The sequence below is a fragment of the Diadema antillarum genome, unplaced genomic scaffold, assembly GCF_040938485.1.
Source record: "Diadema antillarum isolate AM-2024a unplaced genomic scaffold, OU_Dant_1.0 scf00000004, whole genome shotgun sequence".
Classification (NCBI taxonomy): Eukaryota; Metazoa; Echinodermata; class Echinoidea; order Diadematoida; family Diadematidae; genus Diadema; species Diadema antillarum.
Genome location: NW_027270893.1, coordinates 2,017,456 through 2,155,243, shown reverse-complemented (window position 1 = coordinate 2,155,243; position 137,788 = coordinate 2,017,456). Strand labels below are relative to the sequence as shown.

Genomic DNA, 137,788 nt, shown 5'->3' with positions numbered 1-137,788 from the left:
CATGGAGCTACTACAAATGGTGTGTGTATATATCTGGTTCTTTTTGTGTGTGCACGTACGTGTGATGCAACTTATATCTTCGATAAAGCTTTATGCCGTATGCTGAGTTGTTGTTGTTCTATCTCTGTTCTTTAAATCTTAAATCAGCTGAAAACAATGATAAGATACCATAGAATGAATCAGCTCCAGTTTATTTGGAAGTAGGAGAATCTTACATACGAATGGGAAGTTTATGAGCATGTCATAACTCGTCTGCAATAAAGACCGACGATTTCTCTTTGATTCGACGAAAGAAGGTGATCAATGCTGTCATCGTTTAATGTCGTATAACGTTATTAGTATGTATTTTAGTACTTATTGCAAGTATATTATTATTAGCATAGAGCATATTAAAGTATCATTAGTATATTATCAGTATATTATCATCAATATATCCGTATATATTATCAGTACATATCAGACACTATGATGTCTGGTATAATTGTAAACGGATTTTGAGTTTATCAAACCCAAATCAAGTCTGCAGTTTGACAGTTGATTTGCGGGTTGTTGTTTTTTTTTCTATACCAGAAACTTAAACCCGCTTTCCCTTATTTTTGGTTACACAAATTACGTAATCAAACATATTAAATGAAATACTCATTACATTTTGAAATGCTAAAAAGCAATGTCATTAATATTCTCGGGAAAAAAATCATGATGAATTATACTCGTTAAAAAAATGAAGGTTTCAGAACCCAATGCGATTATCATTTTGCAACGTAAACTAGATGTACCGTATACTTTTGATTGGGTGCCAGTGTTTGATCTTAAACTGTCAAACTTGAAATTCAGTGAGATGAAACATTTTGACTTGAAAGTGATATATGATATTTACCCTTTAAAGATTATTTACTGAAATGGAAAATATCAACAGATGCACAGTGTACATTTGGTAATGAAAATGAATATTTCATGCATAATTTGTTGTACTGTCCGAAAGTGCGATTTCATCTGGGCAATGAATAATGACCTTATTTTCGAATGTTTAAGGAAAATAGTATCATTAGGGACAATTAATAGATGAAAAATGATAGTAGTATAGGGTAAGTGAAATTGGTGAAAATAATTATTTGTTCATTAATCAAATAGATAATGTTTGGAATTTGCCTTTTATAAGGTATATCTCACGGAAGAATACAGAAGTCTGGGCCTTACTTCATAGAATATACAGTACACCACAATGGTTACAAAATACAAACATACCAAATTTGAAGTATCAAATGCACACGCGAACACAAACGTACACAAGCACATCCGTCTCGCAAGGTGTACACGCATAACTTATTCTCGTCCCTTTCAAATTTCTGGTTATTCAAATTCCAGCTTTTCTTCATCTCTTTCTCTCTCTCTCTCTCTCTCTCTCTCTCCCTTTCTGCCTTATGCAATCTCATATCACAGTCCTCTGACACACCCATTTTCCCCTTTTTCTCTCACGGTATATACTCAACATATCATCGGTATACACTCAAAAATCACTGGATACACTCATATATCATTGGTATACTCATATGTCATTGGTATATACTCATATATCATTGGTATACACCCATAATCATTTCCTCTTGCTTTCAACTCTCTGATTCTTCTTCGAATTCCTATCTTTATGCATGAAGAGTTTATTCGCAAAAACCGATAAGTCCATTTTTGAAGATTTTGAAGTATGGTCTCTGTCATAAAGTACAACATGCTACCTTTTGAATGATACATTGGTCACTACATATAAAGGTACATTTTCAAGTTATGGTCGAAAGAAGCAAAAAAAAAAATTATCATTCTCTGTGTTTTTCTTGACCTTTAATCGCAAATATCTCCATTTAGCAAAAATGGACTTATCGGTTTCTGCGCACAAACTCCACATCTCTTCACAATCTGATGATATCTATCTATCTGTATCTTGCTCCCCCCCCCCCCTCTCTCTCTCTCTTTGTTTCAGTCCCATCTCCATTCTCTCTGCTTCTTCACTCTCCTCTTCATCTTTCCTTCTCTCGATTGCTCTTCTCACCTGCCCGTCCAAATCATAATTTATTAGGTGTTAAGCAGTCACTAGAGCTAATTGACCCGTAAATTGCTCTGTCTGCCTATCAGAGATTGTCGCAGTCATCTAAACACCATTTATGAGGTGATAGAGGCATAGCGTTTGTATCGCATCTTGCTGTATAATAGGTATCATGTAAGCATGTGTAGGAAAGAGAAAGTTCCGGAAGAATTTTGACACGGTGATAGTGGATTGCATCTTTGCTTTTAGTAATGGCTTTGGGAACGAAGTAACAAAATATGGAGGAAGAACGAGGGTGCTCTTGCAGCAGATTGTAAAATTGTCCTCAATAGACGTAAATTGGCACCGTTTATACAGTGTTTGGTAGTAGACAGCATGAATAAAGAAATGATAATGGGCATTGGTACTCGAGTTGGATTTGAACCGACGATCTGCTATGATTACCACACATAATCTACTAGATTCCCGACCCTCCACCAACCAGTCAGTGTGGTTTTTATTCCATAACGGGTACTACATTTTTATCGTAATTAACGATTCTCGCCAGGAGTTGTTTTTATTGCAACTGATATAGACAAATCGCTCTTCAGAGACGTAAACAAACACCGATTATTTAGTATTTCATTAGCCATGATAAAATAAATGTAACAGACTTGGTTTGCTGTTACTAGTACTTTAATTCCTATTATCTTTTCTTTTGTTTCCCCATCCTTGCAGTTCACTTGGAATTAAAATTATTGTAGTTTTGTGAATTGTCTTTTTTGTCATTGTAAAAAACAGCCTCTTTGGAGGCTAATAAAATGAACCATCCACTCAACCGAAAGATTTATGTTTTCAAGGCTCTTCAGTATCTTTTTTTCCTCCGTATATTATACTGATATAGTGATCCGTCGCAGTGCCTTAAGCATACGCGATATTCATGAAACTCTGTAAGTGTTGAACTGAAAGCTTTCTTTTGATATCTCATTATCTTACTTTTTGCTGTATATACATGTATAGATGTTATGGATGCTATAGATATATTTGTAAATCCAAGCACCATCTATATCCGGGGAAATAATTATCTGCAATTAAATCATTTCCTTCGAGTTATGGTATCTATTCACATCGTAATGTCATAGGCATACGATCCCCGTATGGGATGGATTAAACGTGGAACTGATGTACGCGCAGTATTAGCCGCCCAAGGAGGTAAAAACTTGCAATTTCGTCACTCCGAATAGTACTACGTTCAAATGACTCTCGAAAGAATGAAGCTTTAAACTTTACACACGTAAGGTTTTGTGCTATTTCGACGATATAGTATTAGATTACGACAATGTAATAGTGCCATGGGCTCCATCTCATTCCGCAAAATCTTACTGCTGAATACATGACTTACAAAATGTTTCTGTGCTTCGATTGAAGTTCGATGTAACTCTAGAGTGTCATTAATCTTTTCAAACACTATATCACAGGAGAAGCACGTTGATGAACATGTTAGCTTACTCGGCGCGTCACACCATTCATAATACAGGCCTCTGCCGGAGGAACGCTTAATGCATTATGGACGTGTTACACTTACGGCTCAGTGTTCCAATACTCTCGGGTCTTTAGCGGTAAAGCGCCCGAGAGCTCCAGGGGTGACGGGCCGTCAGCGCTCCGCTCGGGCGCAGCTTCACTTGACGCTGCTCCGTCGAACGTTTCTGTGCGTTGATGGTGAATAATTTAAGAGACGCGCGCAAAATGCGAATACCCAGAGTAAACAGACGGGAGTGTGTCCGTCAGAAGTCGTCGAGCTGAAACAGCGGGGAAAAAAACCGTCTTCCTGCAGTGGTTAAAGGCAGCATGCAATTCTGGTCCGATCTTTACCGCAGCTTACGCCCATACCTGACATCACGGCAATAGGAGAAAGTGCAATGATTATTCAAAATCACGAGATTAAACTTCGCTCCTTTATCATATCTAATTTCATTTACACAGGGTACGTAAGGACACCCTCCTTTAAGCCTTTACTTATTATAAGCATGTAAGCACTGGCTTAACCTCTTCTCATGCCTCAGGTATAATAGTTGCACTCTCTGGCTATATGTGGACGTTGCTCTCTTTTATAGACATCCGTTTTTAGTCGAAAATAAAACCAAGAAAGAGGGAATCTTGAGTGTATAAATCTAACTGTTTCACTGCCATGTCTGTTGTGAAAGAGGAGACACGGGTAATACGATACTCCCAGCATTCCGTGTCTATTTGGGACGTGTCTGTTTGGGTGCATTTTTCCCTCATGAAAAGACCTAGTCCCATCTTTTCCGTCCACCGTTACAGCTAGCGACCGGGGATGGGGGAAGACGAAGGCAATTATACAAAGTAAACCGAGAGGGGCGTTGGGTGGAGATTGTTATCATGTCATTTGACATTTTCCCGCTCTTTCAACATCTTCAGAAGGTATCGATCCGGCCCGAGTCACGGGCAGGCGATTGCGAGTATGATCGAAATGTGACAGTAGCGGTATCGGATGGCAGCCGATCACACACAGTGGTAATTGCGTTTACTGAAGAGCGGAATTAGACGGTTTTATTTGCCTCTACAGCGCACGCCTCCCAACCGGATCGCAATTTGCCAATGAAAACAAACGCTGGATAAAAGAAAAATGAAAAGGTAGGGGACGATGTCCCATGTTGTATATTTATAGGAAATGACCAGGTTCAAAACATAGGGGGGGGGGGGGGAGGTGGGGGATACCGAGCCGAGCTAGTCTAGGGAATGTCTGAACTCCCATGTCTTCAGCTGATGTCTGATCTTACACGCATGAAGTATGACGATTAACTCTTGCTACAGAACATCTGATTACAAAGCTTTGTCAACAAATGCGTCGAATATCAATGTAGAAGTCATTGTTCCTCTGGATCGCCGGAATATAATGTTCTTAAGAAATACTTTTATTTATAAAGCTACATTTTAATCAAATGCTATGGTTCTTGACGAACAAAAAAAAAATGACGTGTTTTAACGTGTTTAACGCATAAGGTGTTATTTCCTCATCCCCTTAATACATCGCCGACAAAAACTTGGTCAGCTCTGGTCAAAGCCAGTCGAAGATTTCAGAGTTTGATGGGGGAAAAGGGTTAAATCGGGATGTGAAGAGTTTTGATCTACGAATACGTTCTGACGAAAACGACTGATCTACACAAGTTTCTTATTCTTTACGACAAGTGAGAACACCACTGCTCATAAAATTGTACATACATTAGAGAATCATGTCAAACGCATCTTGCGCTTTGAAGAACGAACTTTCAGCATTTTTTTTTTCTTCAGCTACCCGTACTTGCTCTACTTGATGGTAAGGTTGCACAAAAACAGATTATGCAGCTATGAAAAAAAGAAATGACACTGATAAGCATTGATTGACATAAACATTTGTGCATGAACGAAATGAAATTCAAGGGCTTAATTGTATTTCTCGATCATCCGAAAAGTTAACAAAGACACTTCTAGTTTTTGTGGTATTTTGGGAATTGTAATTATCAAAATTAAAGCAGAATAGAACAATCAATTGTATAATGAAAAGACAAGTATACATATTATAATTATAGACCTACCTCTGAGCTACGAAGTCTCTTTATAATGAATAATTAATGAATTTTAAAAGTTATAGGCATGGTACAGTATTGGTGGATATCAGAATTGGGCTTTTAAGTTTTTGCGAGATACCAATACACACTTATGCAATAGTACAGAGCATGTTTATCTTAAGAGGAATTCAAAGTTTATTTGACGAAAATCGGGTTTGGAATGACTGAAACATCCAAAAACAAAGTAAAACAAAGCGATCGTAATAAAGTGTGGGTCCCACACTTTATTAGAATCGCACTGTGTTGGATATCTCGGCCATTTCAAAACCAAGTTTCATCAAATAAACGTTGAATTCCTCATGGAATTACATGCTCTTTCATATTTCATAAGAGGTTTCTCATTATCTCACCAAAAAATGTTAGAAACTTGAAATTAGGTCTCAACCAAAACTATACGATCCCTTTAAAACTGCCATACTAACATTGACGGATAAGGATCAGAAATCCCTTATATTGGAAGGCCACGTAAAAATACCAAAGAAGAGAAAGATTGGTATAATTGGACCGTGCAAATCTGTACAAAGTTAAACATATTTGTTTGACGGAGTTTTTATATTATAAAGGTAAAGAAGTAAAGGAAAAGAGAATATTGGAATCAGTGCTGTCGAAATGAGACATCGATATCAATTCAATTGAAATGGACCCATGTCGTAATGTGGTAGTGTCAAAAGAAACATTGACGGGGATAACGTGTTTCGGTCAATTTCTGCACCGATGTAATTGAATCAGTACTGGTGTCAGGATTGAATTGAAGCCTATTATACGGCTAATTCATGACCCAGCTAATTGGTACTTTCAAGGTAGAAGGTAAGTCGAATGGAAGAGTGGAAAATGAGGTTCAGATAATCAAATAAAAACCAACAGGAGCCATACAGAACACAACCATTTTATTTCAGAGCCAACTAATTTGTCGGGTTTGAGCTCTGGTTTGATTAGCGTTTTTGGAGGGTTTTTTTTTTTCTTACTTTTTTTTTTTCATAAGAAACATTTGGCTAGGACCTTTAAAAACACAATTCCAATATCACTGCCAAAGCATATCGTGTTAAAGTGCACGTAGTTTTCTTTTACGATCAAAATTTGAGTCTTTGTTTTGACATAAATTGTTTATCTTGATTAAGAATCTAGGTGAGGCATTACGCTTAGAAAATGTTAATTTCGACATTTGATGACAAGTGGGTATGTATTCAGACAATATACAAACATACATGTACATCACTTTAAACCAACCTAATCCGATAAAAATCATTTATTGAAAGGTATCTTGAATATTCACAGATTGAAGTTGTTGCAAGATATCTTTTTTTTTTTTTGCATTTTCGTATCTCTTTTGAATTTGTCACTTGTGATAAACAATAATATAGAGCATGGATCTCACGGATTTGTGTTCCATTTATCATTTGAAGGGTGGATTGTCGAAGTCAGCAAAAGGCTGATTTACATGTGGGTTCTTATAGGGTTCTCAGCATTTCAATCTATTCAATCTTAATCTGTCTGGTTTTGTTCGTTGTAGTTGTTTTGATGTTGATGATATTATTGTTGCTGCTAAGGCTTCCTTGGATTTAGTTTTCGTCTCGTCGGCTCCATTATGATGTCATGGATCGAAAACACATTGGCAGCCCCTCGTTTGATGGCCCATAGGAGGCGTGATAGCGAACCAAACATGGGAAAATATTCATTGAGAACAAGTGGCAACTGAGAAAACAATTTCGCTTCTAACCCGAATGCTTAAGTTCGTAAATCATTTTGAAAGTTAGTTGCCCTAGGATAATATACAAGTTATCATGTTTGAGTGACACGAATGATCATGATGATGAATCTACGAATTCTGATCTAAAAATGTTTGAGAAGTTAGAAGAAGTCGAGCCGCGGAAGAGAATCGATGGAGAATATAGAGGAAGGGGAGGGGATCGGTGGGTGGAAGAGTGTGAAGGGGGAAAAAACCCCTCCAAAGTAGTAGATAATCAAGTCGTGTGGTTTGATTATTTACCTAAGACACGTCCACACGGCAATGAAGATACGCCATTTGATAATCTTTTCGTAAAGGTTGTGAAACGTGATGACCGATATCGTATCCTTCTCCACTTTCTCCCCCGCTCCCGCCCCCAAAGAAAGAAAAAAACCAACACTATATATCTGATGAAGATGATAGTACTGTAGTCGATTATTCTGTCTTGTCTTCAAGTCCCAATATTTCAGGGTAGATTAAAGGAATCAGGTCGCTGTTACTGATGAAGATGTCAATATACGAAGGAAGACATCTTGTCTTCTATTCTGGTACTACTTTTTCACACTGGATTTGAAGGAATCAGGTCGAGTGCTTCATTTTTCTCGCGAGATTGTATTTGCTGAAAAGATTTCCAGCATAATATCTCCTCTATGGAGAGAAACAGGGTGAGATACAGAGAGATGAGGGTTGGAGATACAGGGGTTGGTGTGGGGGGGGGGGGGGGGGGGGGAATAGAGACAAACAGAGGGAAAATACCACACAATGGTTGCTCTCTTACCTGTATAAGATTCGGAAATCATCCAGTCGACTCATTGAGGTGGATTCCGCGCAGTGCTCGACGTGTCCTCACAGCTTTAGATTCACATACAATTACAGAGACTCGTTGATAGTGTAAAAAAAAAAAAAAAAAACCCGAAAAGAGTTTCTTATTTTTTGTAGATAAAGCTTAATCCATTCAAACAAGCCACCGTGTTTGAGGTAAATATCGCCGAATCAGCTGTCGGGGTGAGATATGAAAGGACTGTCTTGACGAAGAAATATGCGCCGGGTCAGAGCCGGGGCAGCTCTCGCCGCCTGACGCGGAGGTTGATGGTGATGATAACAAGAGGGACCGTAGCAGACGACGACGACCGTATGCTTGAAGACGCAGTAACATGTGCTGGGAAAATAAATGGTGCGCACGCAGTCAGTGCAAACCAGTGGAAAGAAACTGAAGTAGACTTGTCTCCCGGCACGGGAGAAACCTGCGCCCGGCGAACTTACGAAAGATGTAAGACTACTGTAAGTGACAGGGAAAAAAAGAAAGAAGATAGAACAGAGAGAAGGTAAGAGAGAAAGAGACGAAACAATGATGGAGTGAGATAGAAAGACGGAAAATAAGGTTATCACCCTCCTTTATTCCAATACCCCCCCCCCCCTTTCTCTCTGTTTCTCTCTCTCTCTCTCTCAGCCTCCTTTACTCTACGCTACTTCACGGTCACGCTTCACGACTTTCTCTAATGGCTAATTAACTAGTCCAGGCTTGACAGATCGCCATGACGGCGCAGTAGCAGACGAGAGTAGAAGGCGGGAAAATGGAGCGTGCGCGTTGTTTTAGACCGTCTGTTACCAAGGTGTCAATTCGGATCTGTTCGACTGCTCGCTCGCTCATTGGTCGTCTCTCCCGATACGTCATCGCAGGCAATTAACAGCCCTTTCGACGCACATCTGTTTCGATGTCTCTCTATTTCCTTGATTTCTTTTCATTCTTTCTTTCTCTCTCTTCCTTTGGTGGGGAAGGGGGGGGGGGGGGGGGGGACGATTCACTCAATCCAGCCTCTCCACTTTTTTCCACCCCAACCTCTATCTATCTATCTGTGTGTATGCCCAACATTTAAGAAAGATGTAATGATTACGAAAATGAATAAATTTAATTGTTATGGCTCCTTCCCTTATCATTTATTCTAGCAGGTAATTGAATTCTGCTTCTCCGTTTATCCCCCATCTGTAGATCAGGCAGCTCATCTAACTGGGGCAGCGCGATTCATTCAGCGTGATTCTCCCCCCCCCATGTTCATCGCTCACTCTTCTTCTTATTTTTGTTCTTATTCTAATGCCTTTATTTTTTCTCTCTTTCCTTTTCTAGTCAATTCCTCTTTTAGGACCATGAGCCTCCAACATTACTTCCTTTTTTTTTACATATTTCCATTCATCTGTCATATTCTTCTGCTCGATTCTGGTAGAATCACGATACAAGAGGTTTCCACAAGGTAACTCATGCGCTGTTTGTGTTTTTCCCGAAAAAAAAATATACACGCACACACACACGTACGCACACAAACGCATACACACACACACACACACACACACAGGTACGCACACACACGCATACACACATATTATACAAAAAACCCGATATTTTTGTGGGAATGTTATATAGTATTAATGTAGATTTAAATTCATCTTAACACGACAGGGAAATACATTTGATTAAAATAAGATCATTCACAAAGGTTGTTCCTTTTGTTGTCAAGGTAATGTAGTCACAATGGGTACATTTGTAGTGTATAAATAGCATGTCTGAAAAAAAAAATTGTGGTAATACAGAGGATCTTGCATATACAATGAGAAAAGACAAAACGACGACTGGAGATTAAAGAATTGGGTTATTCTGTTGTTCGGCCGATTTATGGTTTCTTGTGACATTCATATGGATTTCAGGTGATGGATCAACGAACTTGCTTCCTGCAGGGTTGTTCCGCCAGAGCCTGGTGCTCGTTTTATCTCGTCCAGTACACCCCTTCTGCACAACCTATGTATGACCAAAGCTCAAGAAGAAAACTGAAAGTAAGCCACCGGTAATCACACCATAACTTACACTTTCTACAAACTTTTATTAAGTAATAATAATAGTCCGTCTCTTGCTAGAAACAGGTGGGTCATGTGGGAAGTTTGAGGAGATTTTAGAATTACCTAGGGAACGAGTTACGTAATAATGACGGTGCCCCGGCACGCAAGATGAGACGGGATTGAGAAACCCCATCCCCCCCCCTTCCGTTCAGCCTCAGCCGCAACTTTCCATGTCGAACCTGTCTGTTGAAATGTCAGCCAATCAGTGACCACGGATTTCATTCGTGTCTTAGCAGGAGACTTATCATATCTGTGAGTAGCGTTACTAATTTGCACTTCTGCCCTAAAAGAGTCTTAACGAGTTAACGGATTTGTGGTCGGCATCATAGACCGTTCTTACTTTTAATCGTTCGTCCAAAGGTCATTGCTTCCAATGTTCTTCTATGATGTCTGTCGCTTATAACATAATAATGACTCATTAGACCAAGATGCACTCTAGAGAGCGGAATTGATCGGATATAAAATTGTGATGGCATGATATCATTTATATTCATGGAATTCATGCATCGAGGCTTATTTTGTTTTTTTTTTATTGCAACTGAGTATCCTTGATTTCTTTTTCGTGATCACTAATAAAAACTATTCAATTCGGCTCTTATTTACGTCTATGTGGGGATGATAGAATGTTGATTGAAAATATGCACACACTCTCATACACAAACACGCGCGCGCGCGCGCGCACACACACACACACACACCCACACACGCACAAAATGACTGTAAAACCTTTGTAGGAATGCTTATCCCCGACTGTTATTTTGTTTTTTCGCGTGGCGCGATCGTGCGCTTGGCGTAATACAGGGAGAGTCGCTGCGCCTGCGAGTGACCACATGAGCTGGGCGAAGCGGCCATATGGCGGAGTGCATCGGAAGTTGAAATCCGGCTTTCTGCAGTAGATCTTCATTACGTCACAGCAAGACCACGAAGGCGACGTTGCTAACGCATTAACACAGTTTGCGCTTGTGGGCCTAATTATCGCTTCCCAATCCTCGCTGTCTTTCTGTCTTTTGCTGGCTTACTTCCTTTCTTTCTTCTCTCTCTCTGTTTCTCGTACACGCCTATGCTTCGTCCTTGCTTCGTCAGTATAAGAAAATTCCCTTCCGCCTCCTCATAAAGCCGGAAATTCAACATACGCCAGCTTTTCTCACCCTCTGTCTCTCCCTACTCCCCCTCTAATCTTGTCTTCTTTTGTCACTGTTTTCCACACATATACACAACAAACAACACGCATTAGGTTATCATTTGTTCGTACCTCACAGACCTTAGACCGTGGTTTCTTCTCTCTCCTTTGTTGTTGTTGTTATTGGTATCTCCTTCCTCTCCGCACGCTCGCTCTTCTCGGCTACAGTGCCTTGACTGCGCGAGTAGCGAGATAACGCGGTTTGACGAAAAGGCGTATACAATTCGTTTTAATTGCCTCTCACACGAGCACTTCTGCGTTACTACCCCGTAGAGAATTCGCGAGTTGCGTTGTTGTAAAGGCTTTTGCCGCCCGCTGCGGGGAACGCAGGCCGAAATTGTCCATAAAGAAAGTTTTTATTTCCATCCTGAAATGAGTGCCTGAAAGATTTCCGATGGAAAATATAAAAGGACAAAATATACATGTTAACATTGATTTTTGTAAAACAGGATTGCCATTTCAATTAAAACGATTTTTGCGATTACAGGGCAAAGTGGACATAATGAACTTTGAAAGGGAAACTCGGACAAACGGTGTATGAAGGGAAAAGACATGAACCTTTTGTGGGAAGTGGGAAGTATTCGACGATAGGTCAAAATTATGCTAAAATGATTGCATAGTTTGGTTAAGAGTGGGCTTCAGATTGTCCTCTTTTTGAGTGAGTGAGATAATGAGAAACTGTATATGAAATATATAACAGCATAATGTACATCCCGGAAAGGAAATCAAAGGTTATTGGATGAAAATCGGTTTTGAATTAGCTGAGATATCCAAAAACAAATTAATGGTCCTAATAATAGTTGGGAACTTTTAATTTTAATGACAACTGTTCGATGATAGTTATGACTTTAGTAAACATGTAATTCGGGGGAGGAAATAATGAAATCGTAGTTGATTCCTTGTTTACCCTAAATCAATTTTTTTTTTTGGTTGATCTTCTATTTTTCTTTCTTTTTCATATGAACAATAATATACAAATTAGTTAATTGCAAAATAACACAAATTTCATTATGACAACATTAATTCCACAGAAGATACAGACAACTACAGTGTTCATTGGCAGTAATACAAAAAAAAAGACTTTCATTTCAAGATCAGCTTGATTCTTGTTTTGCGGAAATCTCTCGATCCATAAGAAAAGAAAAGTGATGGTGTCGGGGGATGAAAACACTTTGGCGACAATAAAGGATCTAGCGATGAATATAAAACAGATATGAAGTGCAACAATGATGTAAACTGATACAAATAGAAAAGACACAAAAAACCCAAAACAAAACAAAATGCAACCTTATCTTTAGAAGTGGCAAATCATATCTCTCTGCCATCTATCAAAATGTTTCTATAATTCTTCATGAAACCAGTGAAACCAGTGGTCTGGCTTAAATAATGAAGAGGTAAAATTCTCTCCTCTATTTTCCTCAACAATGTCCACCTTCGGTATATATTGATTTCATCTTATTACCCGTTCTATACGCTTTCTTGATATTTTACAACCAAACAAACATCTGATTAGTTTCTGCATGTACTCTACTGAATATATACAGTATATGATATATGATAAAATATGATATATATATATATGATATATATATATATTGCAGTTCACACTCTACTTACGTATATATATATTATATATACATATATATATATATATATATACATATATATTCACATATATATATACATATCATATTATAATCATTATATATGACATACATACATATCTGTATAGGATATAGACCTACATACATACGTGGCGTAGACCCCACTGATGGTGATAACCAGTGCCTCAGATCCTCATGCTGTTGTAAGTACATGATCTACAAACGACCATGGCTACGCTAATTATCCGAGGGCGGTTGAATCATTATAACGAGCAACGAGAGACAGTGGCATTCATGTTCTGTGTGTGTGTGTGTGTGTGTGTGTGTGTGTGTGTGTGCGCGCGTGTGTGTGTGTGTGTGTGTGTGTGTGTGTGTGTGTGTGTTATCATTCTGTGTGGTCCACGATCGATGGCATTTGAAGACACCTGCTCCCATTGTTAAGAAGAAAAAAAACCAAGGAGAAAACTTTTAAATCCAACAACGCATCCTCCAAGAAGAACGTGTGAAGACGCAAGTGACACCAGAGAAAAAGCCCGAAAGAAATTTAATGACATTTCTCGGGTTCTTGTGCCCGAGACTGGCCATAAACCAGTATGTGTATTTTTCCCATTGTCTTTCTCTCCAGATTACATATCTATTTCTTTTTAAAATCAAACAAACACATGAAAAGTTTTAATGCAAAACAAAATAAACAACAAAAACAGACAAACGCCATTTTCAAAACCTACAACGGTCATCGTTAAATCGAAAACAATAAAGTCTCTTCAATGCCCCTGTTTAAGAATTAGAATATCAGCAAAGCAGACATAAACGATTTCCTCCTTACTGTTTGCAATCTGACATACGGCTTTCATATTCGTCAAATTATGTACTTACAAAAACGAGAAAGCGTCTCCTTTCGTGTTTTTTACGACTTTTTTCTTGTTATTCTGCTGCACCAGGGAGAAGGAAATGATGTGTTTTTTCCCAATATATATATGTATGTTTCCCAATATATATATATATATATATATATATATATATATATTTATATATTTGTTTGTTTTTTTCAATTCAATTCATTTAATTCCATTCATTTTTCCCCCAAAAATAACATGGAATAAATAAAGAATTATATCATAAGGATATACATTCGACTTTGCAAAGGAAAAATGATACAGATAAAGATATGTATGCATATACGCAAAAATACGAAGTTATGCTCCACTTGAGAGAAAAAAAGGAATCGAAACCTATTTCACTGGTAAATACAAAATGAAACAAAATTCCAGCAACTATTTTTTTACCCCGTTTGTTCTTTCATTCTTTCGTTTATCTATTTGAATCAACGTGTCGCCGTTGATATATGTTGGTTCTCAATAGGGTTGATAGACGCCCTCTTCAAGGCGTCCAACTGGATATCTATTATCTGTTCCTCCAGGGAAGGACAAAGATATATCCATAAGAATATATGTATATAAAATCAAGCCATATTTGGAGTCACATGGAAAATCCACAGCCAGCACGTTTCCCTTTGAAAACCTGCTTCATCAGATCTTACATAACAGTAGTCGATCTCAGCTGGTTTCTGGCCCAATTTTCGACCTTGCTTGAAGAAATCCATTAAGGCTTGGGCGAGATGGGCTCCTGACACGCCACTATCTCCCTCATCTCTGCTCACTCATCAGCACCTTTCCTGTCTCCATCATAGAGGAGAGAGAGAGAGAGAGAGAGAGAGAGAGAGAGAGAGATCGGGAGAGAGAGATCTTATGTATGATAACAATTATGACAGTTTTTGATGTTTATGGAATTTACGCTTTGGCGATTGTCTGGTTCATTTGTTTTGCATCGAGGAAATGAGCATGGGGTGATAGAATTGGCTTGTCCACAACACTAAAAAGAGAGAGAGAGGTGATATAAGTATTGAGGCACAATGTAAAAAACAACAGCATGTGATAGAATAAGAAAAGAGAAGAGAGAGAGAGAGAGAAAGAGAAGGAAAGATGGGGATCTTGGAGAAGGAGAGAGAGGGGGGAGGGGGTACGGGGAAACGTACACAGTTAATAGTGTTTTAGGAAATAACAGAAGTATTTACATGTGAAACTGCGTATAATTTGGCCTTAGGTAGTTAACTAATCACCTATGGGAGCCACAGGTACTATGGACTATGGCTCTCTGGGGGGGGGGGGGGGGGGGGATTAGCACATTATATCGCCTGCAAGTGGTTTACTCATAACTAAAGTACTTCAAACAAGACCGACTGCAAGGATCCTACATCGAAATATCTTTCATACAAAATGACTAGCTATCAAAGGGATCATGTCTCTGTCTTTCCGTTTTTATCATCTGATTATTGTTGATAGAATAATGATGTCAATATAGGCCCAATTAATGTTGATCATACTAGCCGTTTACAAGGGTAACGATAGCGCTAATGCAAACTATTATCAATCACATGATTAGGATGATATACATTACAAGTTCATAGTATTTACTAATGTTATTACTGTCATGCTAATCGTCATTTGCATCGCGTTGATTTTGTTAATGATTATACGATATTATAATCGTCCTCATGAATAGAGTTGAATAAATTGATTCTCAAATAACAGCAGTAACAACGACAACAAAGATATTTAAGCGTGAGTGCTGTTGATATATTCATATGTATATTTTTTTTGATAAACATTATATTTCATATACACAGCAATTCCAGACCCTGGCTTTGTGGCTGTTTTGAAGTTAAGTTAAAGTCTGACAAATCAAAAAAAAAAATGTGAAAGTCGGGGGAAAGTGTTAATAGCAAAGTGTGAAAGTTAATAGTAGGCGACTTATCACTCTGACGTGGGTCATGGGGTTCAAATTAAGTCGGGCGGTCAACGTTTAATACATTATCATTCCAATTTTTTGGATTCCAACTCAGGTTTTGCCTTCTAATACGGCGACATAACTCATCGGTAGAAGCGGGTTTTATAGCATCTGTCGAATTCATGGGGAATATAATCACATCTAGGACACAACTAGTTAAAATAATTAAGTTAACTGCTTGCTGCTTTTCCGCTGGCTTCTTGAGCTTTGAACTATTGAAAAATAAAATGTTTAGTTGCGATAAAAATCTTAGAGCCTGAGTGTTCACACAAGATATAAGAGCCTTTTTAAGTTTATGTAAGTGCACCATTTTACTTAATTCAATGTTATTCATTAGGTTAGCAACAACATTACAATGAATATGTAAGATAAAATGCGAAGATATTTACAAGAAAGGCAAAAGAGTGACCTGTTTCTTTCAAAACAAGTTTCGCTCCTGTATATAAAGTTATAAATCTGGATGCATGATGATAAATCCACCGACTTTAATATCCTCGGCTTACTCAGGCTAAGCGTGCCTAAGAAAGGTGTCAACGATTCATTTGAAGCACGCAATAAATGAAGAGTAATTGATATAAATCATCATAGGTAACACTTAGTTAATCGAAGATTCTTTAATCCAGGGTTCGTCATTCCGAAGGTCCTTTACTCTCAGATTCTACAGGTTCGTTATTCTCAGATTCTACAGGTTCGTTATTTCGAAGGTTTGAAATTCCGAAATGAAATAATATACAAATGATGCACAGGATAGAGTGCGTTAGTGAAGGTGCGGCGCACTCGAGAGTATTGACAATGGTGCAACATGCACGAGGCGCAGCCTCGTGCATGTTGCACCATTGTCAATACTCTCGAGTGCGCCGCACCTTCACTAACGCCACGAAATAATCCTTTGCATCATTTGTTTAATAAAATGGGTCTATGAGTTATTTTTCACTTCCTACCTTTATAAAGCTCAGTTAGTCAGAAGTCAAACGTTCCATGATCATGACTATTATGTTCTTCACCTGCAACAGTAGATCTAACACTGTACTGTACTGCATATCTGATTGTCTGAATACTAGTACTAACAGTAGATCTAACACTATGTAACTTACTGTAGAGGTCTACTGACTACTGTACTGGACTGCATACCGTACCTGATTGTCTGAATACTACGTTTGCTATAACACGTTACGATGTACCGTCCTCCTTTCTTGCCCCAGCGTAAAATTTTGACAGTAGCTGATCCAAATTTTCACGGAAAATATCCGTCAATGAAGTCTTGGTAATCCTCGTCATTCAACAGTTCAAACTAACCCGCAACGGATCTGAGCTGGAAATTGTTCTCGTTCGTTTCGCTGGCAATCGATTTCGCGATATCAACATTTGCGTATAAGCATTGCATGCTATTCAAAGGAGCCGCGCGCGCAGACGATCGGCAATTTACCATAGGATAACACACGCAGTGCAATGGTACTAAAGTAAACAACGCCCACGTGACTCATTTCAGCGCTTCCTATTGGCTACATTCTTGAACCCATTTTATAACGTTCGTTATCGCGCACTGAAAGAAATTCATTTCATTATCGTATTAATGAACATTTGTAATAACGAACCATTCGTTTTCAGACTAACGAACCTTATATCTTTTTCCGATAACGAACAATCGGAATAACGAACAGCGCCTGAATCATGATTATCGACAATCACATAATACAGAAAGTGCTGAATATAATGTTTGTGTGAGTGTATGTGTGTGTATGTGTGTGTATGTGTGTGTGTGTATGTGTGTGTGTGTGTGTGTGTGTGTGTGTGTGTGAGTGCGCATATTCATCTATATATGATGTAGTGTGGTCAAATTGCAGTAAAATGATGATTCATAAATTGCAAAGATTACAAAATCGGGCACTGCGTACCGTTCTGAAGGTTAATTGGAGGTTTTCAACACAATTGATATATGATCAGTTAAGTATTTCTACTATTAAAATAAGACAGAAATATAGAATGTTACACGCAATGTATAAAATTGCTCATGGGGTTTACCCCCAAAGTTTGTGTGAGTTGTTTTCATTTAAATATACAAATTATTTTTTCAGATGTAATATGTTAAAATTTGAGTTATGTAGATTTTCAACTAATTTCAAACGTAGGAGTTTACAGTACAGGGGATGTAAAGTGTGGAATGATCTCCCAGATAATATCAAGATTATGAGTTTTAATAATTTCAGGTCTTATTTGAAACAGCAGCAGTTCTAGTTTGATATCCACTGCATTATATATCATATTACATCATATCAATTATCATAACGTTTCCTATTATGTTACGCGATGAGTACTATTGACATTTGTTTTATATCAATCTCTTGTCAATGTCTGTATTTTTTTATTCATATGCTGTTATATGTAGATATACTTTTCCTTTTCTTCGTGATTTTTTTTTTCTCTTTTTTTGTTCTTATTTCAATCATCGCTATATATTACGCTGTTACTGAATCTATGTTTCGTTCTGTTATAATGTATACATGCACGGACTTGCAGAATAACAGCCGATGGCTGAGCAAGTTTCCTTTTTATTACCGTGTTAAAATAAAATGAAAATGAAATGAAAATGAGGTTACAGATAATGAAGGAGTTCAGTTATTTGTGACTGTGCACCTCAAAACGAACATAAAGTCGCACACACTGATTTTGCGTGAGGACTGAAAATAAGTGAAATGGGTCAACCTAGCCGATCTTGACTTTTTCATATTTTCTGACAGAGCGGGTCTTCTTTTACATTATGCCCTAAATTTGGTATCATAAAACGGGCGGGAAAGTGTGTTTTTTTTTAGCAGTTTATCTTGAATATTTTTGGTAGAATAGTGTAATTAGGTGTGTCTTTAGAATCCCTTTTTCATTTCTGAAAAACCTTGTCCACACTCTTCACTTTCAACTCTAATAACTTTTGAAAGGATAGTGCTACTGCTTTGAAAGTTGGCATTGATTATGGACAGAATGTGTTAATGAGGCATGCTTAATTTCAGTTTAATCTCATAATCCCTTCATTGTTGTTACTCTGGTGGTTTACTTCCTGTTTTTTGTCCCATTCATCGCACAGCCAGCAGGGTTTGGTAAAGATTAAGCGCTTGAATAGACACTGTACTTCAGAGCCTCTTTTCTCAGTTCACAGTTTTCCTGAGTTTGTGCTTTCTTTCCAATACTTAGATAGGTTAGGAGAGTCCATTTGATTTGAGTTATACATCATTTTAAAGCTTAAAGTCTGCTCTTTTAGAATATGGTCTTAACTGAAAATTCATGTCTGGCGACTTTTTATTTGTTTTGAGGTGCAGTGTCACATTTAGCCATGCTTGTGGAGCCATGGAGGTAAAGAATACAATCTATAGGAGAAACTTCGGTAACGCCTACCTTGCCTATAAGTTGGTGTGTATTTCAGTTTGTGTGTGTGTGTTTGGGCGCGCGTGGGTGATTTTAAAGATAATAAAAAGTTTTGGTACCTCAAAAGCTTCCCTGAATTTCCTTGTCTTATTTTGTGTTTCATGTTAAAGTACGTTGTCTGTGAGAATTACTCGCCCCAAAGTGCTCTCATGTCTTAGTAATCATGCAATAATGGTTTCGTACCAGAGCCGACGCTGACCAGCGTCGATAAATATTGTACGAAACCACTGACTGCGACCAGCAGCGTGCAGCCCATTGTACGCATAGCTAACTGCGACCAGCAGCCCCATACGCATAGCGTAATGGGGCTTCGCATTGTAGCATTCAGGATCATGACAGAATTAGTATCGCGGGTAAATGTCAACTTAAAATCCAAAAAAATTTTCGATTTGAAGACTTACCAATTAAGTTGAAGTATTGAAAACAGGCTTCGAACAACGTTTGGTTCTGCCAATAGTCCCTTTCTGTTCGAATTGATGACTGAATGTGACTCGGTCGAGAGGACCTTGGGAGAGCTACATACACTGGATACCATGGCCAGCGCATGCGCACACAAACATCTTATCCGTTCATGGATTTGAACTTTGTGTGCATGTGATGTGTTCGCATGCACTGGGTGTAGTATTCAGTGTACTGTATGTAGCTCTCCTAAGGTCCTGTCGACCGAGTCACATTCAGTCATCAATTCGAACAGAAAGGGACTATAGGCAGAACCAAACGTTGCCCGAAGCCTGTTTTCAATACTTCAAGTTAATTGGTAAGTCTTCAAATTGAAGAATTTATGGGATTTTAAGTTGACATTTACCCTGCGATACTAAATCTGTCATGATCCTGAATGCTACAATGCGAAGCCCGATTACGCTATGCGTATGGGACTGCTGGTCCCTATGCGTATGGGGCTGCTGATCGCAGTTAATTGCATGATTACTAAGACATGAGAGCACTTTGGGGCGAATAAGGCTGCGTTCATGCGAAACTAGAATTGCGTTTCTAAACACGTTTAGTCGCTAAACGTGTTTAGTTGCGTTGCGTTCATGCGATTTTTCCATTTAAACGCGTTTCAAAACGCCGATCTGAAACGCGGAAAAAAGGGCGTTTTGAATCATGATTCTGCCAGAATCACGATCGCAGAAACCGCATGAACGCAACCGTGATTTCAATCATGATTCTATGACGTCATTGTGCGCTGTGCGCATGCGTGTCTCATGGGGTATCCCATGTACAGCTTCTAGTTCTGTTCGCGCGCTTGTGTACGTCTCATGAATCATGTGTTTTGGTACCATACTTGCACTTGTTTGTTTACATCAACGCCATACACCGATTCTATGCTAGTATCTAACGTTAGCTGTTTAACATAATAATACATGTAATTACTCTCCGATTGAGTTGATAAAAGTAATAGCTGCAGCGCTGTGTCTACCAAGGGAAACAATTGAGAGACGAAGAATTAGGATTATTCCTCGATCTGTTCCTCGATCTGTGGGCAGAGCCTGAATGCCACAGCTAATCGGAAAGTATTCACCGAAATAAAAACGTAAAGGCCTGTACAGCTGGAATAAGGAGGTCTGGCTCGAGTTGCAGAGACAAGGTCAAACTGCGCAGTGCGCTGCGCAATGGCAAATGATGAGCTGAGCCAGAATCAGCATTGCGAAAGCCCGCATGAACGCTCTTCCGCTGAGACAGTGATTTGAAACGCCGTTTTGAATCATGATTCATGTTTGTGATTCTGGCTACGAAATTCGCATGAACGCGGCCTAAGTCTCACAGTGTTAGTTATATGAAAGGTACTTTAACCTGAAACACAAACTAAGACAAGGAAATTCAAGGACACTTTTGAGGTACCAAAACTTTTTATTATCTTTAAGTCTCTGTGTGTGTGTGTGGGGGGGGGGGGGTGATTGAGCCAGTCATTGTTCGTACTATGCTGACGTAACAATACAGGTGATCTTGTATGACGTTTCCGACGATCAAAGTGTTAATAATCACAATTGTCATGTAATGGTGAGATGGATTCGCGTAAAAGGTGACAACATTAGAAATATTCGAGCGAACCTTTGAAAGTAATAAACGTCAAATCATACAATCAGATACTCCCGACTGGAAATTTGTAATTGACAACTGCTTCATTGATAAACACCGATCATAACAAGTCTGCCAAGAGGCAAAGATAAAACATTGCTTTGTCCTTGTATTTCTAACACGTGCCTATAATCGTTCGGCTGAAAAGGGCCGGAGGGTTATACGAATTGCTACATAGATTGACGGATCAACGGGGAACCGGCTGCCCCTTCCCCCCGCTGACCACTCATTATAAAAGCTCGAGGCTAATACGCGTTAAAGCTTCTGATTACGTGATTGTCGTAATTACGCAGCTATTGTCAAAAAAGTAAGCGGCAGTTATTGTATTTACTTCGCTTGTAGAAACTCGAGAGAATTGCGACTCTCAAACAAACACTACGTCTTGACACACTAAACTTAGGTCTCCCTTTAAAATGCACGCTGTAATAACGATGATTGATGAACAAAATGATATAATATAATGAGGGCTATTTTACTCAGAGACCATTTCAATTCACATAAACACGACTAAATTAATTTGTTTAAAGCACGATGTCAAAAATCATATTTCGCCAAATGTTATAATATATAAAATTTCTATTCATAAAATCCTCATTACGTTATATGATGTTTGATGAAGAGTTTAAATGCTAACACAGACAAACGCCATTTTACTTTGCGTTTTTTTAATTAAGGTCATCATTGAATAAAGAAGAGTCATATTTTTTCAATGATACTGCAATTTTTACATTATTTTTTTTTTGAAGATTTGTATCATTCAAATATATTCAAAAACACAAACAGAAAAAGCTGCGTCACTTTGGTGATCCCTCGCCTTTATCCCCAACTTGAATTATTCTTCGGGTTTATGCCAGGTTTAAGTGTGCGTGTGTGTCACACACTAACACACTGCTACAGCTTCTCGCCATCCGAGCATCGAAAATTTAGGGTTTCTTGGACGAACACTGATCAGGGGCTTTTTATAGCTCAGTCGGTAGAGCACCGGGCTAGCATCCGGAGGTCTCGGGTTTGAATTCCGATGGAATCCCATTTTCTTTACTCATTTTGCACATTCAAATATATTAACACATACATCATTGTAATGATTTTCTTTGTTTTTCAGCAGCTTCAATCTAAAATATCTCAAATTGATACAAAAGGAAATATCTGTTTTCGTATCTAAACTCTTCTAAAGGACACGTATAATAGGCCCATATAAACATATATTGTATATATACATATATATATATATATATATACATGATATATGTATGTACATATGTACATATATCAATATATATTCATAAAATAATAATGATAATGATAATAATAATAATGATAATAATAATGATAATGATCCACTCTTTGAGGGTGCTCAAAACGCATACATACTGTTTATTAAAGGTAGGATATACTATAATGGGTTTATGCTAGGGTGCTTATATTAAGCAAAGTCTACAGAAAAAGACATGGGAAACATAAGGTGACATTTAAAATCTGCTCGAGAAATGATGAGCATTGATGGATGTGTCAGCAAAGGCAATGTTAATCAAAGAAGGAGGATCATAATCTATATTCGAGTGAAAGGGAAGAAAGGTATAATTTCTGAGAAAAAGACTCCTCCTTGAGAGTAGGCGACAGGCACAAAGTTGGACGGAGATGATACGAGATCATCCTTACGAGAAAAGATTCATCATAAGAAAATAAAATCTACGAAGACAAACAAGAAGCGGGAGGAGGAAAAAGTGTATGTATACAATGAGCTGTCGGAGAGAGCGATGGGTGCGTATAAATATTGGTCCATTTTGTAGGTTTCTTCGCGAAGAAATGTTAACAAACAACTATTTGGAATCATCGCACGACGTACGTTGCAAACCATCCCCTTCTGGCCACAACCAACTAATCCCTCCGTATGATTAACGTATTCATCAATTTGTCAGTAGGGGCTTAAGGCGTCGTCTGTTCTTGAAAGCAACTCTGTTTTTGTTTTTGTTTTTGGTTTTTTTTTTGTTGTTTTTTGCTTTTCCTCCCGACGAACGGGGAAGCCAAGTAGTCGTTAACTGATCGAGGGATGAGACCCTTTTTTTTCACAGTATTTCTCCCAGGTAGCTGTCGAAAACATGTAGCATTTTTAATTCGTTTGATGGTAACCCCTTGTTAGGTGATCCGAATATCCTTCGATCACCTTCTGTATCTGTACTAATTGTTTATTTCTGGACAAAAGTTGTGCAGAGGTTAGCTCAGAAAGTGCATTGCCTCTCAATGTCAAAATTATACCATACATGCATCATGTCGCAAAGACGACAGCGCAAGTAAAATCATAGTGATCAGTCAACCGTGACGTCACTATGACGTCATTATATGAAAACACATTTTCATGCATATCTCATTAATAGAATGGAATATTTCAATGAAATTTACGTCACATATATTTGAAGTCAAGTGGATTCTACTCATAGTCTCAAATTTCATTTTAATATCAAAACGCGCGCGTACGCGCGCGTTGAAATATTTGTTTGCTCAAATCGAGCTCAAATTTTTTTTTGCACACGTTTCAGACCATTTGGAGCATTTTTTGAAAAATTGAAAAAATTGGACGGACGCGTACGCGCGCGCACATATTCGCACGCACAGCTAATATGAAAAAGAAATTTTCAATTTTTTCACAAGGATCGGATGTCCGAAATGTCAAGAAATATTACTACCAAGTTTTAAGTTGATCCGATTCAATATGACGTCATACGGGCCCGTCAAATTCAAAATTCCGCGCGTGCGTCAATGGGGATACACAGTGCAACTATGCCAAAAAACCGCCAATTTTAAATTCGATTTTACTCCTCAGGATGGATGGTGACCTCCCATTTTCTTTACATATTCTGAAAGCGTATGAGTTGTACATGTCATTTCATGGGCTGGCTATGCTGACAAAATGATTAAAAGATATCAAATTTCTTAATAAAGTAAAAAAAGTAAACTTTCAAAATGACGTCATCAAATTTTAAGTTTACTCGAGCGTATCTCACTTATCCTTAGCTAATTTTCACCCAAATTTCAATATGTTGTAGCTTATGAAATGTTCTTTCATTAGTTTAATTACACAAGTTTGATTAGATGACGACATCACCTCGAAAAAATTGATTGAAGGTAACCTTGTCAAATTTGACCAGTTTACGTGTAATCTCTATGGGAGTGCAATTTTTATGGAAATGAAAATTGACATGACTATCTTTATCGAGCACCAGCTCACTTATGCTTCGGTGAATTTCTCTAAGATTTTAATATGGTATAGCTGAGACTGTGGGCTATCGTAAGTGTGCCCTTCGTTTTTTCATACGTTTTCACGTGAAAAAAACTTGGTTGAAATTAAAGTTTATCTTCCATGTATTGAAATACTTCTTTCTTCTGCAACTTTATGTGCAATAGCTCAAGAAAAACATACCCTATCACCACAGAAATTTTGCACATGTTTAGTTCATGTCACGAACATTATTTCATAAAATAACAACTACTTGATCAGTCGCCATCTTGGGTATGTAAATTAGGGTCAAAGGTCATAGATGTTTCATCCTGTATCTTGGTGAATACATGTCCTATCTTTCCCATATTTTGCACACACAAAGACCATGTTACAAAGATCATTTCACAAAATAACCACTTTTTGCTCAGATGCCATCTTGTCTGTGCAAATTGGGGTCAAAGGTCATATGTACTTTTTTCTCTATCTTCGTTATGACGTGTTATCTCTATGGGAAGGTATTTCTCTAGATGTGTAAATTGACATGATTGTCTTTATCGAGCACTAGCTCATTTACCCTTCTGTGAATTTCTCCCAGATTTTAATATGTTGTAGCTAAGACTTTGCGCTATCGCTAGGTTGCCCTTTGTTTTTCATTCGATGTCGGGATCACGTTAAAAAACTTGGTTGAAATTAAAGCTTATCTTCTATGAATTGAGATATTTCTTTCTTTCTGCTACTTTCTTTGCAATAACTCAAGAAAAAACCCTATCACCCCCATATTTTGCACATGTTTAGTTCATGTCATGTACATTATTTCATAAAATAACAACTACTTAATCGGCCAACATCTTGGGTATGTAAATTAGGGTCAAAGGTCATAAATGTTTCATCTTGTATCTTGGTGAATACCTGTCCTATCTTTCCCATATTTTTCACATGTATAGACGATGTCGCGAGAATCATTTTACAAAATAACCACTATTTCATCAGATGCCATCTTGGGAGTGCAAAGGTGGGTCAAAGTTCATATGTACTTGTTGCTGTTTCTTCGTTATAGTGTATACAGAATTTGGTACCAAACATGGCAGATATGACTCCCTTTGCTAAATGAGAATCCAAACATCACACGGCCAATGTCTCTATTAAAAAACACAGATGAAACTTGTATGGTCATGCCTATTGCGATCAGTACTCGAATCATTGATAAAAAAAATCGGATCACCTTAATTTGTCAGTGATGACAAATTACAATCTCTCGTTTTGTTTTTGTTTTTGTTATGTAGGTGGGTTTGTGTAGGCCTGTGTCTTTAGGAAATTAAACAACTTGTTTTGGGTTTGATGATACTGACGCACGAGCGCGAAAGCATACATACAAACGCACACAAACAGAGAGAGAGAGAGAGAGAGAGAGAGAGGGGGGGGGGGGGGGGGGGGAGGGAGAGAGTACCCCGTCAGCAGTATAGAGATTGGATATGATAAACCTGTTGCCTTTCGTGCGGATTGTAGATTTGCCTCTGTTTTTTTTTTTTCGCGCTCAGATTAGTTATCGTAATTCCGTAGGAGGCTTCAAGAATATAGGAAAGAAATGAAGAAGACAAGGCGTAGGCCGAGTCGTGTCATTTCTTTTAAGTAGATCGTTTGATTTATACGTGAAGAAGAAAAAGGAAAAGCAGTTATCGCTTTTCATATAAATCTGCTGCAGATTACAGTTAATACTTTAAGCATATCTTTCTGTCTTTCCACCCTGCGGCTGAGTCAGTCATTGTGGCCGAAAAGCAACCGTTTTCATCACTTACCTAGTATACATGAAGCAATCTAGGTCTATCCTTTTTTATACCCAATCTCGAATCTCTTTCTTTTCCCCCTTTTTTCTCTATCTCTTTACCATTCTTTTCCTCTTTTCTTTTCCTTTGCTTGACCCCTTTTTAAAGAAAATTCCATTCAGTTTGAATTTAAGAAAATAGAAAAAGGGGGAAAATACAATTCTTTCCCGCAGGCGTTATTATAGCATCCTAGATGAACTCGGCTTAAAGGTTTTGATTATTATAATTTCGAAGTTCGAAGTGTTGAAATATGAAATCTAGCACGAATATTATTTTCAACATTTTTTTTATTTTTTTTTCCTCTCCCAAGTTGCCTTTCTCCTCCTATTCATGAGGTGTAGGAAAGTGTATACAACAATTCAACCCTGTAGATGTTCCAACAGTCAGCAGCAGTATGATTGACAAAATTATGAATAGAATTCTGATGATGAGCGCACTTAAGTTCTATAGATTGATCTGTTTGTCATTTCCCGGCAGTTCCCGGCAGTTCCCCCTGTGGTAGTTGCTTTACGCTGTTATGTCCGGGTGCTGTTCGTTATTCCGAAGATTCGTTATTTCGAAGGTTCGTTCATCAGAAACACACAAATTCCCTATACCTAAAGGTTCGTTAATCCGAAAATGAAAAAAAAAGGTTCGTTAATCCGAACATATGTGGTGCTATTCCGAAGGTTCATTATTGCGAAGGTTCGTTAATCCGAAAATGAAATAGGGTTAGCTATTCCGAAGGCTCTTTTATCCGAAAATGAAATAGGGTTCGTTATTCCGAAGGTTCGTTAATCCGAAAATGAAATAGGGTCCGTAACGAACTTTTGGAATAACGAGCTTTGTTTCATTTTCGGATTAACGAACCTTCGGAATAACGAACCTTATTTCATTTTCGGATTAATGAACCTTCGGAATAGCAAACCTTATCAAATTTTCGGATTAACGAACCTTCGAAATAACGTATCTTCGGAATAACGAACCTTTGGACTAAAGAACCTTCGGAATAACGAACCTTCGGAATAACGAACTTTTACCGTGCTGTCCAGTTAAAGCGAATTGTCTCTGTGGCTTTGAGCATTGTTGTGGGCTTTGATCTTAACAGTTTTAAACGATATGAAATGCTCATATATTTCATCTGTTTCTGTTTCTCTTTCTGATTCCTCTTAGCTTTTTGATTTTCTCTTATTTTTTTTTCATTTTCTTTCTTTTCCTATTTCTGTTCAGCTTTACTTACTTTTCTTTTCAATCCAATGCCAATTACAATTTCAATTTACTTTTATATTAATATCAAATGTTCACTATTCATATCAAATGTGACCCTGCGTCACAAAACCAACAAAAAGTCGCCCAACATGGATCTTTATTTTAGTTAAGGGCAGATTCTGAAAGAGCAGAGTTTTAGCTTTAAATTGAGGTATAAATCAATTCAAGGAATCTCCAAACAAATCTAAATACTAGAAGAAAAAAAAAGCACACACTCTCGAAAAGTGTGAACTGAGGAAAGAGGCTCAATTCAATTCAATTCAATTCATTTCTTTTCATTCTTCTTCTTTTTTCTTTTTCAACAAAAACACAACACAAGATAGATCAGGTTTTACATCATAAACAAAGAACATTTGCCTTTGCAATTAATAAATGGTATCAATAAACATAAGAGCGCATACTGGCAAAAAAAAATAATACAAAGTCATGCCTCAGTTGAAGAAAAAAGGAAGAAAGAATAGAGAGGTCCACTAAAAAGCAAAGCTGGTAGATTGTGAACCACTCATAAAACCTATGAATTACTTATTTACAAACACTTGTGACGAATATGATATACGACAGGACGGGACAAAACAGAAGAAACACAACAACATGACACAACTTGCCAGAATAGATGAAAAGTATGGAAGGAAAGAAAGAAAAAAAGAGAGAATGAGAGAATACTCACACGCTGAACAAGGGAAATGGAACAGGGGATGGTAGAGAATGTGCTTAATAGAGTTGGTGCTGCATGCAGCTGAGCAAGGATTGTAATGGCTACTTCTTTACGTAATAATGAATTCAGTGATTGAATGATTGGTGGGTGGATGATGAACCCTGAGATCAACGAAAACTAAAGCTATTAAAGGAAAAAAAAACATATCAGGGAGGATTTAATAAGAAAAGTTTCAACTTGCGCTTAAAAAATACAAGGATGGGGAATTTTTTTTTTTTTTTATGTCACAGCTCAGTGAGTTCAAAAATCTAGGTCCGGTGTATATAAATGTATTCTGAGCCAATAAAGTTCTCAGGAGGGGTAAATGAAACTCATTAGATTGGGATAATCATGAAAAGACTGGTTCCGTGGGAACAATGAATTAAAAATACTGGGAAGTGCATTTATATTATAATTAAACATAAACTGACCAGGTTGAAAAAAATACAAATCTTTAATTTTCAAAATTTCATGTTTAGTAAATAATGGCTCTGTATGGGAACGTGGCGGGACGCCATAAATAATACGAATAACCTTTTTTTGTAGCTTCTTTTTTTGTAGCTCCGAATATTATACAAATATTCAATGTTTATGAGTGCGATGGTTCCGAATATTACATGAGCGTGCAAGTTTAACCGTTCTATTCAACGACGCGAAGCGGAGTTGAATAGAACGGTTAAACTTGTACCGAATGCAATATTCGGTACCGTCGCACGAATGATAAACATTGAATATTTGTTTTATACAACACATAATATCGAAATATTTAGGCATGGTCTACAATATGGACCAAAAATAGATATGTTTAACCCTAAATAGGTAGATCGAGAACTATGCGAAAGCCTACGCCTAACGTCAGGCCTACTAACTACGTAACGTACTGCGACTGGCTCGATCTCTTGTAGGCCCCCTAGGTCTTGAAAAGGGTCTAACTAAACCCTATATAGCAAGGTCTAGAGAGTTTGCTTACTTCTATTTAAAGCATACTGTATTTGATCACTTTCTTAGTATTTGCTGCTGCATTTCACTCATGATTAGCAATGCGCTGAGATCCTCATTAGAGACGAGAACAAAGCTCGGGTGAAAAGAGGTAGGTCTACGTAGCCATGATAACGTAGTGGCATGGCCGTGCGACGTGCGTGGGTGACCGGTGGTGGTATGGCATGGTACACATGGTGGACTGGTGAACCGGTTGTTGCGTGCAGCGCAAACCCTACGGGTGCGCGTATGCATCAATGCCAGCTAGCTGTACGATACACAAGTTCAGTGTGTCCTAGGGTCTATTGCGCTGCCGGCTTGCTTGTACCGTTCAATAGTCGACTATTGCACTGCCATTGAGTGTGAGCGTTGGATAGCCGATTCCTCTGAATGTCATGTGACCAGCATTTATCCAATCAGATGGCAAGATTCCATACATGTGTTGAATAATAGGGTTTATTTAACAATATTCAAGCGCTTAATGTTACCCAAACCGCACTGGGTGTGCGATGAATTGGACAAAAATACAGGATGTAAACCACCGCGGAAACAAAAAATGAAGTGACTACTCGATTAAGCTGAAATTAAGTATTTTATATCATCATACTAGTATTCTGTTCATGATTAATACCAACTTTCAAAGCAGTAGCATTATCTTTTCAAAATTGATTAGAGTTGAAAGTGAAGATTGTGCAACGGATTTTCAAGAAATGAAAAGGATCCTCTTAAATACCTGATCCCACTATACTCTACAAAAAAAAAAAAATTGTAGAAAAACTGCTGGAAACACATTTTCCCGTTCATTTTATTACACCAAACTAACAAATGGTGTAGAAGAAGAATAGCTCTTTCAGAAAATAATATCATGAAAAACTCAAGACTGAGTTTTCGTTGACCCGTTTCACCTTCTTAAATTCTCACTTAAAATCAACGGGTGAGACTTTTTGTTGGCTTTGGAGTTGCACGGTCACAAATACAACAAATCAAAATGATACATACACTGCAAAAAGTCCGGTGTGAAATAGTGAACACCGAGCTGGTGTTAAATTTTCGGTGCTCATTTATGGTGTTGAATTAACACCTACGGGTGTCATTTCCAAATTTTAAACTGTTTTTGAAGAGTTTCTTAGTAACTGCACTTTTTGTTGATTTTTAATTTAAACAAGACGATCAAGAATTGTACATTAAAATACTAGATTTTTGAAAAAATGTGAAAATAAATTTACACCAAAGTAACACCAGCTGGTGTGGTCCCTTATTGAAGCTGGACGGGTGTTAAACCATTGATATTAACACCAGCAAATATCAAATCAACACCATGTGGTGTCATTTCTGAATTAACACCAGTACAGTGTCAAAATAACACCAGGTACAGTGTCAAATTAACACCACGAAGTGTCAGGTGAACACTTTTCAACACCATCACAGTGCATTTTTAACACCTGTGGGTGTGGTCCTTTATTGAAGTTCGATCGGTGTTAGATTTAACACCCGTGGTGTTAAATCTAACACCGATGTTTTTACAGTGTAATATCCGGCTATGATGCACATAAAACATAAAGAACATGGTGGTCAATTTGTTTATGAAAGTTTTAATCTAAGTATTAATGCCAAAGAAATATAATGGAACCTACTTAAAAGCAGGCTTGTTAAGCCTAGGTCCCAGTAATATATTGACCGAGTGTATAGATCAAGATCGAGATATCAAACTTTATGCACTCTTTGTAGTACAAATGTAGTAAGCTTTTCATCCTCATACCCTGCTTTCCAAGGTACCCATACATCACCAGAATTTAATCTTTTTAGTGGGTGTCTCCATTCTTTTTCTTTTTTTTACAGATTATATATTACAAAGTGTGTCTTTTCTATTGATTATAGACAGAAACAAACTGCCATCGTTGCCAGTGATCATAATTATTTGCTTCCTGTGTATCATGTAAAAGCATGCGCGATTTTAATCATTACTAAATTTCTTTGTGTATTCTGTTGAAAAAAATAGAAATAAAGATTGAATTGAATTGAATTGAATTGAATTGAATTGAATTGAATTGAATTGAATTGAACTGAACTGAATTGAATTAAATAGATAGTTCCTTCATAATGGTTTTAAGGAATCTTTTTATTTCCTTAATTATGTATACATTAACAGGGGACTCACTACATTTGAATACAGGCCATTCAAAAGCGAAATTCTTAAATGCATCCATCATGTATTTGGGTGATATTTTGGTTTTCAGATGTAAAGAATCTCTTCTTTCAGAATTGTTTTCCTAAACTCAAATATCATAACATTGAATTGTGAGTGTGTGTGTGTGTGTGTGTGTGTGTGTGTGTTTATGGAAGGTTATTCATGCTTCATATCATTGTCATGGTTGTAGGCGAGAGTATGAATTCCGCAATTTTGTAAACGGGAAATAAAAGGATACACATTCAGTGACTGCAATAATGATAGTATATACAACACATCAGCGAAGACCGAGGAGATAAGAAAAACCACCTGTACAAACCTTACATAAGTTTTTGTTACGTCAATGTACAGCTATTGCTCGATAAGAAGGCTTTAAATGGATGGTACAGTTTAGGTTGAGATGGGCTTCATGCTTCCAAAGTTTTTTGATGATTATTCTTTGAGATAATCAGAAACCTCTTATCAAACATGACAGAGCATATGATTATACGAGAAATTTTAAGTTTATTTCATGAAAATTAATTTCAAGATAGCTGACTCATATCCAAAACACAGGGATCCTAATAAAAGTCGGGACCCACCTTTTGTTAGGATTACTTTGATTTACTTTGCTTTTGGATATCTCAGCCATTGAAAACCTGATTTTCATGTAATGAATTTTGAATTCCTCTTTGAATAATTCGCTCTTTAACATTTCAAAAAGTAATTTCTAAGTACCTCAAAAAAGCTGAGACCTGACCTCAGCCAATACTATACCACCCCTCTAACAGTTCGTGACGTCACATGTGGAACGAATGTGACGTACTCTCATTTGTCTAGCGTAATGATAAAAGAATATGCATTTTTGTTGTTCTTGTTGTTGTCGTTGCTCTTTGCATGGAATGTTTTGTACACTCTGGTTATATTCTTTGCTGAAAATGAAAAAAAGGATAAATGAAAGTAGTAAATGACATGAAAGACAATTAAGACCTACCTCTTGTAGAAGGTAGGGAAATTATTTTTATCCTTATTACATAATATGACAGTAAGAACTGACTTTTCGGATTAACAAAAACGAGGGACATTGTTATCTGCATTCACTAAATCCAGTTTAACGTCGGAATGAAAACACTTTTACTGCATGCTTATCTTCAGTAAATTTATAGAGTTTCGTGCTAATTCATTTACCTATTTGATTATAGATTAGAATAGCTGGGATGCATCAACAAAAATAAATTCATTACAGACAGGAATAATCATTATTGTCTAACGCGTTTTGTCCACGACAGGAACAAGAAGTGAGGTTTTCGCACAATCACGTGATAAGCGATTCACCACCCTTCCTATTGCAGAGAAACATGGAAGGAAGAAGAAGAAGAAGAATAAAAAAAAGAAAAAGAAAAAGGAGGAGAAGAAGAGGAAGAAGATGGAGGAGGAGGAGAAGGAGAAGGAGAAGGAGAAGGAGAAGAAAATGTAAAAGATAAATCCATAAAAGAACAAGAAGGAGAACCAAAAGTCAGGAAGAAGAAATGTTCAGTCAAGTTGATTATTATTTTTGAAACGACTCTACCGTTGTCAAAACCTGAGGGCGCTGTTTGTCTTTTTGTATGTTCATTATTGTACAGCATATGATTTATGCTAACCGTAAAAGTGGAAGAGTTCCAACCTGTAAAGAAATATCTAGGGCAATCGCCACCTCAAAACAGTCTGAATATGAAAAAGCAACTTTAAAGGATAAATTGACATTACATTACGCGAAATGGGAAAATTATACTTAATGAAATACCGGGTTTGATTATTGCATCCTGTTAAGACATATCTTTTGTATTTACCTCAGTCAATCTATTTAAAATGAATTGAATATCCAGTGTTTTTGCTTTGCCCGCTCCATATACTGGTTCTTTTTCTCTGATCGTCATTATTAAAGCTTAATCAAATATTATCTGGTTATGAATCTCCACTTGCCTAAGACCCAGAGAGATATTAGTTCTCATGATGTTCATAACTGGTGCATAGATTATATTTTAAAGATTTTGTAATTCCATCACCTCTCATGTTTCTTGTATTTGTTTTAGATAAAATCTTTATTCAGACTGGTGACTGAATCATGTCAAGTGTGTACAATTTATTAATGTTTAATCTATATATTGTACAAAACCTCTTTGTTGTCCGTCAAACAGTGTAATATAGATATTTTGTGTCACTACAATGTAACAATGTTGATTGGTCTGAATAAAGGCTATAAAGAGCGTCAAAAAAAAAAAAATATTGACTCGCGTGTATGCGTTCGACTCATTTTCTTCTCCGAGTCTACATTAACAGATCTCATACCACTAAATGATTTTTTTTTTCCATAGATACAATTGTTGAAAAAAGAATCAGATTCGGTAATTGTACGAAAGGTCAATAATATTATGACACTTTTGCTTTCACATCGCTCCGTGAGCCACCGCAGACGCATTCTTTGAAAAAGGAACTATACTGTATAAATAAAACACCAGAGTCCTTCCTATGCAAGATGTGTACGGAATAACGATGCCGCAGAATGATTACGGATCGTAAGATGCGAATGGAGAATGAGAAATGAGAGAGTCCTTCAAAGCAAACACAACAACGACATCCGAAAAGCATAGTAAGCTATAAGCATCGTAAGACTTAACGTAAGTTCATATTTCGTGCAGGCCAAATAATTATTTATCTTTTTTTTGTATTGTATCGGATTGCAAAATTCATTGTTATCGCCACACAGGTTGATGAATTATTTTCCTTCCTTGGACATATTTCATCGGCATCGCCACTACCACCACCACCACCACCACCATTATCATCATCATCATCATCGTCGACAACAACAACAACATAATTTCTCGAATTCTCGAAGGCTCTCATCCTTGTCGATCAGATTTTGCAAACTCCCACTTTCTACGCCCGCTTACTGAAAGCATTCAGCTAAGACACCAAACCCTCATGGTAAAAATAATGTCCACAGACTTCAATGCCGTATACACACAGAGAACTCGGAGCGCGTCATAAACCTACGAAAGAAGAATCAGTAGGGCGACCTCTCATGTCAACAAGGAACATACTCTACAGACTCCTTCGGGACAACAACTGAAGAAAGAAATTGGAAAGGCAAAATCAACCTTTGATAATATTTTCGGAAGTGTGAAATTCTAAAAGCAATTTTGATATCGTTGAAAAAAAGAGCCTTGTCATAGTTTCTAAAACTTTCTCACAGGGTCAAAACACCGTTGTATCGAAGACAAGTTCTTCTTCTACTACATAGGCCTACATAATTTTATTTTTCAAATAATTTATTACTGACGACGTGAATTATCTTTGCAATATATCAGTATTTGATAAATGTGTTCACAAACTGAAAACGTGACAAGAAGAAACAAACCTTTTTAGACCTTTCTGTGCAGGCATCATTTCAATGCAGTCAATGATAGTTACAATGACAGTCTCAACAATCCAGTCTCGGAGCTTGCTGGAGCCTGGCACACTAAAGATTTTAAATGATCAGAATGGACCGAAGAGGCGAGAGGGTTTACCAAAACTGTCGTTCGTGTTTCCTTTAAACGTATCATAATCACGAGATATCTTTTGTTGAGTAAGGGGTCGGGAATATCAATGTCGTAAATCTGCTTTTCAGGGCTCATACCTGCAAATACAGAATGGACTATCCCTGACCTCATTACGAAATCATACCAAAGATACTAGAATAAATGAAGAAAAAAATAATTAAAAATCAGAATAGGCAGTTTGGCAAAAGTTGAATAGCTGCAGATATTGGGTATGAATTCCTCTACAAGCTGTATTTTGTTTGGAAGATGAAATATTTTCTCATGGAATTTGAAGGGACTATTATTTGATTGGGTGCATTTACAGAAAATATGTGATTTTTTTTTTAGTAAAAAGAACTGGTAGTCTGGCTTTGCGAGCCCTTGGACAGTGTTCGAGCAAAAGAACCCCCTTGGAAAATTGATGGATGAAAGGGTGTACCTCATTTTTTTTAGGTTACCGAAGATGGAACAACTCATTTTCCCCAGTTATTTCACAAATATATATATTTTAATTTTGAACTTTAACACATGTCTCTACATGTAGTGGGGAAACCCGTGTGAGCCCTTCACAACATGCATTGGATGAGTATTTTGCTGCTCTTAAGAGCGCCATCTTTTGACCAGCTATAACGCATTCTCGCGCAACGTTTCAGGGATACCGTGAGCTATTACTGCAATTACCTTTAAAGGGATGGCATAGTTTGGGTTTAGTTTGGGATTCTAAATTTATTTTTTTATTTTTCTTCGGGTTATATTATAAAACCACTTGAGAGCATACAGAAATAAGAGGAATTCAAAGTCTACTTTAAAAAAATACCGGTTTTGAAATGGCTGGGATATCGAAAACAAAGTAAAAAGAAGCGATCATAATAAAAGGTGGGTCTCACCTTTTACTAGGATTGCTCTGTTTTTGGATATCTAAGTTGTATGAATAATGAGATTATGAAACTTGACTTAAAACCACCCAAATGAAAAATAACAGATGTTACTTCTGATACATTTTGGCATGGGAATATGTTTTTAACTGTATTAGCTAAAAATAACATTTTTTTCCCGAATTTCATATGATGTAACATAATTATGGCAGACATGAGCAATTGTGCAGGCATGACATCATCAACTCGTTCGTGTGAACATCCATAAAGACTGGACGCAGCAGGTCAAGAAAATGTTTTCGGGAAAAATGGGAAATTTCAAAATGTTATATCTTCCTAATTTCTTACGGATATCTTAGGGATATTTTTCTAATTTCTGCTGGGGTTTATTTATTTTCTGGGGGTGGATTTCCCATTGAATGTGTATCTGGTGTCATTCACAAGTCCGTACTCCCTACATTCTCTTCATTAAAGGGATGATATAATTTTGGTTGAGATGGGGCTTTAGGTTTCAACTGCATTTTGTAAGATGATATTATGAAACCTCTATTTTTAAATATTAAAGAGCACACAATTCTGAGAGTTCTTCAAGTTTATGTGATGAAAAATTGGTTTTCAAACGGCTGAGATAACCAGAAGCAAAGTGGTCCTGATAACGGATGGGACCCACCTTTTATTAGAATCATTTTGTTTTACTTTGTTTTGGGATATCTCAGCCATTTTCACCAAGTAAACGTTGAATTCTTCTCAGAATTGCATGCTCTTTCGTATTTCAAAAGAGGTTTCTCATTATCTCACCAAAAAGTTGGAAACCTGGAGCCCCATCTCAACCAATACTATACCATCCCTTGAAATCCAGGAATCATGTTATTGTCGCAATGAGAAATGAATACAGCCTATGAAAAATGTTTGTCATGACTGTTTAAGGGAGATAGAAAAGGTAGTCTCCTTAATCAGGTGGTCGTTACAGACCAATGGTTTGAATGTTCAAACAGGACCTAGGTCCTATACATCTATTTTGAAGTATATAGAAACATGAACAAGATAAGTTTTCCGAACCTGTCATACATGAACGATATACGTGCAATTTATTCTCCTTTCAGATATTCTATGATTATTATGCGGTGCATCCTCCGCTAAAATGTGGCCCCTTCAGTAATTCTAGATCACCCTTTTCAGTAACGCGTGCAAATTCCTTTTCAAATTGAGAATGACATGTTTAGGGATATTAGTCTAGTGGGATTTGGGGAAAATATGACTGTTAGAGGCATTTTTTAGTAAAAGTTGGGAACCAGTCTATTTTGTAAAATTCAAGTACGCTGAATCCAAAAATTCCGGTTCCCAAGCAGAATTTTGAGTCTAAGAGCATCTAATTTGCATAAACAAAATGGCCGCCAATTCATTGCTTTTTAAGGTGTTTCGATGATCTAATTTTCATAAAATGTTCCTAGACATGCAGAAATAGTAATAATTTCAGAAATTAAAGTGCACAGACAATAGCTAGGTCATCAATTGTTCATAACTTTCACTTATATATGCAAATTCAGAAGTGAAATATGCAAATTAGGAGTTGCCGCTGATACAGCAATGCATTACCGCATACGATATATGCACATGTATAGTACCTACGTGTTCATCTATCCGTGTATCTATGTGTTTGTACCTACATGTTGGGAACCGGGCTATTTTGTATAAATCAAGTACACTGAATTAAAAAATTCCTGTTCCCAAGAGGAATTTCGAGTCTAAGAGCATCTAATTTGCATAAACAAAATGGCCGCCAATTAATTGCTTTCTAAGGTGTTTCGATGATCTAATTTTCCTAAAATGGTCCTAGACATGCGGAAATAGTAATGATTTCAGAAATTAAGGTGCAAAGACAATAGCTAGGTCATCAATTGTTCATAACTTTCACTTATATATGCAAATTAAAAAGTGAAATATGCAAATTAGGAGTTGCCGCTGACACAGCAATGCATTACCGCATATGCACATGTATAGTACCTATATACGTGTTCACTTCTGTTTTTAATCATTTTAACAAGTTATCGGGCAAACAAAAAGTACTTGGTGTCGCCAGAGTCGAATCAAAATTAATCAATTCAAAAGAATTGAATTACACTGATGCAATTATCTATGCAAATTGGTATACAAGAGGATACATAACTGGCAGGATTCTAGATTCTACAACGCATTGCCGCAATATATGGATCTGAATCATAATTCTGATGATAGTTCATTGTATCAAGACCGGTTCACGATTCCTAGTGTGATAAAGAGATACAAGAACCAACTTTAAGTATTAAAATAAAACATGCATCTCATTTGCATAATAAATTAAGCAAAATTTTTCCTTTTTTAACATATTTTCCCCTAAAACAAAGTTTTGCTAATAAAATGTACCTTGGCGTAGTGAAAAATAGATATGCAACCGTCAAGCAAACTGTACATGGTGTCATCTGAGTCCGAGGAAAATCAAGTACTGGAATCAACCAATTCAGAATAAAAAAAAAAGAATAACAATATTTGCAATGACGCATGAAATTGGTATGCAAGAGGCTATACTACAACAGGCTTCGAGATTCTACAACACATTGCCGCGATATATGAATCTGAATCATTATAGTTATAATATCAAGACATAAGTTGATGATTCTCTTGTGATAAAGAGATGCAAAAAAAAAACCCGCTATTAGAAATACCCTAATAATCTAATTTGCATAATGAATTATACAAATAGATGGTCATTTGTATGGATATATTCCCTAAAACAAAGTCTTGCTATCAAAATGTACCTTGGCGTACTAAAATACAGCTAAGTTATCAAGCAAACAAGTTGCATATTATGATGTCGTCAGAGTCCAAAGTGAACCAGGTACTGGAATCAATCAATAAAGGAGAACTGAATGACACTAAAAGGAAATATGTTTTTTTGATTGATATTCAAGAGGCCGTAGACCAGGCAAGTTTCGAGATTCTACAACGCACTACCGCAATATATGAATATGTTTCATAACAGTTATAACATCAAGACCTGTTAATGATTCCTGGTGTGAATAAGAGATGCAAAAATTGACTGCAACTACTTAACAACACACATCTATTATCTCATTTGCATAATAGTATATGCAAATATTCACCCATTTTCTATGCATATTTACCATCAAAAACAAGGTCTTGCCATCAAAGTTATCGCCAGCCGGGCAATCACAACACTATACATTACTCTTCGGATTAGTGCAAGGTCACTTAATCCTTCCCTGTACTTTGTCGTTTTCATTAATGGATAAATTGGTTTATAGTTATTTTCAATCTGTTTGATTTAAAATCAAGTGGCAACTTTCATAAATTTCGTCATAATTTATTTTTTTTTTAATCTATCTCTTCACCCACTCTCCAGGCTCAAGCAAAAAAAAAAATTGTAAGAAAAATCCTGGTATCTCGGACAGTGTCGGAAACAGAAACGAAGGATGAACTTTGTAATTCTAGACATCAACACCTTCTTATTTTGGCTGAAAAGAAACATAATCTGAGTCGAAAAGTCTATTTCTCAATCGAGCTAAATTGATCTACATTCATGCAAGGTTTGCATCATCACATTGTTGCTAAAGGGGTATCTCACCGGGCTTGAAACTAGTTCGCGACTAGTTCGCGACTCCAGATTATGCTAGTTGCAGAGACGTCTCCGCGACGTCTCCGAGACCTCTCCTGAAAATTACAGAGTCTGCGATTAGTCGCAAGAAATTTAAACATGTTCGATTTTTCGTGAAGTCTTCGCGACGTCTCCGAGACGTCTCCATCAGTTGCGGAGACGTCGCGGAGACTAATCATATCCGCGACTGCTGAGACGTCTCCGCGATGTCTCCGAGACGTCTCAGAGACGTCGCCGGGACCTGCTGGAGACCAAAAAAAACTGGTGAGAGGTCGCGGAGACGTCTCCGCGACTCTATTTGACGCTGTTTGACCTACTTTAGAAACCACGTGACCCATCTGCGTACTGACATCCGGCCTAGATCAAGTCAGGTGATCCTGCAACGGCTCCCTCATATTTGAAAATTTTTGACACCTGCCATAACTCAGAGACGTCTCAGAGACGTCTTCTTGGTGAGACCGCAAGACATTTTGTGTTGGAGACGTCTCCGCGACTGCTGCGACAATAGGTTGAAGACGTCGCGGAGATGTCTCTGTTGGTGAGATACTAGCTTAACATGCACACACTGCTGTACATCGTAGGCCTGATTTGTGATATTTGCATCGAAATGTTCTGCATTGCTTTCGCATGCAGATGAAATCATCTCAAGGCAACTTTGCAGGATTGGAGCTAGATATATCAGTTGTACAGGCTGTAGACCACATCAAAACGTTCCCATCCATTGTCTACTGGTGAAGAAAGATCAGGTCTGGCACAGTGAGCAGGATTTTCTTCTTTTTTATCGTTTTTTTTTTTTAATACAGGAGTATAGTCGTTGAACTGCTTCCGCGAGCGTTCAGGATACTTTTGTCGGTAAAATGGCGGAACATATTTTGTGCCAAACGAGCTTGTGTGATACATCTTTGAATCGAATATAAGTTTATTCTTATAAAGACGACTGATAACAACCATGTTCTTGGAACGCTTTAGTTTTCTTCTCGTACAAGCAGCATCCTTGATGATTGTGAGCCATTGATCACTTGCTTTAATAAGAGTGCTACTGTCAATATCAGTCTGGCAGAAAAAAGCAAAACTCCAGTATCTACGGAAGAAGGCTTCTTTAAGGTAGCTATCGGATCGATGTTAGTCTCAAGGGAACAAAAGTAACTTCATGTTAGCAAGGTGGTGGAAAACCCAGATCCTCCATGAAAAGATCCATATCCTAATTCTTGGGCAGAAATTCAAGTGACAACGTGGATATTCAAAAACTATACTTGATAAAGCATATTAAGAGAGGCAAAATGGCAAATCTTTACGTCTGATACGAAGTGGAATCTTCTGTATGTAACATGGTTTCTAATGAGTATTCATTATTCCTTAGTTCTTACAATCCACTGGCCCTTAAAGCTAGAGGCCTGTTTGCTAAGAATGTCATTTCTATGATCTGAATCACACCTGGTGAGATATATCATAAGTCAGACAGACAAGGAGCGTGGCGTCGTCCAGTTAAGAATAAGTTGAAATGCATCATACTTGGTGGTTATCACTGGCGGCATGTTATCCACGTATATTGAAAACAAAAACAAAAAGGAACAGGAAGGTGTAAACCCCTTATTTCGCAGATTGCACTGGCCGAGGCGATTTCAGAGTTCGAACTGTCTTGGAAGTTGAGTAAGTTACATTCTTATAACAGATGTACAAGGATCAACTATAGGTAGATGTGTGCCACACGTCTTTTCTTTTTCCCATTTATTCTCCCTCACTGCCATTCTAACATTGTTATTCAAATTTATCATGATAAGGCAAAAGTGGCAAAAGATCGCAAAGTTTAAGATCGCGAAGTCTTCACGATCTTTTGTTGTCCGGTCACACTGGCAAGAGATCGAGAAGTTTGGCGAGGACAGCATTATAAAATGAAATATCCCTAGCTGTAGTGGGAAGTTTCGCAGAAAGTTTGCAGTCAAACGCACTTGAAATACTTAAACTTTTCGATAATTTGCCAATTTGGCTGCGCCTTTTGAGATCTTGGAGATCCTAACTTGAATTCTTAAAAAAAAAATCCCAAAGGACCTCTTTAGAGGATTTGAACAAATAAAAATTTACCAGGGTATATAGGCTATTGAATGAACTGCATGCACATAAAACTCATGAAGCCTACATATAATTTGCATACCAATTACAATATTTGCATTTATTTTGATACCACTGAGAAGGGATTCTGGTTTTTATCTAACCCTCAAAACCTTAAAGTCTATATGTCTAGTGTTTTTAACTTCCCTCTCAAGAAAAAAAAAAACAAACATAAAAAACCTTCCAGGGTTAATATATATTTATCTGCATATTTCAGTACTAATTTGCATAATTATGAAAGAAATATACTATTTACCACCTAAGAAACGTTTATCCCTCAAGTTGCTAAGTCCATTCAATGTGCATAGATTTCAAATCACTTTTTTCCAGGTCGTTCACACAAAAAAAAAATCTAGAAAATGCGTGTCTGTAACTCACAATTTCTGTGGCTGGGCAGCCATTTTGTTTATGCAAATTAGATCGTCAAGATCGGTGAATTTCGCTTGGGAACCGAAGTTTTCCTAACCCTCAAAACCTTAAAGTCTTCATATTTAGTATTTAATTTGCCTCTCAAGAAAAAAAAAATGTCAAAATTACTCTACCAGTGTTAATGTATATATAAATATATTCATCTGCATATTTCAGTCCTAATTTGCATAATTATGAATAAAATATACTTTCTACCACCTGAGAAACGTTTATCCCTTAAATTTGTAATTCTATTCTCTGTACAAACATTTCAAATCACTTTTTTCCAGCTCGTTTGCAAAGAATTTCTAGAAAATGCGTATCTGAAACCGATAATTTCTGTGGCTTGGCAGCCATTTTGTTTATGCAAATTAGATGGTCAAGATCGGCGAATTTCGCTTGGGAACCGGATTTTTCGGATTCAGCATACTCAAATTAGGTAAAAGAGACCGGTTCCCAACTTTTACTCAAAAATGCCTCTAACACCATTTTAGAGAGCCCTTTTTCAGAAATCCCACTAGACTATATGGGATCTGTGCTATGCTAGACGGTCGGACTATTTTGATATCCCACGCATATATCTTCGCGAAAATACCGCCGTGTATTCATCATCAAAAAACAATGCTATTTTTGGAGGGCTTTTGGCATGTGTTTGGAATATATGTGCAATATCTGAGACACAACGCGTTAACTGACATATTATATTCTTGTGTACATTGTACGGTAATTAGAGAATATACAGTAATATGATAATCTCATGGAATTACATCACCGATGTGCCGCCTGTGAGAGAGGATGTATTTGTTCAGTTTCGATTGGTGCCTTCGCTGACACACTACACTCTTAATTGAAGTGTTTACTCCTAAGAATGACTTTTGAAAGTTGACATGAAAATTAAAGGTATAGAACTTGTCGTACAGCTGTCCAAAATTCACCACGAAATTAGATAGGATAATGTGATGCGTTGGAAGTGGTGATGATAGTAAGAAAGATGATGATGCTAAAGAAGAAGAAGAAGAAGAAGAAGAAAAGAAGAAGAACAAGAAGAACAAGAAGAACAACATAAGAAGAAGATGGTGGTGGTGATGAAGTTGACGTGAAAATTAAAGTTCTATAGCTCTTGCTCGTATAGCTGTCTACAATTCACTACGGAATTTGAATAATGTAAAAAGTTGGAAGTGGTTATAATGCTAAGAATGATGACAATGATGATGATGATGATGATGATGATGATGAAGTCGACGTGAAAATTATATACTCCCGATACATTTTACACAGTATTTATGTTTTCTAGGGGTCAGCGATTTACAAGGCTTATTGCTCTTCTCTGTTGACCCCCCATTCACATGAATTTGCGCACCGGCTCTTGTTCTTGTTGTTGTTTTGTGTATGTGTGTGTGTATTTCTTTTGATATTCATATATTAAACGTTATTTTGCATCTATGTGTTTTCATTGTATGAATTGTTTGATGATTTTATGTCGAATGGAAATAAATTTGAACTTGAACTCGAACTTGCATATCTCTTGCTCGAATAGCTGTCTGTAATTCACTGCGAAATTAGAATAATGTGATATGTTAAAAGTGGTGATGATAACGAAAATGACAATGATGATGACGATGATAACGGAGACAAAGGCGATAATTTGGTAAATATTGCGATTAAGAGAATGCCGATAATCGTGGTGGGAATGACGTCACCGGAATGATGATAACATGATCACATCCTCAACAAACAAACCAACGACCATCAATAAACCCACTATACAAACCAACCATACAAACATCACGCAATCAAGTGACCACTCCGAGCACACTTCAACAACCCTCCCGGCCAATGAATGAAATTTTGATTAGATGAAACGGAAATGAACCCATTTATTTTTGCTGATGGACATCATCAATCAGGTGAACACAATTACGAATTCAGATACAGGAGGGACACCAAATGGGAAAGCAGGATCAACAACGATATCATTGTCGGGGTAGATCTATTTCCTATACTTTCATCCAGCCTTCATTGATAGTTGTGGAATACGCTTGACTAAATTGGATTGAAGTTATATCAAGGACTCTTGGCATATCTATATCCATTTGTTGCAATCTAATGTCAGGCAGACTCCAATACAGTTGATTAAACATCGCGTGGAGTCCAGAGGTCTACAATCTCGACCTCTCACGTGACCTCTCACACGACAGGAGGAGTATTGCACATGATTTGTGAGAGAATGGGCGAATTCATTGGTAAGTCGTCACTCATTTTGAACGTATAGATACAGTCCGGGGCAATCGACCAAAAGGGGTCGAGACCAAACTTCAGGTTTCAAACATTTCAGTGAGATAATGAGAAACTTAAGATATGAATGTGAAAAATCAGGTAATTCCAATAGGGATCCAATGTTTATTTGATGAAAAATTCATGGTTTTAAAATGGCTGAGATGATTATCAAAAACAGAGCAATCCTAATAAAAGGTGGAACCCACCTTTTATCATACATTTGCATTTGTAGTCATTTGCGCTTATGATTGCAGCACTTTGCAAGTCAAACAGCAAGTCAAAGTAGATTGATCCATTTTAATCTACGATGAAGGCACGATAATTGTACCACCAATTTACTTTCATTTATTACGTTCCATTTGGTGTTTGAATGCATGTAAAAGAAATTGATTGTACGTCTGACGGTGCCATGACATTTACTCCTGCGACAATGCAATATTGCTCCCATGAAATCTCTGCACGCCTAGTCAAAGACAAATTCTACCTGCAAACATAGCCCTATAACCCTAATCCTAACCCTCACACCAATCTGAACCTAATCCCCTATCAATACTCTAACCATAACCCTAACCCCTAACCCTAAGTCCTTGGGAAAAATAAGACCAGACTTGAGCAATTATCGCATGAGAAAATGTCGCTTCACCACGTTTGACAACTTGAAATGGATTGTAAAACTTGCTTATTGCTCGGGTTTTAGATTATCATGACGAATCCCCTGATGCATGTTGATAATCAAAATAATCGCAGATGACATTAGATGATAATTCCCATGCAGTTGTTTACTTTCCAATCCTTTACAATACAAGCTTTGCTTCTTAATGGGACCCTCCACTTCCATCCTCATCCTTAGTTGACTTGTATTATACGCTTTATGTATTTAACAAAGATGTAATCACATCTACTTTTCATTTTCATAATTTTCTTATGTACCTTTTCAAGTTTTGTTCTGTATCACAAATATCCCGTGTATATGCAATGTACATAAATTTCTTTGTTCATTTTGATGGAGGTGAAAATAAAGTTGAAAGTTGAAAGTTGAAAGATATTAAAAGGGCTAAAAAAAAACAAAAAAAAACTTGCTTATTGCTCGGGTTTTAGATTATCATGACGAATCCCCTGATGCATGTTGATAATCAAAATAATCGCAGATGACATTAGATGATAATTCCCATGCAGTTGTTTAGGGGGCCTACTTTCCAATCCTTTACAATACAAGCTTTGCTTCTTAATGGGACCCTCCACTTCCATCCTCATCCTTAGTTGACTTGTATTATACGCTTTATGTATTTAACAAAGATGTAATCACATCTACTTTTCATTTTCATAATTTTCTTATGTACCTTTTCAAGTTTTGTTCTGTATCACAAATATCCCGTGTATATGCAATGTACATAAATTTCTTTGTTCATTTTGATGGAGGTGAAAATAAAGTTGAAAGTTGAAAGTTGAAAGATATTAAAAGGGCTAAAAAAAAAAATAGGCCTACTACTAGACGATGATGTGAAGACATGATCGGGATAGATGGATTCAAAATTCGACCATGATTAACCTATTTTCGTTCCTATTCAATTCAAGGTCTTGTTTATCATCGGAAACAGTGATTGAAAAATGGAGTTATCACCTTTGATGCATGTTGTGTCGGTCAGTTGTATGATAAAACTCGTACCGAATAAGACTTTCTTAATAAGCCTAAAATATAAAGAGATAATCATTATTTTTCTGAACTACTATAACCGTAAACGGTTTATTCTAGAAACAATATTTTATTATGACTATTGTTCACATTTTGTATATTTAACAGTATCTTTATGGGATTATACTAATTAATATTTTAACGTTGGTTGCTTCTATCCCTAATTCAAATTTCAAAACTATTTGAAGCCCAAAAGTTTTGTTTTTATTTCGTCTGCAAGTGATAAATAATGTCTTTAACGTTTCCCTATCTTTCCAGCCAGAAAAGGTCTCGTTCCGTTATTGCTTGAAAACATTATAGACTATACTCGATAGGAAGTCAGTCGAGCTTACTACAGAATAACCGCAATTATTGTATGCAAGATGAGTAGAGAGACGGAGTGAAACATAGAAAGAAATCGAGAGAGCAAGAAAGAAATCGAGAGAGCAAGAAAGAAATCGAAAGAGCAAGAAAGAGGAATGGAGAGTGGGAGAAATGGGGGGGGGGGCGAGGGAGAGAGACACAGAAAGGAAATCATCTAAAAACGCTGGGGCATCTAGGGAATTTGAATCATTTCGAGCGGATCACTCGTGTTTTATATGTTTGTATCTGTGGTACATTTTTATTATCGTGAATGTCGTGGCCACTCCGAGTCCTGCCTGCGACGGACTCGACGGATATGTACTTTCCTCGATATGACTAGCGCCCTCTGTCGATTACTTTAGTGCAGCGCAACACGCACACCACACACAAAGGTCCCGCAGTTTGCAAACTCCGTCGTTCCTGATTGATTTTACGGGTTTCCCCTCATTTCGCCACTCACTGCGCGCTCGTGGCTTGCGGTCAACCACTACGGAACATTGCACACTTTTTGCTGAGACAATCGGACCGGCCCCACTTCGTACCACTCACTGAATGTATACGATTGCTGTGAACGTGTGTAGTATTTGTTAGTGGGGCTTTCTTATGAACACCTTGCGGATCAACTCACTTGATCTTTCGTCACGATTAGCAGAAGAGGGCGATCACCATTTCACAGGGCTGGGCGACTCCGAACCTAGATGCCACGTACTCTGCTGCTGAACCCAGCGAGGTTTTCATTGGACCCGTGCACGGAATTCGGAATTCTTCACCGCCTGTGCTGTGCCCCGGCGGCCGCTGGTGAGGGCGGAACGACCTCGACTACTATAAGCAGTTTTCCCGTGTATTTTGGGTTTTTCTTCTCATCACACGTCTGGTTGTAGAAATATACCAACTGTCAGATCAATATCACGGTGTGAATAGGCCTTACCATCGATCGCTTATTGCCCTGGCGTCCTTGTGCTTGAAAGGTAAGCCTTTCTGATCTAGAAACTGACAATGGCGTTTCCGATGCCTTACAATCAATGTACTCGGGAACATTTTAATATTGTTGATATATGTCATGGCAAAAAAGAATATTATGTTCGTAAAGCTACAGCGGCGATTGGCTTCAATACTTCAATCATCACCCCCAAGCGGCTGGTCAAAACAGGGGGGGGGGGAGGGGAAGGGACGATGTCCACCTCCCTGGCGAAACTACTGGAGCTAGTGGCTAGTATACGTATAAAGCTCCATCTAGTCCATGGTCAAACTATGAAGTTAGTAACTCCATGGTCAAACAAAGGGCGTACGTTGCAAACCCAACTGCCCGGCCAGTTTCGTCAGAGCAGAGGCGATTAATTGTGTTGAGTACCGTCCATTGTGTTTTCTGTTAACACCCCGGCAGTTCGCATTTACATGTACACTCTAATCCCCTGTTATAAACGGAGGTTTTCGCCAGAGCCGCTGAATACGGAAAACAAACAAAACAGCAGAACAGAAAAAAAGGGAGAAAGTAAACAAAACAAGCGAAGGCCAACAAACGGTTACCCGAGACACGAATGGCGTTGGTAAAACAGTTCCCTGTGATTTGAAAGAGGCTGATGAAAAGAGAGTAAGGGGTAATAATAAGTGTTGAGGTGTGAGGTGAAAATAATTATATGTCATCAGCTACCAGCGAATGGCTTTAGGGGACTTATCTATGAAGGGAGGATTTCCGAGATCAGTGTACATACATACAGGGGTGCAGTTATTCACTGAATTAAAACACGTCCGCAATAATATCCTGAACCAATTGAACACACATTTTGACCATTATGGTGTAAGACTTAATGCGCTATTGTATGCTGTGAAGGACAGACTGTGTGCTTTGTTTGTGTATTTATGGACGATTGATTTGAATTGAGAACACACTGTCGGCTGCATTATTGGACCATTGTAGCTCGGTGGTGGAACCGATCATTTTCTGTTTGTTTTTAGGATTGTGGCACTTGAAAATTAGTCTTTCGTCCAGTCTTTCGATGTGCATAATTTACTGTTCGTGGCCTAAAAATGACCAGCAATAATTAGCAATATTGGCCTCTGACGATTAAAAGACAGGCATAAATGATTATATTTTATCGAATTTGCCAAATGAATGGAAAATAAATCATAGTTTCAATAAAGAGAAGAAAAGGGAGGGAGAGATAGAACAGCACAGTAAACATTGTCAGAACTGCTGAAAAGCTTAAAGGCTTTAACTGTGTAGTAAGACAGGTTGAACTCCGTGCTCGGCGCTCGGTTTGGTTGTATGGATGGCGATTATATCTGCCACCGGAAGTATATAATATATAAGGTTGGCGATAATATATCTGCCACCAGGAATATATGTTGTATACGGTCGGCGATAATATATCTGCCACCGGGAATATACAAGCCAATACCGGTGCCGCGGTACATGTTTACTGGTGCGTAGCCCCGTCCGTCGCCGCGCATACACTGTAGTAATGCATGGCCATACTGCCGCGTACTCCGGTAATCGGCGTATGTGCCAACACAGGCTGACGGACAGCACAACCCCCAACAAACGTGCACGCACGCACCAGCCGCACGCACGGAAAGTTCACCTGAAGGGCAAAATAGAGACCAACAGACAGACGGACCCAGGACAGGACAGAGAACGGCTCAGGACCTCCCTTGACCTCAACTGTCCCTCGTCCCCGTCCACTGACATTACTGCAAGTACAACTGTACTCACTACCTTGTACCTGCGCTTGGCAATTGGAGCAGCTGCTCAGAAACGGTAAGTTATAGACGCTGAGCATATTTGCCATTATTGTAGCATTAATTAGGGCGTAATAGTAATTATTCTGATAGCGTTTGTTCCCTAACACCCTCGCCACCATCAAATAGGGAAAAACGCTACAACTGTATAATCATCTTGCAGTTTTCCAAGAGTAAGGTAACTTATTTTCTCTGACACCGTAGTAGGTAGGTGCATACCAGAGAAGTAGAACACGATATGAACACTGATTTTCATTATCTGTGTTACGCGAGTGAAGAGAACTTTACACTGTTGTTAATAAACATACACTTGCAATTACTTGAACTGAAAGAAAAAAAGAAAGAAAGAAAAGAAAAAGAAAAGTAATAAGAAGAGGTAAACGAGGAGAAGAATGAAGAGATGAAGGAGACGTACAGATGGTGAGAGACGGGGAAGGGGGTGGAGGTGGGGTTGGCAGGTAGAACATAATGATAATAATGTTTTTCTTTGCCTGCCAATGTGCCATGTTGTACGACTGGAGGGACCTCGCAAAACACTTTCCTCGCATGATGTTCGCAAACATTTCACTGGTTATTTTACCAGATGTCCCTTCAGGGCTCTCATAACCATGTCAACAGTAAAACGTAATTAAGCCAAAGAAACAAGGGGCGGCTAATTTAGCCAAAGTAATTTAGCCAAAGAGGTATAAGGATGCACCTGGCCACTGACAACAATAAACCCCTAGCCCGTGGGAAGCAGTCGCCCTTTCAGTACAACTGTACCTTCGCGCTATCATGGGGAAGTCTATTCCGTATAATTAGGTATTAGAGGCAACGGTTTTATGCTTCTGGTTATTGTTGCGCCAGCTCCAATGTTCGCTCAACTGTGAACTTACTGTTTTCACAAAAATCTCTGCCGAAAGAAGAAAAAAAAATGTTCCCTGTTGCTCTGTTACCGTAACTTCCTGCCAACGGACTGTAAAGTACATAGACACATGCACGTGTTCTTCCTTTCCGCCATCCCAGCCAGTCAAATGCAAACAAAGTTCCACTGGCTGCCTTCCAAACGCCTTCAGACCCTTATCCTCTTGCTATATCCACCCAAAGTCTACACTTCCTTGGTTATACATTGGAGCTACAAGAGATTTTGTTGTAGCTCCACAGAGCCACTTACTATCACAAGGCTGCTAGCTCCATGGTTTTAATATCATGGGCTGTAAAATGCATGTCCGTGGTACTGTATATCATGGACTGTACATGTCGGTCCATGGTTTCAACGTAGGGAGAACCTGGTATTACCTCGTTGGTTTGAGTTAGCTTGTCACAGTCAAATGTCTTCTGATCTTCATGACAGAAAGCAGGGAGGTGAACTCACCTCCCTGCAGAAACCCATCACTGTGTACATACTTTCTCATGCAGGCCGGTAGTCTACGAGTACAAACAAGATAACACGCTGGTCTGAACGTCTGGCCATTAATTTATTCCACTGACTTTAGTTTGTTTGCTTGTTAGTCAACAAGATATGCATTAACGTAACGAACAGAGTGTATCTACATAACTCCAATGGATACCATGCAGGATGATAGAAAATAGAAGTTGAAAATTGGAAGTTGATGTTGGAAACGGGAAAAAGGGAGACAGGGACAGTTGTAAGGAAGAATAGAGTGAGAATCATTGTAAAGAGTTCGTCAGTCGTTGTTGTTTTTAAAGAAGAAGAGAAAGAGAAGTCGTCAGTCGGCGGGAGGAGAAAGATGGAACAGAAATGGGGGATGGGAGGAGAAGGTTGGAAAATTATGGAGACAAGAGAGGAAGGCAGAGAAGTGGAAAAGATGTCAAATTCCAAACAGTATCACGAAGTGAAAGCCGAGAAAACAAGTTGGTAAGCGATTGAGCACGCGGACTTGGGTAGATCCGTGGGTGCTGTATCATCATAGTGTATAAACATACAATGATAAAGTATACCATGTACACATTCGCCAATCTAAACACTGCCGATATATGAGAATAGTATCTGTCATTCTTGCATAGATAGAGTGATCTACATGGACCATACATGCTTACTTTTTATGTGCACATTTTTGATTTGTTTTGAGTGGTCTCTTGACTGCAGGTCCTATCATGGCAGGTGTTATTACAACTTTTCTCATATTTCAAAATGCAGTCGCGAGTTGGTGATTATGTCTACCCTCGCTGACCCCCTCGCAGTATAGTGGAAGGTCACGTTTGCCTGTAACCTTGGTACAGTGTCAGAGCTCATAAAAAATAACAAGAGATAAATTGAAATAATGAATATTAGATAGACTATAAAATGTGTGTCATTTGCAGTGATTTGAGGCAGTTAAAGGGGAATGGAACCGAAATATACAGTATGTGGATCGAGCGAATGCATTTTGTAAGGACAACACAATTGTGAAGTTTTAGGGATATCACACTATTTCTTAAAAAATCACGGATTTTTCAATTTTCACTGCCGCCATCTATAAATTAAGTATGGATAAGAAATAGTTCATGATGTGACCGAAGGGTAATGATATAACGAAAATTTAAAGAAATTATCGCAAATGACATTTTTTTTTTGTTTATGAGAAGTACACATTCTCTCAACTTGTTAGGCCTACTGACTTGTACATGTAGGCCTATATGTTAAAGGCATAGGCCCTAATTTATCATTTACAGAAGAAACAAAAACCCAGCATTAGTGCTTTAAAATAGTTCTAACATGTGAGTTAGGGAGAGACACAACCACTGTAAAAATTTGAATCCGTATTATTAATTTAAGTATTGTTAAATACACAAAACGTGAACAATAGTCATAATAAAAATGGTTCCAGACTAAACCGTCTACACTTATGGAATAATGAGAAAATTACTGATATCTCCTTATGCTTTTATTGCAAAGATTGTCATACAGCAGAGCTACACACATGCACCAAATGTGATATCTTGAACATTTTTAAAATCACTGCTCCCAAAGCTAAACAGGACCTTTAAGGGTAAATATTCCCCCTGATTTCTGAAAGAGGTGAGTCTAGTGTTCTTTTGTTATGCTAGAAAAGTAATATGTTGAGTTTTCTTTATAATATCTATAGGGCCTATACCGTTCGTTGTCCTGAGGTGTCATCTATCATACGAACTGTTTCATCCAGCGATGGCGGCGCCGAAACTTCAGAAATTCACAACATTTGACAATATCGTCAGATTTTCCTGAAACTTCACTAATGTGTTCGACCAATATTTCCACATTCACTCCACTCACACGTATATAAATAATTTGAGCTTCATTCTCCATTAACACTGCAACTATCTTCGCGATAGCCATCCTCCCTCGTGACTGGTTTCTGTACGGGGTCCCAGGTATGAATTGATTTAAGGTATTGCTTACCATTGGGAGCAGTGATTTAAAAAGATGTTCAAGTTATCACATTTGATGCCTGTGTGTAGGTCAGTTGCATAAAAAAAAATCCTATACTATATAAAAATTTCGCAATTAAACCTAGAATATAAAGAGATATAACTATTTTTCTCAACAAACCAGAACTGAATGAGACGGTTTATTAATTCTAGAAACAATTTTTGTATCATAAGTATTGTTGACATTTTGTATATGTAACAATACTTGACATTGATTATAACGACAAAAAAAAATTACATTGCTCGTTTCTATCCCTAACTCACATTTTAGATCCATTGGAAGCGCTATTAAAAAAGGTGGGTTTGTGTTTCATCTGCAAATAGTAAATAATGCCTTTAATATTGTAGGCGTTAAACATTCCAAGAATGGAGCGTTAAAACTTGAAGATAATTTTCTTAAAAGTGCGTAGGAGTAGCGTTATCACTCAGTGAAGGAACAGGAAATATATGTGACAGTGCACCTCAAAACGAACATAAAGTCGCACACACTGATTTTTCGTGAGGACTGAAAATAAGTGAAATAGGTCAACCTAGCCGAACTTGATTTTTTAATATTTTCTGAAAGAGCGGGTCTTAATTTACATTATGCTAAAATTTGGTATCATAAAACGGGCAGGAAAGTGTGTTTTTTTAGCAGTTTATCTCGAACATTTTTGGTAGAATAGTGTGATTAGGTGTGTCTTTAGAATCCCTTTTTCATTTCTGAAAAACCTTGTCCACACTCTTCACTTTCAACTCTAATAACTTTTGAAAGGATAACGCTACTGATTTGAAAGTTGGCATTAATTATGGACAGAATGTGTTAATGAGGCATGCCTAATTTCAGTTTAATCTGATAATCTCTTCATTGTTGTACTCTGGTGGTTTACTTCCTGTTTTTTTGTCCCATTCATCGCACAGCCAGCACGGTTTGGTAAAGATTAAGCGCTTGAATAGACACTGTACTTCAGAGCCTCTTTTCTCAGTTCACACTTTTCCTGAGTCTGTGCTTTCTTTCCAATATTTAGATAGGTTAGGAAAGTCCATTTGATTTGAGTTATACATCATTTTAAAGTTTAAAGTCTGCTCTTTCAGAATATGGTCTTAACTAAAAATTCATGTCTGGCGACTTTTTGTTTGTTTTGAGGTGCTGGGTCACATATATATTTTCCCGAGGGATCGCATGGCACTTTGCTATGAATTTTAAATGTGACTGCTCTACAGAAACTTATTTGTGTAGCAATTTAAAAGAATATGGAATTACACGTATATACCATTTTGTTCAAGATGTTTTTCAGTCGGCTAAAATTGCCGTCCAATTTCGAGAAGAGAAATGATTATCTGGGGAATTATGATTATTATAGGCGTAGGTCACTTGAAAGAGAGTTTACTGGTTCACACTGTTGTATATTGCAATATACACCAGTAATAATATCGTTTATATCACAACCGTATATGGCCTATTGTATTTATGTGCGTGCACATGCAAGGCGTGATAGCTTTGTGTGCGTATACATCCGGCATTATCGTGCATTGTTAATGAAACGATCCGTGACACATCCATTCAATGCATAAAGTTGTAAAAACCGCATTTTCGCGGTTTGGTGGTAGAGCGAAAAATATATATTTTTTTTTTACATGTGAGATTGTTGTTCATCTACATAAAAAAGGTTTGTTTTGTTTCTATTTTTAGAAACGTTCTTATTGCGTAATTTCTAGCTAATTTTAAATGTTGGTGATAGCGTTAAGAAGAATTAATGTCTTGCCTCTTCGTCCTTTATAAATATTTTTCTAGATTTTGTGCATATTGAATGTATTTTATCCGTTCCATATAATTTTACCTGTGAAATTAGTCATGCCAAGATTTTAGATTCTGCAGTATATTTTCAGCTATATTTGATGAGCATGCACACACACACACACACACATACACACTCACACTCACACACTCACACGCACGCACACGAGACAAAAGTTCGTATACAGTTTAATCTTGCGATGTGCGCCACGCAGAGCGGAGCTTCAAAATTTGAAGCTCGAACCTTGCTTGTACAAACTGGGCAAGCACAATGAATGCACTCGGTATATGCATACAGAGGGTTGTTGTAAATCCACATAAAAAGCTCAGCAGCACACACCTTGACTGGTTTCGTTTAATAAAAGCTCAGGTCAACCGTGACTGAGTCGAGTGAGGTGTTATTACGGAAAGGAAGGCATAATAAGCCCCAGAGAACAGCCTGTCCAAAAGCGCCACACAATTACGACGGACTGGACCAAATTATATCAGAAAATTTAAAATTGAAGATAGAAGAAACACGCAAAACAAACAACTCTCGAAAAGTATAAACACATAAACACAAACACACACACACAAATAAAGCAGCACGAAACCAGAAAAGAAAGAACAGAAATGTTGATTTGATTTGCTTCAAACATAACAATATCAGAACAGATTTAACCTAATCGCAAATGTATGTTATAGCAATGTTTCCTTTACAGAAATTCCGATTCTAATTCTTTTCTTGATAATAGCAGAAAACCGATTAAAGTTTACATTAAAATGTGTGCTTGTGCAGCGGTGCACAACAGATCAGAGGAGGGTTTTAAAAAAATAAACAGCGATATGGAATTTCGCTCTCAAACAGTGAATGACAGCTAACATCGGTTAACGCAATCACCTAAATTGCTTTTAAAGGAGCCCTATCCACCCCGCCCCATCCACGCCAATAACAAATCGATATCACTGCGGATTACATGTTGCGTTGCTGACACGTTCTGACGCCACAAATGTCATTTTGCACCGTTGGAACGTCATGGATATGATACGTAACAATGGCTGTGTTTGAAGTTCATTGTTCGCCACTTCCAAAGCCGGTGAAGGATTCCGTGGGAAGCGAGCTGCTTTTTTATTATCCTTTTTTTTTTTGAGTCTGCATATCTAATTGTCCGTCTGTATTGCCTGTATGCGACTTAAAACAGACGATGATTCTGAAATAATACCCCCATAAAAAGCTCAAGGTGAGCGACTGTATCAGACGGCTCTAGCCTCCATCTATACACGCGTGACGTGGGGATTCGTACTCGCTATTCATAAGGACCCCGATATTCCGCTTTATATTGGTGTATTTAGCATGATAAACCCATGAATTTGTGACCTACATTGTAGGCCTGCCTCTTATGGATACTACTACTGTGTACTACAGTATGTGGAGGTTTTTTTTTATATCCTTGACATTTTTCTTTTGTGTAAAGGTGATTTATCAATGCCAAAGTGAACTTCCAAGGTCACGTACGTGTATGTGTATTCGTTTATGGTTATATGATCATACATTATCTCGCACCGTCCACGTTAACCCCCTTGAGAGCCGCATCTCAAAATACTGTCGACTTTGTACGAACTCAACGGGCGACGTGTCTGAACGAGTTAACAGGAAGAGAGCGCGTTACTTGTTTTCGGTCGAATGGCAAATGGAAACATAAGCTTGACCTAGCAGAAACATCCTACATGTATTTAACAACGTTTTACTTACCAAGTATCATGTAGAGAGGCATGTGAATGAATGTATGGACCCCATGCCTTTACCCAGTTGTTGAATGTTTACGGGCATGCTGAGTATCGGTTTATCTGCCGAAAGAGGTTCAGACATAAATTGTCAACATGAAGCAAGTGGTGTGTGAGGTCATTTATATTATGTGACCTCCTGCAATTATCCGCTTGAACTGATATCGAAGAGGTTTGAGTGTAGGTTTATGCATGGTGTATGATACGTGAACCTCGTTGGCGATACGCAGAACACATGTTCATTTGGTTCTTGATGTGGGTTGAAGGGATGGCATGGTTTTGTTGGGATGAGGATTCAGCTTTTAACTTTTTGTGAGATAATTCAAAACCACTCATATGAAAAGAATACAGTTCACTTCTAAGAGGAATTCAAAGTTGATTTGAGGAAAATCGGTTTTTAAATGGATGAGATATATCCAAAAATACAGTAAAACAAAGCGATCCTACTAAAATGTGGGTCCCACTTTTCATTTGGAGTGCATTGTTTTGGTTATCTCAACCATTTCAAACCCGGTTTTCATCAAATAAAATATACTCTTTCTATTACACAACAGGTTTGGAGATGAAAAAAAAAAAACAACGACAAAGAAATCATCATCAAAAAGCGTTGGAAACCTGTAGCCCCATCTCAACCGAAACTGCTCCCTACCTTTCAAGTGCAGGATCACCTCGTATTCAAGTTGACCTCAGGGCAGAGAATGGAATCAGGTGAACAGCGCGAAAGAGGTTTTATCAATATCTGTACCCATGAGCTTGACAAATTAAGGAATTGTTAGGTTTCATATTTATTGTTTTCAGAGTGACGTCACAGTATAGCAACGTACACACCTATAATTACAATGTACCATCATCATCATCATCGCTCAAGTCTTCTATGACTGTGCACAGAGCCTTCACCAAAGCTTATTTCTATTAGTTTTTTTTATTATTATGTTATGAAATCAAGGAGACTCAACATTATCTTTTAGTGATCCTAGATTATGTAAATATGCGGGGGGGGGGGGTAACAAATAGTATTTTCTTAAGTTGTTGTCTGGTAATGATCCAGTAACAATTGCGTTGGTGGCAAAGGATGAGGTTCATTCATGATCGACCAAAAACATGATCATCATCGTTCTCCTTGTTTACAAAGAGATTTTTGGAGCCTTTGAGACGCAATACACCTGTTTCTTAACTTGGTAGATTTGAGGTCATTTGGAGCCTAAGGGAGGTATGCATGACCTCTTTGGTACAGTGCACTTGGTACTATAAATATGGTAAGCTGACGAGAGACTCATGTTTTTTTACTTTTCCTTCCTATTTTTTTCTCTTCTCGCCTATACCCTTTCTTTCACTCTTTTCTTGTATTTTGGGGTCCACAGAGAACTCAAAGGGCATGGGTTGAATCCAAGGTACACTTTCACCATCTGCGATGTATAAAAAACACGAAGACTCGACAAATCCAGTCCCGCGGACAACCCCGGTATCTGTGGGCGTGGCGTCTACCGTTATGGCGGTTAAACCTTTGAGGACTGCCGTGTAATAATGGCTATTGACATTGCGCACTGAAATTTTGTTTTTGGCAGTGAAAGACTTAAATGGGTCCGTTTCCGACAGTGACTCGCCTGTGATCTAGATTTGATGAGCGTTGAGTCAGGGAGGTGGAAAGCTCCTGACGCACTGACTCGAGTGCTTGTCAAGTGCACCTACGGAAGCATGGTTCAGGTTATGGTCAGCGAAGCTACGACCTTCTTCCGAACCAATGGCCGAGGGAATATGCTCAGGGTGGATTTGATTAGGGGGTACACAGGTGAAAGAGGTGGGTCCTACCACCTTTTTCACACCCACACCCACACCCACACACACACACACACACACACACACACACACACACACACACACACACCTCCGAGTAGGCCTATGGATTATGTTTGAATGACGGGGGTGTTGCATTTCAGAGGTTCTGCTTACACATTGTAGGCCGATGTAATTTCTCTGTTTATTATTTGATGGAAATGAAATGTAAATTTGAACTTTGAACTTTAAAAGGTAAAGTTTGCTGAGGCCAAGCCCATCTCGTTCGACACTCTCACCAGAAATTGACCGAATTACTGTTTAATTTAATTAATCAGTCACTAACTGCGCTCGACTTATACATTACCGGATTAGAATTGACACATGTTTACACTCCATCTATGTAGAGTTTCTCTTCGACATCGTCAATATTTCGTTTTATGCGAGGTCGACGTATAGGCAATGATTACTTAAATCTATCTGTCTATGTTGACGTCTATGTGTGGACTGCAGTAAGCATGATTTTGTCTTTGCACTTCAATCGCCCGTCCAGTCCCCGGGTAAGCCTCAAACGCCCATCAGCCTGCAAAGTACTCCAATTATTCCGAAAACACTCAGCGAGAACACTCAAGTCTGTTTGACGAGTTAATGGTGGCCGGGGTACATGCGCTTTTTTTTTTGCCATTGCTCGTCATCAACCACCCCTGATCCAATATTGACTCCATTTTATCCAGTCTTTCAATTCTTCTCGCAATCAGACTCTGTCCTCGATTTTCCCATTTACATTTTCGCCCGATGTTCAACGTAACACAACACACATCTTGATACGTCCTCGCTGGAAGCTCATGTAGTGAATTGTCACTGAACGAACAAACTCATTTTGTGATGTACGCGCTGCAGCTACATTTAGATGGATATCTCACTCCTTCAAGTTGATATTGAGTGTAAAAGTGAAGCAAACACCGTAACGATGTTCCAAGCACGAAAGATTGTTTCAGTCGGGCCAACGAAAAAGAAGACATGATGCAGTACTGTACATTTCTTGAAATTAAATTGTTTATAGGTTCGCAAACCAACTCCATTTGGCACGATTGCTCTGTCAAAGAAGATAATAGATAAATGGCAGATTATTCACATTAAGGGATGAAATTTCATATAGAAAAATTCATCTCGATGACAGTGATGTAGTAGATACGTACGTGCCTGCCGATAAAAATGTTCAATAATAATGACATGAAAAAAATCATACCAAAAATGAACCAAACACTTACTTATAATGAGAATGAAGAGAAGACCAAGTCTCTAACAGAGAAAAGAAGAAGAACTGGAAAAATCAGTTGTCAATCAGTTGCAAAAAAAGAGGGCTAACGAGAAAAAGAGGAGGAGGAAGAGGAAGAGGAAGAGGAGAGGAGATGAGAGGAGGAGGAGGAGGAGGAGGAGGAGGAGGAGGAGGAGGAAGAAGATTGTGAGACAATTCATTAAGAAATCGGTCTGAGTCAAGGAAATTTGAATATGAAACGTGCCAAAAAAAAAAAAAAAACATACCTCATTCCTTCGCTAACCCCTTTTCGTTTTCGTTAGTTTAGCTGTTGATATGACCACAAGCAACTTTCATGTACATTGTGACATGAATACTTTCTTGTTGATGTATTTGTTGAGGAATTTTTGCTGGAACGCATAACACTTTTGTAATGATGTCGGTACAATTACAAACGCAGACAAAACTGTTTTGATCTTCCGCTCCACTATACACTCTACTCTCCATACAAAGCCAGATAAAGACAGGTTCAGTTTTCTCGACAGTCTACAATACAATGCTTGCCCGAGACACAACTCCGATGAATTTGGCGATCACGTCTGCATCACGTTGTTCAATCAACACAGTCGTAAATTTTGTATATCTGTAAATGGACACCTTTCTTCTACATGCTTATTGTGTGAGTGCATTACTTCTTTTTTTTTGAGAGAGAGAGAGATACTGTTTAAACTGTGTTGACCTTGTTGCAAACATAAAGTGATGTAATGATACATGAGGTGTGTGTATGTTTATCTGTAAGGGGGTGTTCTGATTGATGGCATAGTGAACGTCTTGTTTCTTGTGTTACTATACTTGTCTTCTCCCCCCCCCCCCCGCCGACATTATACCAGTGATGAGAGCATTACTATGAAGAGGATCCTCCAGTAGAAGGAGGGATGTGACCCCCAACCCCCAAGTCATATGAGGTTGAGCAGATACAGTTTCCATAATAAAATGTTAATACTTAATTCATGTGACGGTTTGTCCGATTACATCTGGATAACGCCTCTTGTTAGAGCTGAGAGGAAATGTTTCCGTGCAGGATTAGCAAAGGTTTTGATTGTGTTTAGTGCAGCGCATGTAATTAGTGCGCCAATTATTTTTGTGTTTGCCATACATATTATGTGGGTGAACGCAGCGCGTAACTCGGGGAGGCTCCACCTTAATTGGTCGAACATTTGTTGCCCCGGTATTACGTAACTCATGAGATGAAGATGGACTGATCATGGTGGACTTTGTACCCTGCTATGTTTGACAGCTTAATTCACAGCTCTCCGCTGACGAAATGGCGCGGTAAGCACACTTACCTCCTAATCACTTGTCATTAAAGGCCTAATTTACAGCTGGTAATAGTAGGCTTTACGAGTGGACGTACGAGTGTGATTGGTTATGTCACTACCATATACATGATAATAACATGGCAACCATTAGCGCGACAGACTTTTCATGAATAGGTTGTCTGTCTGTGATTGCTGTTTTAGAGATCAAACGGATGTTTCCTCTCCCGGCATTTGCCATCTATCATTGACTTGTGTGTATCTCTGTGTGGTCAGCCTACTGTCTACAAGCGTTGTGTATCAATATATTTTACCTCCAGAGCTCGACGCAAAGATGGACCTTTCTCCAGCCGTTTTTAACGGGAAATTTGCTGAATGTTTATTATTCACGCGTTATACAGTGTACATGTATATAACTATATAACTCTTCTTGGTGATTGCTTTCAAACCATGTGTAATAATTCACGCACGTTTTCTCTTTACAATGTTTTTTGAAAGAACGGAGAAACAAAACCCAGACAAACGCGTCAAAGTCAAATCGAGCGAAATGAAGAAGTGTGCTTCCAGTGTCGATTGGCACAGAAAACAATATCGTACACTGTCCAAAGTCCATGGCTCAGCCTCAAAAGGGTTTAACGAACTTCTTTGAAGAAGGAACAATAACAAAGAACATGGTTAAAAAGGCACAGTCAATTTGTCATCAGAAAACAAATTTCCCCCGAAAACTTTGCTTCTCTTCGTCCTATGTCAATTCATAATGTTACGATACCTCCTGGCTGTGTTATCCAATATCAACAGCCAGTATCAAAGGATAGAAATTATTCATGTTAATGAAGGTGCACTTATATAGGCCTACAGTGTACAGTGATGATGGGAGAAAACTCACTCGCAAATCCTGAACGTCCGTGTATTCACCAGGAATTCCTGGGCCCCAACACTGACCAATATTACTGCCTATTACACAGCCGTTTGTCAACATGCACACACGCCTGACATATTTTTAAAGTCAAAGAATAAAAAGGAATGTATGGGAGCCATCATGTAGATATATTTAGAACTATTCTGAGTATTTATGCACCTCTGTATTCATTTGTTTCTTGTGCCTTTCTTTCTGCCCTCAGTAACCTTCGACGTTTCAGGCGTGCTTATCTATGTGGAAAGGGATTACGTGTTCGTTGGGTAGGGATTGATTGTGACGTCACCATTTCAAGCCCCGACCAATTCCAATTAATCATCGCGGGTACAATAGTTCGGGATTAAAGGTCAACGATTTTAAGACATGTTCACTGTGAAAAGAGTCTGAACGCGTAACATTCTTTGATTGTAACAACGTCCGTAACCGCATGAGTGACAGACAACCAATTGTTACTGCAGCTCAGAACAACAACTCACGATTACTTTTGATAAACACATACCACGAGGTCATAGTCACCGCTAATGAATGTCAGCTCTATTGTATTGTCCGATATAGCACATACAATCTGTAGGTGGTCTCTCTCAACCCTCCCCGTAACCCCAATCCCCCTTTCCAGTTACTGGATGTTTAGCAAGTCTGTTGTGCGATTAAAAAAAAAAAAAAAAAAACTCTTCTACACCAAATCATAAGACTGGAATGTTGTTTGTGTAAAAGTCTATTTCTTTTTTTTTGATTGCTCTATCAGTCGAAAATGATATTTTGATGATACTTTCACCTGCTAAGGATCTGCAAGCTTCATCTGATTTTACAGTGGGAACGAAAAGATGTATTTTTCAGCCGGAATGTGAACAATCCTTAGGTTTTACACAGTTGAAATTCAAATCAGGTGAATCTCTTCGTTTTTGGTCACTATTGTAGGTTGGTCCGCTCACGGCACGAATGCAGCGAACAGCAGACCCCCATTGATAAGGTCCATGTTTGTGTAATGGTTGATCCTCTACTTTTATATATTTATTCATAATACATCCATCTTCTTTTTGTTATTTCATTATGGCAGATAGTTTAAGGTGACTTGTTTTAACTGAACCCTTTTTATTGCTACAGGCTGGTCATTTGTACATTGTTTATATTGTTTGTCTTGTTTGTTTGTTTTTTGGTTGCATAAAAAAGGGTCTTCTTACTTTCCATTGTCTGGCTGTCGCCTTGATTGGGAGGAGTCTGATCATATCTTTTATTTCTTGTCAAATCACAGTTCACGAAATTGACTGTGACACGCATGACGTATAATAGGCCAGATCTGAACATTTGTATGAGGTGAACGGAAATGTCGGTACGGGCTGGGCTTTGGTATGAGCAGGGAGGTGACAATTTCGTCTCACCTCCCTGGTAGGAGTCCTCATTCGGTAGAACGAGGCTGGAGCATGAGGCAAACATCTTCCAAGGCACGACATCTACAAATACAACACCAACATGAAATCATTTCCAACTACACGCATGTTTACTCTTCTCTGCTGCCTGCTAGTACAATCGTACACCGTTGTGTCTCCACTCGTGTGCCGACAGAGGCGAGACTGTGTTCGAAGCCCGAACACTGCCGAAGGCATTTCGTCTGGTAAACACGTCTAGCCGAATAAACAGACGATTGATCGATCGTGGGGAACATGAATCGATAGCTTGGTGATCGCTTGCTGCAGTTGCAAGCATACTCTTTATAATCATAATCGGGTGTAGCTGTGAACTATGAAGGCAATGGAAGATTTATTTTCTGTGGGATTGTTTGTTGGAATACGATATTATAATGCCCTCGCGAAGTGATGTTATTACAGTATTTCTTAGATTACCGGCCTAAGTATCTTAACTAAATCGTTAATGTCCTTCTGTATCTTATCTAAGAACCGCCTTTGGTGCCACCCTTTGCTTATTGTAATGGTCGGATTTTGGCGCCGCTGCTGCCGTGGTCCTGTTTATTTTAAAGAAATTCGAGCTCCTTCATACGGTGTCCAAAAGATTGCTGTAATCTAGCTTTCTATTAGCAATGAGCTTCCAGAAGCTCCTTGACATCAGTCACGACCCATCTGTCTTGCCATGCATGGTGCGCGCGCAGACGCACGGTCACCTATCAATCCGTTAAAGTGATGGTCTAGTTTTGGATGAGATGGGGATTCAAGCTTTAACTTCTTGCGAGGTTATTGGGAACCACGCCAGTAAATATCAAAAAGCAAACAATCCCTAGAGGAATTCAAACTTTATTTGAAGAAAATCGGTTTTGAAATGGCTTAAATATCCCAAACAAAGTAAAACAAAGGAATCATAATTCAATATGGGTCCTACCTTTTATTAGGATTTAGGTACCTCTGTTTTGGATATCCCAGCGATTTCAAAACCAATATTCATCAAATAAACTTTGAATTCCTCTTAGAATTATATGCTCTTTCATATTCCATAAGAGGTTTCGCATTATCTAAAAAAACGTTGCAAACCTGAAGCACCATCTCAACCGAAACTATTTAATGACCGTCCGTCCGCAACAACAGTTTACTTTGCTGAAATCGGATTTTCGGCTTATAGTTCCTCGCGATGACTGTCTTTTGTACTCCTTCACTGTCCTTGGGTTTTATGAGACCATTTCTGACAAAAAAATATGATATATCCTGCCTCGATCTCATCTATGTTCAAATGGTTTTAGCATGGAAGAACTCGTCTCTTTAAGGATCGTAACATAATTTATCATGAATAACAATGCATCTTTGGACAGTGTTTAGATTGCGATAGTTTAAGTTTGTCAAAAGTTTTATCAGTTTATGTTCAAAATATTGTGAGTTACTGGAAATACATGTATGTTTTGTTTGCATTATATGGAATATACATACATGTACACATGTAGAATGCATTCGTATCAGACACATGTGTTTAGCATATAAAGGCTGTATTCGGTACCACACCGTGCTGTATCATTGTACCTCTCTGGTCATTGGAGCGTTCGCGAGCGTTAAAACAGTGACTGTCGTCCCTTTCATCCACCATACATTATACAGCTAATTCGCTTTCTCATGCAGGGTAATGGAAATTTTAACCGTGTTCCGCGATATGCAATAGAATAAAAGATGGATTTGTTTACATATAATATTACAGTTATGTAGCTTTGCAGTATTAAGCCATTGCCACATTTGAATGATACCATGCAGGTACTTTACTTTGAGTCGGGTTTCTACAACAAGCTACGTAGGTCCTACAGCCACGTTACCGCTTTGTAGAGAGTTATAGCTATGGGCTCTCGGAAAGTTGTCATCAACTTCCAAGGATATACAGTTGATGAAGCTTGTAGAACACTACGTAGCCTACACCTGTAATAATGCACAATTAGTATTCATTGCTTTATCTGGACTTCGTTATTATTAGTATTCATGCTTTCTGGGAGGGTGCGCTGTGATTTCCTCCCGTATTTCTACGATTTCCCTCGAGGACAGTTGAGATGAGATGCTTGTGCCGCGTCCGTCCCCGAAGATGACCTGAGAGGGTGTATTTTCTGTTTGCTCGTTTGTCACTGCTGTCGGCAGTTTGTCTGTTCGTCTGTCTCTTCCACAGATACTGCGTGTCACTACCGCAATTACAATTTGTATCAAAACAGTCTGGGAACCAGTAGATTTATGTATTTTCTTGTTGCTCTTGGTAATCGGTTGTCGCCATTTCTTCTTTATTGTACCAAAGGCGTCGTATAGTCTTCCGTCAAGGCGTCTTCTAGAAGCGGTCAATATCAAATTATAGTTTTAATCGAATCACGTGACAAATTGTCACAGCCGTGTCACGTGATGTCTCCTATTTGCTGTCCAGGGCTCTTGTCGTGTAACACTGAAGCAAATGACGGATTGTGGCTTTCTTTGAATCACGTTACAAATGTGGGACATGAGTCGGCATATCAAGCGGTAATAACGACAGGAGGAGAACGAGGCCAGGGGAAAAAACAACAATAACTCAGCTGAACCCTAATATGCAGATATTTTGTATAGAAGTCACGTTTTGAATTGTACACATTGATTCAAGAAGAGTGTTGCGAGTGTGAAACATTACTCGCAAACATGTTAGATGACGGACATCATTGAATAACTTAGTCACACTTTAATAGTATATCTCACTGACAATCTATTAACACAGATATTCGGGAAGAGAAAATAACTTACCGTGATTGGATCTTTACAGCTGTCACTTATGAAGTTTGAGTGTACGAGCTGGCAGATATCTGACTTCAGAATCCCATCATCGTTTCACTTTGTTGTTGACTGAGATTGAAAATATAATGCGAGTGATGTTGTCTTTTAAAGGTATTGTATAAGTACTGATGGAAATGAGAATTGGGCTTTTATCTTTTTGGGAGATATCAATAAACCACCTATGAAATAGTACAGAACGTACCATTCTGAGAGGAATTCAAAGTTTATTTGATGAAAATTGGTTTGGGAAATGACTAAGACATCTAAAAACAAAGCAAAGCAAAGCGATTATATTAGAAAGTTAGTCCTACCTTTAATTAGGATCGTTCTGTTTTGGCCATTTAAAAACCAGTTTTCATCAAATAAATGTTGAATTCTTGAAATTACATGTTCTTTCACAATTTATAAGAAGTTTCTCATTATCTCATCAAAAATGTTAGAAACCTATAAGTTGATCTCGACCAAAACTATGCAATCCCTTTAAATTTCACTAATTTTCATGATTATTAAAATAACAACTAGCTGTTTATATTGTATTTCACCGTTAAAAAGGTCTTCCGCCTCTTCCTGTAATTCATAGCAAATAGGGAAAATCCCAGGTGAAAAAAAGAAATGATTCCGTATACAGCTGCCACATTATGTGGCTTCTCACCAATGCTTTATAAAGAAGGATAAACGTAGTCAATAATTACGATGTCTACATACAGGGAAGCTGTGTTATAAAGAACTAATTGAGAAGTTGTTTTGAATTGAACTAGTTCTCGTCGTGACAGACTCTGTGAGCGATTTATATTCATGGCTTGTTTCCAGCCTCACTGAGTGATAGAAAAAGATATTGAGGGAAAATCTCTCGAAAAATAATAATAATTCCGTACAGCAGTGAGTAGTTTCTCGTTAATTCTTCAACAGATGAATCAACATCAGTCATGTTCTGATCTTCTGTCTGCGCCCTGCTGGAATTAGGACATTATTTCGACATAATTTGCCTATTTGTTGTATTTTGTTTGCCTTGAGCAGAACCCAGATTTGAGATATCCTTTGGGCACATAATACATCATGGAGCTCCATGATTAGATCAGGTACCTTTATGATTAGATGGAGTACCTCCTTCATTCCTCGTAACGACGAGGATGAGTAGCCAAATAATGTGCCGGTGTCAATTGTCTGGAGTCTCGTTCGGGGAGCGTTGCGATGAATCAGAGCCAGAGGTCCGCTGGTTGAGAGGTGCGAGACAACTGCTGATCACCTGTGAAAAGGGGTAAAAAAGAGACGACCGGGGGGGGGGGGGGGGGGTGGGGATACACACCGAAACATCAGCAGCAGCAGCAACAACAATCTTATCAGAGCAATTGATGCACCTGCTTGCCGTCCTCAGGAAACGCAGTGATTAACAATTCGAATAAATTGGTGTTTGTGATCTTTGTGTGAACCCCGAAGAAGACAGGTAGTTTTTTTTTCCATTTTGTTTTAAGTATAGCCTCTTACGTGTGCAGTCCTGACATCCAGCAACTAGGTCAATAAATGAGGAAAGAAAGGAGGAAAAAACCCTGAAAATGATGCCAAAGCGGGGGTCGGATTTTTATATATTTCGCTGCGTTCCAGCGTTTCAAAAATCGGTCAAAAAAAAAAAAAGCGAAGAAAAAACCCCCAACAACTAAAAATTACTTAAATATGTATTGATTATAAGTAAATAATAATAATAAAAAAATCAATACAAACACAGATAGCTTACTATACCGTGCCGGCCTCTTTTCTCTTTCTCTTTCCTCTTCAAGTATATCTGTATAGTTTAGAGATAGACATTTCCCACGCTTTGAGACCGTACTTCATTCATATATAGTGTATTTTCCTATTTGTTTATCGACAGGGATTCATGTTTATTCAGGTAACCATCTCATATCTATTCATATTTTATGCATTTAATCATCAATTTACACACTTTTCCGTGTGCACTTGTGAATCATTCAAAAAACCAAACTCAAACGCTCTTTTAGGGCCGACTGCACATGAATATAGTCGTTCTTTCAGAGAGCCATCATGTCGTTGTGACTCACACTGCACTTTTCTGAGAAAAATAAACGGTTTGCTGCGAGTACACCAGGTGCAGGTCTGGATTGATTAGAGGTAAACCAGGTGCAGGTCTGGATTGATTACAGGGATGGTATACAACCTGTAGTTTTGCTGTAGATGTGGAATCAGTTTTTTAGTTATTGCCAGATAATTAACCCGTTCCGTACGGGAACCTGGGGGCTGTGTATTAAGTGTAAGGACGTTTCAGAATTTAGTATGGAACGGGTTAAAGGCCACTTTAAAGAGCATACATTGTAAAGGGAATACAATTTAAAAAAAAAGATAAAAGTCGGTTTTTAAATTGATGTGATATCTCCAAACAAAGAGGTTTTATAATTATAAAGGTGGGGCCCACCTTTTATTAGGACCACTTTGTTTTACTTCGTTTTTTTATATCTTTAATAGCCATTTCAAAACCAATTTTCATCAAATAAACTTTTAATTCCTCTTAGAATAAAACATGTTCTGTGATAATGCATACAAGTCAGCCGCAGGTGGTGTTTGATTATCTGGCAAAGAGTTCAAGTGTGTGTACAGTTATGGTCGAGGTGAGGATTTAGCTTTTAAAGTTTTGCGAGATATTCAGAAACCACTCTGTGAGATATCAAAGAGCATGTAATTCTAAGGGGTATCAAAAGTTTATTTGATGAAAATCGGTTTTGAAATGGCTGAGATATCCAAAAACAACGTAAAACAAAGAGATCCTAATAAAAGGCGTGGCCTGTCGCCTTTTATTATTATCACTTTTGGAATATATCAGCCATTTGAAAACCAATTTTCATCAAATAATCGTTGAATCCTTTGTAAAATTACATGCTCTTTAATGTTTCATAAGCGGTTTCGGTGTTCTCATTATCTCACTTAGGAATGTTCAAAACATGAATCCCCACCTCAACCAGTACTGTATACAGTCCCTTTAAAACTCGAATCCCTATCCCCTTCTCAACCAAAACTGTATCATCCCTTTACCTTGTTGCAACACATCGAATCCTGGTGTATCACGTTTTCTTTTTTTCTTTCTTTCTTTTTTTTTTTTGGTTTTGTTTTGTTTGTCTTTTTTTCCCCTGAACTAGTAGCACATGTCACTGCAGTGCCGAGCAGACGGTTTCCCGTAAAATCAATCTCTATGACTTTGCGATTTCGTGGGTTTATCAACCCCTGGAAATATTTCCGTCTTCTCACGCCAATGCCAAAATATCGTATTATCTCTTCATTACGCGTAAAGTATGCAAATCTGATTCTACTCAGTTTCATTTCATATTCACTGCGTTTGTCTAATGTGCATGAAACCTGTCATTTGCATTAGTTGGATTTTTTGCTCTATTTAATGAGATTCATCCAGAACATATGGATCGGTAGTACAGATGACATGATATGGCAGTAACTAGCGGAAGTTATATGTAAAGATTATTGTTTTGTATAAGTGTGCAACCATGCATGAATACTGGTAATCATTAATTACAATTCTTATTGTTGGCACTTTGTTTTATTATTATTGTTATTATTATCAACATTATTATTGTTATCGTCGTCATTACAGGATTATGTTTTAGACTATGTCACGCTGTTTTGAAGTGGTGATGTTGCTTCAGTACTAAATGTGTCACTTACTCCTCCCATGTGGATCTACCATGCTCCACCCGTCCTGTGTATTATGTAAGAATACTCAATGACCTTTATATAATATACATACAAATTGTAAATATTCCTGTATCCAAAAGCGTCGAAATATTGACTGGTAAATCCCCCTTTTTCTTCTGCACTTTAGTACTCAAACAAGACTGATCATGAGTTACTCATGAGTGTAATGCGACCAATGTGAAGTCGTCGCTTAAAGGGAAGGTAAACCCAAAGAACAATGTGGATTGAGTGAAAGCAGCAACATTAGTAGAACCCATTAGTGAAAGTTTGAGGAAAATCGGACAATCGATGCAAAAGTTATGAATTTTTAAAGTTTTGGTGTTGGAACCGCTGGATGAGGAGACTACTAGCGGATATGACGTATGAGTGGACAACAATACAAAGAAAATATAAAGGAAATTCAACAAAAATTCACTTTTCTAGAATTATGAAAGAGCAATGGACCAACCGCTTTCAGAAAGAAGGGGGAATAATTGCTACCCTTAACTTATGTCAATATCAAGTTGATGGAATTTGTAATTTTCATGAAAAATTGATTTTTCCAGAATTTTCTTTATATTTTCTTGGTATTGTTGTCCACTCATACGTCATAACCTCTAGTAGTCTCCTCATCCAGCGGTTCAAACATCAAAACTTTAAAAATTCATAACATTTGCATCGATTGTCCGATTTTCTTCAAACTTTCACTGATGTGTTCTACTAATGTTGCTGCTTTCACTCAATCCACATTGCTCTTGGGGTTTATCTTCCCTTTAAAACATGACGTGCGTTTTTCGAAACCGCTGAACAGACCATACGTGTCTCCCACTTCACATTTGAAAAGTGGCCGCTCTGAGTGAGAGGTGTTAGCTGTGACGAGGAGTTATCGATTTTCTGTTTACCTGCCGATAGTCTTTTTCAAGGCCCTCCCAACAATATGAAAATCTGCTTGCCAGATAGAGAGTCGGTCTCGCTGCTCTACCTTCCTTAGTTAAACCGTGGAGCTAGGTCCATCGTCAAACCAAGGAGTTCACCTTCCTGGTCAAACCATGATCAAACCATGGCGCTACTAACTATGGAGCTGCAACACGCGAGCCCCATGTTCTAACGATGAAATTTATCACGAGCGAGTATACTCGCTTCTATAATAAACCCAGTTCGTGTTTCGCAGATGGAGTTTTACGCAGCTCGATGTTCACATCAACAGTCGTATTGGTTTCCACTTTGGAGCTTGCCGGCACCTCTATATACCTATACAACAGCAGCGAAGTCACCTTGAATTTGGTAATATGGATAGAAAAAAAGAAGCTAATGGCTATATAGCATTCGATGCATTATTGGATGCTTCCCCAAATAACAATTGACAGACCACTCTGGTCACGTGGTCTACGCAAGTTCATTTTTTTTTCTTTTTTGTTTTTGTTTGAACGTGAATTCCGTGAATTGTCACTTGGAGCAAAATTTTGCATTAGTATGATAGCTTGGAAAACAAGTGAAAAGCCTAACCAACTTGGAGAGAGAAAGATAGATAGAGAGAGAGAGAGAGAGAGAGAGAGAGGGGGGGGGGGGTAGAAAAAGAAAGAAAGAAAGAAAGATCATTTGAACTACAGTACCATCATGAGCTACTTGATGGAAATAGAGTCTTTGACAAAGTCTATCACCGAAACTGTGTGACGCGTTGAAAACCTACAAAGTACAGGTTTCTAAAATACCTCTTTCAAGTCAGGGAAGTGTCACACGATTGGAGAGAAAGCCAATCAAATGAATGGTAAAGCTTTTAGTTTTGACAGCAAGAGAAGCAATTCATGAAGGCATATAACATATTACATGTATTGTCACAATCCAACGGTTACGCAATAGTAGTAGAGGTGCACGAAGAGAGATAAGAACGGTGTTGAGGAATGATGGGAAATTGTGTTATGTCGTCACTAATACACCATCAAGGGGTGGACGGGTGGTTATTTCAATCCAGATCCATCGCCGTGCATTTACGCTCTCCGTCATGGCATTAAAGGCATTATTTACCATGTGCAGATGGAACAAAACTCCAACTTTAGTGCTTCAAAATAGTTCTTAGATGTGAGGTCGGGATAGAAACAATCCACGTAAAAATTGTTTCTAGACTAAACCGTCTACCGTAGGGTTTACTGTATATCTCCTCATATTTTAGGCTTTATTGCGAATTTTTATGTGGTAGGATGTGTTGTGGTACATCTGACCTATGTGCATCAAGTGTGATAACTCGAACATCTTTTTTCTTTTTTTTTTAAATCACTACTCCCAATAGTAAACAATACCTTAAAGACTAGCCCATACCCATAAGCACATGCTGTTGTTTCTTGCTTTTACGTGAATAACCACGACACGCTATCTCTGTTTCTGCAATAAAAGATTTCAGGGTATTCAACTATATAGCCTGTATTTATTGTTTGACTGAGGATATGAAAATTTCAGAAAATCTTGCTTGAAGTCTTCATTATTCTTATTCCAAAGTGCCACTTTAATGAACATTCTACGAAATCCGATTTCATACGAAAGACGAAATTGTTATATTTCTTATTTGTTTATTTATACGAGAGGAAACGTGTTAAACAAGGTGTTCAGGTCAATAGGAAACTCTTGAGTCGATGATATCAGATTACCCCGAAGAAATTGCAAAGACCGAGTGTGATGTCATGTTGTTGTTACTATAAATATCACTGTTGATTTAAGTTAAGGGATGTTGTAGTATTAGTTGAGATGAGGATTGAGCTTTTGACTTTTTGCGAGATACTGAGAAACCACTTAGGAAATGTTATATAGCATACAATGTTCTAAGAGGATTTCAAAGTATATTTTGATGAAAATCAGTTTTTAAATGGCTGAGATATCAAACAAAGTAAAACAAAGCGATCCTAATAAAAGGTGAGATCCACCTCTTATTACATAATATCATTAGGATCGCTTTGTTTGGATATCTCATCCATTTCAAAACCAATTTTCATCAATTAAACCTTGAATTCCTCTTAGAATTACATGAAGAGTTTGTTCGCAAAAACCGATAAGTCCATTTTTGATGATTTTGAAGTACGGTCTCTGTCATAAAGTACAAAATAATACCTTTTAAATGATATATTGGTCACTACATACAAAGGTACGTTTTTGAAGTTATGGTCAAAAGAAGCAAACATTTTCTTATTGTTCTCTTTATTTTTCTTGACCTTTAATCGCAAATATCTCCATTTGGCAAATATGGACTTATCGGTTTTTGCGAACAAACTCTTCACATGTTCTTTGAGGTTTCTCATTGTCTCACAAAAAAGTTTGAAACCTGAAGCCCCATCTCAATCAAAACTATACAATCCCTTTAGCATTGAGCTTTAGAGTATATGCGTAGCTTTCTTTTATCAAACTTGATCTTGTTGACATCCTCACTTTTCTGTTTAAGTTTGATAAAATTCGCCGTCATCGCGACGACAAACGAAAGGTAGTTTGATTTTTCTCTTGCCAATCGGCTATTTGTTTTATCATATTCCCGGCATTATTTCCCTCGGACAGGACTTTACTAAACTCTACTGATTGCAAATATGACCGCGATTAAGCACCTGAAAACAATAGAGAATTGTTAGACCAAGTGCTTACCGAGGTGAAGTGAGAACTTGTTGCTTCTCAACGACTTGCCATGTAGTTTAGACTGAGCAACTCTCCTCGAGCCACCTTTTTCTTGTTTCGGATTCGATGTCTGTATCGAAGACCTGGGAACGGTGTTTTTATCTTCGTCAATCATTAACTTACGGAGAAGACATGATGTCAATGGTGTTAAAACTGACCTTGAAATAACGACCTTAGTCTGTATAGTGTTGCTGTGTTTAACAGATGCATCTATTTATTATGCTGCTAACATTTCGCCGTACTTGCGTCAAGACCACTCAATTATACAATTTCATCCAATTTTGCTTGTTGTTATTTGCTTTTGCTTTTCATTGCTAGTGATGACAACAGTTATATGGTTATATTATGGAGATACGGTAGCTCTGTGGTTATACCTCCCTGCAGCTATTATTTATCATTACCGTAATTGCTGTGTTTGCAAACACGCCATTAACTGTCTACTAATCGCGCAGCAATCCTAAGGCTTAATGACGAGTAGTAATTGGAATTATCCTTGATTTCAATCCAGTGAGAGGATGTACTATGATCATTCCCATCGGCTGCAGGAAATTAATCCTTGTGCGTATACAGATTGATGGATCCACCGGTAATTTGAAGCGTGCATTCAGTCCATGTTCAAGTTGTGTCTAATTAAAACAGGCAACATCCAACGAACAGAGAATGGTAGAAATGTCGTTAAAGATTGGCACAGCATATTTATATACGAAAAGTTAGAGACCCGGACAGTAGCAAGGGGTACTTGTACAGTGCAACGGTTAAAGGCTGGCCTGACTCGGGTAGGAACCTGCTTTCGGAAATTCCCATCTGGAATTTTGTTCAGCTTTGTAGATCTATAATATAGGGTACATATACAGACTCGCCTTACAATATCGTTAGAGGGCGCCATTATATAATTTGGGGAGCAAAGTACAGGCAGATGGTCTGGAAGCCAGACTACCTCAGTGTTTTGTTTCTGTCGAGCGGTGATATCGATGGCCAGCTTTACACGCTGAACAAAAGCAATAGACAATCATCAAATTTTTACGATAATTTGAAAAAAAAAAATCACATGCACACACACACACAAATATTTCACACACCAAAAAATAGAAAATATATACGATTTGACCACGTACTCGGAAAGAAGTTATCATACTTCTTTCTCGTATCCAATTGTTATTGAGTTGTAAGAATTTTTAAAGGGAAGGGGTAGAAGGTGTGTGGCTTATTGACAGTCATGAAAGATAGGTTTGCAGTATCTTTAAGTGTCAACTATACGTGGATATTTAGTGGGACGATGACATCATAGTCTCAGTAGATTATCCGATGACGTGCTTGTCACATACACACTGTTCCGCGAAAACTGTTTTCCTTCGTCCGAATTGTAGTGATTTTTGTTTTTACATGTTTGTTTGACTTTCCTCATCTTTTACACCGAATTGGAAGCAGAGTATGGAGTGTCCCTTTAAAGCCATGATTTTGTTTGTTTTTTTCTTTTTTCTTTTTCGCGCAATATGGATGCGTTGACCTATCGCGTGTCTAGCGAGGATGATGAATGCTACTCTCATGGCGACACTTCTTATTGTTCTTACTTTCTCCTAAATCTGTCAGGGAGCTTGGACTTTTGCTTTGCCGCGTAGGTAATAAATCTAGCCCTGACAGGCTTTTGTTGTAGATCGAGAAAGACAGGCTAGAGCGCTGTAAATCACATCCGTGATGGCTTTTTGCGATTATCAGCTAATTTGAAAAAAAGAAATAGAAAAAGAACAAGCAAAGCAAAAGCAACCGGTAAAGTTCCCGATGTCGTCAGTGGGCTGATATCGTTTTTTAGCTCACAATAATGAGCAGCTGCTGCATTGTATTGGGATCACTCTTCGTCCGGCGTCCGGCGTGCGTCGTGCGTCGTGCGTCGTGCGTCGTGCGTCGTGCGTCGTTTTTCATGTGTTCATAATTGTCGAGAGAATATCGTGCGTGTGTGTGTGTGTGTTTGTATGTATGTGCGTGTGCGTGCGTGCGTGCTTGCATGAGACAGTTTAGAAGAGACCCGTACAAATTATGTGAATTGTTTTGTCAGGAGGCATAAATCGGTTCCGCGCGAAGTGCGAGCGCTGACGACCGCGTGAAACTTTAATGGCGTACAAATAGATCTATACGATACCAAACAAGATGCGAGAGCCATAAATTGCAATGTGTGGATCACAAAGTTGTGCTGTCTTCAAGAGGTTTGAAGGCAGTACGTCGGACTGGTTGTCAGGCAATGTATGTTGGGGGATTGTCCGGGAGCCTGGCTGAACAAAAATATAGGCTTTCCGTAAACACATGGAACGCGTTGAAATGATTAATTGAAAGAAGCGCTGAATTAAATCAACAGAAGTGTCACGATTGTGGATATAAATTCGCTGCAATAGCGATGAAGATTGACAGATTGCGAGATACGTATAGCAAGACAGAGAGAGAGGGAGAGAGAGAGAGAGAGACGGGGGCCCTGGAACCAATAGAGATGAATCAGTGGGCGTCAAATTGTTTGCAATATATTCATTAGTTGCATTCATTTGTCACTGAGAAACGAATGATACTGTCATTAAATATGTCCACCGAAAAAAAAAAATGAAACCCTTACAAATCACGAATCCTTACAATGAAGAAACATGACAATAAATAGCGTTTCGCTACAGTTTATTTTTAGAATTCTTATGAACACGGAAATTGGAACCATGTGACAAACCTTTGGTATGATTTTTGTTTGGTCTTTTATTCTTTATTTCCTTATAAGTCTTTTCTGAATTTCAAAGGAAAAGGTCATGGTTAAACACCAGTTTGTTTTATTCTAAACCTTCCTGCCACTGAATGCAAAAATGTCATAATGTACATTGTATTTGTTTCTGGACTGTAATGAGATGTAGTTTATATTTCTATACGTGCGTGCCTCGGTGTGTGCTTTTGTGTGTGTGTGTGTGTGTGTGTGTGTGTGTGTAAGTGTGTGCATGGATGTAAAGGCAGGACGCAGGGCAGAAATAGGAATTCAAAGAAAAGAATATCGATGGATTTTCTTGTGTCGGACTTGGAGGAGTCTTACGTAACAATGGTTCATCGGAAGAAGCTCGCATTATGTGAATGGAGAATGATGTCATAGAAGCTTCCATGCACGTCGGCTGTCCATTGATGTCCCGTTGATTTAGCGAAATAGCGCCAAACCCCTCTAATGAATAATACATAAGATCTCCCATCCTAGTCACTTCGCATCTTTCTCACTCTCTCCCCGTCCTTCTTTTTCTCGCTCTTTTAGACTCTGAACCGTGCACATTGTCCCGTGGAAGACGTCCCGATGACTTTCGCATCATTCTGGTGTAAAAGCGCCTGCTGGTGAGAACCCGTGCCGGTGAATTAGCGGACTGTTAATACTTCCCGAGCCTCGTGGGATTTGAGACTCAACCACCGATTCGGTAAGCTCTCACTTCACAAATCGATCTTCCAATTCTTCTGCTTTTACTGCTACTGCAGCTTGTGTGAATTTTGTGATGATTATGTTGATTGTTGCATCAAGTTTTATTTAGTATCGCACCCCTATGCACCCGACCACTCATCAAGTACGTCTTACATATTTTTTTTTTTTTTTTTAACACGGCCGTGGTTTTGTTAGAAATTGTTTTCTCTTTGCCTACCTGAATTACCTATGATGACCCCCCCCCCCCCCTCCGTAAGTCAAAGACGTGTAGAGGGGCATTTAACAAATGCAATTCTGAGCCTATTAGAGTGTTCGATGTGATGTAATTGCCGGATGGTCAATTGATGTCATGTGGATTAAGCTCATGCTTGTGTTTCCAGTGATCATTGAGTATAGAATTCAAGTTACCTGATGCTGCCTCCTACAGGCTACAATATCAGCACAAAGTCTATTCCAAGAACTAAACTTCTCTCTGGCTCATTGGAGAGCAGTACTCATATCTTAAAGTTTTGGATGTATCAATACTTAAAAATGATTGTTTCACCTGCCTGCAGTAGCTGAGGACTTGACATGTTGACCGTACTGGGGAAATCGCTCAAGTTAAGATTAATTTTACACATTGACAAATTGGCAACATACACGCGCCCACACACACAGACACACACACGCACACACACACACACACACACACACACACCACACCACACCTTACGGGAACTGTTGTAGTAGTAGGGAGGTGCATGGTTGCAGGTGTGAACACACAGAGGCATCTTGTGTAGATATCACCATCACCACGGACCGAGTGTCGCGTATCAATAATCATTATTCTGTCGTTAGTTACGTTGTCCATGTTGCGTCGCGATGAATATTCCTCGCATTCATCCTGGCCGTGAAATACCACTCAGTAGCCAACGGTGACACTGACAAAAGATCGCGAAGTTATCTCCGGATAATTTTCAGATTTTTACATTTGAACCACCATAAATTAGTTACTGAGGACAGAGTTTCAGAATTTATGATAATTGGGATGAAAAATAAGAATATTTTCGAAATTTATAACAAATTGCAATGAACAAGGATGATGACATGGCAGGTTCCCCATTAGAATGCATGAATTGGGGCTCAAGGAAGCAGAACAAAAGAAGAAGGCATGCATAGATTATACACAGGTGAAGTCGCAAGCAAGCGGTATTGTAATGGAATTACACTGCTACATTTCTGGAATATGTGAACCTCCTATGTCATCATCCTTGTTCAGTGTCATTCGTTTAAGGTTTTTCAAAGTATTGTTTTTTTTTTCTGCTCAAGAACCAAAATACATTCCACAAATCTATACATGGAGCTGTTGATTTATGTACTACATGATGTGAAATTAGGAACATTGCCTGGAATGTCCCTTTAAGTCGGATCTCGAAGTTTAAGATTGCGATAAAATGAATGGTACAATATTGGTGGAGATGAGAGCTGGGCTTTTAACTTTTTGCGAGATACCAAGAAAACACTAAGTACAGAGCATACCATTTTAAGAGGAATTCAAAGTTGGTTTGATGAAAATCGGGTCTGGAATGACTGAAACATCCAAAAACAAAGTAAAAAAAAAACGATCGTATGTTAAAGTGTGGGTCCCACATTTTATTAGAATCGCTTTTTTTTTTTGATATCTCAACAATTTCAAAACCAATTTTCATCATATAAACATTGAATTCCTCATAGGATTACATGCTCTTTCATATTCCAGAAGAGGTTTCTCATTATCTCACTAAAAATGCTAGAAACCTAAAATTAGGTCTGAACTAAAACTATACGATCCCTTCAGGATCTGGAAGTTTAAGACCGTGATTTTTAAGATCTCGAAGTTTTGCCAGTGTGTGTGTGTGTTTGTGTGTGTGTGTGTGTGTGTGTGTGTGAGCGTGTGTTTAACCGCTATGAAAGGAAACGGACTGAAACAAGCAGAACGCTATACAGTCACAATTATCGAGCATGAAATGAAACAGTTGGACAATTAGTATTTATCGATTTTTTTTTTTTTGAATAGTAGATATTCCAAAAGCAAATACGAATGGAATTTTGGCGAGACATGGAGATGGCGATATTTGTCGACTTGACTGTATGTTGCTTTGTGCCCTGAAATGTGATGGAAGTAATATGTGTGTTCGATACCATTTTGTAATACCACCCCATTCTTTTAAAGGGTGTGTACAGTTCTGGTCGAGGTAAGGATTTAGCTTTCAAAGTTCTGCGAAATATTCAGAAAACACTCTATGAGATGTCAAAGAGCATGCAATTCTTAGGGGGTATCAAAAGTTTATTTGATGAAAATCGGTTTTGAAATGGCCGAGATATCCAAAAACAAGGTGAAACAAAGAGATACTAATAAAAGGCGTGGCCTGTCGCCTTTTATTATTATCATCTTTTTTGATATCTCAGCCATTTTAAAACCAATTTTCATCAAATAAACGTTGAATCCTACTCAAAATTACACGCTCTTTCATATTTCATAAGATATTTCTCATTATCTCACGTAGGAATGTTATATACCTGAATCCTCACCTCAACCAGTATACTGTACAATCCTTTTAAAATCGTTCTTGCTAGACTACTGTCAGTCTAGAAAGCAATTAACGGAACGGAATGATTTTGGAGGTGCGAGTCGAACACCGTGATTACGTAACATTTCAGAATACGTATATTCAGCAGGCGTCGTGAGCATCTCTCATTAATGCTCACCAATCGTCTGGACATGGCAAATGCTATACATGGGTAATACCACGTCGATCGAATATAATCCAAACTTCTGCTGCTGTACCGCCCGTGATGTGCTAACTCATCAGTGCAGATTTTAAAGGCATGATTTACAATTTGCAGATGAAACACTGCTTCAAAATAGTTGTAAAATGTGACGTAGGGATGAAAACAACCAATGTAAAAATTTGAACCAGTATAATCGATAAGTATTGTTAGATATGCAAAATGTGAACCATAGACTAAACCGTCTACAGTTATATGGTTTATTGAGAAAAATAGTGATGTCTCCTTATATTCTGTGTAGGCTTTATTGCGTAAATTTCATATGGTAGGATGTTTTGAGATACAACTGACCTACACATTATGGTTTAAATGTGCTATCTTGGAACGTCTTTTTTTTTTTTAAATCACTGCTCCCAAAGGTAAACAGGACCTTTAAAAGTGGTCACATGACATCAATAATTACAAGCGAATGCAATATTGAGGAGCTAGAATCTCTACCTTTTACATTGTTATAATTGTCTTCCTGGATATGGCTCCTGCGAATGACTTCATAATAGATACAGCACTTTGCTCGTGTACTTGCGGAGTGCTCCTGTTAGAGGCATGGCGCGTGTTATGTTGGAATCGCTGGCAAAGACATCAGTAAACACTCGTCGCGACGACGAAGTATACCTTGTTCTGTGTTCTGACACGATAATTTACTTGCATGTCGTGCGACTGGCAGAACGGAGTTTCGCCTCATCAGCTCTTCGAGTATCATGAGGGGCGCCCGCACTTTTTCTTTGGTTGCTGGTGGGTGAGTCAAGGGGAAGTTCACACCCTACCTACTTCATTATAAAACATGGTTTGTACTGTGTAACTCAGATTGTGTGCCATATTGACACTTGGTTCAGATGTCTCTTTCACACTAATGCGAAACGCTTTGCTGCAGTATTCGTGATTTTTTTTTTTTCTCTAAGATTCAATTCTACAATAAGGTGTTCTCTTGCTTTCAGTATGCTACTATGGATATATCGCCAACTTTCATATTTTCTTCAAAGATGTTTCTAATAAGCGTGGCGCTATAAAGCAAGTGTTTGGATTTGATTTAAAAGATGGCTGCTATGTATACATTTCTTTTTTTGATGTCTTTTTTTCCCTTGTGTTGTGTGAGGAAATTCGCGCGCCTTTTTTAAGCATTCCAAGAGACTGGTAAGGGGCATTACAAATAGGGCCTACCATAATGATAAATTATATTCTCCTTCTTCTTCTTCTTATCAATATTATTATTTTTGTTATCTCTATCTTCACAAGATATCTCTTGGAGATTAATATCACGTCAAGTTCCATCCTGGAACCTTAGACTTCCAGTACTTTTCTCAGGATTCGTGCCGTCCCCAGCAATGCTGCTTTTTGGAGCGTTTGCACTCGATTTGGCACACCAACATCGTCCAAGTGCCGTCGCAGCTGCTTTGGCGTTGTTCCGAGTGCTCCAACGACAATAGGGATCACCTTCGTTCTCATATTCCACAGGCGGCGAAGCTCTCTGGCAAGGTCTTGGTACTTCTCTATCTTTTCCTTCTCCTTCTCGGCTACTCTGCTGTCTCCCGGTACCGCGACATCGACGATTGTGCACATCTGTCGAGCCCTTTCTACGACGATGATATCCGGACGCCTGTGCTGGATGACATTGTCAGTTTGAACATCGAAATCCCACAGGATTTTAACTTGATCATTTTCAGAAACTTTCTGTGGTTCGTGCATATACCATTTGCTCTCACATGGTATTTCATGTTTTCTGCAAAGCTCCCAGTGAAGGACTTGTGCCAGTTTGTCATGTCGTCTTTTGTACTCCTTTTGCGCCAATTTACTACAGCCACATACGATATGTTGCACTGTCTCGTCTCTTTTTTAAGCATTCCAAGAGACTGGTAAGGGGCATTACAAATAGGGCCTACCATAATGATAAATTATATTCTCCTTCTTCTTCTTCTTATCAATATTATTATTATTATTATTATTATTATTATTATTATTATTATTATATTGTTTTTATTATTATTGTTATTATTATTGATGTTATTATTATTGATATCATCATTTACAATTGACGTGATGTTCATTTACTCTTACAGAGCTCGCTGAATCTTATCATCGTTTCCGACGTTATCATTATTTTTTATCGTTACTTTTTTTTTTGCTTTTATGATCGTGTGTTCCCGTGCTAACAGATTGTTTCCTTCGCATAAACTTATCGCAGAACTAAATGATGTAGAATAACTATAAAGTATGCCCTTCAAAGGAGGACTTGCCATATTGCTAAACAATTGACAAGAACTTAAAATCTCGAATATTGCTCTTTTGATTAAACCAGCTTAAGGAGAATCAGCAGGTCATGCCGGGGATGTCTCATCTGAGTTTCGTAATGGAACACAACCGATAATTCCATCTATCCGATTTTTGATCAAGTCATCAAATTAGCTTGTTTGCTGCCAATTTCTTCAGAGTGTATTCAACAATAATTTTAAAGAGTGGCGCACTTCTTTAATACTCTGTCTGTCATTAATGAGCAAACAGTACAGATACCATCTTACAATATTTTAGATGCATATCACCGCGTGACGATGATGCGTTGCTCGTGTGACACACAAGTGTTTTGTTTACAGTTCAATCCCCTGTCGACAGCTTGTGCGCTCTCGACTCTACGCATAAAGTTTCGAAAACACCCGAGATAGCCAACGTAATTGTTCGTCTCCAATCACGTATTATTTAAAGTGCAACTTCTCATAATATCTGTTCCGTCATAAAGCCAACGTAATCGTTCTCTTCCAATCATGTTAACCCTATAAAGCCCAAGGGGGGGGGGGGGCACATTGTGCCCCCCTACCAGATTTTCGTTTGCCACTCCTTCGTCCTTAATCCGATTTCAACCAAATTTGGTGACTTTTCCTAAAATCTTATTGCGAACATTTTGATATATAATTTAGCTATATTTGATGTTGCTGGTTGCCATGGCAACCATAAACTGACAACCATGTCAGTCAGATTTTGCATATTTTTTCTGTTCCCATTTCATTTAACAGCATTACAGTGTATGAAATGGGTGTTTCTTGGCTGAAATTTGTTGAAGAAGCAAAATTTGAAGTAATCATGGTCCTGGAAAGTTTTTCTTATTATTTCCTTTGTTTTTATGTGATAAAGGCATAAAACAATATATATAATAGAGATAATCGAAAACAATAATATTTTGTACAGATTGCCCTTATATTTTGAATTATTTTGATTCCTTCACCCAAGTTATGCCTCTAATATCATTAGTTTATCATTTTCAATTTGCAATCTCAAAATTCCACTGTTATGCAAATATGAAATGTCATAACTATACATGTACCCATCCCAAACATTTCATCTCAGGTCTCATAATGTATCACTATGTTCATATGAATAGCGCCCCCATGTGGTGACCTTGGGAAATTTCAAACATAACAACTAATAAAACTCCACTTGCTTATCATTTGTGACAAATATGAAAATGATTGGTTTATGATAAGACATATATAATGGGGATAAAGAAATTATACCGAAAAATCATGTTTTTAGCATATTTCCTATGTATTTCTTTATATTTTTGTAAATAGCGCCCTCCATGGATGACCTTGTGAAAATTCAAATGTACGGTCATGTAGAGTATGAGTTACTCTACCCACGTGCCAAATATGACGATGATACATCAAATAATAAAAAAGTTATATAGGGGGGGGGCACAATGTGCCCCCCCCCCCCCCTTGGGCCTGCGAGGGGTCAAAATAGCTTGGGCTTAATAGGGTTAAACCCTCTGCATATACCACAGTAATATCCTGTCTATAGGTATTTATTTTAAATTTGTGCACATCTGACTCCCTGGTACAGAAGGGGCTAAGTACGACTTAGTTTCGTATCCGTCATGATATAGACTCCATTTTGTTGCTCATAGTGATTTTTCTTTGAAATTCTTTTTCACATACGTTCGGGTATTGCGGATTTCGAAGCTAGAGAGTTTTCTTATTCCCATCAGCTGTTTCATTTTACAGTCCAAAGTCACACCATGAGCAAGTTGAGTGAAAGATAATAGACTTTCCACGAAATTCCTTCGAAACTGCAATCAGAAAAAAAAAATGGAATTAAAAAAGTTATGAATGGCTGCGGTTACAGCAGCATAAGAATACACTTGTATAAGATATTGCAAATACGGTTCGTATCATGCAGTTACTGTACGCCATTCTATTCCATGTAGATCAGAATGGCAAAAATAAAAAAAAAAGGAAAGGGGGGGGGGGCGTTTTATGTTAGTGTCCTGTTTGTTCGTACGAGTTTTTAGACAGATGCTAATTGTGTATCATAACGATATACAGTAGACCCTACATTTGAATTAAACATTAGACGTATGCTGTAGTACGTCTATACCATAATTAGAAATGATTTAACTTTGTATGCCAATGGTGGAAATCAATAAAACATATAAATGAAAAAAAAATATCCACCTTCAGCAGCCCTTTAGCCACTGTTGAACATCACCATCATCCATGGAACAGCCTTTTGACAGATAATACCTCACTCATATATACAGCTTATGCAAGAAGGAAAACTGCTTGGTGTATAGGCAAACTGTGTGATCGAAGCTTCAGCTATATCATTATGTATACCCCTGTTGAACTACTGCCCTATATACTTTGGCAAAAGGAAGCAAGTGGCATTGAGTACAAATGCTACAAAATTAATGAAGAAAATATGTTTTTGGGTAGGCCCTTCAACATGGAAATTTGTGATAAGAAATAATGTCGGTATTCGTGCAAGTCATATGGTGATACATTTATGACAATCGAAGAATTTTGATATTCCCATAGAAACTCAATATTATGTAACTTGCTTCCTTTTACCAAAGTATTATAGATTTGTAGCAAACATAGAAAAATGGCAAAAGGAAGCAAGTGACAATCATATCGTAAGGATGTTACTTGCTCCCTTTTGCCAAAGTATTTTAGATATCGTGTAAATATAAATGATTTGGCAAAGGGAAATAAGTGACAATCATATCATGAGGTTGTTAGTGCCTCCTTTTGCCATTTTTTTTCATGCAATTTCGTGCACTTGCTTCCTTTTGCCACCCGGATATCTCAGAAATGAGTCAAAATTGTAACTTTTGGATTTTTCACTTAAATATAGAGCTTGCCTTAGATATACCAAATTAATAAAAAAGTCAATATTCATAAAAATGTCCCTTGCTTCCTTTTGCCACAGTAGGGCAAAATAGTCTGATCCCGAATACTGACCGGCCTTAGTAGTATAGGTGTACGTATAGCGTCATAAAAATATGATTCATATTTCTATTGTTCTAGAACAAAAGAAATATGAAAAGACAAAAGAATTATGAATTATGAAATATGGATTATGATATGATTTATGATAAAAAGAAGGATTATGGCATGATTTATGATAAAAATATGGATTATGATATGATTTATGATAAAAAGATGGATTATGATATGAATTATGATAAATCGATGAATTATGATAATAGATATGAATTATGGATATTTGCATAACAATAGAAATTGGAAAGAACAAAAGAATGTATGAAATATGAAAAATGAAAGATGAATATTCATGAGATATGAATTATAAATATGATGAATGATGCTTATGAAATATGAATATTTATGGATCGATATGAAATATGAAGAATGAATTATGAAAAATATGCTATTGTTTTAAGAATCCGCGTCATTGTTTCATCATATTCTTTTGTTCTCACATCGAGAGATATTTTCGAAGGCAATGGTCGAAATGGTCATAATGACGATTGCAATCGTATTCATGACATTTGTTTGTTTGATGACGTCACTCCGACAAGTTCGGACCTGTCCTCTGACCAACGCTCGCCCGATCGATAACAAAAGAACTTTAAAAATAAAGAAATACATAAAAATGGGACTCGAGCCCGTGACGAGTTCGGACGTGGCCTCTGACCGCCGCTTGCGCAATCAAAGACAAAAGAACTTATAAAATAAAGAAATACATAAAAATGGGACTCGAGCCCGTAACGAGTTCGGACATGCTCTCTGACCGATCCTTGCACAATCACAGGGTAATGTATACAAAATGGAGAAATACATAATGACAACAGAAATATTAAAAAGTATGACATCATCGCATAACTTTGGAAAGCGACGTACAGTTACTAAGAATAGTTTCGGAATGGGGATATAAAAACTCAGCTCCGAAAAGAACGGAGCATTCGAATACCCTGAAGGAATTGCTACGTGAAAAGCTGTCAACATGTTCTCATACTACGGCAATGCCTACGATACTCGTTCAACGGCAGCACTGCCAGGCATGGATAACGAAGCCAGCAGAGGTGAGCTTCAAATAGACACTATGGCCAACTCCGAACCAGTCGGGATAATGGAACAAGAACAACGTCGCGATCGTGATTTTAGGGGAGATGGCAATACAATCAACGCGTCTGGAAATGGACAAATTGACAAAGACAAGACAGCGTCTGGAACCGACGAGGCAGGTGTCTGGAACACGAGCAAAATGGGTACAAATTGTGATGGCTACGACGTATGCAAATTCCCCATTAACACAACGCCGAAGAAAATCAGATACGTAACGGTCAAAGTCTTCAAGGAAAATGTCTACGTTGATATCCGAGAATTTTTCACATTGGGAGGCAAGCATTTTCCAACCAAAAAAGGCATAACGCTACCGGTCGACGATTTCAAAAAGCTGCAAATGATATCAAAGATCCTGAACGCTGCTATCTACCGTGCACGCTACCAACAGCGCTGAAATTGTCCCGATAGCCGTCAACTAGACCGTCTGATTCAACGTCAACTAAGAGAGATCCATAATGGGAATGCGTCGAAGGAGGTGCAAATGACCGAAGGCTTCGTGGACCACAACGTCAACACAAATATCATAATAGCCAGTTTCACGACGGCATTGGCACGACTGAAATTGTATTCTGTCTTGCAGAGGCTGAACGATAGGGTCTTGTATTACGACACTGATAGTGTAGTCTTTAGAACAGACCCAACAGTACAACATCACGACCCCAAAACCGGCGATTTCGTTGGTGACTTGACGGATGAACTTGGTGAAGGCGAGTTCATTCAAACCTGGCTTTGCGGTGGTCCTAAGAACTATAGTTATCGCACCAACAAAGGCAACACCGTGTGTAAGGTGCGTGGATTTACCTTGAACGAGGCAAACTCCCTCGTTATAAACCATGACTCTATGCGCGAATTGATACAAGGTGAACCGGGATGTCTGAAGACTATTGTGGAAAATAGAATTCTCAGAGACGTAAAAAGCAAGTCCGTGTACACTTCCGAGAGAAAAAAAGACTACAGGGTAGTCTTCACGAAACGAGTTAGATTACCAGGTGGCACGACACTGCCTTATGGACACGCGGACATTCCTCGCTTATAAAGACCTCAATGTGTCTAATTGCCAATCATTCGCTGTTTATACATTGTCGCAGAAGGTGGTACTTTCTCATCAGCTCTGTACCTACCGCTGGCATTGTCGTTGCTAGGAAATCATGGATAAGTCGCGCGCATCATATATGTCCACAGTGCTCAGAAATGTACTGAAAAGTACCAATGCTGGTACAAATGTATTTTGTTTGGCGCTTTTTGTATTTCTCTTCTTTCTATTGTTTTATCTCGAGTCTTTGCTCACTAGAGATGCCCATTTGTCAAATGGAACGGATGGGTTTGATTTTTCCTTAAATAAAACTGACGTTATCCCCGATGTCAGTTCTTTCGCGGGCGCTTGATTGCAGCGCATTATACCGTTATGTTGTTCTTGAATATACCGCGTAGTTTTAACAGTTTGCTTCATATCGTCGTCTTATTCTTTTAAGAAACTTAACTGAACCCACATCTCACGTATGATAGAGTATTCCGTTCACTTACTTCGTTTGACATTTGCTCTAATTTCATTTACAGAACTTAATATCTTATTGTGTTATTCATATAGCTATATTTGTACTATTTGATGCCGTTAATTACAATGGATGCCCGACTCAAACATAGTTTTTCATGTATGGTGGTCGGACCGAGTTTTTCAGGGAAAACCGAATTCGTGAAAAGATTACTGAAAAATGCCTCGGAAATGATCGATCAACCTCCTCGCAAAATTATATGGTTTTACGGGGAGTATCAACCGTGTTACGCGGCAATGACACGATCCTTTCCGAATATTGAATTTCATGAAAATTTACCGGCAGATTTCAATGATTTGACCGACCCCTCCCGACCAGTGTTATTTGTCATCGATGATTTAATGGATGTGGCTGGTGATGACAAGAGAGTAGCCGCCTTGTTTACTAAAGGTTGTCATCATAGAAACGCGAGCGTTATTTATATCACTCAAAATCTCTTTCATCGTGGAAAGGAGTCTAGGACTATTTCATTAAACACGCAGTACTACGCTTTATTCAAAAATTGTAGAGACAAACAACAAATTGCTTGTTTAGCTAAACAGATGTATCCCTCGAAAACAAAGTTTTTTCAAGAGGCATTTATGGACGCCACAGCCGATAAATGGGGTTATTTATTCGTAGACCTTAAACCAGACACGCCGGAAGAATTTCGTCTCAGAACGAAAATATTTCCCGGTGAAGTTCAATATGTATATGTTCCTAAGATATAAATTGTCGCGTTCGTGTATTAAGTCATTTATTAGTTAAAAATGTCGCGCCGAGTGAAGACCCACGCAGTCCTGCTCAAGACCCTCGCACACTGCTCTCCTGATCAACGGAAACTTCTCATCAAGACAGCTAACAAGAACTTCATTGACGCCATCTGTGAATGTGTTTTGAACGTGATCTGCGGTAATGTCAAGCTGTCGCAATCCCACAAGAAAACTTTGACTAAGCACAAGCGAAAACTCCGTAAATTAGCGGATCGTCGTACATCTCTGGCAGAGAGAAAACGAATCTTAAACCAACGCGGAGGATTCATTGGTCTCATTGCCAGGTTGATCACGCCTGTACTCGGAACTCTCGCTTCTAACCTCTTTGCATCGCCAAAGTAGACACTGTATAGAGGTACCGCGTTGATAATGGAGAATGCGCGCAAGATGGTGCTTGTGCCACAAACTATGCTTCATTCTCTCAAAAGTCAATCTTCATCACCTACAGAGCAGCGAATCAACGAATTGGACGATCAGATTCGTTCGGTGTTGGACAGGCCCGATCTACCAGAGTATGACAAGGCGTTGTTGTATTCGCAATACTTACAGCGGTTTTTGAAAGCGACGGACAGCGTTAAGAAGCCATTGTCTATTGAAGTCGTTAGCGACAGCTCAAGAGACAATGACAGCACGCATCTAGTAACTCATGGACAGAGGGTCGCGCCAAAATCTGAGGACGCAGTGGAGCGTGACATCTTGCAGCACGTGCCTAAGAATTTTGTGAAAAGAGCTTCGCAGTTGCTGGAAAAGATGAAAAGGTGCGACGATGTGGGATGGACGGACAAAGGGGAGCTGATTGTGAGCGGGGAAAGTGTGCCTGGCAGTAACATTTGCGACTTAATGTACGACATTTTCAGAGAGCGAAGTGGTTATATTCCTACTGGTAGTGAACATTTTATTCGTGCGCTGGCTCGTTTGAACATTCCAGAGACTGCGTTGACCAATCTCAGCCGACGTGACCAACTTCAACGTGTTAAGAGGGGGAAAGATTTGGAGACCCCGATTCATCGTCGTTTAGATTCTCCAGACCCCAAAATGTACACAACCCCTACTACAACTAAAAGTTATACACGTACAAGGCGTACAAGAGCTAGTGATGCTAATGGTTCTCAAACCCCAAAGTGGCAATCTTTTTAAAATACGGCTTAAACGGTATGACCACAATCCTCGTTAACCCGAGCTGTTCTCGTTAATTCGTGTAATGATTTTATTGTATGTTAATTTACTACTCTTCTATTTCAAACAGTTATGTACAATTTTCAATAGTAGCCCTTACCATTATGATCTGCGTGTTGATCTAGGTGGGTGTTGAAGTACGCCATCGATGTTGCGTATGGGGTGATATGAAAGTGTGTACACAAGCATCTACATACTTAATATGTATCATTATATTTTACGAACGATGATTTTTTGATTGTATTAACGTTAACATCGTTACATATCCCCAACCAATTATTTCATCAGGTGACCCGCAATGTGTATATAAGATTGTACGGTCTATGTTCAGATGTGAAGGAGTGTATACATACATAATATTCTGTTTGAATGTATTTGAAATTTTGATGCTAGCTGTTCTTTTGAATTTGTCCGCATGATATAGCGATTGACTATACTATCTTAACGTTTCTCCACTTCAACATTTCATCGTCTGAACATTTCGACTAGTTGCTATGTAAATATTGTAAATATAAGTTCGCGTGACGTTTGATTTTATCTGTGGTGTTTACCGAATGTGTCATACATTTTATCTCCTGGCGTAGTTGTACATAATATGTCTTACTTCATGAAACGATGTAAATAGTCAAATCCTGCCTGGTTTATGCATTAGTACATTCAGTGGTGAAAGTAGTTGTTTTTATTATTATTCGTAGTTAATTCCATAAAGACCGTCATATTGTACATATATCCACCACTTCGACGTTTCGTCGATTCGTCATTTTGTCATTTCGTCATTTCGTCATTTCGTCATTTCGTCATTTCGTCATTTCGTCATTTCGTCATTTCGTCATTTCGTCATTTCGTCATTTCGCTGTTTTAAATCTGTGCATGTAACGCATGCAAATTTCTTTTTTTTTAATGTCTGTTTACCTAGAATTAATAACTTTGACGAAACGGAAATACACTGTAAAATGTCTCACGCAGATTCTGCAGATTGATGACTACATCACCTCAATGGTTTATAAGTTGTTAATTATTCTTTCATCACCATGTATGATTTAAGCCATGCTTGAACATCGAAACATAATTGAATAATGTATTGTATTTTTTATATGAGGAATAGTTCTTTACGTATCCAGTGGAAATGTATATAGTTTGTTCGTTGCACGGTGTAATGATTTTTTTCTCACAATCACAAAACGTAGAAGGAAGCAAAGAAAAACAAGTACAACAAGGAGTAATTTATTTACATATTTATAGTCTGTTGTTTTATTGGAGAAAATAAAACGGGTACCACGTACAATATTCTTACGATACAAAACGCACTCGTTACATCTTATTTTTGTTTTGTCCTGTGTGATATGTGTTATACAGCGTGACTGAGGAAAAGAGAAGCGAGAAAGAAAACGAAGAGCGAAAGAGAAAATGAGACATATACTCGTAACGAAAATAACAAAGTGTGTATTACTATGAAGAACGAAACCCAGCCCAAGTTTAATCTAATATATATATATATATATATATAGGTTACCTAATTTTACAAAGTATTCAAGCGGTTGTTACGCTAGGTACGCTAACCTAAGTAATTATGGTCTATGAATTGTAAATGATAATATATTCCATTGGTAACAAACTGTCACAATCACTCAACGTTTCAACATAAAGGTACAAACTTAATTCTCTTATTTTCAAACTAGCTTTCCCAGACATGAAAGAACATATATTCATGATTTGGAGTTATATGATATATATATATATATATATATATATATATATATATATAATAAAAGAGAGAGAGAGAGTGAGGGAGTGAGAGAGAGAGAGAGAGTGAGTGAGAGAAAAAAGGTAATAGTACAGGCTTGCACATACGATATATACAAATTACTACTAAGTTAAATACTGTTAGATATCTAGCAATCCACATCAAGAGAGAAGTTTACACTACGTTATACACGCTATTACAATATCTTCTTACAAACTATCGAAGCTACGTGCGATTTGTAATAGAGTAAAAGATGTATCATGAACACGATGGGAAACATCAGAACGTCGATTAAACCAATCATTCACTCTCTTATCATTTCTCGTATAATCCTTGCCAAACACATTTAATACACTTCGAGTTGTTTGACCCCCTACTCGTTTCGTCACGTAATAGATACAATATTGTCCGCAAACTGTGGATACAGTTCCTTGTAGCCGTTTGGAATTAGAGGACCATGCCGAGGCATTATTGTCCAAAAACTTTACAAAGTCAAGACTGTAAGTTAAGGGTTCATATCCGTAAGAGTCAAAGAATTCGCCTTTTCCGTTGCAAAAGTAGAAAGCCACCCAGTGTGTTCCTGGTTTATCGCTAGGATCGGTATTCGCGATGAAGCACTGCTTCGCCCCATTAATTGGTCGCGGTAGACAATTTGACGCATATACTCCTTTGAAATAGGGCTTGACAATAGGATCGTTCTCTAAGAAACGTTGAATCTGCGATGTATCCATAGTCGATTAGAATATTTCGGCAGTCGGTTGTCCGGAAGAGGTTTTATTGGTAATCGTAGATGATGTTTCTGCTTTTATCAATCTGAATCAGTCCCTGTCCTTCCGAGTAGACGATACAGTTGACGGTGTTTGGAATGGCCACGTCGAATTGTAGCTCTAAGCGCAGATTTCCTTGCTTGATGAGATTCAAGTGACATCCGTCAGATAGGTCGGGCGTGAGGTCGAATGCAAAAAGGGTATAACCTTCGCAGTATTCTTCTCGATTGATGTTAATTCCCTTGTCTACAAACAGTCGGTTGGTTCCCATGAATAGTGAATTGTAAGCGTGAATGTAACTTTGTCCAGCTCCCGCTGCAAAGCTAGGACGTAATGGTCTCATCGGCACCGTTTCTCCGTCAATAGTGAGGGAGATGAAGTTGAGGCGTAAATGTTTAAAGTTGAAGGGGTTCTTGCCAAAAGTACCGTTAAAGGCGTCTGTGTCAACGAATCCTACGACCACCCGATTTGGTAACTGTCCGTGAAATAGATTGTCTTTATTAATCGACATGCTTCCTGCAGGAATGGAAAAGGACTTCACGTCTACTTTGTTGACGGGGTATTTCGCGGTTGTCTTCTCCAAGGCCTTGGCGTGGTTTAACATGATGGTAGGACTGGTCTTTACTCTGCGAACGTAGAGGGCAGCAGATTCTATTTTAATTTTATATCGGGCATTCTCCGTCGAAGACAGAAGACAAAATGCGTCTTTGCTACGATTTAACTTGATTTTCAAATCAACCCCCGGGAGTAACAGTCTTTCTTGAAAAAAAATGTCGGCGTAAATCGGACCAAGTAGAGAAAGTAATTTACTCTCGACGATGAATCCATGTCTTTTCGCCAGACCGGGATTAGCTTCTGCAGAGCTTGCCAGCGGGTTAACGACATCCATTTTCCCCGCTTTGTCCTTGTAATATAGCTGTTGAGTGAGTTGAGACTCTTTGGTCTCTCCTCCATAGTGCAGCAGAGATTCGATGTACGCTCTGTAAGGGTATGTATTCGACGGCTGAGACACTAGTTTTTCATTGAGCATGATATCAACTTGTGCAAAGAGAGATGGGTGAAACAGGTTTACGGGACCAACTGGGGCATCAGCTGGTAAAGCCGTGTTATCATTGTTCGTAACTTTGACTGTCACTTGAAGCATGGTCTGAGAGAGGTCCAAGTATTCTTCCGACGTGCCGGACACGTTGAATTCAATGGGCCCTTCATCGGTGATGCTGCTAACGGGGTGATATTCTACCCATGGTCCTTTGACGATGCTCATTTGAGTGTGTGGTACCGTGAACAAATCCAATTCGGACTTGCAGCAGACATCGCTCTTGTCGTGTAGAAGCGCCATGTTCAGCAAAGACAGCAAGGAGTGTATGAGACTGGTAAACGAATAGTCCGAATTAATCGAAGATGTCGCGCAAGCGAGCTCTTTTCGCTGGAGAATTTCGAGACCGAATGATACGCTTCCTTCCTCGCCTCCTTCTTTTAACTCTTCCTACAACTACTAATCGCGCTCCTCCAGTCTGATTCCCAATTTTTTTCTTTACTGCTCGAACAGTCTTTGAGGCCAGGTGTTTTCCCGCCCGAGCCACATTTTTTCTAGTTGCGCTTTTAAAAGATTGTCCGTTGATGGTGTCCTGAACAATGTTCATGCCTGTATGCATAGCTTCTTTTCCCAAAGCAACAGCCCCTCTTTTTAAGAGAGGAGTTGCGACTTTGAAGAGCCCCTTCACCAGACTACCCAGCCCGTGTCCTCTCTGCATGGATGCCCCGCGGAAGACGGGTAATCCCGAGCCATATTGGTCGTGAAAAATCCTTGCCGGTGCGCGAAATACCACCATAGTTGGACGTATCGCTGTGTAAATTTAGCGTCCAGCTAGTTCGTAGAGCGCTCTCTAAAGTGTAACTTCACGATCACTTTCCCGCGTTCAAATGGTACCACTTCACCCGATTCGGTTGTTAATATAATCTCTATCGTTTCAAAATTGTAAAGCTTAAGAGGGACGTAATGCGGAGTGATATAGGTATTGACGATATTATCGCGATCCTTGTCCGGAATGACTGCTATCGTCCTCAGTAAAGGTACAGCAGCGTCACCTACGTGTTGAAACTGAACGATATCAGAATAGACATAAAATGTATGAAATTTCATGTGTACATCCATTGGCATGGGACTCAGTGTTGATTCCGTGAGATGGCATTCCCCTTCAAACCCGAGCATCATAGCCAAACCACAGGGAATGAGGAGCGCCGTATTTCCTTCTAATCGGATGAAACATTTTCGTTGGGTCCTCTTGTAATAAAATGTGATGCTTTTACGTAATTTTCTCCGGAACTGTTCGTTGATCGAGTCAATGAGTTCCTCTCCAGAATTATAATATCCCGCAGGAATCTCAATTTTTTTCATCAATGGAACAGCGTCGTCCTCTACTTCATTATCGTAAATAGTGAGGGTGTTGTTATCATGTCGTACATTATACCACGTGCACTGAAATTGAACTTCTGCCAACCCCACCTCGTAATCTTCGTTGAGTGAGAGAGGTGCGTGAAGCCGCGTTGTAAACTGACACGTTTTGTTATTTGGATAGTACGACATGGAACTATTACTGGGCAGCGTCACGTAAAATTGAGAAGCCATGTTCGATCAGCCTCTTCTCCTTTGTTCAAAGCGAAGAATGATAACGAGAGTAACGTGAATCGTGTTTTTAACGCATAGTTAAGTGTCGAACCCAACTATCAAATTCTTTGCCATACCCTGACCAACGAACTAGGTATTCTTTCTGCCCATTGCGCATGCGCGTGCGTAAAACCTTGTCCACGTTGTAAGTAGTCTCCTTGTCTTTCGAAACTCTTATCAATTCCCTTTCATAGAACGTACCCTTCACTCGTTCCCCGTTGTAATCCTTTATTCTGTAGACAGGTACCCTCCTATTGACGCGGGAGCTGATTGTAAAGACCTCCCTCGAAAAATTTGCTTCGTAACCCTTTTCGAACTTTAGTTTGCTTTTACTAATACGAACTTGATCTCCGATTTCATACTTGAATCGTGGAGCTTTACGCTTCTTCCCTCGCATTGCCCTACCGTAGAGACTTTTTATGGCACGCTTTTGATTCTCAATATTCACGTCTTTTGGTTTCATGCCGATACTAGAATGAATGGTGTTGTTATAGCCTTTGACAAAATCTTTTATTACACCGAGATACCTGTAAGTGTTTTTGAATGTGAAGAAGCGCCACATTTTTGTTCGCAGCGTTCTATTGAATCGTTCAGCAACGCTGGCTTTGGTTTCATTTTCTGTTGTGTAGAAGTGAATGCCTTCTTTCTCGAGATATTTCTGAAAATGTCTGTTTGTGAATTCCGAACCTTTGTCTGTATGTAGCATTACAGGCACTCGGCCCTCTTTCAAGATGCTTTCGAATGCCCCGACAATGTCTTTTGATTTTTTGTTTTTTAAAGGAACCACCCAAGCATATTTCGACAGTACATCTATACACGTCAGTAAGTAGCGATAACCATTATTAAACCTTTTCAAATTTTGAACATCTACAAGATCAGCCTCCCAGATTTCGTCGATTCCTCTCACTTTCACAACGTTTCTCTTAAATGTCTTTCTCGCCGGTGCGTGCATTGTATACGCATCTTGTTTCGTTAACCAGTCTCTGACACCCTGCAAGCTCGCTTTTTCAGTTTCCACCTCTCTCACCGCATTCCACAACTTACTGACACCGCCGAAACTAGCTGGATGTTGAGGATCGTAATAGATTTCCTCTAACGCTCTCTCAAATGAATTAGACATCATTCGTCTCAGCAACCACACACTGCAGAAGCAAACATCAGAAATGGCATTCCTTTCACGTTGCAATGACATAAAAGGCATCAATGATAGACAAGGTAACGAGTAAAAAAATCATTTGAAAATGAAACGCATCATTTATTGTACACGCATACACACAGTGCAGCGAATTTCGTTGCTTGAATCAATTCACATTCTATTAACATCTACATTCCATACATTATACAACATATACAGACAAAAATGTAAAACGTATCGCGACATTAGTCCAACAGTCATTTTCGGAGCGTGTTCCGACCAGCGCACTTTGTAGCGTTTGAGTCCTTCCACGAATTGCGCGCGAAATTCCTCTTTCCGCTCGTCCGGTATGCAGGCATGTTGGTAGACGTTGACAAAATAGCATAGAGCCATCAGCGAACGTTTGTACTTGTTGGGATGATTGGGGTTCTCTATACAATTTTTGAGCAGGGCCTCTATACAATCGTCGAACCTCTCATTGCCTCGAAGCTTGATTCGTCGCACACGGGAAAATTGTTCCTCGCTTGCAATTGTCCGACATGCGCGTAAGATTGTCTCGGTGTCTACGGCGTGAAAGTCGGAAGGAAATGTGTCCTTTATCACCGTTAATAGCAGTCGTTCGTCTAAAGCACGTTCCACTGAGGGTCCGTCAAGACGATGTCGGGCAGGCCGGTCTCGAGCCCCAAGGCCCTGTAGACCACTCTCACAGCGGCCTCTATCCCCTCCACGTGTCTCCCTATGTTGACTCTTCTTTGTTCCAGCTGTTGTTGAGTCTCTCCCCTCAGAATAAATTTGATGTACTCCAGGAAAAAACCGCACTCGACGAGATCTGGTCTCATCCAGAGCACCCTGCCAACGTAAGGGTACACTCTCTCCACAGTCATTGGGTCCAAATGATGAACCGCCTGGAACACTTTGCGCTGTGGATCTTCGGGAGTACCGTCTATTGGAGAATCTGGCACGTTTTGCACCCGTTTCAAGACTTCGATGAGAGTTAGATACTCCTTCAACATCAGCAAGTCCACCTTCTCCACCGTCCTCTGCATTTCGGGACACCAGGTGTTGGCGATGTTCGGCTGAGACATTCTGTAACATGTGATGCTCTCGGAAGGTTTCAAATTGAAATGTGTCCCTCTCGCATGTTCTTCGAGTTTTTATTCTTTTGCTTTCCAAAGGACGCCACCATCTCTTTGAATATGTATGAGGCATTTATTGTTTTATGCAGGACGAGTCCGAACCCGTCACTGGCTCCAGGTCCAGTTTATGTATTTCTTTATTTAAAAATTCTTTTGTCTTCGCTCGCGTACAAGCGTGGGTCAGAGGACAAGTCCGAACTTATCGTGAACTTGAGGTCCAGTCTTATGTATTTCTTTGTTTTTCTAGTCTTTTGTCTTTGAGTGTGCGAGCGTCGGTCTGAGGACAAGTCCGAACTTATCGTGAACTTGAGGTCCAGTCTTATGTATTTCTTTGTTTTTCCAGTCTTTTGTCTTTAAGTCCCCGAGCGTTGGTCAGTGGACACGCCCTGACTTTTGTCTTCGATTGCGCAAGCATTGCGCAAGCGTCGGTCAGAGGACACGCCCCCATTTTTATGTATTTCTTTGTTTTTTAAAGTTCTTTTGTTTTCGATCGGGCGAGCGTCGGTCAGAGGACAGGTCCGAACTTGTCGGAGTGACGTCATCAAACAAACAAATGTCATGAATACGATTGCAATCGTCATTATGACCATTTCGACCATTGCCTTCGAAAATATCTCTCGATGTGAGAACAAAAGAATATGATGAAACAATGACGCGGATTCTTAAAACAATAGCATATTTTTCATAATTCATTCTTCATATTTCATATCGATCCATAAATATTCATATTTCATAATCATCATTCATCGTTCATATCTATAATTCATATCTCATGAATATTCATCTTTCATTTTTCATATTTCATACATTCTTTTGTTCTTTCCAATTTCTATTGTTATGCAAATATCCATAATTCATATCTATTATCATAATTCATCGATTTATCATAATTCATATCATAATCCATCTTTTTATCATAAATCATATCATAATCCATATTTTTATCATAAATCATGCCATAATCCTTCTTTTTATCATAAATCATATCATAATCCATATTTCATAATTCATAATTCTTTTGTCTTTTCATATTTCTTTTGTTCTAGAACAATAGAAATATGAATCATATTTTCATGACGCTATACGTACACCTATACTACTGGCCTTTTATTTTTCTTCTGTATTATTCCATGCATGCAAAGAAAAACATACACTCAATACACTCAAGTTAAATTTCACTTCCTTGTTTCGAGGACAGTGTTTGAAGACCAATCAATCAAGGCAAATATTATTACGATAACACTCTATTAAAAAAAAAAAGATTGGCTCGCTATATGAATATTATGGATGAAACATCACATCGGCTCATCACTTCTCGAAACCTGTTGATCTGAACCCTGACACATTATTATTTTTTTCCTAACAGTTGTGGTGATGTCAGCTGCACTCTCATGTTTTCATCCCATAGTCTAAACTGCAGAGATAAGAAGAGACTCTGAACAAAAAGGAGACTGGTTTCAGTTTTCTTTCATTATTTTGCTTGGTGAGCGTTTGAGCTGTTTATTTCGTTAAAGTGTATATTCGTGAATAAGATGTTTTTTTTTTTTACTCCCTATCGACGCAAGTGTATAAATGGGTACTTGGCAACGTTGGGATAATTTATAATAATGGCAGGGCCCCTTGGTGGAACAGTATAGTAGCAATTGCAGTGAATAATAACACTGGGGAGGCTACCCTGGATAAAGAAGATCATATTATTACTATTGTGATCATTTTAAGCTTTTGATTAACGTTAGCATCAAATTACAACCGTATTGTTTTTTCTAGGGTAAGCGACTGAAGTTATTAATGCCAGAGTTTCAGTTTTCAGAAAAATACACTATCCTTTGAAGTGTATTTGAAAAAATAGTATCAGGGTAATAGTATGTCATTCACTCTGTCATGTGTAGGTACGTAAAGTTCACTTTCATCGTGATTGAAAATTTACAGATATATGGGGTTCTCTTTATATATATATTTTGAATTCCTTTCACTTCTGGTATATCATCGAGTAACATGCTCTTTTTCTTTTACCTAACGATGACCACACGTTGGTTCGTAACTTCAAGAATTCATAACTTTTCAACAGATTGTCAGATTTTTTTTCTCTAACCTTATAACGGATGTGTTCCTGGAGTATATCTTCATACATGGAATCCACCTAGATAACCTGGGTAAGTAACCGCTGGTTTTTTAATTACTCGCCGAGACGTTAATATGCGTCATAAACCGAAATGTGTCAATGGTCATGATCCATAAAACAGTTGATAATATGATGCAAAGATGAACAATAACAGTCGTCATGTGGTTTGACTAATTAACAACTACCTTAAATCGGGTGCTCGTATTATAACAAGTCCTTATATTGGCTTTCCCAAGAGGTTATTTCATTTGAAAATGAGATTCCAATTTTTACATATATTATTTTGTATTCTAGGATTTTATCAACTATACTTATTTCACAGCTCAAGTGTCCAAACTTAATTGGACCTGTCTGTGGTAGTCGCCGCTCGCTATCGATCATCTTACCAATGAAGGAGGTCTAGGCGAGTTTGCCCGTCCCTCCTTGGTCATATGCGATGTTATTAGTCTTGAGGTCATATAATGAAAGTGTGTGTAGATTTGACAAGATTGCATTCAAGTAATGCATTGTCCCTCTCGTTCCCCTTGACCTCTGCCCGCAGAGAAAACAATGCGCAGAGCTGTAAAGGAACTCGGACCTCCGCGTCTCATATTGTCTTTGCGGATATTGCGGACGACCAATATCGTCACCTTTCTGGAATACAAGTGATGATAAATGATTTCATTTGATTCAATTTATGATATATGGCTGCTAAGAAAACAATGAATGCTTGCATAAAAGCTACTACAGTGGCTCCAATCTCATGTCGTCACCGACGAAGGACTAGGCAATACATGTAGTAATCAAATATCTTGCCCGGAGGCACAGCCGCCGCAGTAATCAGAACTCGACATCGTGATAGATTATCTGTGGCTATCTTAAATGTCTTATGATAGTAGGGTGGCACATCCTATTACCGGACGCTTTTCTTTGTGGCTTTGAATTCCGTACTCATAGAATGAAATTTCGGCTAAAAATAACACCACTTATTCACAGACTCATGGAAATTACGAATCCAGCCAACTTATGTCAATTCTTCGTTCCAGTTTTTAGAAAATATGCTTCAAACATACCCCTCTAAAAATAGTGGCTTTTTGCGCGGTGCAAAATCGCATTGTTTTACCGGACGCGATTTTCGTAATCGAATAATCGAGGTCTTTCGCACCTAATCCTTGCACCAAAATCACAATTCATCCCACAAATCACCGTACAAATTCTCACCGAGCGGATGACAAAAAAAAAAAAAAAAATCGGCAAATGAGGCTCAAATTTCGTATTTTACAGTAAAATGTCTGTCTTGACCATTTCGAACAGTTCACGCAATAAAACCTTGTGAGAAATCGACAACTGGTTAGAGTATTACGTGCTTTGTCTATGGGAGCTGCACGCGCGAGTGATGAGTTGCGTGCCCCTTAGCGCACAACTATTCCGCATCGTTCGCGTTTGAGGACGATAGCTACAAATTTCCGATATTGATCAGTGAACTTTTGGTTCTAATAGAGTCTTCAGCATTTTTCCTGTATGTGAGTGGGATTTCATAGAATTTCAGTCGCGAAATGTGATTCAAACATGCATAAATATTAACTATGACGAGGTGCGGGTCACTCAACTATAAATTTGAGGTAAAATGTGAATTTTTTCGTATTTTTACATTTTTATGTGGCGTTTTTTTTTTTTGCGATTTCGGTCCACACAAAGTTCTGTGAGGCTAATCTACGAAGTCTCGCGCGTACAGAATGTCATTAGTACGCAAAAATGTGCGTGTCCGGTAATACCATGCGTCCGGTAATACCATGCTTGCCCCTACACTAATAATGATTGGAGGGAACAGCGAAGATGCAAAAAAAAAAAAAAAACCACCCCAAACACATCGTCAATGCAGATGCGCCGCCGCCGCTAGGAAAACGAATGATTGAACTATAAAAGAAGAAAATAAAAAGAGCAGCAGAAAATTCCTGACGTACAAGTTTTTGCAGTCTTGAAGCGGAGCCACGCACGTGCTCTGCACTCGGAAATGCACTTTTGCGATCAATCAAATGTCGATTAGGATTTGAACATGGACAGAAACTATAGAAAGAAAGAAAAATAGTACATCACTAGAAAGACCATCGTTGAATGTGTTAGTATGGTCACATGATATGCCGTGGGTAAATGTGAAGTGACATTAAAGCCATGCAAGCGAAGGCTAAAGACGATCAAAATTGGAGAAGTATTAAACGCGTGCCACGAGTCTTCCCCGCACTGAAGGTCACTCGTCGTCTGCGGACTTGGCGCGGTGTTTCCCGCGTCGCCCCGCAAGTCTGATCGCTGACCTGGGCGCGAGATTTGACTGATTTCATTTATTTTGCACGAAATGCACACACAGAAATGCGATGAAGATGACATGAATTCTATTCCACGGGATGTCGACTTTTGCTGATTTAGCTACTTACGCTGCCAGCGAAATGTGCTACTTCACATACATCCTGTAATCGGGACGCTTTGATCTCCTGATTGTTAGACGATGGCGGTAAAAGTGTAGCCAGTAGAAGATGGGAAGTTATTTTGGAGATGGAGAGGGAGAGAGAGATAAAACGGGAACGAGGAGGGGGGGGGGGAGGGATGGAGGGGAGGGGAGCTTTTTGGGAAGGGGGGTTAGGGAGGAACGAGATGGAGAGAATATGACTGGATGTATACCCTGCTCGTTGACATACGCCGTCAATAGCGATATTCGCAATTTGCACAATTCTAGAAAGGGATGATGCCTGCTCTGTGGATCCTACCGGATGATGTGTCTCTGTGACTAGCATTATGCTAATATTATATGAATACATGTAGGCCTATACATTTGAAGAGAATATCATCAGTTCGCGTTAGCTGAAAGCGAATTGGTAGACGGTGAAGTGAACAGGTATACGTCTATAACGTACTCTGTCCAATCTCTTCTTCTTCCTCTCTTTTCTCTCTCCTCCTCTCTCCCTCTCTCTTCTTTTCTTCTCGTCTTCCTCCCTCTTCCATCTTGTGTCCTTCCCTCCCTCCTCTTTTCTCTCCCTCCCTCTCTCTCTGTCTTTCTCGTTCTCAGCTCTACCCAAAGATGGAAAATGCTCTCTCTTCCATCTCTCTGGTTCAATACTTCTCTCTCTCTCTCTATCACTGTACGACCACTTTACGAAAGGTTTTGATCCGGATGCTGTTACCTCATTCCTCGTGAAGTACGATACCCACCAGCGACACATTCCCGCGTCAAAGTCCGCCAGCTGTGCTTAGCTGAATGTTATTCGTTTCGAGTCATGTGAGAACGAGGTTATTAACAGCAATCTGATCAGCGATCAATCCTTGTCAGGAACATCGAATCTGCCCCACTTCTCCTGTTCACAGCTAAAAGCAATTCGACATGTAGCGAATCCATGCGATGTTGTGACATGTTCTTCAATTACCTGGCACACACGAATCACCCAACATGAAGGGAGAGGGGCGTAATAAGAAAGGGAGAGAGTCCAAGGCACATTTGAAACAACGCATTTAGGTGAAAACTTTAGAGCATTTCATCCTTGCAAGTTTCGGCTGGCGGATACATCACTCACATTTCGTAGCTTCGGGAAAGCGATATAATACATGTACGCATACACACACCTACAAAAACACGCACACACACACACACACACACACGCACACATGCACACACATGTATTATATCATGGTAGTTTCACTGTTATCTTTAACTTTCGAGTAGGCCTATAGCATGACGCAAATTGGAAACAAAACAGTTGTTACGTACTAATGCGTAGTAGTGCTATATTGGATAATGCTCCTTTGTATTGAGGAAAATATAAGGTTCATGATATACACTTAGATCAATGGACTTAGGGCCACTCAGTTTAGCGTCATTGTCATTGTTATTGTTAATATCGTCATCATTGTTATTATGGTAGTAGCAATAGTAGTGCCGGTGGTAGGAGTAGAAGTTGTTGGTGACGTAGTTGTACTATTGACATCATTGTAGAAATCATTGCTTTCAGCTTTCGACAGTTACAATCTCAAAGATATACAAACTTCAGTGATCACGTATCGCCCTTTTAAACACATATCGCCCTAAAAGGGATAATGATGAATAGGATTAGTAAAACCCTTCAAATTTGCGAAGGAAAATGATATATACTTTTTTTTCTCTCTCTCTCCTACCCAAAGCAATTTTCTGATGTGAGTCATATTATTGGTCATCTGTGAAAGAAATATGATTTTTTTTTAATTAGTCTTCTGAGAAATACTCAGCAGAGGATACGACCAATGAAAGCGAAACCACAATGCGTCAAATTGATATATGCACTTGTTCTTTATCTCCGTTTGATATTAAAGTGTTGCTTGTATACGAGTAGATCGTTTGAAGGTTGATGGTACAGGAAATATACCACCCTAAACTAAAATGCTTGCTCGGCGCACGCCGCATTATTCTGATCATGTACAAAGAGTCTGCTATGTTCTTGTAAGGGGCCTTTTTGTTTGTATGTGTATTTGTGTGTGTTGGTGTGTGTGTGTGGGGGGGGGGGGGGTGTTTTCGTGCCGTCAAAACTATGATTGGAATTGGACACGAAACAGCTCCCGTGTGGATTTTGGCTATTAAATGGAAGCTCCTTCGAGTTCGTTTCAGCCCAGCGGAAATGTTAGCTTGGAAATTTGTCTATCTGTTGAGGGAATTCTTACGAGAAAAGAAAACGAAGTCACGTATAATATCATATTACAGATACCGCCGCTTCATGCATGTTGCTCTTCGAAACAATACACTGGCTGCGCCATGTGACGCGACTTTTCAATATTGTTTAGGACTGACTTTGTCACAGACACGATAGAAAAAAATATCGTTCATATCTAAAGTGTGTGTGTGTGTGTGTGTGTTTGTTTGTGTGTTTGTGTGTTTGTGTGTGTGTGTGTGTGTGTGTGTGTGTGTGTATTTGTTTTTGTGTGTTTGTGCGTTTACTCGTGCTGGTTTTTATCATCCAACCAAAGTTTGGGGAAACTCTTCCAAACAAACGTACAAATCCTCTTCCATGTTGAAGTACATGAAACGGATCGCGAATTTCGCCATGAGCTAAGATTCGCCAAGGTAAAATGCATGCCAAAGTTTTTGTGTTGTTTTGGTGTTGGTGTTGTTGTGTTTTTGTTTTTGTTTTTTTGTCTCCACAAAACACTGAATGCCAGTGGCAATTCACGAAAGTTTCATCCCGTGGAAAAGGCCGTCGGCTCCATTACGCAAAAGTTTCTGGTTTTACATTACTCAATCTCGACGTTTTGAAAGCATGTTTCTCATTGCCATCGCTCTCCTGAGGACAGTAAGAACATGTTTATCGAAACTAGAACCTTTCCAAGACCCCATTCACATCCAAGAAAGAATACTTGGGGTACCTTGAAATCACCCACCACATAACAAGCTTATCATGTAATATGTGTTGATAACAGAGCAACAAAAATAACTCTGCATCCCCAACATGTCACTGTTCCGAGGTTATTCCCGCAAAACAACAACTAAAGCAATGACAACACAATATAAATTGATATTGATTATGAATCATAAATTCCTATGTACTCTGTACTTTTCTTGTCATACAATGATGGTTTGCATTCCAGAAGACTTCCGGTTTCGACATGCTGTTTGTAATAAAAAAGAAGTTAATACGTTTCTTGATCTTATAACCTCACACGAGAATGGGCAGAGAAAAAAAAAGTTTCTACCATAAGCTACTTTCTTTTCTATTTTTCTTTAAATCTCTTATTAATCTGAAAATGCGCGCTAGTTACTCCTATTTACGAAGGTCGATGGATGCCCAATCCATAAATCTTCACCGCTCGCTTCTTAATCAGTAGTAGATGGACGAAGTACGAATCGATGTGATTTGAATCCGTGACGAAAATTCGCTGAAATTTTAGTGCCATCCTTCCGCATTAAGGGGATGGTACAGTTTCGGTTGAGATTGGGCTTCAGGTTTCCAACGTTTTAACGTTTGTTTTTTTTTTCAATGAATATAAAAAGAAACCTCTTATAATCGATAATATGAAAGAGCATATAATTCTAAGAGGAATTTGAATTGTATTTCATGAAAGACGGTTTCGAGATGGCTGAGATATCCAGAACATAGCGGCAATGATAAAAGGTTACCTTGTATTGGATGTCTCAGCCATTTCAAAACCGATTTTTATCAAATAAACTCTGAATTCCTATTAGCATTGTATGCTCTTTGATATTAATACAAAATGATGTCTAAGTATCTCGCAAAACAGTTAAAAGCTGAATCTTTACCTCAACCAATAATTTGCTATATAGGCCCCCCTACCATCCATTTAAAGGACAAGTCCACATTCATATACTGTACTTTAAACTTTACTTTTTGACAAAAGTGCACATTTCTTTGACTTGTTACTGTATACTATCCCCCTGCCTTCAGTCTGAAAGAGTCGAGTGTTCTTTTGTTATGCGAGAAAAGTGAAAGTATGTTGAATGTTCTCAAAACTCTCTTTATGTCGTTGTACAAAATAGACATCACAGGCTATAGTAGTCTTTTCATCCAGCCATGACTGAGCAGAAACTTCAAAAATTCATAACTTTTGAACGGATTATCAAATTTTCTTCAAACTTCTCACTGATGTGTAATATTGCTGCATTCACTCAACCCACATGTCTATGAAGGTGAACTTGTCCTTTAAATGGTGCTGATTTGTACCATGGAGTTGTCAGTTGTAGTTTCATGGACCTACCGCTGTCGCCCGATCTCATTAGTGTTGGACATCGTGGCTTCCAAGGGCCGTCCGTAATCCTGTCAATCTTCGAGCCGTTAATCATTGACCGGCACTGAAAAGGTATCATTTTTTTTTCATTTTCTTTTATTAATGTCCATCTGACGAGGAGGATTTACGACTTTCATCAGGCCCGGGAGACTGGTGGAAAATGAAAATAAATAATCGCTCCGAGATGATTAAATTTCACGCAGATTCCGTTGACAGAATTTGGGAGGATATTGGCTACTTTTGATTCATGATACATTTTAGTAACACCAGGATAACATTGAATAGTAATAAATTGTTTTTTTTTTACAGCGTGGCTGCGTGGTAGTAACTTTCATTTAATCGAAAAGCAATGTGATGGATAGCGCGTGCAGTCAAGTTTAATATGTATGATCCTGTCGATGTTCAACAGTTTTTGGCAATGTGATTCATGGCAAAATGTCACAGCGTTTGACTAGATTATTGCGAAGAGTGCACACACATGTGCAAGCATTTATAGTCTACTAAACATGGATAATATCGTATAAAGATAAATGAGTGTAGGTAGTGTTCTGTTGAGGTGCGCTGATAACTTCTCGGGAGAACACATCGATCGTGAAAACGCACTTTCAATTACAATGCTTTACTCAGTGGTGTGGTTGGTGTCCATCTTCCGTGCGGTGACGAAAAGGTTGGAAGTAGAGTCTTGTCTAGGTGAGCTGTTATGTCAAGGAGGGTCTTACCTCCCTGCTTGATGGCTGATGTGTTATCCTCATCTTTTCCCTTTTCTCTACCAAGCCCGCAGTACCCGCTCCACCCCTCCCCCTTCCCCATTCCCAACGTCACTCGCATAAAATGACGTTCAAAGGTATTTCAGTCGAAGTCCAAAGTCGGGCATGGGCGCGCACGCGAGACGCCTTTCGGGCGTTCGGGGCTGTGGCGTCCAGGGTGTTCGGTGCTATCCTCGGGCGTTCGGGCTGCGATATCAGGCGTGTCGTTTTTCGATTTAATCAACGCGTTATCTGCGTCAATACAATCCATATTTATTTTGTCGACATATGTGTTTGCCCCTAGCGAGTAGAGGACGGAGATTATTTGCTGCAATCTGTGGAGCATTGCGGAGCAGTTGAGAAGATTAACGATTCGTACTGCTTTGACCGAATTTTAGGACAAACCATGTATGGTTGATCTTATTACATGAAAAGACCCAGATCCCCACACTTTGTTCTTTGTTGTTTATGGTAAGCTTAGATTAGGAATAACACTCTAAACAGATTAAAAGTGGGGGGGGGGGGGTAAAAGAAAATCAGCATGTCGACGTCACTACCCTTCTAGATGTTGTCATCCTGTCTCTCTAAACAACGCTACGGATGTAAATCACGTTAGAGTTTCGTGCGCTCCTCTTCTTCTTAAACGCTCCATTTCGAGTCATAAGGTCTTTCGGACCCATGGTTGCCATAGTTACAGACAATGTCAATAGCATCTTATGGTGGGGGTCCTGAGGGGATTAAGGCTCGCCATGACACATACTTTCAAACTTCATCCGTCTGTATACGAAGTGTGCTATAGTCCTGATTGTGTTGGTATGCCATGTACATCTATATGTTTCATCCCCATCATCATCTTCTTCTCCCCTTCCTTCCCTTCCTTCTGTCCTTTCTTCTTCTCTTCTTCTCTCAGATCTGTTGAATATATTTTTGCGTACTGTTGTGTTTGTATTTTCACATCTATCTCCTTCTTCTCCATTGCCATGACTGCACTTCTCTTTTCCCCTTATTCTCACCCGTTCCTCCTCCTGGCTCCTCCTGGCTCCTTTTTCTTTTCTTCCTCCTTCTCTTTCTTCTACTTCCCTTATTCTTTTTCCTCCTTTTCCTCTTTCTCCTCTTCCGCCTCTTCTTCTTCGTCCTCTTTCTCCTCCTCCTTCTCCCCGTGGTCCCCTTCCTCCTCCCCCTCCTCTTTTTTCTTCTCGTCGTCCTCCTCCTCATCCTCCGGATGTTGGAGGGACTTGACAGCTCGCGCCCAATGTTACCACGAGAGATGGAAAGCGGGGACTAGACATCTCTGCGGATGTTACACGAGACGATATCAAACCCGATTACCTCCGGTGAATCGCCGCAATCGGTTAGGAAATCGATTACCGTTTGTCGGAAAGTCAGACTATCTGAGACCATGGCGTATATAGGACTAGAAATACCCTCTGGTCCGCTGTTGTCCTATTGTATGGAAGTCTAACAAAAGCAATTCTCTTAGCAGGGGATCATATTCCAACCTCCCACTTGTCATCATTCTGAAGAACGATGAAAAGTTGAACAAACTCCCCGATGACGACAGACAAATCCGCCTTTCACCCTAGACTTCCGCCCTACCAGCTTCAGCGACTTAAAATACGTGCGGCGACATCGCCGGGGAAAAAAAAAAAACCCAGAAGGCCCATGCATCGGCCTTCCAGAACACGACTCGAAATGTTTTCCGTCGCGATTTGAGTTGTATACTGTTGTTTAATTTCAATAATTCATTTTCCACAGGTTAGGTTGAATATGGGAGATCAACATTACTATAATTTTATAGATATCAAGCTGTCAAACAATCAGTGAGCACATTACAACAATGCACGGTAGAAGCGTTTGTGAAAAAGGTTTAGTCGAGCAGTGCGCTGCATATAGGACAAAGTTAAGTGTGGTATTGGAAAGTCCTGTTAGTTGCATTGTTGAACGATGGTTTGATTTTTTTTTTTATTTGTTTATAATTTCAAGTGTTCGTGAAGATATCGTGACTGCCTCTTTTTGCGTTCTTCCATTCATATTATACTTCGTGTTTGATCTAGCAGACATAGCGCCGTTTTTCTTTTTTCCTTTTTTTTCTCCCCCTTGCCCTTGCTCTCTGTCTTCATGGACAAAAAACGACATTATACTGGGTTACCTAAATTCCCCTCAGGTGCCGAAGTGCGTTTCTGCCGAAAGATAGGGTGTTGGGTGATAAAAATCCCCTTCTGTCCTTTATAGGATAAGAATCAAAATGCAGTAGAATGACATTTCGTGAATATCATAGTGGATGATTAACGTAAAAATAAAACCTGAGATGAATGAAACAAACAGTGTTCATAATTTGAAGAGTTTCTTTGCAAAAACCGATAAGTCCATTTTTGAAGATTTGGAAGTACGGTTTCTGTCATAAAGTACAAAATAATACCTTTTAAATGATATCTTGGTCACTACATATAAAGGCACATTTTTGAAGTTATGGTCAAAAGAAGGACAACTTTTCTTATTATTCTCTTTATTTTTCTTGACCTTTAATCGCAAATATCTCCGTTTGGCAAATATGGACTTATCGTTTTTTACAAACAAATTCTTAATTTATACCGTTTACTGTTTTGGCCAGTTTAGAAGAGAGCAATGGCAGCTGTGAAGTACAGTTTAACTTGTCATTCAAATTCTTATGCCGCATTCATCCAATGATACATCTATTTGATTCGTATGCAATGCTTTCATTCAACCCGGAATATTAAACGGTTTAAAGTGTACCCAGGTGACAGTGAAAGCACTTCAGTGTATATCGACAGAATCTCCGGAGAGCGCTTAGCTGTACAAAACTCTTTTATAATATTGTACTTTCGAAATGACTTTGTAGTGCATGATAATACCGAAAATCACGAAATTACCATGCACACGAGATTGTCTACGTGCGACCAGGGAGGTGACCTTCCTGGTGCGGCGAAATGCCTTTTTAATAATCACTCTATTGTCACAACCGCGCATGCGATGTTACGAGTGGTTCCTTGTATAGCGGTATGTTTGTTTGTCTTTGTTCATTCACAATCCTAGGGATGAAAAACGCATATTGGCTGCGATTCTTCATCCATATTCTACTCATTCAACCAGACTGTCGTCAGCAGTCGCGTGGCGACCATTCAACCTCGTGCTGAAATTATGTCAGCGGCGCCGCTTTGGTGATTTATGATGCTCAGCACAGAATTGGCTCGTACATGCCAGTGCACTGAAAGACGATCCCGACAAACTTCATCTTCATCATCATCGTCTGTACAGACGTCGGTGACTATGCGAGAGCATCCGCCACTTGCAGTACCGTCACACACTTTACAGACGTGTAATCGTGTAATATTCGGCCGCGGTCCAGATACATAATTAGTGTTGCTGGAGACATTGTTTCTGAATAGCGCCCTCACTCGGACGGCGGATAAACACTTCTCTAGATTTGCAGGCCTCGTACTACGTACAACATCATAGAATGTTATAAACGTCAAGGGGAAGAGAAGCTCATGCAGTAACATGCTAAAAAGGTGAACGAGCTTGGGTGTGAATCTCTGAGCCCAGTGGGTGCGGAACTCGGATGCAGCAGCATCCCGTGTTTGCTCAGCGGCAGATGACCAAATACCCGTCCTTACGGGTAACCAGGATCTTCACAATATCTTCTTCTTTAGTACCTATACAATTCAAGTACATTAACCAGCTGCCGAGATAACTGCTGTGCAACTGCGACTGTGCACCCATGGAAGAGTGCTTAACCTTCGTGGTGCTTCCACATTTTTTTCTCCTGCTCTATTGATGTCTTTAAATTTCATGTAACGAAACCTTTCGTCGTCTGTAACTTCGTCCCTAATGCTTTTTAGCCTCTTTAGGACTGTGGCGTGCACCAGAAGCAAATTCATGTCAAATAATACCAACAGACACTAATGCGAATGTGGCACAATTTTAATACAGATATCGGCAGCTACGAACATTTTTCTTTTCTCGTGTTTTTGTTTTAAACGTTATATTCATCACTGGAGACTGAGAAAAAATAATATCAAAGGGGAATTAAAATCCTCAGTGTTTTCTTTCTCTTTTCCCCCCGCGCAGCAAGGGATGAAATATGACCCAAATGTATTCTTACGACGTTATCTTAATCACTTCGTGCAATGTCGAATTTTATGCTACCGGCGATTCGCGTGTAAAAGGCCCTTTTCTCTGGTCGTCTGCCAACACGAGTAGAAATTATAAGCAAAATGATAAAACGCTACCCCCGCTAAATAGACACAATTTCAAGGGACGTTATGTGGTCATCTACCACACTTCTGATCATTTCCTTTCTCTACTTCACGGCCCGTTTTTTGGAGCATTTTCTATAAGCCTTCGTATTTCCCTCAGGAAATCAGGCTGATTAGACTTGTGCATTACTACTGCTGTTACTTCCTCCATTATTTTCCTCCTTATATCGATATATATCGTCACGTTGTTGCAAAGCAAAATTTAATAGCATCAGTGGCGATTTAGGGACAGCAGCAGAAATTGTACCCTACTGGGCTTAGCTGCGAGACTCCTGAGTGGAATTTGAAGCGATGAATGTGATACAATTTCCCCTTCTAAATCCCTTATTCTTAACAATAAACATCACGCTAGATGATGGTGTTTTTTTGAATGTGCTTAATATGATTACTGCACTGGCACAAAAACAAAATCCGAAACACATATGAACATATTGTTATACGTGACAAACATGCCACGTAGACTCTAGATATCTGTATACAGAGCAACATCAAAATTGGGCGTGACGACGAGACTTAATCAGCATTGTTGATAGTGCAACGTAATTAGCGTCAACAACCTCACAATAGGTCAGTCACATGCCAGTGAATATAGATGAACGAAATTTGGCAAAGGGGGATTTGGGGCTCTCATGAATCTTGGGAAATGATGCTCACATGAATCTTGTGAAATGATGCTCACATGAATCTTGGGAAATGGTGGACTGCACATTATGTAGGGAAAGTGTAATAAAGTTTACATCTGACATTTTGACGTAATGATATTTCGATGTTGTCGACCATGCACGACATGTTCATGCAAGCACATGGTAATTCATATCGGCCCTATAGGTCTCAATTATTGTAACAACCAAGAATGTCTGTGGTACTGCAGCTTTTTCAAGTTTCTCAAAGTTCTCCAAAGTTTATTGGGCCACTGCACTCCTATCAACCTAACTTTGAAGGGGAAAAAAATACTGAGGCGCTAAAGCGTATTTACGTGAAAGCGTCAAAAGTCGTACTCCCTGCGTTTAGCATGTTTAGTTCGCCGAGTTGTGTGGCGCGTCACTTCACCGCCCCGACAGCTCGCTCTCAACGCGCTCGTATTTTCCAGCTATAGCGCTGTTCCGGTAATTGGACCATGAACCACTCACGGATCTCAAGAGCTCGCTTTGGTGACGAGTTTGAGCGGAACGACCATCATATGACGCTCTCTCCCTCCAGCCCCCCTTTCTCTTTAAAAAGAAGAAGAAGAAGATAAAATGTAAAGGAAACGAAATATGAAAAAAAAAATGATAACGGGAAACTGCGAGATAAGGATGACATTTTAAGGAAGAGGAAAAGCCTCCGAGATCTGACACTTTCGGTACGCGGAATGTTCGTCTCGAAGCTGTGAAAGGTTAGTTTAATCACTAGAGAGTTTGTGCACTTTTTTCACATCTCCGCGGCCTGCCCCCCCCCCCCCCTCTCTAACTCTTGCTCTCTTTCTTTCCTCGTTCTCTCTTGCTATCCTTTAGAAAAAGATGCTATTTCCACAAAATATGAGATAGGACTTTACCAGTAAAGAAAAAAAAAAGGTGATACTGAGTTTGTTTTTAATGTACCATACCTTCCCGTCGGGACAAAAAAAAAACACTCCAACCCCGATACCTATTTTAGGCGGGAATTTATAACCCCGTCACCACTTGCGTTTCAAGGTAGAAACCCTAATATTGTGTGGAGCGGGGAATTAGCAAGCGGGCAGGTACACACGGGATATAATTATTTTCCTATGGAGTCCCATTTCTCACCTCCGCCGGCAACGTGTATTGTCAACAATTGTGCCGACGAGACGAGCAAACGTGAAGGGAAGTAGATATTGTTGCTGCTGTTGTTGTTCGCCTAAAAGTTTCGACATGCATTATCCTGCTCATCGCACTTATCATTTCGGTATAGTTCATCTATCATGGCAACACGTATGGGACGAACACACTGACAAACAGAAAGAAACATAACACATAAAGCGCTCACCTGTGTTGAACACAACGCCTCGAAGCTTTGAATTCTGTCTGAACTATCATTGCTAAGCAACGGAAGCCCCCCCCCCCCCTCTCTTTTTTTTGGGGGGGGGGGGGGATAGCGTTATGATAATATGGTTTATTCTATTTTAGTATTGTATGATTTCGATGAAAGCGAACAAAAAGTTTGGAATGGTTTCTACTCTCAGAGTTTCCCCTTCTTTTCCTCCGCATTAGTATAATCATCATTTCACAGCACATCTTTCGAGGCTGGGGACCCATACTAGCGGCGGATATCCTTAACACACAATTACTGCCCTTTTCACGGGGTTAGTGACGTTCATGAATCGATTAGGTATTATTATTGTACTGCACTTTTTATATGTCTTATACCCATCACATTTGATTATCATTATTATCATCATAATTTGCGCACTAAGTGCATTACATCTCCCTTTACCCCCAGCCTCTGTAGGCCTAGATAATTTTGCTCACTCTTAACAAATGACAAAGCAAACGTTCGATAGGGTCACCATTTTGCCATCGTTTAGCCTTACTTGCTACTGAATCGTTCAATACAGCGGGATTGGTTGTCATCGCAATAATGCGCCGATATTTTTTCATGAAGTATCCCGGATGTACTCAGATGATAGATATCGCTGGTTTACAATGTAAGCCAATCCAGGGGATTCGTTCCTGCCATTAGTGATGAAACGCTACACGGTGCTCCCTATTTATATAGATGCCCTGCGTCAGAGATCAGCTTATCTAAACTTGCTTATATTCGAAAACTTGAAATCATTTCCACTCCCGCGATAAGTGCGTAGGAGTTGGGGTCAATGATCGGGGTCTGCGTGTGGTTTTGCTGGTAAAAACAACAACAACAACCGCAGCAGCAACAACAACAATATAACAATCACGCCAACCACAATTTTAGCACACTGGAAAAAGACCCGTGACAAAAGCACTCATGCACTCGCGCCCACATAATTATACACACGCACACACACACAAACATGTGTTTACGTTTACCGTTTGCCACGAGCTCTCCCTTCTTTGTATACAGTAGGACCTCTCTTATCCGGCCACGTCGGGATCGGCGTGCCTCCGATGGCTACATAACCGAGGTCCTACTGTACACTTTTTAAATGTCCAAGCCTTCAGCATGAAGGAGATACGATAGTTTACTAGTGTTGTACCACATTGATTATTTCCCTATGACTGTCTTAAGCAGAGTTTACTGACATATCTTCACGTTTCGTTGAAGAATATAGTCTGCGGGAGCAAACGTTCCTTTTCTTTTCGTGTGTATTTCGTCACATTACCCTTTCATTCGGCTTTTCTATATTTGCCTCCTTGCGAATCGGACATTAAAGGACAAGTTCACCTTCATAAACATAAGGATTGAGAAAATGGAACAATATTAGTAGAACACATCAGTGAAAGTTTGAGGAAAATTGGACAATTGATGCAGAAGTTATGAATTTTTTAAATTTTTGTGTTGGAACCGCTGGATGAGGAGACTACTACAGCTTGTGAGTCATATGCGTACAACAGTATAAGGAAAATGTAAAAGAAAATTCAACATATTTTCACTTTTTTCGCATAATAAAAGAGCACTTGACTTGCCTCTTTCTAAAGGCAGGGGGAATAATATTACACATAACATTTGTCGGTAGCGAGTCAGGGGAATGTGTACTTTTTTCAAAAGATGGAATTTTGTGAAATTCTCTTTATATTTTCCTTATATTGTTGTACGCATGTGACATCTAAGCTATTCATACACTGCAGTAGTCTTCTCATCCAGCGGGTACTGCACAAAAACTTCAAAAATTCATAACTTTTGAACGGATTGTCTGATTTTCCTCAAACTTTCAATGATGTGTTCTACTAATATTGCTACATTCTCTCAATCCTTATGTTTATGAAGGTGAACTTGTCCTTTAATATTCAAAATCATCTGCAAGATGCAACCCTGAAAAAGCACTGGCTGCTTTGGAGATTGAGTTTGTGCATATTAATATCATATCGTTCGCATTCACTCAAAGCATTATGCTGCAGTTTTTTTTTCAGTTTTCGCAAAATTGCTAAGATATAAGACATGAGACATATTACTTTGTTTATTTTTCAGAGTTGGAATGAGGTAGGGGCGATGGATGGGAAGATCTCTGACCAATGTACCGCCTGTAATTGACATGGAGCAACTCGCGGTAGCTCCATGCGCTGAATCACGTCTTGGACGTATCGATGCCCCGTCCCTCATAATTAAAACCACTTTGGCGAACTCGCGTGCCTAGTTCAACCCCCATTTCGGTCAATCAAGGCCTTAACTGGATGTTAAATTGGGCAAACGACCTCGGGTCCCTGTTTGATGAACCATTACCTCGTTGAAGACATTACAGTATATCCCCCTCCCCCCACCCTCCACTCCCCCGTTTACCTCCCCTCCCCTATAACCTTTGCCGTACAAACCTGTCCAACGCTGGGATCCCGGAGTTGCTTTAAAGGACAAGTCGACCTTTTAATAGATTATGATTGTGGATTGAGTGAATGCAGCAATATTTGTAGAACACATCGTGATAGTTTGAGGAAAATCGGACAATACGTTCAAATGTTGTGGATTTTTGAGGTTTCTGCGCAGCCACTCCTGGATTAGAAGACTACCTAAGCTTGTGATGCCACATGTGTAGAACGATATAAAGAATATAAAGAAAATTTAACATTTTCACTTTTCTTGCATGATAAAAGAATACTTGACTTGCCTCTGTCAGAAGGCAGGGGGAATAATATTACCATTATTTACCATTTGCAGATGAAACAAAAACCCAGCCTTAGTGCTTCAAAATCGTTCTAAAATGTGAGTTATCCTAGGTATAGAAACGACCAATGTAAAAATTTGAAGGAGTATAATCAATGTTAAGTATTGTTAAATGTACAAAATGTGAACAATGGTTATCATAAGAATGTGTCTCTAACCGTCTGCAGTAACGGTTTAGTGAGCAAAATAGCGATATTTCCTCACATTTTAGCCTTTATTGCGAAATTTTTACATAGTAGGATGTTTTGGGATACAACTGACCTACACATCCTATGCATCAAATGTGATGTCATGAAATTTTTTGAAATCACTGCTCCCATCAGTGGTAAACTGTACCTTTAAAGGGAAGGTAAACCCAAAGAGCAATGTGGATTGAGTGAAAGTAGCAACGTTAGTAGAACACATCAGTGAAAGTTTGAGGAAAATCAGACAATCGATGCAAAAGTTATGAATTTTTTAAAGTTTTTGGTGTTGGAACCGCTGGATAAGGAGACTACTAGAGGTTATGACGTATGAGTGGACAACAATACAAGGAAAATATAAAGGAAATTCAAGAAAAAAAAACAACATTTTTTTTTCTAGCATTATGAGAGAGCTCTCGATGAACCGCTTTCAGAAAGCAGGGGGAATAATTGTTTCCCTTAACATGATTATGTCAGTATCAAGTTGATGGAATTTGTAATTTTCATTTTAAGAAATGAAGTTTTGTGGAATTTTCTTTATATTTTCTTTATATTGTTGTCCTCTCATACGTCATAACCTCGAGTAGTCTCCTCATCCAGCGGTTCAATCACCAAAACTTTAAACATTCATAACTTTTGCATGGATTGTCCGATTTTCTTCGAATTTTCACAGATGTGTTTTACTAATGTTGCTGCTTTTACTTAATCCACATTGCTCTTTGGGTTTGACTTCCCTTTAGAGGTAAACGGTTTATACTAAGTAATGCCTTTAAGGAGGGAAAACCACAGCTGCCTTACAGAAGTTGAATCCGAGAGAAAAATCGAGATTTTGGTTATGGACTGTCATGCATGAGTGCACCTTGTTGCCTCTCTTTGGTATAGAACAGAAAAGAAGGAAGGGAAAAAAAAAGAAGGAAGGAAAAAGGAAGGAAGGACTGGAGGATTGGGTGGGGCAGTTATCGACAACCGCAAGATGCATAAATGCATCGCATCGATTACGTGTTGATGTACCTGTGCAATTTGTGTAATGGATCCCTGTAGTATAGTGCTCACCTTTTCTGGCTAATTAACTGAAAGGGACAGTGCTGTAATATCAACAGGAAATTAACCCTGACGAGCGCTGATGGTGTTGCATACAATCACAAGATCATGTGCCTCGACTTTCATACCGAGGGCGTGCTCGGCCGTCTGTCTGCAGACAATGCTGGCGCGGTGTTCCCGCCGATACGAAGTGCAATAGACGACTAAGGAAATCTACACTATATTATTTCCTGGAAGAGGAAAGGGAAGCGTTGGAAAAGAAGAAAAAAAATCTTTTGTTGATCTGCACAAAATTCGTAGCCCTGAACCATTCCAAAGCGCCCCACTCCTGTATACAATCAACTCAACCGCCACACAATCTAGCTGCTACCGTTTTAGCGCCATTATTATTTGTGCGATCATGAAGCCAATCCGGCATTACTATAATAATAATTATAACTGTCAGTTTATCTTTTTTTTTCTTTTTCTTTGCGTGACCTCTTTCTCTGAAGTTCAGCTCTTTTCACATAATTCGGACCGTTTACCCCATTGCATCATGAAGGTCGCAGAGAATTTGCTCCTGATGAAATCAATCACTCCATTATTCCTCCTCCTTTTTATTATTGTTATTTTTTAATTCTGGTGATTACTATCCTTTCAACCCTGTACAGGGTTAACGGCGAATTATCTCTCTAAGCCAGCATCAATTTCAATATGTGGGGATGAGGAGCCCACCGCCGGGGTTGCATTCCACACACAGTGATATGGACACAGATCAGCTTGATTCGTCATTTGTGCTTGTCGTAACTGCTGCCTTACTGCTATTACCATCGCATAAACAAGAAACAAAACAATCATTTATTATGATAATAATGATCTCACATGTTTCTGAAATTACTTCGATTAGACTGGCTATCTGCAAGGGCAAACAAAAACGAATAGATACCAGTTGTAGGTTACTGGAAAGATTATGTTTATTCATCGAACTATCTGTGTGAAAGTGATTACGCATCATAGTGCTTTTGTATAAAATTAATTATTTTTGTAGCTAAGGTCCATGTTGCCTGTTTCCGAATACAAACCAGAGATGTTTGCTCCAAAATGATTACACGATTCCAATAAAGTTTTTTTCGAGTTTCAATCTCAATAGCGTTATAGGGTAAGGTTTAGCCCAAATTGCGAAAATGAGCATGGTCGTCAAAATAATAATAAGAAGACCCAACAACAACAGCAAATACAAGAAGAAGAAGAAGAAGAAGAAGAAAAAGAAGAAGAAGAAGAAGAAGAAGAAGAAGAACAACAACAACAACACCAAATAATAATGATAATAATGATAGTCACGTTATTCGAATCCAAGCCATGGCATGCCCTACGTTATCTTTGTAGATGTCCGCATCACATCACGTATAATATAGTTTCGTTCTCCAGTGTACAAGAATTGCCTGGTGTTTATCGTACGATGTGGTCTAATAATGCAAGAGCAGTCCCTTCGGGGTGAACGTTATCTTCCAAAGAGTCGTGTTTTTATCATTATCTCAGGACTGTAACGTATACCTACTTAATTTAATACTCACCCGATTGAACTTGGGACATGGTGGGTTTAAACGTTCTGTCCAGGGTTGTAAGCACCGGGCGGGCGAGACTCGAACCCATTTCCCCATTCCTTATATGCACAGCTCAGTAGACTATACATTACAGTGTCACGCCCCCCCCCCCCCTTCCTATTTGCCAAGTTCAAAATGCATAATTGACAGTAACATTCGGGTAACCCATTTTGTGATATTCCTCTCGCGGTCTAACGCTCAATTTCTTGTGCTTTTCTTGACATTAAAGGTTCTCTACTTGACACCCTTAAAACGCGCCCTCTTCGCCCAATCGATGTGAACTTTGGGCATACTCTTAACCGATACTCTTCGCGGAGATTGGTTTCACCGAAAAAATCGATGCGTTCCAACCTGAGCCGATATTCTTACGATATATTCCAACCACGTGGGCGTGCCAACCGTTTTAGGAGAGTGGGGAGGGCCGCTGTCAAGGGGAGGAGAAGCTGAAGTAGCATGAGTGTATAAATATGATGAATGTCCTATGAAAAAAACAAATGAACAAACAGGCCCTACACGATGCCATATTCACCGCAATTGGTCCGGTATTGTTGATAATCGCTGCCTGCCCGAAGGTATGTTGAATGTGGCCATGATTCATTATCTCATCAACTGGTAATCATCGGTCTATGTATATATCCATCTATCCATCCATTCATTCATCTATCTATCTATCTATCTATCTATCTATCTAACTATCTATCTATAACTATCTATCTATATTGTTATGATTGTACAGACCCCCCCCCCCCAAAAAAAAAGGGGGGGGGGTGGATTTACTAGAAATCTACGAGCAGCTAAGAGCGGTGCAATGATTTACCATACATATCTATCTAGCTTGATGGTACTTTAAAAAAAAATATTAATCATTCTTTCGGTTTGGAGACCTATTGCGTTTTTGATTTCAGGAAGGATAAAACTATACAACAGCCGACCAAATTTGTTATGTATTTGTGTGGTTATCATGGTATTTTAATGTTAATGATAATAAGAATGATGTTAATAAACGATATCACCGTGATAATGTATGTTTTTATTATTACAAGACTAGTGTTAGGATTACTTTTTTCATGTATGTAATCTGTATCTTTTTCAATGATAGTCTTAGATTTAAGTAAATTTGTTGTGAATGTTATTCTTATCTTTTTTTTTCCTTAATGTTATGTCATTATTGATGTCGTTATCATTATTATCATTATTACTAATGCTACTGTAATTGTTATTTTTGTAATCATAATTATTACTATTATTACTATTATTACTATTAATATTAATTCTATCGTCGTCATCACCATCAGTATTGCTATCATTATTACCGGTATTACTCTCATCATAGAAAATATTATAATTGTTAATGTCCCCGGCCAAGCTGAACACATTAGGATCTTAATGATGTCCGTGATTATTATTTTGATATATTATGCCATATAGTACGGCCTATGTTGTTCCTATTTAGTCATCAGTAATACTTCATGATGTTGCATTTGGTTCGCGGATTCGTCAGCCGATCACGGAAGATCATGAAAAATTCATAATCCAAATGGGAGACGGAAACCATTATGACTTTGGCAGGCATTCGCCTCGTCTACTAGTATGTCCTGGCATTTCAAACTGATTTAGATGCGAGGGATTTGTTTTTTCTTCTCTATTTCTAATCTTGTCCGTATTGATCGGGCGGTGGTGATGATGATCCATTAGAATGGTTTGACTAGAAGGTAACAGTGCTATAGAGAGACCAGATAGATGTGAGGAGAGATAGATAGAATAAATGGAGGACAGAAAGAAAGGAGAGAGACGATATGTGATATGCCGATTGAAAGAGAGATAGACAGATAGATGAAAACAAATGAAAATTATGCAGATAGATAGGTGGATGATCGATAGATATATGAATATATACATATAGATAGACAAACGGTAGATGACGTTTAGGCTTGATGAAAGACGGATCGATATAATTATAATGGATGATGGAAAAGGCAGGGATATAGAGACAAACGAGTTGAAGGATGGTGAATTCCATTGATTTTTTTTTTTCTAACAGAGAGATAACTTGACATTGCTTGATGCGTCTGATGCCGGAAATGAAAATAGGCTATGGATAAAAGCGTCTATATTTATATATTTACTTATTTATTCATTCTATCTTTTTTTTTTCCAAAACAGGGTCGTCTTTTCAGAGCCCAAGGGCCTAAAAGTTCCCGTTAAAAAGCGATCATAACCAATCACATTGATTTATCCTCTGTAAAATCAATGTTTGCATTGACATAATAATCATCTCATATCGCTCTTGTATATTCTGTCGTTTTCAAATGTCATTCTATATTTTCAATTAGGTTCTCGATCGTCAATAGGCTTTGTCCTGTTCGTAAGAACTTTTTAATGTCTTTACCGTCGTGGTTGGCATCATACTCTGCGCCAAATTTAGAGTTATGCTTAGAAAATTACTTTTTGATTTGGTGTGCTACGAAGTCGATATATCTTGATGACTGCAGGAGGTGTCTTCACGCTATAACGTGACAACCGGTTTGTTCTGGTTACTTCGAAACTTCAGGCAGTGGCAAGAAAAATAACAACTAGGTTTTGATAAGCCATTAAAGAATTATTATTGAATGACGCAATTTCTCAACAAACATTCAGCTTCCGTGGCTCAGTATGGTTTATGCCAAATCCAGTCTTAAAATGCGTGGGCGACTATATAGCTAAACGGTCTTGCTGCAATACTGTAAACAAAAATGAAGAAGTGAAAAAATATGCCCTTTTTTCGACAGTGACTCACGCAGAAGGAACGCTTGAATAGTGACTTTTACAACTGGCTTCAAGTTCGTTGGAGTTCATTCATGCCACAACATGATTTGATTCCTGTTCCTTCAATCACCTCCCCCCCCCCCCCCCCCCCCGGAGAAAGGAGAGAAAGGGGGCAAAGGCAGACAGAGACACTGAGGGAGAGATATGGGGGGGGGGTGAGGGTAGAAAGAAACAGAGTTGGACGGAACCGCGTTCAGCAATGCAGTCATACTTTGAAAATAGTCCGTACCATGATAAATGATACATGTACGCAGTGTCGGTAGCACGCATTACCATGATTACATTGCGTTTTGCGCGGAGTTCCTAAGTAACTCGCTTCCATCACTACACCTGTTGGTCGGATCAGGGAGGTGAGTATTGTATATTACTACAGTTTGTAGTTCCTAGTCAACGTGATAACGCAAGAAACGGTAAAATTTATTTCCCCGTTTTGTGATCTCGTGCCGATTATGCCGTGACTCGATTCGATCATGTGTCATTTAAAGGTCAAGTTTACCATTGGGAGCAGTGATTTTAAAAATGTTTAAGATATTACTTTTGATGCATATGTGTAGATCAGTTGTATCACAAAACATCATACCATACAAAATGTTTACAGTAAAGCTTAGAATATAAGGAGATAATTGTATCATTATATTTCTCATTAAACCGTAAACTGTAGACGATTTAGTCTGGAAGCATTTTTATTGTAACTATTGTTCACATTTTGTATATGTTTAACACAACTGAACAACGATTATACTGGTTCAAATTTTTACATTGGTTGTTTCTATCCCTAACTGACATTTTGGAACTATTTTGAAGCAGTAATGCTTTGTTTTTGTTCCATCTGCAAATGGTAAATTATGCCTTTAATCATGTTGAGACGTCTGATAAAAGAACCATGACTTGCCCACCATTTGTCATCTCCTCATACTATTGCACTTATCTAGTGTGTGCATTGGTAATTCATATTTTTGTCTCTTATTTGCCCCTTTTGCAAATAATTCCTTTGATATGTATGTTTATTTGTTCGATTGTTTGTTTTAAGACATGTAGAGGTATTACAGATGATAACCGGGTGTTGCAAAAACATGACCCCATGCATGACCGCGTCGTGCTTTTGCACACCACCCCCCCCCCCCCCGTGTTTCTGGTATAACTATAAGAGTTCAATCGCAATATGCTTTTAAGCACTGAATGCGCGGTAATATCGAACAAAAGTACATTGTTTGTTGAAGACATAGGAGCGCAGTTACATTGTAACACTATTTTTATGCGTCACCACTTCGTGTATGCATTTCCATGAAAGAAATATTAATCGCATTGAGTCATTGCAGCACATGCGTGTGTTAATATGATCAGGGAGGTGGATATCTCGTGCCACCCCCTGGTATCATTGTTACTTGATGTGGTTTATTGTCACTTGGTTTAATACCAGATGGTCTACTTCTCACTTCATACACCACTAAACTCCGCTAAGCTCACTTGGTCTATACTCTCAATTTCGTGTAATGCCCGTTTGGTCTAATCGTCACTTGGTCTAATGCCCAGTTTTTTACCAATTATCGTTTCGTCTAATGACCAGATGGTCTAACTGTAATTTTTACCTCCTTGGATTTTTTTCTTCCCATTGTGCCGAATAAACTGTGGGTATACAGTTAGACGAAATGGGCGTGGTCCATCTCAGCCATCTGGAAGTAGACCAACTGATAATGAGGTTAAATGACAATAGGATGAAATGGTCATTAACTCTTTATGTGCCACGTTCGCACGTCCGACTCAGTCGACGGCGTGCCAACTTCGCATATTCTGCTCAATAAACAAAGCCGCCAAAACCGATCGATAAATCGCTAATCCCGCGGTACAATCAAAGCGTTTCTCGCGCTCTTGTTCCTCTCACATACGGCTTGCATTCTATGTGGTGATTGACTATCAAGCGCTGTTCCCAACTAGATTTGCATATACATTCTAAGTTTCTGTCATTTTTTAACTATCTTATGTGCAAAAGTCATGCCTTTACAGTAATGTATAGCAACTGGTAATTCAAACGAAAAATTGAAAATAAAATTGTTATGCATTGTATATGGAAGCAAAGTTTGGCATTCCTCTTTAACTTTCCTCATTATTATGTCCAGCTTAACAGAAATTTGTAGTAGTTATACAGATTGGAAAAACAGAATTTTTTCTCAAAGCATGACTACTTTCGTGTCTCAGAATAACGTAGCACACAGGGGGTTTCCACCATGGCACATAAAGAGTTAGACGAACTGGTTGTAGATGAAACGGGGTTAGACCTTTAAGGTTGAAACTAAAATGACTATTAGACGGAGTGGGAGTAGACCAAGTGATACATCTCACTTGATGGTTCATTAGACAAAGTACGGTCTGCAGGGAAGACTACTCATAATTTGGCTTACTGGGTAATTCACAGAACTCTACACACAGAGTGTACAGTGTAGAGTTCTGTGGGGTAATTCCGCCCACTTGGCACTAGAAAATTGAGACATACATGTGCCTGTTTTTTGTTTTTGTTTTTTAAGTTTGTTTGTTTTTTCTAAGTTCGTTTTTAGATAATAGTTCAGTTCTCAGTAGTAGTGTTCTGAATATAGCAACACCGATATGTGGGTGTATTTATCTCTTCACCCACCCCCTTTTTCATCTCTCTCTCTCTCTCTCTCTCTTTCATTTTCTTGAGTAAATTTCAGTGGCACGTGCCGTTTTTGAACTTTTCGAAATGTGGAATTCTCGTCAACACAAACGTCCGTGTGCCGACTGCCAACCAAGCGATAAATTAATATCTGGCTTTTGTGAGGTAGCACTAGGCATTGAAGTGGTCATATCATCTTGTGAATGAACATGTTGATTAAAATGAAACGCAGGTGCTTTTACAATCTAGAATACTGTAGTAAATAATTGTTACAATATTGCATGTGCCGTTGACCGCTCTGAAGTTTGAAATTCTCGTCAATACTAACCCCCTTGTGCCGCATACATTTGCAGTAGTGAATGTCACACACACGATAAATTATAAAGAGAAACAACACACACAAACCCAACCAATAGCGTTGTTGGGAAATTTGAAATGTCTTCAAAACTTGTAACGCATTGTTAGTTCCTCGTCAATACACGAAGGTCGATAAATCAAGCTGTACCTGTCAGGGCACTTATGAATGTCAAGTACACGAGGGCGTGCTGCGGAATATACATGTTTACATTGTATTCAGTAACAGTGAACCAGGGAGGCGGATCTACTTTCCAACTCCCCAGTCAGTGCCGGTTAAACGCTTCTGAAAATCCAGACCAGCAGTCGTTTTGCAATGATAAATCAATCATTTTTATGTTTTCAAGGAAAAGTTTTGAAACACTCCTCCCTCGACTCGGAATACGCGTTCTGCCAACGACCGATTAATCGACGTATGGTCTGGTTTCAGAACGTATACATAAAACGCTGCAACAGTGTTTTATTTGCTCGGTCATGTCAACTCAATCAATTCTCTCGATTCTGAATGCGTTTCGTGGCTACCGGGAAAATTTCACATCATCTTCCTTCTCATAGGTTGAAACTTCAAACGCGAATTTGTGTCGAAAATTTTGGGTACATTTATCAAAACCAGGTTAATTAAATAATCTCTTGAATTTTATACGTCATCCACGGAAAATTATTCCGTATACATCATTGGAAGACATGGACGAAAGCGCTAATACACTGTACCCGAATTGCGTGCCGAATCGTCCCGAAAGTGCCGTATGTACCTGCGGAATTTTCTTGTGATTCCGGAATAGACCATTTCTGTTGTATCTAGATTAATGAATGTTACTTTTCTACAGCCTAGTAATGATCAATTCCGTCTATTCCCTCCAATTAATTTTCTTAGACAGGAATTCACTCGGCATTCATCAGTTTTTGCTAGATAGGCCAAGCCTTTAGTTTGGCATTCTTTGTGTGCTGTTAAGGAAATGTTTGTTAGTAGAGCATGCGTAGAATTTGAATACAATACAGAAAATGTCTATTGTTCGAGTATCCTGCGTCAACCACAACCTGGGAGGGTGGTCCAATGCGCTGACTTGCGTCAGTTGCTTCTCGACACATTTTTCGCAGGAACAAATATTCCCCGAGTATGAATATTGTTTACGACTGTGATTGGCCTCAAGATGACAAACATACATTGGGAGACAACACTTAAGAATGCAAAGCACCTGGACATTCCAACGAGCGATGGGGGCCTTCTCGCATACTTACGTAGGCCTACATTCCCAGAACGATTTGTTCGCTTCGTAATGTTTGTCAAGTGCATGTAGAGCATGCCTAGAGGTCGCGTGCGGGCAGGGCCGCTGGGACAGCCTCATGAGCCATTCGATGAGTATGGTGATATTCACATTTGGTCAAGTTACCGTGACTTGACTCTGAAACAATACATTAGATGTATTCCCCTCGCGTTGTCACTCGTGAAAATCACTGCTACTGCCACTCTGAAATTCTCTATTCGTAATCCCCTCCATACCCCACCCCATCTCATGTCTTAGAAACTTCACACTTGAAAATTGAAACGTTGTGTGGGCGAGATGTCCGTTTCTGAAAGAAATATGGAAGCAAGCAAGTAAGCATGTAAACAAAAAAAAAAAAAAAAAAAAACAACGTCATACCGGTACATTTTATTCTGTATGGATCGCTTTGAGTGCAAGCAAGCGCTTGACAATTTGAGATATCCTGGTAATGTTTACGTAATTTCAAGTACGATTCACATCCTTGAAGAAGGGAGGAAACAGATTTCGTTTTCCGTTACAAATAGAACTTTGTAGTGGTTGAAATACGTCAGTTCAAACATCGTGAATGCAGATGAGCCTATTGAAAATCAATGCACATTTCTTCATTCTATATATGACGAAACGAGTCAGTATCACGTGACCCATGTCCCACCCTCGCCGCCGGTAGTCGGTCGCTCACCTTTGCTCGAGCGCATTTCTTCTCCCTGCATGCAAACACGCATACGGCAGTTACATTATTTGAGTGGATTTTTTTTTCTCTCCTTCCCCTTTTGGCATTTATTCCCATCTCTTGATTGGCCATGGTTTGAAGTATTTAGATTGAGTCGGGAATTTTTGGGACAGTCTCTCCATTTGATTTTAAAATGTTTAGAGGAAACCATTCCATCGTACTCAATTTATCGACATTTTAAAACATCTCGTTTGTTTGCTCTGGTATGTCTTTCGCATATTCGCATGTAATTAGCTAAAATTACGGGGAAAAAACAAACGAACGAGCAAGCGGCAGCAACCAAAAACGATAGCTAATTAAAGAACCTACGTGGATGTTTATCTGAATAGTGTTTGGATCTTGGATCTTGGATACAAACTGTAAGCGATACAATTCATTCGAGCGTCATATTTATTTTTTTTTTCAGGAGATATCATTTGTATGCTTCATCCGCGGCTGTTCGTCTGTCTGAATCTGTGACAATGTATTCACTGCATTTGCAGTTTCAATTCCTACGAGAGTCATAAAGAGGTGTGCACATTGTTTACAGTGACGTGCACAGGACGACATGTCTTTACCGACGTGTCTTGCATCGACATTCCAAGGACCGTCCATTTGATAAATTGCCTCTTCACATTGGCCGCAGTGATCAATGACCGACGGATGTATAGTTACCATGGGGCGGAAGATGATTTCTCAGTTCCATGCCTTCCATCTGTACCTGCAGTGGTGTACAACCCACGCACGATGTCTGGCCGTAGAAAGATCTCGTACGTCTCTGACCTGTGTTTTGAGGGGCGTCCCATCGTGATTTTCAGTGTGTAGAGTTCCACTGAATTCTCAAGTAGACTTTGGGGGAAAAAATAGAGTGAAGTGAAACAAATAGAATGGTTGGAGTAAGCCTATTATCAAATTCAAACCACAAACAGAAGCGAGAGAGTCACGGACTCGAACGTTTCACGCGTTCTTACGAAACAGTCATGTCGGTCGTCTAAAAAAACAAACATGCAGAGTTACGATGTGATGATGTCATTGCTCGAACTTTGTGTCCCATCGATCTTCAGTAGATTTGCACCAACCTCTTTATAGAGAGGTTGACAGTTGATGACGTCACCTCCACCTCTTCTGTAATCTGTAGTTGTGATCACTGTGTCACAAAAACGCCTGCAACTTGTTGAGTTCCAGTCCAAAGTTCGAACGTTCACACCAATTCTCAATCCTTAATGCCCAATTGAATCCTCTACCATTCTTTTCGGCTTATTTACTTTTAGTTTTTTTTTTTTTAAATCTCTAACGGTTAACAGAACATAATATAAGGTTGCATTTAACGTCATGTTGAAAGCAGAAACCTGATTTCGGCGGGGTTGGAAAAAAAACAACAACTTGATTTTGTGTCACATATTTGAAGGTTTCCTGATATGAAATAAGTGTATGTTGACCTCTAGTGATGTCTTTTAGTCTGTATACATAACCAAATTACTATAAATGCGTCATAAAATTGTGCTTTCTGTATTTGTAACATTTCCCTCTAACTTTTTTTTCCTGCACCCTGTCACAATCGTGCACTTACAACAGCGTCGCATGTTCTCTTCTTTGTCCAAATATTTTTTGGCAAAATTTTTCACGTAAGCAATGAATGGTAAGACATACCTGTGCCTATGTTCAGCTTACGTGTTGTGGATATCACGAGACTGATAACAGCTATAATGCTATGATTTCTATCAGTACGTATTGATGAAAACAGTGTAGGCCCTACATAATTATTATGTGTGTGTATATAAAATGTAACTATGAAGCGATGTACTGATTATTTCGTAAGCTTTTGGAATTTCTTGACTGTGCTGGAAGGGATATCCTTCTCATTGTCGTGCACCTGTGAAAGTAATATCCAAGTGTCATGGCAAAGTTTTTAGAAACGCCAATTCGGCCTAAAACATCCGCACGATGTATACATGTACTAGGAACACAGTGTTTGTTGTTCCTTGACATGATTGATATTTCTCCTTCAAGCATGTTTGATTTTATTTATTCATTTATTTATCTCAGCCGGAAGCATTGCATACACGAGGGGTATGAATTTTTCACCAGTGATAAAAATATCTTTGGCAACAGTAATATTGGACCCGCCGGCACAACCCTACCTATGTCTGCAAAGTACTATATACAGTATCTTGTTTCTCTCAAGCTTGCAAACTAATTATGAGGAAAAAAGACAGAAGATCGCGACAAGTCTGTAGCCTATACTTTCGAATGAATGTTTTATGAATAGTAAAGCGATTTCATTTTTGTTTGTTTTTTCTTTGACGTGGCATGAGCTTCATGACGAAATTATTTAGGATAACAATGTTTTATTTATTTGTTGATGTAAATTTAAATGTAAAATGTAAAATTTTTGGGTGTTTTTCTATTGATCCGCCTAACACTGCTAGACAGTATAGCGACTGTTTTCACACCATGATTGTGTTGCCTTCTAGTAGAACACAGTGGAACGTAGGTCTGTGTATGGCCATTGTAAGCTCAAACACACACACAAAATAAAAATATGTTGCACAAATCACAATTATAATGAAATTTTTCTTTTTCTGATATGTATTACAATTATAGTTCTATTTTTGTAAAAAACAAACAAACTCAAAGATATTGGCTAATTAATGAACTTCTAGGCAAGTCAGCTTGACAAGAAATTGGTAGCTTTGATTGATGAGCATGCATTCCGGTTTGCACCTGGGTGATAATAGGAGAACAAAAAAAACAACAACAACAACAACAACACAGAACAACGGCAAAGTAACAGATTCCCTTACAAATCTAAGTACTGATATGAAATTACGATACCAAGCTCCAAGGACGTATACCTCCTTGGTGAATATACCGAGCACGATCAATATTGGCCCTTTTTTCTTCTTTGTATATATATATATATATATATATATATATATATATATATATATATATATTGGGAGGGGGAGGCTTAGTTTTTACTTGACTAAGTGTTGGTTGTTATGCAAACACAAATCAGCAGAAATTGTCGTAGGTATGAGTGTAGTTATGAGTAACACATATTTTCATTTTATCATGATTAGGCGCCCTACTTTTCATGCACCGAGATAAACCGAAGGTTTTCGTCATAATGCTATCAGGTTATCTCTCGTTGTACAGTAAGCATTTCCTCGGAATCGAATAGCAATATGAATATTTGCCTGAAAGGAACCCTAGCGTTTCGTATTTTCATCTTTTCGTGACAGTTTGCATTGACAATACCCATTCTTTATGTGAGACATTGATACAACTAGCAAGCGGTATTGAACATGATACAGGCACAGTAACTCCTTGGCATTATCATAGAGCCACATATATGGTATTGATGAGGAAATCCACCCCAAAATATATGAACTCTAACAGAAAGAGAGAAAAATTCCTACAGAACGTTCAAAAAATGACAAAAATCGGAAAAAAAATAAGGAAGATATGACATTTTGAAATTTCACATTTTTTTTCTTCGGAATACATTCTTGACCAGTCCTCATGAACATGGTGAATATTTTAACGATCGAGTTGATGAAATGAAATGAATATGACATTGTGAGAGCATGACATCATCAACCTGATGATTTGAAAGTTCGTGATAACTGGTCAGGAAATGTTTTCCGAAAAAAAAAAAACATCTAAATTTCAACTTCCTTATCTCTTGTCCGGTTGATCATTTTTGCACTGTTCTGCAGGATTTTTTTTCTCATTCGTATGAAAATTGATAAAATTTTGGAGTGGATTTTCTTTAAGGATAGCTTCACTTTTAACGTTACTGCTGACACCGATCTGAACTTGAGGGGCTCATTTTTCGTTATGGGCCAAAGGTCAATGTTGCCACATTTTATGGATCTGGACCACAGTGTGCGTGCGTGTGTTCCCGTCTTACAGCTCCCGATGGGGTCACCCCGCACCCATGCCCACACCCCTCCCCCCTTCGTTTCAACGTTCTATCTTTATCACTATACCCGAAAGTCTGAGCGAACGCCGTTTCAAAGTTCATCACAAATATTCAGAAAAGCAGCCAAGATAATACATGTCTAGCAGTGGAATGACGCGGTAAAGGAACAAAGTTCAAGAAGTTCGTGGTTTGTGCTTGTTTCTGATGTACTAATCGGTTTCCTCTGTTTTCTCGATTTAATCTTCACAGGTCTACGACGCAGTCATCTGAGCTGCTCTGAATTTTCGGAAAATCTCTGTGCATGAGGTGAGTTTTACTTGAATTGTACTTAAAATTTGTTTTATGACAACACAAGATGGTACTTATAAAAGCCTGATTATGAAGAGGGAGGGACAGAGACAGACACACAGAAAATAATATAACGAAGAAAGAACTTACATTGTTATCAAGTAAACACCGTCCTCATTATAGACAACAAAAAGGAAGTGACCCAGGTCACAGAAGAAAATGTTCTACCGTTCTCCAGGAAAAACAAACAAACAAACAACCAAAAAACAAAACAAACAAACATTTTGCAACAAAAGAAAACAGCGCCCCCCCAAAAAAAAAACAACAACAACAACACACACCAACAACAGCAACATCACACACCAACAACAGCAACATCACAGACAAACACGAGATGTTCATTCTATCTCCCCCAGTGTTTTGTTTTGATTTTTTTTTTTCGGCCGTATGGCATGGAGGATCTGCTTAAACACTGTCAACCATATATACCGTCAGTCCTAATTCTGTACTCGTAAATATTTAAATTGTAGGGCGCAAAATCTCAAGAGGAAACAAGCATGTGTTATTTAGCTACGGCGAGATAGGGCTATTACTAGTATTCGACATACGACCGTGTATTGACTACACAGTATTGGCAGCACCGCTCTCTGTTGAGAAACCAGATTGATAGAGAGGGATAGAAAGAGAGAGCGAGAGGGGGAGAGAGAGAATGTGTGTGTGTGTGCCTGTGTGTGTGTGTGTGTGTGTGCCTGTGTGTGTGTGTGTGTGTGTGTGTGTGTCTGTTTGTGTGTGTGTGTGTGTGTGGTCTGTGTATTTTTGAGGCCTAAAGATGCGAGAAAGGATAACTAGTATGGTTGAAGATGAGAAAATGGTCTTTGCACTTGCCAAAAATATTCACCACTTTGGTCCATTAAGGGCGTATTTGATTTTCATCTTGAATGAAGGAGAGAATATCCAGTAGCTGTGCAACGATTTCAGATATAATTATGTAACTTGGTTTGCCCAATAAACATGGTTAAGGTCGAAGTGGTTTACTGTTCATCTACCCGACGGGGAAATGCACATTTCGTATTATTTTGCGCGGAAGCTGGTAGCAGTGCAGGACGAAATGTATCGTGTTATTTGTCACGCAAGTCGGATTTTGTTTCACTTAACAGAGAGTGTCTTAAAATGCCGCTCGAATACTCCAAAACGCATTAGTTGCGTTTCGTCCGGAAATGTGATTCTCTCATTTCATTTCAATAAAATAAAACACCATAGAAACGTGGAGAAAAAATATTCGTTGAATGATTCTATGTATTCTTTGTTCTTCTATCCATCTGACATTACTGGCATCAGTAAGAAAAATCAGAATACTATTCTTGTTTTGAGCGGTGGCCTCATTCTGTCACGCGTGTATTTTGCTGGACCAGCCTTTATTCTCTGGTTCGCTGATTGCATTTTAGATTTTTGAGTGACTGTGCAATTATGCCAGCACATTAATTGGTCTGCGATTTTGCGCGTGTGCGTGTCATTGTGTGCGTATAATGTTTACACGCGCCGTGCGTGATCGGAGAAGTGAAGAGATTTGTAGGCCTACACTTGTGTGTTTTCATGTATGCAAGACGGGAGGGTGGGATGGGATGGGGTCGGGTTATTCCTCTCATTCAAGTCAGTTGTGGAAAATCTTAGCTGATCATAAAACAAACAATTCCTCCTTTTTGTTTGTTTGTTTGTTTTTATTCATTTTTCGTGAAAGGCTTCCCAAGTTTGCATGACTGCTTCAATAGTGTTAGTTGTTTCGATTCTAAAATCTTTATTTATGTTTATATCTGATCCATTTATTTCAATTTGTATTAATACTGTGAACATGGCCCCGGAAGTGCCCAGTGGGGTGACCTCCAGTAGTTCCCATATAGTGAAAATGTACTCTATGTACACGTAGCTAGTACGTAGCTACACGAGACATAACGTATGATAATATTACTATGTATGTATGTGGTCAATGATGAATATTGGCTTAGAAAGCCCATTGGTGGGATAGGTCTGTTTCCTAGCAACACTGTTGGTAAGGGAAACTTTATAGCTTTGAAAGTATTGATATATAAAATAATGACTGATTCCGTCATATTTGACAGATTTGTCCCTTGAAATTAAATGATTTTTGAGCCTGATGTATTTTTTTTCATGTTCACGTCACTCGTATAACCTACATCTGCTCCTCTCGCTGCTCTTAAAATGTCATAAAATTCGGCTTTGATCGTCTGCTGCTGACATGCTGAATATTTCATGGATTTATTATGTGTTGTTTATGCGTTAAGCCTTAACGCATAGACAGCACATAATGAATCCATGAAATATTCAACTTAAGGCCATGTGTATGTCGGCTACCCGTATTCATGAAAATGGAGAACATTCCTCTAATTAATGGCATTTATCTATTGTGTGGCTATGTAGGTATCCTATGTACGTTTTGGGTGCTGTTCGTTATTCCAAAGGTTCGTTATTCCGAAGATTCGTTAATCCGAAACACACAAATTCCCTATACCTAGAGGTTCGTTAATCCGAAAATGAAAAAGGGTTCGTTAATCCGAACATTTGTGGCGTTATTCCAGAGGTTCGTTATTCCGGAGATTTGCTAATCCGAAAATGAAATTCGGAGTAACGAATCTTCGGAATAACGAATCTTCGGACTAAAGAGCTGATTACCTCGTTTCTGATTGGTCAGTGAGGTTCGGACTTCGTCTCCGTCGCTTAGCCCAGGATTATTTTTTCGTTCTGTTTACACTCACTTGCTTGGCACCGCAATTGCGGTGCTAACCCCTGCTATTTTGCAGGGCCAGATATTACCGTACTATCGGTGGGGCTAGCCCACTTTGGCAAAAACGAGTGTAAACAGAAAGTGGGCTAAGGATAGTCCCGTACCAACGGTGGGGCTAAGCCCCCCCCCCCCCCCCCTTTAGCCCCACCGTTGGTCCGGGGCTAAGCAAAAATTTAGAAGTGTAAAAAGCCCTTATGTCCTTGGAACTAATATATGGAAAGGGCTTTTTACACTTGTGTTTCTTAACCCCGGACTTTCTCTGACCCAGGACTATCGTTAGTCCCGTACCAATTTTTTTTCAGCTTTTTGCACTCGCCAATTAGTCCCGTACTATCTCTTGTCCGGGGCTAAGGAGAAATCTGACCTTTTTACACTCGTATTTCTTAGCCCCGGACTTTCCAAACCACATGAATATTCATAATTACGCTGTGTACTGTACACGTACACGCACGCACCGACAGCACTTGATTACCTCGTTTCTGATTGGTCAGTGAGGTTCGGACTTCGTCTCCGTCGCTTAGCCCAGGATTATTTTTTCGTTCTGTTTACACTCACTTGCTTGGCACCGCAATTGCGGTGCTAACCCCTGCTATTTTGCAGGGCCAGATATTACCGTACTATCGGTGGGGCTAGCCCACTTTGGGAAAAACGAGTGTAAACAGAAAGTGGGCTATAAGGATAGTCCCGTACCAACGGTGGGGCTAAGCCCCCCCCCCCCCCCCCCCCCAACCCCACCGTTGGTCCGGGGCTAAGCAAAAATTTACAAGTGTAAAAAGCCCTGAAGAGACTGCATCATGCCGAGCCAACTCAACACGAGAGGCTAACGTTATAAAGCCCTATTTCACAGACAATACCCCGACAACGTGAGGACAACGTCCGGAGAACAAAATTCGTTGCCTCGGACAATAAAACCGTACGAGAGAGCGAGAGCGATTGAAGAGAAGGGTTATCGGGGTAATGTCAGAGTAATATCGGTGAGTAATTACTCAAGCTGGCTATCAAGGGTAAAATTTGGCAAAATTTGACGTTGTCGCGGTAACACTGATTTGAAAGGTTCTGTTTAAACGGGGCTTTACGTGTTACCCGAATGACAAAAACAGTTCATTGATTCTTCTACCTCTCTCTTTACCATTCAGTTTCGTAAATGATTTTCAGTTTTACCTCATTTCCTCCGTTTTGTCATTTTTGAACACGTTGTCTGGCAGTCTGGGTATTTTGGCGAATATACTATTATCAGTAGTCCCCATGATAATAAAAACTAGTACATATGTATAGTAATTCGTATGATTGTCACCCTTTTATCAAGCCTTTTTCGTATTGTTATCATGTACACACCTATATCACGACTGTTGGGGATAACCAGGATCGTATTGACAGGTCTTCTCATCGTCACTGAAAACTATCGCTGAGAGCAGAGAGTAACAATACTGTTCTAGAATTCACCGTCCTACTTCTGAAATTACTCCAAAATATCACCGCTATCATCATTCAAACTGCGCACTGCCACTCACGACCTAGATAAAGAATGCTTGGCAAGATTTACGAGGGTAAGGAATTTCTCTAGTTCAGAGTCGAGAGTGACTCGGAGGATTATTGTAAAGGTTAATACTCGGGTGTTTATGCATTATTTGCCTGGTTTTACGATCTGAGAACGAATGGAAAGCATACCAAACTCATCAACGAAACGAGGAAAAGAGGAAGAGGAAGACGAAGAAAAGAAATCAAACAAAGAAGCGGGAAACTTAAGAAATGAGGTAGTAATTCATCCGCGGTATCTTCCTTCCTTAATATCCTTCACACCTTTTCAACCTTTCAGCTTTTATTATTATCTATACGTGGCGTACGGGGTCATACGCAATTTTCGACGAATTGGTATTGCATATGTTTGGTTTTTATGTTTCTACTTCGGCCGATTTGCCAAACTCATATGGCATGCTTATAATTTGTATCACGAGTAAACCCTTATTCATTAATTGCATCACCGATAGTGTGAATACATATCAGTCATGCCAAATTGTTTTTACCTCGTCAATTTAATAAATGTGAAATCACGCGGACATTGATTGGCATGATAAGCGGAGAATCGGTTGTATTTTTGCTTTAAATGATGTCACCAACGATTTTAATGCATCGTCCATCAGCAGTTGATTCAAGTGCCGCTTGTTTGCCACCACGCTGCGCATGCAGGCAACATGATGGATGCCAGATTAACCATCTTATCAATATCGCCTCAAATATTATTGGAATTTTTAGCAGTGAGGTTGCTAATGGTAATGATGGACTTAATCTGCAGGTACATGTTTCCTCTTCTCTTCTTCTTCTTCTTCTTCTTTTTCTTCTTTTCCTCTCTTTTCTTCCTCTTTCTTTTATCACATTGTCTCATGTAACTGATTCGTGACCAATGTTCACTACTTTGTATCCTTTTTTTTATTTCCTCGTTTTCCTTATTTTCCCTTCTTTGGTCCCTATCTCAGAATGTGCTCATAGTCATGTGGTGTTTTGTCGCGCAATATATCAAGACATTTCTTTGCTCTGCTTAACATGATGCAGTCAATAAGAGGATGTAGAAAATGTATATAGAGAAACCTCAAGGGTATATTCAGTCTCGCTGGATTAACTATGAATCGAGATCGCATGAGGAGTCAGAAGCGTTTCTTCCAAAAAATGGACATGATAAATTCCGGTGGTTTTTTTTTTCGTTTTTATTATACCTCATGGCATCACTGGCGGCGACGTCTTAAAGTCACACTGCATTTTATTTTTAAGCGAGGACAGGACAGATGTGTACGGGTGCGGACTCCCGATAAACTGTAAATAAAGGACACGTGACCAGAAAATACCCCAGCTCCATGCTGATTTTCTTTTTCCCCCGTGTGAGCGCATAACTTTATTTGCTTTCACTCTGCGGGATGTGCGTTTCGGGGGGGGGGGGGGGGGGGGGCATTTCATCGAGCGTTTGTCAGTCTTTTGTTGTTGTTGTTTTTAACATTACCAGTTATAAATTACTGAAATCCTTGCTTTTGTGTAGCTGAGTGCAAATTAATTTTGTCAAAAGAAAAAAAAAAATATCTGACCAAACGCTCGACGAAATCCCCCCCCCCCCCCTCCCGTCGAACTCTTGAACAACTGGTTCGCGATTAGGTCAAATTTGCTTACCGCATTTTTTTCTCCCGTTTTATTTTTGTTTTGGTTAATATGAAGTATTCGCGTAAGTAACGAAAATACAAATATATCATAGAATTGAAGAACGTGCTTCTCTGATCATAACTGCCGACATCAACGCAACAGATTCAATATGGGTTTGAAGGAGATTGGGCGCATAATTATCAAGGTAGTTTGTTAAGGGATTATATGATTATTTTGGTCAGGGTGCGACATCGCACGCATCGTTCTCCACGGGCAACGTGCGTGGATGACGGATCAAGCGTACAGCGTAGGTATGATATAAATCAAGGATCCGACAAGGATTGGTCGCGCGAATTCGCAGAACATCATCGGCGTTCTCGAGAAAATTACCGAGTCCGTTCTACGAATCCTTGCAGCTAAAAGTAACTCAACAGAGCATTATATAACAGTAATGCTGTCAAAGTTGCATTGTCACGTCGCGAACGCATTGAATAAGAGTATAAATCGAATTTGCTTAATTTGAGTCATTCAAAAAAAAAGATGAAAACGAGCAACGGAAAGGCTGTCATGACTCAGACTATTATGTTTCAAATAACTGCATGTTTGGGTATCAGAAAAATGCAATTTGACACCTGCTCTTACTGTAGATATTCACGACACAATCATGATAGCATAATTTTTTTTCCCGATCATGATTCTCCTTGGGTTAATATTATCTGCATTAGTTACGGATGAACGTTGTCATGTGTTCATTAGATGGACAGAAAGTTTTGTCTCGGATCTTGAACACGAATTCGTCATTTTGCTCGCCACCCGCTTCTCATTCTGTACTTCAATGCAGTCGACTGTCTTATCGGTTTTGATCTTGGCTTTAGGGGGGGGGGGGGGTCTTTTTTTTTCCCCTGTACTTGAAAAAGATCTTCCCCTCGAAGTCCTGCCCTTCTTCCCTTGTCTACGTCATTTGTATTCTCCTGACGAGTCGTTTTTGCGCATGTATGTCCCCCTCCCCCTCCCTCTTCGCTGTCGCCCTATCCCCTTCAGTCCCAGCTTTTGAAATAATGTTTGCCTCGTGCATTACTTAGCATGTTCGCTATTGGTTCTCACAGCTTAGGTTGAACATAAAACTGAACGACCCATGGATTACATTGCGTCAGGTAGTTCAGAAAACGCATGTATGAATTCACTGTGTGTACTAACTTAGCCTACCTTTCAGGCTTTGGGCAGTATTGGGATTTCAGTTTGTTTGTTTGTTTTTTTTTTTTTTACGTAAACGTTATAATATTGAATGAGCTTAATGTTTAAGCTTCCTGCGGACGGACATTTGTTTATTTCACCCTCATTTTTTTTTTTTTTGTGATTCAGGCTTTGCGCATGATTTGAGTTAGATATTAACATAGATAATAACATTTTCGTCTTTTCTCCAAGATCATTTGTAGCATGATTAAAATCAGACGACAGCCGAATCCCTTGAGGTAACGCCACAGTAAATGCCTTCATGGGTCACTCTGAAACTAGCACTGGGCATTTATATAACAATGTTCGCTATCATCACTGTCGAACACAACTCGTGGAAAGTTATCAAAACTACATCAACTGTCACATCACACGCCAGTCGGCTAAGTGACACGTATAAGCCACCCTATTTGCCCAGAGGAAAAATAACCAGTTTCCTATTTCTGTTGTTTCTTTCTTTCCTATTTCTGTTTCTCTCGAGTACGAAAGTCATCTGGTGCTCTAGATGTTGGATTGGCATTGAAACGATACCTGAGGTTATAGTCTGCCTTACTTTTGTCCTCCTAGCCATGTCACTTCAGTTATAGCATCAATATTTTATCTGCGCTGTCATCGTCCCATTTACGCGACCAGGGTAATCATTTGCAATTTATCGCACAGAAATACACCCAGAATTAAGTAGAACCCAGAAGTAGAATATTGTGCCGCTTTTTTTGTAATCAGAGGAGATGAGTAAACG

At 38.9% G+C, this 137,788-nt stretch overlaps 1 long non-coding RNA gene across 1 annotated transcript; it reads left to right on the top strand.

The window, feature by feature from the left end:
• The first annotated feature begins 46,908 nt into the window (after positions 1–46,908).
• LOC139710025 (uncharacterized) lies at positions 46,909–130,000 on the top strand. The gene is made up of 3 exons (XR_011709426.1): positions 46,909–47,402; positions 76,182–76,338; positions 129,852–130,000. It is a non-coding gene; the product is annotated as an uncharacterized lncRNA (long non-coding RNA).
• Positions 130,001–137,788: the final 7,788 nt, after the last annotated feature.